General features: G+C 46.9%; 1 protein-coding gene across 3 annotated transcripts; it reads right to left on the reverse strand.

The window, feature by feature from the left end:
• Positions 1-1,596: 1,596 nt before the first annotated feature.
• bahd1 (bromo adjacent homology domain containing 1) lies at positions 1,597-79,050 on the reverse strand. 3 transcript variants are annotated; one of them, XM_067991231.1, is made up of 8 exons: positions 78,905-79,050; positions 78,344-78,600; positions 41,830-43,436; positions 30,949-31,340; positions 17,403-17,562; positions 6,888-6,967; positions 4,891-4,982; positions 1,597-2,935 (listed from the first exon to the last, which is right to left on the reverse strand). In XM_067991231.1, the coding sequence occupies exons 3-8, from the start codon at positions 43,421-43,423 to the stop codon at positions 2,749-2,751; spliced, it is 2,505 nt and encodes an 834-aa protein (XP_067847332.1). In that variant the 5' UTR covers positions 43,424-43,436; positions 78,344-78,600; positions 78,905-79,050; the 3' UTR covers positions 1,597-2,748. The 3 variants fall into 3 exon arrangements, with proteins under 3 accessions (XP_067847332.1, XP_067847331.1, XP_067847333.1); XM_067991230.1 differs by lacking the exon at positions 78,905-79,050 and adding an exon at positions 78,722-78,860; XM_067991232.1 differs by lacking the exons at positions 78,344-78,600; positions 78,905-79,050 and adding an exon at positions 77,518-77,579.
• Between the last annotated feature and the right edge of the window lie 65,129 nt (positions 79,051-144,179).

The raw sequence follows: 144,179 nt of genomic DNA on the forward strand, positions 1-144,179 counted from the left end.
TTTCCAAATACGTTAGCTGTGGCTCAGTGGTAGCACTCTCTCCTCCGAGTCATCAGACCGTAGGTTCAAGACCCACTCCAGAGGCTTGAGCACAGGATCAAGGCTGACACTCCAGTGCAGTACTGAGGGAGTACTGCACTGTCGGAGTACTGCACTGTCGGATGAGACGTTAAATCGAGGCCCGGTCTGCCCTCTCAGGTGGATGTAAATGATCCCACAGCACTATTCGAAGAGTAGGGGAGTTCTCCCCGGTGCCCTGGTCAATATTTATTCCTCAACTAACATTACTAAAAACAGATTATCCGGTCATTTATCACATTGCTGTTTGTGGGGCCTTGCTGTGCACAAATTAGCTGCCGCGTTTCCTACATATTGAAGCTGTTCCAGTGCAGCTACAACGCTGGCATCTACCAGACAATGTGGAAAATGGCCCAGGTATGTCCTGTCCACGAAAAGCAGGACAAATCCAATCCGGCCAATTACCGCCCCATCAGTCTACTCTCAATCATCAGCAAAGTGATGGAAGGTGTCGTTGACAGTGCTATCAAGCGGCACTTACTCACCAATAACCTGCTCACTGATGCTCAGTTTGGGTTCCACCAGGACCACTCGGCTCCAGACCTCATTACAGCCATAGTCCAAACATGGACAAAAGAGCTGAATTCCAGAGGTGAGGTGAGAGTGACTGCCCTTGACATCAAGGCAGCATTTGACTGAGTGTAGCACCAAGGAGCCCTAGTAAAATTGATGTCAATGGGAATCAGGGGGGAAAACTCTCCAGTGGCTGAAATCATACCTAGCACAAAGGAAGATGGTAGTGGTTGTTGGAGGCCAATCATCTCAGTCCCAGGACATTGCTGCAGGAATTCCATTCAGAACCCCTCAGATAATGAAGCAGTCCGTGCCTGCGTGCAGCAAGACCTGGACAACATCTAGGCTTAGGCTGATAAGTGGTAACATTCGCACCAGACAAGTGCCAGGCAATGACCATCTCCAACGAGTGTCTAACCACCTCCCCTTGACATTAACGGCATTACCATCGCTGAATCCCCCATCATCAGGAGTGTGATGGAATACTCTCCACTTGCCTGGATGAGTGCAGCTTCAACAACACTCAAGAAGCTCGACACCATCCAGGACAAAGCAGCCTGCTTGATTAGCACCCCATCCACCACCCTAAACATTCACTCCCTTCACCACCGGCGCACCATGGCTGCAGTGTGCACCATCCACAGGATGCCCTACAGCAACTCGCCAAGGCTCCTTTGACAGCACCTCCCAAACCCGCAACCTCTACCACCTAGAAGGACAAGGGCAGCAGACACATGGGAACACCACCACCTGCACGTTCCCCTCCAAGTATCTCACCATCCTGACTTGGAAATATATCACCGTTCCTTCATCGTCGCTGGGTCAAAATCCTGGAACTCCCTTCCTAACAGCACTGTGGGAGAACCATCACCACACGGACCGTGGGGAGTCAAGGCAGCGGCTCACCACCACCTTCTCAAGGGTAATTAGTGATGGGCAATAAATGCTAGCCTTGCTAGCGACACCCATATCCCATGAATGAATAAAAAACATTACAACAGTGACTACACTTCAAAAAGTACTTCATTGGCTGCAAAACGCTTCAGGACGTCCTGAGATCGTGAAATGCGCTACATGAATTCAAGTGCTTTCCTTTCCAGGTTCTCCAACAACATGTCCGCTCAATAGCAATGCCGAGCTGATGTTTTGGTTGGCAAAATCTGTTCGCAGCGGGCGACGTCCATTTTAGATCCAAAATGACCGACGCTTGGCTTTTCTGGCAAGCCCCAATTGGAACCTGGAGCGGTGGTGCTGAATGATGGGAGAAATGGCAGCGAAGGTGAATCCCAATGGTGATGGTAGAGACCAACCGTAGACGTTTCTTTGTTTAAAAACCAAAACCGAGAAACTTATGGTTCCCCCGAGAAACAGCTTTAATTCTAAGTGGCCACCAGGCCTAACACTTCAAACATTAAACCTTTCAAGTGAAAACATCAGGACATCAGCAGAGAATGAACATTTTTTTTTAAAAACCACGGTCTCTTCAAACATAGCTATCAAACTTAAATCATATATTAATTTTTCTTCCTCAAAAGTCAATACATTTTTTCTGAAATTTAATTCCACAAGTAATTTTCTTTGAAATAATAATTAAAAAAAAAAGGGAAGAGAGGGACATAGAATTTGGAATGTCATCCCAATTCAGACGTAAACATTTAAGTGTTGGCATTCGATGTCTGCCAACGTGGAAATTGGGCAAAGGGGCATTTGAGAAATAAATCGGTTCGGAATATAAGTGCAATTTTTTTTTTTGTCGCTGCTTTACAATTTTTAAAAATCGTGAAATGAGTCAGCGATCGCTTGGGAGACGGGACCCGTCGTTAGTGGTGATGCAGGATGAGGATGAGAAAAGTGACTCGAGTGTTGCGATGACATCGACGAATTGGTTAGTGCAGAAACCAGCGTTGCTTTTCAGGAGCCAGTTTTTGGATCGGTCACTGTCCTTTGGTATCCAGTCAGCGTGATTGAACAGGTTTTAAAAATTCCTCTAATCTATGTACATAAGGCAAAGGCAAGAGAGTGTCTGTTGTCCACCAGGAAGCTTGTATGGAATTATACCTCCCAGTCAAAAATCAGTCAGCTTTTTTTGCGGGCTTTTTTTTTGTTGTGTTTGTTTTCTAAGCCTGAGTCCCCTTGAAATCCGGGAAGTGCTATAAACTATTGCGGGTTTTTCAGAGTTCGCCCATGGCGGAAGTCATACACGTGTCTGCAAATGAAGACCAGATCTGGGTCTGTGTTTTCCGGGACCTTGCGGTGGGAAGGAGTGGAGTAATCTTCGGAGGGAGGGACCACTGGTCTGTGATCAGGGCCCCCCTCCTCGCGCCACTTCACCAAGGCACAGAATCTGCAGAAGAGAACGGGGGAAAAACAAGAATGAGAACGGAGGCAGATGGGGTTATTTCCACCAGCACCCAATACCCGCAAACCCCCTCCCCCAAGTCCCTCACCAGAGCAGGCTCGTGTCTCACAGGGGTCCCTGACTGCCAGTGATACTTCTCAGTATTTCAACTGCTTCTTTCTCTGTCAGCAATGCCCATCCAATGTATCTCACTGGGGCTAGATTACTAAGAGGAGGAAGTTATGCTTCAGTTCCACAGAGCCTTGGTCAGACCCCATCTGGAGTACAGCGTTCAGTTTTGGGCACTGTGCCTCAGGGAGGATATATTGGCCTTGGAGGGGGTGCAGCACAGATTCACCAGAATGATACCAAGACACCTTATGAGGATAGGTTGCATAAAGTTGAGTTTAGAAGATTGAGGGGTGACCTAAACGAGATGTTTAAAATGTTAAAAGGATTCAATAGGATAGATGTGGAGAAACTATTTCCTCTGGTGGGGGAAATCAAGAACAAGGGGACATAATCTTAAAATTAGAGCTAGGCCGTTCAGGAGCAAAATCAGGAAGCACTTTTCCCACACAAAAGGGTAGTGGAAATCTGGAACTCTCTCCCCAAAAGGCTGTGGATGCTGGGAGTCAATTGGAGCTTTCAAGACTGAGAGCGATAGATTTTTGTTGGCTAAGGGTATCAAAGGATATGGAACCAAGGCCGGTAAATGGAGTTGAGGTACAGATCAGCCATGATCTAATTGAATGGCGGAGCAGGCTTGACTGGCTGAATGGCCTCCTCCAGTTCCTAATATAAAAGCGTAACTGAGAACAGATTGAAAAGAAAAATGACAGGAAACTGAAATGATGCCCACCTGACTACCTATCAGACTTCCATTACGGTTTGGATCCTATCTGCTCATCTCCCGAGCTTAGATTACTTGTCACCTTCCTGCTATTGATTCTGCACCTCCTTTCCCGTTCTCTCCGTGCCTTTCTCTTGTTCCATTCTGCTTTCTCCCATACGTCCCACTCCCTCTTTACCTCCACAGTCACATCTCACTCTCCATGCGCCATTGTCCTCTTCCATCCCTTCAAAGCCATGGCCCCGATATTAACGGGGAGGGTGCAGGGAAGCCTGTAATCGGGCGAAGAACCCAGCAACGCCGGGGCCACGGAGGCCCTTATGGCAGGGTCTCATTGGAATATTGCTGGGCCGCCTCCCACTGGCCAAACTGACAGGCGGGAATGGGGTCGGGTTGCCTGATCCTGATATTTTAACCCACCCCCCATTACTGTCGGGGTGGGGTTAAAATCGAGGCCCATGACTCTGATCTTTCGGAGTAACATGGACATCGGCCAGTGAGGGCATTCAAGGACAGCCTGTTGCCCATAGGTATAAATGAGCTGGTCCCAGTTCGAGCAATGATTCCATTAACCCTCGAAGTTGCTCTCAAAATAGTTCCTAGTCACAAAGTAGGTGGCCCATTGTACTTTTGTGGTTCTCTGAATACATAGAAGTTACAGCACAGAAACAGGCCATTCGGTCCAACAGTTCTGGCTGGTGTTTATGCTCCACACGAGCCTCCTCCCACACTTACTTTATCTCACCCTACCAACATATCAAAGGATCAGGGGTAGGCCGTTCAGCCCCTCGACCCTGTTACATCATTAAGTTAGATCATGGCTGATCTGTATCTCAACTCCATTTATCCCATTCCTTGCTCCCTTGTACTTATCCAGCTTTCCCTTAAATGCATCTGTGCCATTCACCTCAACCACTCCATGTGGTAGCGAGTCCCACATTCTCACCATTCTGTGTAAAAGAAGTTTCTCCTGAATTCCCTACTTGATTTATTAGTGACCCTCTTATATTTATGACCGCTAATTTTGGACACCATCACCAGCGGAAATATCTATGAAGGAGAGTCCCTTTCCCCATACCATGGAGCTAGAAAGCCTGGAGTCACTCACCTGCAGTATTCGGAGAAGGTCAGCACATAGCATTTCTCCTCAATGCAGGCCACACTGTTCTCATCCTGGTGCCGAGAAGCAAAGATCTCATTCTGAGAGAGAAGAGGAGACATATCTTATTAAAAAAAAAGAAATCTGAACAAAAAGCACCGGCATATTCAGCGCCATCAATACTCCAGTCCATTACTGCAGCACATCATGAATCCAAGGTATCGGTCAGCACGTTCAACCATGGTAGGAAGAATAAGGAGGCCACACACTGCTTGGATGATGAGACTCTAAATGGGGTAGAAGAGCAATGGGATCTCGGGGTACAGATACACAAATCACTAAAAAGTAGTGACGCAGGTTAATAAGGCCATAAAAAAGACAAACCAAGCACTGGGGTTCATTTCTAGAGGGACAGAATTGAAAAGCAGAGAAGTTATGTTAAACTTGTATCGAACCTTGGTTAGACCACGCTTGAAGTACTGTGAACAGTTCTGGTCTCCATATTATAAAAAGGATATAGAGGCACTGGAGAAGGTGCAAAAAAGATTCACAAGGATTATACCAGAACAGGGAGGAAAAGCTAAACAGGCCAAGGCTCTTTTCTCCAGAAAAGGAGGCTGAGGGGTGACCTAATAAAGGTCTTTAAAATTATGAAAGGGTTTGATGTTGTAGACGTAGAGAAGATGTTTCCACTTCTGGGGGGGAGACCAAAACTAGGGGTCATAAGTATAAGATAGTCACCAATAAATCCAATAGGGCATTCAGGAAAAACTTTTTTGCCCAGAGAGTGGTTAGAATGTGGAACTCACTACCACAAGGAGTAATTGAGGCAAATAGTATAGATACATTTAAGAGGAAACTAGATAAGCACATGAGGGAGAAAGGAATAGAAGGATATGCTGATAGGGTTAGATGAAGTAGGGAGGGAGGGAGGAGGCTCCTCGTTTGGATCATAAGAGCTGGCATAGACTAGTTGGGCCAAATGGCCTGTTTCTGTGCTGTAGACTTGATGTAACACTGTCACCTGAATCAAAATGAGCTGCTGCGGAATAACTAGTGCCACTCGTCATGTCCCATGGGTGGAAATGACAACATCTTTCCCTCCCAGCAAAGAGGGAGGGGCCAGTTCCCATTCTGTACTTCAAGTAAACTGATCTCATTTTATTTGCCCTGAAATGTGAGGGTTTTCTTGCAGTTACTAAAATCAGATACAGAACTCCTTACTGGTGATCCTGAGGTCCAAACATCTGTCGTGCTTTAAGTCGATTCCACACCCAGCTGTGTCCTGACTTGTGTGCGACCACTGTGACCCAAGGAATTTTCCCCTTCCCCCACCCCCACCCTTAGCTCCCAATACTGTTATTCTCCTTCAGATCACATCGTAAAACCTATAGGTGGAATGGAGCTGCGAGAGAGACAAACCGTATTGCTCAGTTTGGTCGCACTCTCAGCCCCCAATCAAAAGGTCGAGAGTCCAAGTTCCACTCCAAGACTACAGGAAGTGGTGCACCGATTCAGATTACCTGGAACTACTTTTAAGAAGTAGCAGGGTATTCACCGGTGCCCTCGAACAGCAGCACCAAAACTAGATCAATCCGTCTTTCCTTGCATTATCGTTTCTGGGTTCCTGCCTTCGCCCGTGACACTTTGTAATCAGATGTGAAGAATTTCAAGATGTGATAGAGGGCACTTTGTAAGTTCAAGTCTTCCTTGCGCATCACCCAACTCAGGTCAAACATACAAAGTCTTGCCTTCTACCTCACTGCGTTTCATTATACATTGAATATAGTCACAATAGAATGAAAAAAAAAGCACCATTACTCACACACTCACTCACTCACTCTCTGCTGGTGAGAGGCTAATACAGCAAGAGGCAGAGGGCAGGAAGAGATAGGAGCAGGGCAAGAGGCCAGTACAGGGCAGCAGAGGCACAGAGCAAGAGGCAGAGAAAGAGGATTTAGAACTGAACACCTACAGACTCTGTAGGGAAGGTTGCTGGTGCTCACCTCACAGTGAATGCTGGGGTTTCTGCCTCCCTGGATGTGCTCAGGCCTGTAGTACCAGTAAAGGCTCATCATGAGTTCCCCTACAGGAAGAAAGCAACACTTTAGTGAGGGTGGGCTCAGACAAAGACCCCCAATAACCACTCAAACTTGCACAATGCTCTTAGCAACTTCAGCTGCCCCCAGAGAATCACTGGGCTTCTCTGCAATTGGCTGGACTGGTCTGGCTGGGTACGGTAGTGTAGTGGTTATGTTTTTGGACTAGTGATCCAGGGGCCTGGACTAATAATCCAGGGAATGAGTGTTCAAATCCCACAGTGGCAGTTTGAGAATTTGAACTCTTAAAAAAAAAATGCTGGTATCAGTAAAAGTGACCATGAAGCTGTCTGATTGCCGTGAAAACCCAACTGGTTCACTAATGTCCTTCAGGGGAGGAAACCTGCCGTCCTTACCCGCTCTGGTCTGTATGTGACTCCAGTCCACACCAATGTGGTTGACTCTTAACCGCCCTCTGAAGTGGCAGGGCAAGCCCCTCAGTTGACCCACCACCACCTTCTCAGGGCAACTAGGGATAGGCAATAAATGTCGGCCTTGCCAGCGACACCCACACCCAAAGAATGAATTAAAAAACAAACAGGAAAACAAATGTAATGCATCTTAATTAGAAGTCACACTAATCAAGATAAAAGCGTCCAGTCACAATCACAATGGAAGAACTGACTAGCAGAATATTTAAAATCTTTAAGGTGTTTTGTTCACGCAGGGTCCTTTATAGCTATTCCATACAGCACTTATGCTCCAGTAACCTTTGCAGGAGAGACTAGCAATAGATTAGCACAATGTGAAGTCTACATGGCAGGGAGGGCAGGGGTCAGCCAGATGTTATCAGAGCCCATGACCACCTTTGGGGACAGGAGGAGGGAGAAACTAGCTGGAGTAACTGTTAACAGCCACCTTCAGCTCTACAAAGATCAAGCAGTCGAACACCATTTGGACGAAACTGTAAAAACACTTAAAATCTGCAATTTGTTTAACTCTGGCATTATTGTGAATTACTCCCCATTCCCGCTGCTTTAACCCGGGAGGTTAGTTTGCATTTCTGTGTCATCGATTTAAAGTACACAGCTTTTAAAAGAAAGCTCAGCTCTCTTCCTTGTTACATTCATGGCAATATTAGGCTCAGGGTTTTGAGGACAGTGTTTTCAGCATTCCGTTCAGTCTGCTCGTAGGAATTACTTTACTGTGCTTATGTAAACAGTAAAGCGTGGAGGACGTAGTTAGTAGAACTATCTGGCAACAGACAAACACTCAAAAATAGACGACAATCTTGAGAACAGAAATGGTTGAGGTGGGTTGCCTACAGAAGTAGTGAAGGAAGCAGGAAGTAGTCTGGGGCTGTCTCAGCACTCCTAATAACACCAGGCCAAAGACAGGCCTGACCTTACAAAGAGAAGTTATCCTTCTTTGAGCCATGGGGGAAGAGGATAATTTCGAAGAGGAGACTGTAGGAAGTCCTAAAAAAAAAACACTTTACTTGACAAAGATGCACCCTCCCAGGGCTCCCACTGCAGAGCTGGGCGCAGGAATCACCAGACATCCCCCAGATAGATTTATTCAGATCCATCCTTCTGCACAAACCAGGCTAAAGAACCAGCTATCGAGGGTAGCAAGGGAGTGTGACGATCAAGAAGGTCCATCTCTCTCAGCCCTGGGGCTGGAGGAAACACTCATGTGTGGTGCTTTCAACAGAATATACAGGAGGAGACTCCCAGCCACGCAGCTAGTCCACCTTCCTATTTAGACGTTGGATATGAAGGTTTACAGTGCTGCTACTCTATTCACCGCTCTGTCCTCTGTATTTTCAAACAAATCTGCTGCATCTTCTGCTCCCGGAAATTAGTAAACGTTTCAATATGATGCAGTGTGTCCTGCTCCCAGGAATCAGTCATTATGCCAATATACTGCAACAACTTGCATTTATATAGTGCCTATAATGTAGTTAGATGTCCCAAGGTGCTTCACAAGAGCGTAATCAGACATAAATTGACAGCCAAAAGGAGGAGACATTAGGACATGTGACCAAAGGCTTGGTCAAAGTAGAAGGTTTTAAAAAAGGGGTCTTAAAGAAGGAGAGCGCGTTAGAGAAGGAGAGAGGTTTAGCAAGGGGATTCCACAGCCAAGAGCCTAGATCACTGAAGGCACAGCCGCCAATGAAGGGAGTACAGGATGTACAAGAGTTTAGAGTTGGAGGAACGCAGAGATCTCGGAGGGTTGTAGAGCTGGAGGAGGTTACAGAGATTGGGAGGGGTGAGGCTATGGAGGGATTTGAACGTGAGGATGAGAATTTTTACAATTGACGCATTGGTGGATAGGGAGCCAATGTAGGTCAGCGAACAAAGGGATGCAATGGGTGAATGGGACTAGGTGCAAGTCAGGATATGGGCAACAGAGTTTTAGATGAGCTGAAGTTTCTGGAGGCCGGCCAGGAGAGCATTGGAATAGTCGAGTCTAGAGGCAACAAAACTATGGATGAGGGTTTCAGCAGCAGATGAGCTGAGGCAGGGGATGGGTGATGTTATGGAGGCGGAAGTAGGTGGTCTGTGTGATGGAGAGGATATGTGGTCAGAAAATCAGCTCAGGGTCAAATAGGACGCCAAGGTTGCGAACAGTCTGGTTCTACCTCAGACAGTGGACAGTAAGGGGGTGGAGTTGGTGGCTAGGGAAGAGAGTTTGTGGGGGTGGGGGGGGGGGGGGGACCAAAGACAACGGCTTTGGTCTTCCCAAGATTTAGTTAGAGGAAATTTCTGCTCATCCACTATTGAGCGTCGGACAAACAGCGTGACAAATCATAGGCAGTGGAGGGGTTGAAAGACGTGATGGTGAGGTAGAACTGGGTATCGTCAATGTACATGTAGAACCTGACGACGTGTCTTCGGATGATTTCACCAAGGAGCAGCACGTGGATGAGAAACAGGAATGGGTCAAGGATAGATCCTTGGGGCACTCGAGGTAACGGAGTGGAGGTGGGAAGAGAAAGTATTGTAAGATTGTCTGGCTACAACCGGATAGGTAACAACTCCCAGGAATCAGTCCCTGTGCTGAAATACTGCAATAGCTGTTTCATCATCTCTCAAATACAAGGCAGTCAGTTTCTATACCACTGCACAGGTTGCTATATTTCTTGAATTAGTACATCATGACTGCATCTATAATTCATGGCTTGTGTTGATCTCAGTTGGGTGTAACAGCTGGCAATCTAGAATCAGCCTGTGCCCCCAAGGCTGTGAAGGAGCTTCTAAAAAAAAAAAGCCAGCATTTCCGCTCTTGAAATGATCCATTGACCTCCGATGGAGAAATGTGCATATTGACATTAGGATGAGGCCAGAATCAGGCTCAGCTGTGACACCACGCCCCATGGTGAAATAGCCTCTGGATACTTAACCCTTTGAGAACTCTGCATTCCTCCAATTCTGACCTCTTGCGCATCCCCCAATCCCTTCGTCCCTCCATTGGCGACTGTGCCTTCAACCGCCTAGGTCCTAAGCTCTGGAATGACCTCCCTAAACCTCTCCCTGACCAAGCTTTTGGTCACCTGTCCGAATGTCGCCGCCTTTGGCTCGGTTTCAATCTTGTCTGATATCGTTCCTGTGAAGTGCCTTAGGCCTTTTTCCTACATTAAGAGAGCCATATAAATGCAAGTTGTTGCAGCTCACAGGCTTAAAGAATGGTCACTTGGGAAGATGCTGGAACCTGCTGACAACCAATGAACCAGACCCAGCAAGGGAGCCAATGCTTTCAGCTGAGGGGACGGAGGGAAAACTGCAATTCCATTAAAAAAATAAAACTGCATGTACAAAAAGGTAACGTACACTTTTCTCCCGATGAGAGCTTATGGAATCTGCCTGATACAGTAGCACTGCAGCACAGTAACATATCAACTTGTTGCACACTGGTGTTCTTACTTGAGGAACTGGGGAAATTTCAAAGAAGAGGTTAGGCTCTTTAGCCAGCCATGGGCTGTTTTGGAACAAGTTTTGACCACAGGGTAAGGGCACAGTGACATGCTGCCCATAGTGGAAAAGAAATCTTGCCAAGTTGGCACGGTGCGACTACCAAGAGGCCACACTTGCCTGTACCGCATGGACAGCAAGTCAGTCAACTATTAGCACCAGTGCTCCCATGACAGAGTGCTTATGCTAACACCGATCGCTAGAGGAGGCCCTTAGAAGAAGAGGCCCTTAGAAGAAGAGGGACTACACGTTCAAACCAGCAGCTTAGAGCCAAATTAACCAGAGCTGCACCAACAACAACTTGCATTTATATAGCGCCTTTACTGTAGTAAAACATCCCAAGGTGATTCTCAGGAGCGATTTTCAAACAAAATTTGACACCGAGTCGCTTAAGGAATTATTACAATGGCTGACCAAAAGCTTGGTTTTAAAGGAGCATCTTAAAAGGGATGGGTAGAAGCTTGGGAGAGGTTAGGAAGAGAATTCCAGAGCTTAGGGTCTAGACAACTGAAGGCTTGGCCGCTAATGGTGCGGTGAAGGAAATTGGGGATGCACAAGGAATGCAGAGTTCTTGAAGGGTTGTCGGGCTCGAGCAGATTACAGATAGGGAAGAGCGAGGCCATGGAGGAATTTGAACACAAGGATGAGAATTTTTAATTTGAGGTGTTGCTGGACAGGACGCCAATGTCGGTCAGCGAGCAGAGGTGATGGGTGAACGGGACTTGGTGTGCATTGGGATACGGACAGCAGAGCTTACTAGCGACTCATAACTCTGCTGGGCAGCAAATGTATTGGCGAAGCATCTAAACCGCACAGATCAAGGAGGTCCCAGGGTCAATCCCTAAACCGGCCTCAGTTCCCCTGATTTATTTTTGGAACGTGGGGTGGGTGGGCGGGCGGAGAAAAAGAGATGAAAGAGAATGAAAGGAGGGAAGGGAAATCTCCGTTAGTTGGAGTGACTACTGGGAATCCAAATGTGCCTAATTGCATTTTTGAAAATAGAAAATATATGAGTAATAGACACCTCTGTTGGGAGAGAGCAACTTTATACAATGATGGGGCCAGAAGTGATGTTGATTGGGGAGCCATTTATAAAGCTGAAGCCTATCTGATCAGCTCAAGACCGGTCAGTCCATGGTTAGTCCAATGAGGATAGTTACTTATTCACTCACCGAACAACCAACATTGTGTACTCAATGAAACCCATAAAAAAAAGTGTACTGATTTACACGATAACAAACACATGTTGAGACTTGGCCACGGCCTCTGCAATAAGATTAAGCAGAAATCTTTGAAGACGACAAATTAAACCAAATACACAGCTTTGTACAAGACATGTGTCTCCAAGCAAAGCTGTCATAGCATTGTAGTGTAGACACAGTCCACTGTTTTGTGACACACATTCATTTCATCGTTTGTGGCAGACATCCACTCCACTACTTGAAATCCATTCCATGGTTTGTGATACACATTCATTTCATCTTTTGTGGTAGACGTCCACTCCACTACTTGAAATCCACTCCACGTTTTATGACAGATGCATCTATTATTTGTAATCAGTCTATGGATTATGACAGTTACACTTATCACATTTGCTTCGTTTCTGCTGCACAACTTGTGCGAGACGCATGCATAAATTGTTAATCCAGTCCATGCAGTAGGCCAAACATATCCTTCAGCTTTAGGTCCATCTCATGTTTTGTCATAAACACATCCAATTAACTTCAGATGCACTTCTGTGATTGATGCCTTGAGCTTCCTTACTGACATATATTCAGGAGGGGGTGCAAGCGAGGAACACATGGCCAAGTAAGACGATGGAAAGAACAGCACGCACACAATATGTTGCGACACTATTGAACAGAAATACTTCCCTTGCCCTTCATTCACCAAAGAGACCAATCAGTCCAGCAAAGCAGACTTGTCTGATAACTCTCTAGAGACCAGGCGGTCTCCCAGTCTAACAAGTCATTTGGTACAAGACCCAAAACAAATCCATGCAGAGTAGGAACAAAACTCTGGAGCTTCGCAGGGTGCTTTCTCTTCCTTAAGAGCTGGGGCTCAGTGGGTAACACTCTCGTCTGAGTCAGCAGGTTGTGGGTTCAAGCCCCACTCCAGAGACTTGAGCACAAAATCTAGGCTGACGCCCCAGTGCAGTATTGAGGGAGTGCTGCATTGGGGTTAGGGTCAGAGGTGCCGTCTTTTGGATGAGACTTTAAACCGAGGCCCCATCTGCCCTTACGTGGATGTAAAAGATCCCATGGCAATATTCCAAGTAGAGCAGGGGAACATGCATTTATATAGAACCTTTCACGACCTCAGGACGTCCCAAAGCACTTTACACTTCAAAAGTGCTTTGTTGGCTGTAATCACTGTTGTAATGTAGGAAACGTGGCAGTCAATTTGCGCACAGCAAGGTCCCACAAACAGCAATATGATAATGGCCAGATAATGTTTTTCTTGGTGATGTTGGTTGAAGGATAAATATTGGCCAGGACACCGGGGAGAACTCCCCTGCTCCTCTTCGAAACACAGCTGTGGGATCTTTTATGTCCACTCGAGGGGGCAGACGGAGCCTCGGTTTAACGCCTCATCTGAAATGCGGCACCTCCAACAGTGCAGCTCTCCCTCAGTACTGGACTGGGAGTTTCAGCCTAGATTTTGTGTTCAAGAATCTGGAGTGGAACTTGGACCCACGACTTTCTGACTCCGAGGCGAGTGCTAACAACTGAGCCACGGCTGACACTACAGAGAACTGGATCGTCCCAGCAGCAAGTTCACTCGGCTGAACGCGACCTGCTTGTTGGGAGCCGACAGCACGAACATCCAACTGCACTAACATCTGACTAAACCTGACAAGTGTAATTAGCACTTGGTGCCTGATTCATATCCAAGGCACTAGGGGTGCATTGATCACCTGCTCCTCTCCAGAGGCAGGTTACACTGGCTCCAGATAGCTAAGCAGCAGAAAGGCCTCTATTGACATATTTATAATTGATACAGCCAGCCAGAAGCAGAATCCCATCTCGAATGATTGCTGGAAGATTTATAAAAAGTCTGGCAAAAAAAAATTGAAAGCAAGTGATCAAAAAAAATGGAAAAACTCTTTCCCCTGTTGGTTCAATCTGAAAATGTACTGTGTCAGTGGGGTACTGGGCCCCTCTACACCAGCAAGGTAATGTCAGGAAGTCAATCAGGGAGGGAAGTGCATGTGCATTTGGCCTGGGTGCCCGAGGGGTTGAAGTTTGTCATCCAAGTGTCTGACACACACATAAGCCCATAACCATCGAACCCGAGAATCATACAGTGTAGGAGGAGGCCATTCAGCCCATCGTGCCTATGCCAGCTCCGAGAGTTATCCAGTTAGTCCCACTCTATTTGCTCTTTCCCTAAAGTCCTGCAAATTTTTCCTTTTCATTGGATTTATCCAATTCCCCTTTGAAATTTTAAGAATTTTTGGAAACAAGTTACTGAGACATCCATATAGTCTCTTGACTTTGGATAGCAATATTGGGGGTTGCGGGGGTGGAGGGAGAGAGAAAGAGAAGAGGAAAAAAAAAAAGAGGGTGACAGGCCAGCCATCGTCACCTGCTTGACCACTAACCCCATGTTCCATGTCAGAAGTAGGGTGCACGTGGAGGTGAGGTAAGGTAAGGATAAGATCAGCTTGGACGTGAAGCCCCCCCCCTCCATGGTTGAAAAGCATGTTGACAGTCGAAGTCTAAGCTCACAGTGAGCAGTTTTCACAGAGAACAAAGTCAGAGTAAACATCTCTGGTGCTGCAGGAAAGACTGAACAGACTCTTTTCTCTAGGAAATAGAAGGCTGAGGCCTGGTGGGTGGTCTTCAAAATTATGAATGGGTTTGATAGGGTAGATGTAAAGGAGATGCTTCCACTTGTGGGGGAGGACAGAAGTAGGGGCCATAAATATAACGTAGTCACCAATAAATCCAATCAGGAATTCAGGAGAAGCTTCTTTACCCAGAACTCGCTGCCTCAACGAGTATTTGAGGCAAATAGCAGATGCCTTTATGGGGAAGCTAGGTAAACACACGAGGGAGGAAGGAATAGAAAGATATGCTGATAGGGTTAGATGAAGTAGGGTGGGAGGGAGTAGGCTCGTGTGGAGCATAAACCAGTTGGGCCGAATGGCCTCGTTTCTGTGCCATAAAGGCTGGGTCCAGCAGCTTCTCCACTGACTGGCTGGGTCCCGAGAGATGACTTGGGTGATTTACAAGGCCCTTGGTAACATTAAGCACTTGTTACCAATTGAACAACAGATATTAGCACTTAACATCACAAGTGCCAGTTGCGTGAAATATTTACGATTAAGCCTCAAACTATGGAAGCAATTGCAGATTTGTTCAGCTACTTGAGCGCAGCTCTGGGTGAAGCTAAACTAGAGTATCCGGGTACGTAATAATCCAGGGGGGAGATGGAGACTTTTCTTATAAAAAAACGCAGTGAGTTGTGATGATCTGGAATGATCTGCCTGAAATGGTGGTGGAAGCAGATTCAATAATAACTTTCAAAAGAGAATTAGATAAATACTTGAAAAGGAAAAATTTGCAGGGCTATGGGAAAAAAGCAGAGGGCGGGGGGGTGGTGGCTTTTTCAAAGAGCTGGCACAGACATAATGGGCCAAATGGCCTCCTTTTGTGCTGTATGTTTCTATGATAATGGTACAGCACATTGCCTTTATACTGGCCCAAGTCTACGCCGGATTGCAGGAGACTGGAATCACAATCCATTCCAGCCGTCTTGCACTACTCTACACTGTCTCAGTGTCAGGATTGTAAACCTGTGAGAAACTGGGAGCTGGATTTAAGTTGTGCAAATGCTGAGGTTGAGCCCACGATGACAGTCCCTTGGAATCGGACCTAAACAAGAGCAAAGGTAACTCACACGTCTTGAGCTTTCGGCAGCGGGAGCTGCTGGTGATGCAAATGAAAAATCTGGGGTAAGCGACGACTCTGCGGAGTAATGTGGCCCTTTGGGCAGTAACCTAAACTCACCAACACGCTCGATCCTGGCACTAAGAGCATGAAATGGGGGAGGTGCCATCTCCTCCCTGCTGGTCCATCACTGATTATCATCAATCACAGTGATATTTCAAAGGCCATCTGCCTCACACAACTCCCTTGACGTCTTATTACAAGTGCAATAACCCTCCCAAGCAATAAAAGTCACTTCACAGATCCCTGGCCACCACTAAACGACTGAAGTATTGGAGAAATAACGTCAATTATGGAGAGCACCTGACTTTCCCCTCACATTAGCAAAACAGAGGGCCGTTTCTTAGGATTGCAATAACTCAAGGGGTGGCCTCAAGAGAGGGAGACACGCACAAGAACTGGATGCATTTCCCCACCCCTCCCCCGCTCTGCAGCTTAAACATTTCAATACTGCTCCCATATCTGGGTTGGCTCTTCGGGAGCACTCCTGGACTGGTTACGTGACAAACGCCAAATGGTGCAAGGCTGCCCTGCGTAGGCAGTCGACCCACGCACCTGTCCAGGCACAAGAGGACAGCCCCCACAACTGGTCCAGGGCACCTGGAGAACCCCTGGGGTACGAGACTCCAAGTTCCCCATTAGGAGAACACCACCTCGCTCCTACACCGCAGCCCAAATGACAGTAGATCCCCACAGGCCTGGCCCCTTTAAGAACCAATTGGACGCCACTTTAAAACACTTCAAGATAGGCAGCAATCCATTTCCACTCCACATCAGTACCAACTGAAGGTATTTAGAAAGGGAAGGTATGCCGAGGGGAGAGGACATGTTGCTTAAAGGACCCAGCTCATCTTTTTTATAGTGAGAACACACACAATTATATATGCAAAAACATTTTCTTCCCAAATCTTTAAAAGGGTAATTTTCTTATCGCCAGTGAGACCCTCTTCCTCCACCTCATTTTATAAGCACTCTTTCTCCCTCCCCCTCCCCTTGCATTTCATAGGCTGGGTCTCTCTTCCTCCCCCCATTTTATAGGCTGGGACTCTCACCCTCATTTACTCCCCCCCCCCTCCCATTTTATAGGCTGGGTCTCTCTCCTTCCCCCTCCCCATTTCACGAGTTTGATTCTCCCTCCCCCCCCAATTTTATGGACTGGGTGCCTCTCCCTCCTCCCCCATTTTATAGGTTGGGTGTCTTACCCATCCCCTCCCTTCCGAACCTCCACCAGTGCGTCACGTGGGGATATCAAAGATGGGGAACTGATCTGTGTCTCAGAACAGTTCCTTTGTAAACAGGAGTTACTGTGGACTAGTCTGAAAACCAATCCAGAGCTGCATCACCCCAGAAGGTCCAGCTACTGGTCGAGCACCTCTCGTTGAAAGTGGATTACCCGACTGCACACGATATTGAAACACATCTATTTAGCCAACATTTGGAATAGTTAAATGCTACACGAATTCCAAAATCCTAATAGAAGCACATTGTCTTCTTGTAGGCTTTACACTGCATTGAATCAATTGGATGGCCAGGAGGCCACCCCAATCCTGTACCTGATGTTGGGTCCACCCAGAGTGCAGAAATCTTGGCAACATAAGGAATGGATTTCTTCCTGGGTCCTGACTTCAATAAAACTGTGTCCCGAACCTTGATCACTTCTCCATCCCTTTGAACAGCTGGATAGCACTTCCGAATCAAGAGCTCCACTTCACCCTGGAGAGGGGAAAGGGTTAGAGAAATAAGAAGAAAGCACAAACGAGAAAAGGCCATTGAGCCCATCAAGTCTTTTCCTTTCCTGAGCCATGCACAATCCTCATGAACTCTACAACCCATTAAATCTCCTGAGGAAAGACTTACTTCCACCTCCGTAACATCGCCCTTCTCTGCCCCAGCTCATCTGCTGCTGAAGCCCTCATCCACACCTTTGTTGCCTCTAGATGGCCTCCCACCCTCCATAAACTTGACCTCATTCAAAACTCTGCTGCCTGGATCCTAACTCACACCAAGTCCCATTCACCCATCACCCCTGTTCTCGCTGACCGACATTGGCTCCCGCTCAGGCAATGCCTTGATTTTAAAACTCTCATCCTTGTTTTCAAATCCCTCCCTATCTCTGTAACCTCCTCCAGCCCTACAACCCTCTGAGATCTCTGCGCTTCTCCAATTCTGGCCTCTTGTATACCCCCAATTTTCTTCACTCCGCCACCTTTGGTGGCCGTGCCTTCAGCTGTCTAGGCCCCAAGTTCTGGAATTCTCTCCCAGACCTCCCCGCCTCTCTCTCCTCCTTTAAGACGCTCCTTAAAACCTACCTCTTTGACCAAGCTTTTGACCACCTGTCCTAATGTGGCTCGGTGTCAAATTGTGTTTGCTAATCGCTCCTGTGAAGTACCTTAGGACATTTTGCTACATTAAAGGTGCTATATAAATGCAAATTATTGTTGTATTAAAGTGTCTTCCTTCCACATCCACCCCAAAACGTAATTTGAATCTCAGCTAATCTCAACTCAATGCCACATGAAAGCGTGGTCCCTTGTCTGGTGGGACGTAATTCTGCAGATCACAATGCTGATATCCTTGGAGATTATCTCAATAACCTTCAGGGCCAAGGAGAATTTTCTCTCCTTGAAATTTTCCCTCTGGCTGTGCAGCTGCCTCAGGAGATTCAACGAACGAGGCAGAGTATAGCATGCTACCAGTATCACTATATTATTGATATCATAGTGTCTTTCTCTTCCCCCCCCCCCCACCTCCCGAAAAGGCAGTGTGTGTGTAAGGTACAGTCCCACTCTAAAATACTTCATCCTACACAGTGTTAGCACGGTATGCCAAGTCTACCCTTGCCTCCAACAACAATTTGCATTCATATAGTGCCTTTAACGTAGTTAATCACCACCTTCACAGGAGCAATCAAACAAAATTTGACACCGAGCCACATAAGGAGATATTAGGACAGGTGACCAAAAGCTTGGTCAAAGAGGAAGGTTTTAAGGAGCATCTTAAAAGGAGGAGAGGTAGAGAGGTTTAGGGAGGGAATTCCAGAGGTCAGCGAGCACAGGGGTGATGGGTGAACAGGACTTGGTGCGAGTTAAGATATGGGCAGCAGGGCTCGCCACACAAAGTCCTCACAACCTAAATCACTATACAGCAATCGAAAGTGGAGACCATAAGCAACTTTCTCCCTCTGTAGCTCGGGGGGTGCTAGTGTCAATTGTAATACTATCGCCAGTCTAGCTGAGGTCAGCTAATACAACAGACTCTAAATTGAACCTAGCTCACATCACACCGGGCAGGGCCAATTACTAACCACCGAGGAAGCCTGACTACATACGGATTTACAGATGGGATGGAGTACAAGGCTGTAACTTCACCTTTAGACAACATTGTCGTCATGGATTATGGACCGCAAATATAATTTAGATTTAGCTTTGCGGTTCAGATATCTAAACCACTGATGTGTAATGGAAACACTAGCCAAACACCTGAATTAAACTACAGCCTCAATATTACCTACAACACACTGCATTAGAATTTTCGGTTTGGTCTGACTACAAACAGAAACACAGGGGAGAAGAGTTGAAAATAGTTAAATTGAAAAACTGAAGACTCACTGCTGAATAGGATTCACTAGGGAGTGCTACAAGGGATTAGTCTGAAATTCTGAATGGAATTAAATACAAGTGAAAGTAAAAAAAAAATTGGCACCGATTAGATGAAGACAGCCAGATTGCTGTGATTTTGGACCGTTTCCCAATTCCCAGCATATATCCATTTAGCAGTCCCTCTCCTTTAAGATTTACTCCTTCCTAACTTCGAAGAACATTGGGTGTTATGGATTTTTATGTATACAACTTTCAGAACAATTGATGGTCCCAATACTTTTATTGCAATTTCCAACAGTTATGCTGGACAATCAGGTGATGCCTTCCACAATTTTTCTTATGCTTTCCCCCATTCCTAAAGACACTTGACTCCTGTTCAGATACAGTTCCTCAGATGCCATTACTCCTCCCCAGGTAAAGTGGCCATTCTTCTTGTGGTGAATAGTAACCACCAGTGTTATCATTTCTCTTCTCCAGCAAAGAGAAGGCTGAGAGGTAACCCGATAGAGGCCTTTGTTATGAAAGGGTTTGATAGGGTAGACATAGAGAAAATGTGTCCACTTATGGGTGAGACCAAAACTAGGGGCCATAAATTAAGATAGTCTCTAATTAATCCAATAGGGATTTCAGGAAAAACTTCTTTACCCAGAGTGTGGTAAGAATGTGGAACTCACTACCACTTGGAGTGTTTGAGGCAAATAGCATAGATACATTTAAGGGGAAGGTAGATAAGTACATGAGGGAGAAAGTAATAGAAGGATATGATGATAGGGTGAGATGAGGGTGGAAGGAGATTCGTGTAGAGCATAATCACGGCATGCACTAGTTGGACTGAATGACCTGTTCCTGTGCTGTAAATTCTATGTAATTTGACCATCTCATCAGGGACAAGGCAGCAGAGTGCAATCTTAGTCTTACCCAACATCCACATACAAGGTACTTTCTAGTACAGGTCACTAGGATGCAGACCAGGAGCCCCCTTTCATTTTTCTCTTCCCTAACTGAGGGGTGCCAAGACCACATGCCTTGGTACCCCTGCCTGTATCAGCCAATTCATGACAAACCATGGTCTTCATGGCTTGGTTCCTGTTTGACTCAACTGGTAGCACCACCACCTCCAAGTCAGAAGATTGTGGCTTGAAGCTCCACTCCAGGAACTTGACTACATAACCTAAGTCAAACTCAGTACTGACAGAGTAATAGTGATGCATTCCTTCGCTGAGACGTCAAACCAAGGTCTTGTCTGCCTGTTAGGGGCAGACATTAAAGACTTCATGGCACAATTCAAAGAGCAGGGAGTTCTCTGGGTGTCCTGGTCAACATTTTGCCTTCAACCAATGCCACCTCAAGCGATTAACTGCCCAGTCGTCTCATTGCTGTTTTTGTGGAATCGTGTTTTATGCAAAATGGCTGTTGCACTTACCCACAGAAGTTACTTCACTTCAAATGGAGTTCCTTATACATGAAGTAACACATGACATTACCAAGACACAGTAAAGTGGGACATAATAGCAAGCTTATCTTTACTTCACCAGATAGATGAATTTACCAACTGTGCCATTGCAGGGAGCTTACAGTAATTTTGTGCCAAGATCTATTAATTTTCTTAAATCTCATTCAAGAGGTGGCTCAGTTGGTAGCACTTTCACCTCAGAGTCAGAAGGTCATGGGCTCAAGTCTCATTCCAGAGACTTTAGCACATAATCCAGGCTAACTCTGCAGTTCAGTACCGAGGGAGTGCTGCGTTGTCGGAGGTACCATCGTTCGGATGAGACGTTAAACTATCTGCCCTGTCAGGCGGACGTAAAAGATTCCATGGCACTACTGAGGAGATACTTCCGGTGTCCTGGCCAATATTTATCCCTCAATCAAGGTCATTAAAGCAGATTACTTGGTCATTTATCTCATTGCTAGTTGTGGGAGCTTGCTGTGCGCAAATTAGCAACCGTGTTTCCTACATTACTGTAAAGTACTTTGTAATGTCCTCAGGTAGTGAAAGGTGATATGTAAATGCAAGTTCGTTCTTTCTGCCATAGTTTCACTCATTTTGCAATGATTCTCAGGAACCTCGAAGTGATGAGGGTACAGTGGTGTAATGGCTATGTTATTGGACTTGTAATCCAGAGAACAAGAGTTCAAATCGCACTGTGGCAGTTTGAGAATTTGAATTCAGTTTTTAAAAATCTTGAAACAAGTTGGTATCAGAAAAAGTGACCATGAAAAGCTGTCGGATTGTCATAAAGACCCAACTGATTCACTAATGCCCTTTAAGGAAGGCAACCTGCCGTCCTCACCCAGTCTGACCTATATGTGACTCCAGTCCCACTCCAATGTGGTTGACTTTTAACTGCCCTCTGAAGTGACCTAGCAAGCCCCTCAGTTGTATCAAACCTCTACTGCAGTGGTTCAAGAAGGCAGCCCACAATCTCAGTGCAACAAGGGATAGGCATTAAATACCGGCCTTTCCAGAAACGCCCACATTCTGAGAATTAATTAAAAGAGATTTCATCATCAGATTCCCCAGGAATGGTGTAGAGACAGATTCCTGATCGGCACCTAATGGGCAGGATTTCCCAGTCACAACACAGTAGCATCTTAAGCCATTCCAAAAGTTCCTGCTTTGAAAGAGCCCTACAGGCACTAATTTAGTACCAGTTGAAAGATTTGAAACTACTGTGATGATAATTGCTGGCTATATATAGTACATGCAACATACAAGTTAGAACACTGAGCATCTAATAGGTACATATTTAGCATTAACATTTTAATTTATAGTTGAAAAAGGAGTGGCCGCTTTAATTTAGGTTTTATCTTTAACCTCAAGGTATCGCTGGAATGCTCATCCCATGCATTTTCTAGCAGCTTTATGGATCACAATTCAACAAGGGAGGGAGAAATAATTATGCTGCTACACTAAATGGTTAACGGACTGTAAAACAGCCTCCTGCAAACCTCAAAGTCAAAGAGCCACTTGAGCAGACGGGCAAAAGTGGTTCTCCACCAAAATATCCAGGGAGGCTCGTCATACAAAATTAAACTGGACAGTGCCTCTTTAATTGAGACATATTCACGTCTGAGTCACCGCGATTTCTCCCAATCGCCCCCACAGAACTATAAATCCCAAACGGTTTTGCATCTACGCAGTCATTCAAATATGACAAAAGGAATAAACTTGGTTTCATTTTAAAAAAAAATTGTTCTCAGAACATGGGCGTCACTAGCAAGGTCACATTTATTGCCCATTCCTAGTTGCCCTGAGAAGGTGGTGGTGAGCTGCCTTCTTGAACTGCTACAGTCCTTGTAGGGATGGTGCTCAGTAGGGAGTTCCATGATTTTGACCCAACGACGATGAAGGAATGGCAATAATTGTCCAAGTCAGGACGACGTGTGATTTGGAGGTGTTCCCACAACATTGCTGTGCTCATCTTTCTTGGTGAACAAGTGTCACCAACCGGGTACAAAACCTATGACAGGGTTTTAACTCAACGTGGCAATTTGAAACAAAAATAAATGACGCATAATATTTCAACGCTTGCAGTTAGTGCCCAATTCAGTAAATTAACAATTTAAGTAATTTCTGAATTCTTCTGAATCTCTAGCCACCGATTCCATCGCCCTGCCTAGCCACCGTATCAGGCTGAAACAGACCTCGGCACCATGTTTGACCAAGCTGAGCTTCCGACCCCATATCCTCATTCACTGAGACCGCCTACTTCCATCTCCGCAATATCACTCGTCTCCGCCGCGCCTCAGCTCATCTGCTGCTGAAATCCTCATCCATGTCTTTGTTGACACTAGGCTCTACTATTCCAATGTTCCCCTGGCCGGCCTCCCATCCTCCACTCTCCATAAACTCATCCAAAACTCTGCTGCCCGTATCCTAACTTGCACCAAGTCCCATCACCCCTCCACTCACTGACCTACCTGGTCTGGCAACACCTTGATTTTAAAATTCTCATCCTTGTTTTCAAATTCCTCCATGGCTTCGCCCCTCCCTATCTCTAACCACCTCCAGTGCTATAACCCTTCGAGATCTCTGCGCTCCTCTAAAGACTCATGCATCCTCCACTCTCTTCATTCCAGAATTGGCGGCCGTGCCTTCAGCTGTCTAGACCCAAAGCTCCGGAATTTCCTCTCTCTCCTCCTTTAAACCTACCACCTTGACCAAGTCACCTGCCCCAATATCTCCTTTTTTGGTTCAATGTCTGATGCCTTGGGGTGTTTTACTACATTAAAGACACTATATAAAAAGGTAAGTTGTTGAATTCAACCCATGCTGCTGACCAAACGCTCCAATTTGATACACACCAGCAATATCTTTAGTTTTTGAAGAAATGAATGAACTTGCATTTCTATAGCATCTTTCACGACCTCAAGATGCCTCAAGTGTTTTACAGCCAATGAAGTACTTTTGAAGTGTTGTAATGTAGGAAACGTGGCAGCCAATCTGAGCACAGCAAGGTCCCACAAACAGCAACATGATAAAGATCAGATGTTTTAGTGATGTTGGTTGAGGGATAAATATTGTCCAGGACACCAGGGAAAGCTCCCCTGCTCTTCTTCGAAATACCGCTGTGGGATCTTTTACGTCCACCTGAGGGGGCAGACGGGGCCTCGGTTTAACGTCTCACACGAAAAGACCCAACCTCCGAAAGTGGAGCACTGATGTAGCAGTAAAATAAAAGCCTTTACAGCAAAAAAAAATTCAGAAATGGTCTGTGAGCCACCTGTGGTATTTCCCATGTCTTATGGTTGGAATGTTCTTTGTTGTAACAACTTGCATTTATGTAGTGCCTTTAATGTAGTAAAACATCTCAAGACTCTTCACCGAAGCGTAATCAGACAAATTTTGGCAGCGAACCCCATAAGGAGGTAGTAGGACAGGCGACCAAAAGCTTAGTCAAAGAAGTAGGCTTTAAGGGGCATCTTAAAAAGGAGAGGGGCGGAGAGGTTTAGGGAGGGAATTTCAGAGCTTAGGGCCTCGGCAGCTGAAAGCACAGCCGCCAATGGTGGAGCGATTAAAATCGGGGATGCACAAGAGGCCAGAATTGGAGGAGCGCAGAGATCTTGGAGGGTTGTAGGGCTGGAGGAGGTTACAGATATCACTATTCAACCCTGCCAGCTGTTAGCAGGCTGCACATGTCATTAAGGCAATAGAATGGGTTGAATTAGAAGTAACAACAGCATTCAACAATATCAGACAACTGACTAACTTTGTATGCAGTGCTAGACAGCATCCTGCAAACACATTAACATGTGGGGTATACTTATTATAACCTGCACAGCACAAAATCAATTTTCTTTGTGTGTATCAACCACAATTTAAAGGGACTATTCAGCTTATTGATTTGGACAAAACTTTTGATGGAAATGTCTGCAGAAAGGGAGGGGCCACTTGCAGCACTATATATACTCAAGGAAGCTGAACATAGATGTACAATGATAATTTTAACCTCTCTATTCTGGTACCATCAGGAAAGGCTGAACAGGCTGGGGATCTCTTCTGTAGAAAAAAGGCTGAGGGGTGACCTAATAGAGGTCTTTAAAATTATGAAGGGGTTTGATAGGGTAGACAATAAATTGCATTTATATAGCGCCTTTAACTTGGTAAAAGGTCCCAAGGCACTTCACAGGAGCGATTATCAAACAAAATTTGACACCAAGCCACATAAGGAGATATTAGGACAGGTGTCCAAAATCTTAATCAAAGAGGTAGGTTATGAGGAGCGACTAAAAGGAGGAGAGAGAGGCAGAGAGGTTTAGAATTCCTGAGCTTAGGGCATAGGCAGCTGAAGGCACAGACGTCAATGGTGGAGCAATTAATGTCAGGGATGCGCAAGAGGCAAGAATTGGAGGAACACAGATCTCAGAGGGTTGTAGGGCTGGAGGAGGTTACAGAGATGGGGAGGGGAGAGGTATGGAGGGATATGAAAATAAGGTTGAGAATTTTAAAATTGAGGCATTCCCGGACTGGGACCCAATGTAGGTCAGCAAGCACAGGGGTGATGGAAGAATGGGACTTGGTGCAAGTTAGGATACGGGCAGCAGAGTTTTGGATGAGCTCAAGTTTATGGAAGGTGGAAGATGAGAGGCCGGCCAGGAGAGCATTGGAATAGTCGAATTTAGAGATAACAAAGGCATGAATGAGGGTTTCAGCAGCAGATGAGCGGAGGTGGGGCGGAGACGGGCGATGTTAGAGGTAGAAGTAGAGTAGGTATGTGGTCAGAAGCTCATTTCAGGGTCAAATAGGACGTCAAGGTTGCGAACGGTCTGGTTCAGCCTCAGACAGTGGCCAGGGAGAGGGATGGAGTCGGTGGCGGGGACCAAAGACAATGACTTCGGTCTTCCCAACATTTAGTTGGAGCAAATTTTTGCTCGGACAAGCAGTGTGACAAACGAGAGACTGGCGGTGAGGTAGAGCTGGACAGCGTCAGCGTATGTGTTTTCGGATGATGTCGCTGAAGGGCAGCATATAGATAAGAAACAGGAGGGGACCAAGGATAGATCCTTGTGGGACTCCAGAGGTAACGGTGCGGGAGCCGGAAGAGAAGCCATTGCAGGTGATTCTCTGGCTGTGACTGGGTAGATAAGAATGGAACCATGTGAGCGCAGTCCCACCAAGCTGGACGACAGAGGAGAGCCGTTGGAGGAGGATGGTGTGGTCAATCGTGTCAAAGGCTGAAGACAGGTTGAGAAGGATGAGGAGGGATAGTTTACCACAGTCACAGTCACATAGGATGTCATGTGTGACTTTGATAAGGGCCGTTTCAGTACTGTGGAAGGGGCGGAAACCTGATTGGAAGGATTCAAACATGGAGTTGCGGGAAGATGGGCACGGATTAGGGAGGTGACAAAACATTCAAGGACTTGAGAGGAAAGGGAGGTTGGAGATGGGGCAGCAGTTTGTAAGGACAGAAGGGTCAAAGGTGGGTTTTGAGGAGGGGAGTGATGACGGCAGATTTGAAGGGGAGAGGGACAGTACCTGAGGAGAGGGAACCGTTAAAAATATCAGCTAACATGGGGGCCAGGAAGGGAAGTTGGGTGGTAATAGGTTCGAGGGAGCAGGAGGTGGGTTTCATGGTCAAGATGAGCTCGGAAAGGACATGAGAGGAGATAGGAGAGAAACTAGAGAATGATGCGAGTTCAGTGTTAGGGTAGGGGTAGAGAAGATGTTTCTACTTGTGGGGGAGTCCAAAACTAGGAGTCAAAAATATAAGATAGTCACTAATAAAGTTAATAATTAGTTTTAGGGAATGAAGCTGGGCAGGTGGAAGGAGCATCAGTGGGAGAGCATTTTGGTGGTAGTGATCATAATTCAGTTAGAGTTAGCATAGTTATGGAAAAGGACAGAGATAGAACAGGAGTAAAAGTTCTAAATTGGGGAAAAGCCAATTTTACTAAGCTGAGAAGTGATTTAGCAAAAGTGGACTGGAAACAGCTGCATGAAGGTAAATCAATGTCAGAGCAGTGGGAGGCGTTCAAGGGGTTCAGAGTAAACATGTTCCCACAAAGAAAAAGGGTGGGCCCGCCAAATCTGAAGCCCCCTGGATGACAAGGGGCATACAGGGTAAGATAAGGCAAAAAAGGGAAGCTTATGTCAGACACCAAGAGCTCAATACTGCAGAAAGCCTAGGGGACAATAGAAAGTGCTGGAGTGAAATTAAAAAAGAAATTAGGAAAGCAAAGAGAGGGCATGAAAAAATACTGGCAAGTAAAATTAAGGAAAACCCAAAAATGTTTTATAAGTACATAAAGAGCAAGAGGATAACTAAGGAAAGAAAGGGGCCAATTAGAGACCAAAAAGGTAATCTATGTGTGGAGGCGGAAGATGTGGGTATGGTTCTTGATGAATAATTTGCATTCGATGCAGAGATTGTAGTTAAGGAGGAGGAGTGTGAAATATTGGATGGGATAAATATAGTGACAGGAAGTATTAAAGTAGATAAATCGCAAGGCCTGGATGAAATGTATCCCAGGCTGCTAAGAGAAGAGGAAAATAGCGGAGGTTCTGATCATTTTCCAATCCTCCCTGGATACAGGCATTTTGCCGGAGGATTGGAAGACTGCTAATGATGTTTAAAAAGGGAGAAAAAAAAGAGATAGACTGAGTAATTATAGACCAGTCAGTCTAACCTCGGTGGTGGGCAAATTACTGGAATCAATTCTGAGGAACAGCATAAAAATTGTCATTTAGAAAGGCATGGGTTAATCAAGGACAGTCAGCTTGGATTTGTTAAGGAAAGGTCGTGTCTGACTAACTTGATTGAATTTTTTGAGGAGGTAACAAGGAGGGTCGATGAGGGTAACGCGTTTGATGTAGTCTACGTGGATTTTAGCAAGGCTTTTGACAAGGTCCCACATGGAAGATTGGTCAAAAAAGTAAAAGCCCATGGGATCCAAGGGAAAGTGGCAAGTTGGATCCAAAATTGGTTCAGCGGCAGGAAGCAAAAGGGTAATGGTCGACAGGTGTTTTTGTGACTGGAAGGCTGTTTCCAGTGAGGTTCCGCAGGGCTCAGTACGAGGTCCCTTGCTTTTGTGGTATATATTAATGATCTGGACTTGAATGTGGGGGGCTTGATCAAGAAGTTTGTAGATGATACAAAAATTGGCCGTGTGGTTGATAATGAGGAGGAAAGCTGTAGACTGCAGGAAGATAAATCAGTGGACTGGTCAGGTGGGCAGAAAAGTGGCAAATGGAATTCAATCCAGAGAAGTGTGAGGTAATGCATTTGGGGAGGGAAAACAAGGCAAGGGAATACACAATAAATGGGAGGATACTGAGAGGTGTAGAGGAACAGAGGGACCTTGGAGTGCATGTCCACAGATCCCTGAAGGTAGCAGGACAGGTAGATAAAGGGTGGTTAAAAAGTCATGATACTTTCCTTTATTAGCCGAGGCATAGAATATAGGAACGGGGAGGTTATATTAGATCTGTATAAAACATTGGTTAGGCCACAGCTTGAGTACTGCGTAGAGTTCTGGTCACCACATTACAGGGAAGATGTGATTGCACTAGAAAGGGTACAGAGGAGATTTATGAGGATGTTGCCAGGACTGGAGAATTTTAGCTACGAGGAAAGATTGGATAGACTGAGGTTGTTTTCTTTGGATCAAAGGAGGCTGAGGGGTGATTTAATTGAGGTGTATAAAATTATGATGGGACTAGATAGAGTGGATAGGAAGGATCTATTTCCCTTAGCAGAGGGGTCAGTGATCATGGGCATAGATTTAAAGTAATTGGTAGAAGTATTAAAGGGGAGCTGAGGAGAATATTTTTCACCCAGAGGGTGGTGGGGGTCTGGAACTCACTGCCTGAGAGGGTGGTAGAGGCAGAAATCCTCAACTCATTTAAAAAGGTACTTGAAGTGCTACGGACCAAGTGCTGGGAAGTGGGATTATATTGGATAGCTCTTTTTTGGCCGGCATGGACACGATGGGCCGAATGGCCTCCTTCTCTGCTGTAACTTTCTATGATTCTAATAAATCCAATAGGAAATTCAGGAGAAACTTCTTTACCCAGAGGGTGGTTAGAATGTGGAACTTGCTACCACGTGGAGTAGTTTAGGCGCATAGCGCAGATGCATTTAAGGGGAAGCTAGATAAGTATATGAGGGAGAAAGGAATAGAAGGATACGCTGATTGAGTTAGATGAAATAGGATGGGAGGAGGCTGATAGGCTGATGTGGAACCTAAACATCAGTATGAACCAGTTGGGCTGAGTGGGCTGTACATTCTATGTAACACCACTGGGCTGAACTGAGTGATTAACCGAGTGATTAACTGAGCGATCATCCTGTATTCCACTGAGCTGTGTAGCAAGGTCTGCTGAACTGGCAGTACCACGCTGCGATTGTACGATTATCCCAATCGTTCACTCGTGGAACAGGAGTGCTGCTGAAACGTTTTGGATGAAGGGCATTCAGTCGTGAGGAGAACACAGACCCGGTCCACACTCTGCCTCGACTGAGTTTTAATTAGGCACAGTTCACTCATCATCACTGCTTATCTTTTCACGTGGTCAACCGGCATGCTGATAGGTCGACTGACAGGCAAGAAGGCCACAAAGTGTCACATTTGGTGCAATGTGTGGTTAGCCATGGAACGCTGGAGCTGAGCAGAACCCGACTCGCCTATAGAAGGTAAAGACAAGTGCTGCAACTCGTGTCCAGCTCTCTGCTGGACGGGCCAATAGAAAGGCAGTGTGGTTCTGCACATTCGTCACTTGTGGTCTGTGGCGCAATCAAAATAACTTGTCGGAATGTAGGAGGCCATTCAGCCCATTCGAGCCTGATCCGCCATTCAATTAGCACATGGCTGATCTACATTTTAACTCCACCTACCTGCCTTAGTTCTGTAACCCTTAATACCCTTGCCGAGCAAAAATCTATCAATCTCATTTTTGAAATTTTCAATTGATCCCCAGCTTCAACAGCATTTTGGGAGAGTTCCAGATTTCCACTACCCTTTGTGTGAAGTGCTTCCTGACATCACTCCTGAGCAGCCAGTGCTAATTTTAAGGTTATGCCCCCTTGTTCTGCATTCTCCCACCAGGGGAAATAGTTTCTCTCTATCTACCCTATCAAATCCATTAATCATCTTAAGCACCTCAATTATATCACCCTTCAATCTACACTCAAGGGAATACAAGCCTAGTCTATGCAACCTCTCCTCATAATTTAACCCTTCAGCCCCGGTACCATTCTTCCACTTGAAGGCGACAGTATGTATCTGTGGGAGCCTCTTGCACACCTGCATCTCACCAAGCTGGCCTTTCTTAGTGCACGAGGTTAAATAGTGAGAGCATGGGTAGGAGATCCAGTGACAGGGAGGCAGCAGATCTGAGCCTGACCCTATCTTCAACAGATAGCGGCACAAAATTACTTCTAGCAATGTAGCACAAGAATTAACTTAGGATTGGTAAAGTCCGGTGGTGGATGCACCAGACTGACGTAGCACTCTCGCCTCGGTGTCAGAAGGTCGTAGGTTCAAGTCCCACTCCGGAGACTTGAGCACAAATTCCAGGCTGTCGCTCCCAGTCCAGTCGGAGGTGCTGTCTTTCAGATGAAAACTGAGGCCCTGTCTGCCCTCTCAAGTGGATATAAATGATCCCACGGCACTATATGGAAGCAGAGCAGGTGAGTTCTCCCCGGTGTCCTGGCCAATATTTATCCCTCAACCAACATCACTAATCTGGTCATTATCATATTGCTGTTTGTGGGACCTTGCTGTGCGCAAATTGGCTGCTGCGTTTCCTACATTACAACAGTAACTACACTTCAAAAAAAAAAAGCACAATTGGCTGTAAAGCACTTTGGGACGGCCTGAGGTCGTGGAATGCCCTGTATAAACGGAAGTGTTTCTTCTTAATACCACAAATGGTTATTGTAAGGTGGAGGGGGTAAGGAGCTGTATTTGACTTTCAAGCCTCGATGATCATCCCTTTTTGAACAGGAATTCCCAAGTGTCTCAATCAGAAAAAGCCTCTTCAAAATTTACTCACCACAACGTAGACAGGTTTCTCGTAGGGCTCCCCTACAGTGAGCCAGCCATTCGTGGCTCGTCTCCTGCTGATTCTCTGTTGCTTGCTCTCCACGTGCCCTGTGCCCGCTTTACTCTGCTGGCCATGTGAACAGGCCGGGTTGCGGAGGTTGGACTTGGAGCTGCTGGGAGGTTTCGAGCTCTGAGGGCACTCCCGGCTAAGTTTCAGCATGGACAAGGTGTGGGGCTGAGAGGCTGCTGGCGTGTCCGAACCGGGGCCTTGCAGGTGGGGGACTGGCTCAGCAGCAGGAGGGGCTGTGGGGACAGGGCAGCCTAAGAGAGGATTTGCTGGTGATACCGGATGACCTGCGACTGGGATGGTTACATTGAGCGGCTCCAAGGACTTGTACCCGTCTAGAAAGAAAATATGAAACAGATTAACCACCAACACTCTGCTAACCAGCTTCACTTCAACTCAAAAACAACAGCAGCAAACTAAGACTTCCAGTTAAAGGGATGTTCCATACCCACCCTCACTATAATACGACAACTCACAGTTATATAGCACCTTTAATGTAGTGAAACAACCCAAGAAGTTTCACAGGCGCGATTATCAAACAAAATTTGACACCGAGCCACATAAGGAGATATTAGGACAGGTGACCAAGAGCTTGGTTCTAAGGAGCGACTTAAAAGGAGAGCGAGGTAGAGGGGTTTAGGGAGGGAATTCCAGAGCTTAGGGCCTAGGCAGCTGAAGGCACAGCTGCCAATGGTGGAGCGAAGGAACATTACACACTACTCTTAAAAGTAAAACTCAGTTATAACACTGTTACATACCTACCCTCATCCCAAGACTGTTGTATCACTGTTACACCCTGCCATTATAAAATTCAACAGATGAACACCCCGCCCTTATAACTTGATCTGTTCTACATCCACCTTCATTATAGGGCTCAGATGTCATGCTAAATCCTAGTTATAGCACAATATGTTGCACACCCATTAGAACACTGTGAAGGGTCTAGACAGTAGATAAAGAGAAACCGTTCCCATTGGCGGAAGGGTCAAGAACTAGAGGGCATAGATTTAAGGTGATTGGCAAAAGAACCAAAAGGTGACATGAGGAAAAATCTTTTACTACACAGTGTGGTTAGGATCTGGAATGCACTGCCTGAGGAGGTGGTGGAGGCAGATTCAATCATGGCCTTCAAAAGGGAACTGGATAAGTACTTGAAAGGAAAAAATTTGCAGGGCTACAGGGATAGGGCGGGGGAGTGGGACTAGCTGGATTGCTCTTGCATAGAGAGCATGGACTCGATGGGCCTAATGGCCTCCTTCCATGCTGTAACCTTTCTATGAATCTATAACACTGTTACACACCTATTCTGATTGCACCATCTCTGCTTTAAAAGACAGCAAAAAATCTTTAATTTTTTTTTACAAGGTAAGATGGGGGATATTCAATGCTAGGAATTGGGACATTTTTCAATTCAGGCACTCAATATCAGCCATCAAGCACTCCCAGATGTGGCATGGCTGGATGCAGAGAGAAGCTCCCTCAACTCTGCTCCAACATTGCACCTCGAGAGACCGACGAGACAATTTTTCCATTTCTTGCATTGGCCATCCAATCGAAGTGACAGTTAATTAGGATCGTTTTGTGCCCACGCCAAACTGGATCGAGACTGTCTCAACGAGTTGCACGAAGGCTTCGCACCCAACCTCAGCTCAGACAGAGGAGTCTTTCATATCATCAGTCTGGGCTGGATCTGAACCCAAGACCCAGGGGTGAAGGGCCAGTGCCCAAACCAGTGTGCCAAAGCGGTAATGCGCTGTTGGCACTGTGGACAGCAAACTCCAGCACAAAGGGCATGTCACAGCAGAGTCAAACTCTGTACCTCCCACTATGACCAAACCCAACTTTCCACGAGCCAGAGAGCAATTGTTCAGGAAACATGGGACTTTTCAACAGGGAACAGTGACACACAGGTACAGCAAGAGAACTCGTAGATCTCCAGTGCTGAAGCACCAATGCAAAGGTGCTTTTTGAGGCACCATCAAGGCTGTCAGTAACTATAAATAATGATCCCCAACTGGGCTTTCTGGCCAGTTACTCAACTTGAATGATTTCCATTCATTAATATTCAAGTTATAATGGTAAGACAATTCAACTGGTCACTTCACCACTGATGCAATGAAAGGTCATCTTTGCCCCAAGTCTTAAGTGAGGGACCCGGCCAAGTGCAGGCCAGAATCCCAGGAGTTAATACTGAATCATTTCTTTGAGAGTTTGGGCCCATTTCCACATCACCTTGAGCACCAAACCAACTTCAGGAGAGTAGAGCAAAGTGACTGAGTGCAGAGAGCTGATTTCATTCAGCTAACACGATCATCCGAAAGACTGTCCTATCTAACGATGCATACAGGTTGTACTTTAATTACCGCTGGTGCAAAATACAGCAAGGTGTCGCAACAATGTTCAAAACAGACAGCGGCAGTACATCCACTGATTCGTCAGCTCTTCTCGATTATTAAAAACCTGGCCAGCATAGTTGAAGCCGAGGAAGTAGTATTAATATGCTTGAGTGTGTCTAGGTCTTAAGCTCTGGAATTCCCTCCCTAAACCCCTCTCTCCTCCTTTAAGACACTCCTTAAAACCTACCTCTTTGACCAAGCTTTTGGTCACCTGTCCTAATATCTCATGAGGCTCAGTATCAAATTTCTGACTGATTACACTCCTGTGAAGATCCTTGGGACATTTTACTACATTAAAAGGTGCAATATAAATGCAAGTTGTTTCCTGCTAATTGTCCAAGTCTCTGGAGCCACTTTTAAACTGCAACTATCTAGGTCAGATGTGGGGCGAGCAGCATCAGTGAGCTGCCTTCGGTACTCCTGAAGTGATTCAGTGATGGCGATGCGACTCAGTACGTCAGGAGGATGTGAAAGCCGTTAGAATGAACTTTCTTTCCATGCATTTTTCCCAAGCCCAGCAGCAGACCCAAGGTGGGTAGTCGAGCGTCCCACCAGAATGTGTTTAACAGCATTAACACTAGCAGCTGGCTCCCAGGATCCCAAATGCCTATACACTAGAATGCGAAGACTTGCATTTCTACAGCACCTTTTGACGACCTCCGCGCATCCCAAAGCGCTTTACAGCCAATGACTGATTTTGAAGTGCTGTCACCGTTGCAATGTAGGAAAAGGGGCAGCCAATTTGTGCACAGCAAGGTCCCACATACAGCAATAAGGTAATGACCAAATAATCTGTATTTAGTAATGTTGGTTCAGGGATAGATATTGGCCAGGACACCAGGGAGAACTCCCTTGCTCCTCTTTGAAATAGTGCCATGGGATCTTGTGTGTCCACCTGAGGGGGCTGAAGGGGCCTCGGTTCAACGTCTCATCTGAAAGAGGGCACCTCTGACAGTGCAGCACTAGAGGGAATGTGCGTCTGGATTTTGTGCTCAAGTCTCTGGAGCGGGGCTTGAACCCATGACCGTCTGACTCACAGGCAAAAGGGTTACCAACTGAGCCATGGCTGACACCAAGAATGTGTTTGCTAGAACTCGTTCAAGTCTGATTCTCAAAGTTTGGCAGTCACAATCCAACTCCTGGCATTTGAACAAATCAGTCCAGCTCACTAAACCACCAAAATTCATGAGCACAATTGTGCCACTGGAGTAGGGAAAACAGAATTCAGCATAAATATGAGAACCAAGCTTGTGTCTGCAAGTCTCCCAGCATCTGGTGTAAACAAGTACCAGCACAAAAACAGCTTTATATTATCCCTCCCGCCACCCCTCCGATCCCAGGGAACTAGGTCAAATGTCAGTCTGAGCAACTCTCAATTCCCCTTCCAATACCTTAAGGATAATTGGATACATTTAGTTAAGCCAGCATGCTGTGCTACATAAAAAATGCAAACAAAGCACTGGGGTTCATTTCTAGAGGGATAAAATTCAAAAGCACAGAAGTTATGTTAAATTTATATGGAACCTTGGTTAGACCATACTTGGGAGTACAGTGTACAACTCTGGGGCTTTTTTTCGTGGAAAAGAGAAGGGTTGCAGGGGTGGGGACACCTAATAGAGGTCTTTAAAATTACAAAAGGGGTTTGATAGGGTAGACGTGGATAAAATGTTTCCACCTGTGGATAGGGTCCTAAGCTAGGGGTCATCAATATAAGATAGTCCAATAAGCAATTGAGGAGGAACTTTTTTTTAAAACCCAGCGTGGTTAGAATGTGGAACTCACTACCACAAGGAGCAGTTGAGGTGAATAGCATAGAAGCCTTTAAGGGGAAGGTGGATAAGTACATGAGGGGGAAAGGAATAGAATATGTTGATAGGGTGAGATGAAAAAGGAGTGGGAAGAGGCTCATGTGGGGCATAAACACCAGTATAGACCAGTTGGGCCGAATGGCCTGTTTGTGTAATTCTATGCACTGCACCTTGATCAAATTTATTAACCCCATTTCTGTAGAGTTCACCCGAGTGCTCAAGTACCAGATCAAACACTGAGGGCAGGCTACCACTGCCAGTTCAAACAGATCATTTCAAGTTTAACCCTAACTCTCTCTCGAGCCACTGTTCCACAATAATCCTCACAAGAGCCTTTTTGTTCCTCATTATTCTACTTGATGCAACATATGATGCTGTTTACTCCTCTCACCTGCAACAGTTTGTCTTCTACTTGTGTGTGCATTTTTCCTGCACCTCCTTCAGTAGATCAGGAACCCCTCTAGAAACTGCTCTTAGTGTGCTTTTGTACCACCTATTTCACTATTTTTCTACTGATGACATTCTTGGGGTGGGACGAGACCGTTCTGTAGCAGACCTGAACCTAAAGCATGCAGAAAATGACCAGTACAGATGACCATTAACCCAAAGGTTCAATAATGTTGGATATTAATCCAGCTCCCTCACACTATCACTCAGTAACCCCTCCCCCCAGAACCCTGTTACTGACTGTATCTCCACTGATGTTAATCCCTCTCCCTCACACTGTCACTCAGTAACCCCTCCCCCAGCACCCTGTGTTACTGACTGTATCTCTACTGATGTTAATCCAGCTCCCTCACACTGTCACTCAGTAACCCCTCCCCCAGCACCCTGTGTTACTGACTGTATCTCTACTGATGTTAATCCAGCTCCCTCACACTGTCACTCAGTAACCCCTCCCCCAGCACCCTGTGTTACTGACTGTATCTCTACTGATGTTAATCCAGCTCCCTCACACTGTCACTCAGTAACCCCTCCCCCAGCACCCTGTGTTACTGACTGTATCTCTACTGATGTTAATCCAGCTCCCTCACACTGTCACTCAGTAACCCCTCCCCCAGCACCCTGTGTTACTGACTGTATCTCTACTGATGTTAATCCAGCTCCCTCACACTGTCACTCAGTAACCCCTCCCCCAGCACCCTGTGTTACTGACTGTATCTCTACTGATGTTAATCCAGCTCCCTCACACTGTCACTCAATAACCCCTCCCCCCAGCACCCTGTGTTACTGAATGTATCTCTACTGATGTTAATCCAGCTCCCTCACACTGTCACCCAGTAACCCCTCCCCCAGCACCCTGTGTTACTGACTGTATCTCCACTGATGTTAATCCAGCTCCCTCACACTGTCACTCAGTAACCCCTCCCCCAGCACCCTGTGTTACTGACTGTATCTCCACTGATGTTAATCCAGCTCCCTCACACTGTCACTCAGTAACCCCTCCCCCAGCACCCTGTGTTACTGACTGTATCTCTACTGATGTTAATCCCTCTCCCTCACACTGTCACTCAGTAACCCCTCTCCCCCAGCACCCTGTGTTACTGACTGTATCTCTACTGATGTTAATCCAGCTCCTTCACACTGTCACTCAGTAACCCCTCCCCCAGCACCCTGTGTTACTGACTATCGCTACTGATGTTAATGCAGCTTGCTCTGTAATTTATTCAAGATAGTAATTCAGAAAGGTCAGTAGCACTCACTAGTTAAACAACTTTAAAAAAAAATAGGGATCATGATGGCAAGGTTCCCTTTAAACATGTTTGTTTAACCCATGAACTTTTAATTCCCTGTTCAACCATTTGGCCAGGGTTTCAATATGGTATTTTTAAATAGTAAACACTTAACTCGCTGGCACAATCCTTATCTAAACACTCATTTTACTCTCCCAGGTATAGCCCCCTTCTGAAACCCGTTATGTTCATCTCATGGTCCTTTACCTGTATCTTACTCGAACATTTTGTCAGGATCTCTGGCTCCATAATGCCAACCAAAAGACCAACGCTATCTCAAACATTCACTCAGACCCCTTTCTCCAGTCCAGACATTTTCTACCCTCCGATCTCCCCTCCTCTAACTCGTGGAGATTTAACATTTCAAGTCAAAACGTATTTGGCTGTCCTTTGCTGGAATCGGAGAGATCGATATCCTTTACTCAGCCAGTGTGTGAAAGCTGGAAGACGGCACCAGATACCAAGGGTTAAATTACGAGGGCAGGTTGCATAGACTAGGCTTGTACTGCCTTGAGTATAGGAAATTGAGGGGTGATCTAATTGAGGTATTTAAAATGTTAAAAGGATTCGATACAGAGAAACTATTTCCTCTGGTGGGGGAAATCAAGAATGAAGGGACATGATATTAAAATTAGACCTAGGCCATTCAGGAGGGAAATGAGGAAGTACTTTTTCCTCACACAAAGGGCAGTCGAAATCTGGAACGCTCGCCCCAAAAAGGCTGTGATGTGGGAGTCAATTGGAGCTTTCAAAACTGAGATTGATTAGATTTTTTTTTAGGGAAGGGTATCAAGGGATATGGAGCAAAAGCCGGTAAATGGAGATAAGATGCAGATCAACCACGATATAACTGAATGGCAGAACAGGCTTGAGGGGCCGAAAGGCGTCCTCCTGCTCCTAATATTCCTTAGCAATGAAGGGACTTTTCACACCCACACATTAATGGTCACACTCCACATAGGACAAAGCCTCTGGCTCCACGAACTTTTTAATTCTTTGTGTTATACGCACATAAATTAGAGATGCCACTAAGTTTAAATGATAAAGACTGTGCAGTGCTGTCCTTTGCACAGATGCTCCGCCCCTGATCTAATTAGCCCCCAACAGTTTCAAATCAATGTCATTACTCTGCCCCTGGGAATCTATAGCAGCTTTCCCTATTAATTTCCCAGCCCCGCTATCGCACAGCTGGGCAGTCTCCTCTTGCAGCACAAGCCCATTCTTTTGTTCTAGGTGGCACAGCCAGGACAGTAGAGAGTTAGCTGATCTCAGCTGGGGGGGGGGGGGGAAAAAAGAGGTGGGACGCTATAATTGCTTACAGTGCACTGGGTGTGGGTCCAAGTTCCACTCCAGAAACTTGAGCACATAATCCAGGCTGACACTCCAGAGCAGTTATGAGGGAGTGCTGCACTGTCGGAGGTGCCGTCTTTTGGATAAGATGTTAAACTGAGGCCCCATCTGCCCTCTCAGGTGGACGTAAAAGATCCCATGGCACTATTTTGAAGAGCAGCCGGGGAGTTCTCCCTGTGTCCTGGCCTAATACTGATCCTTCAGCCAACATTACTGAAACAGATGATCTGGTCATTATCACACTGCTGTTTGAGAGCGCTTGCTGTGCACAAATTAGCTGCCGCGCTTCCTACACAACAGTAACTACATTTCAACAGTACTTCATTGGTTGCGAAGTGCTTTGGGACACCCTGAGGCCATGAAAGGCGCTATATAAATGCAAGTTCTTTCTTTTTCCTCTCTCCAGCATGTCCCAGCCTAAAATAAAACTGTACAACAGTTAACATCTTTGGGTCAGCCTCTTAAAAGCGAGTAATTCAAAGGGTTGTGCAATGGGTGTGGAGACAGACCGAGCACGAGCAGCACACCCACCCCACAGGTCATCTCAACTGTCGAAGGCCCGAGACCCCAAGGGGACACCCCTCCAACCCTGTGCTAACTGTACCTACTGGCGGTCGCTTTGTCAACAGGAGAGCACTGGGGTCACGGCAGCAAGCTGCAGAACTCACTTCTCATTCTTTAGCAATGTGACTAAAACTAGCTACTGCTACAGAGATGACCTCATGCTTTACTGCCCACAAACAGGCTGCTGATGCGGCAGCAACATCCAAACTAGATGGAGTTGGCAACAACAATGTGTGCAGCTGTATACAACACACATGGGCAGTACACTCAAGAGCTCCTGTGGCTCGTTTGCCCATTATATCTAGTTCCTGCAGAGTTGCATGCCATCCTCAGGCATTGAAACAAACATCTCAGTACAGAATCTCAAGGGGGATTCAAAATCATTTTTCTCAGCAATTCCCAAACTCTGGAAGCTGACAGCAGCTTGCACTTGTATAGCACCTTTAACATAGGGAAACGTCCCAAGGCGCTTCACAGATGCATGGTCAGAGAAAGAACTGACATCGAGCTAAAGGAGAAGATATTAGGACAGGTGACCAAAAGCTTGGTCAAAGATGTAGGTTTTAAGGAGGGTCTTAAAAAAGGGGAGAGAGAAAAAAGTGAGAGTGTGTGTAGGGAGGGAATTCCAGAGCTTAGAGGCAAGGCAGCAGACACAGATTTCTTTTGAGGGCTGTAAGGCTGGAGGAGATTACAGGGATAGAGACGGGCTAGATCATGGAGGGATTTGAACACGAGGATGAGAATTTTAAATTGGAGCACGAGACTTGGTGAGAGTTAGGATATGGACAGCAGAGCTTTGGATGAGCTCAAGTTTACAGAGGGTGTAAGGAGGGAGGCTGACCAGGAAAGCACTGGAATAGTCATGTCTGCAGGTGACAAAAGCATGGATGAGTAGCAGATGGACTGAAGGAGGGATGAAGATGGAAGGTGGAAGTAGGCGGTCATTGTGCTGTAGAGGGTATGCGGTCGGAAGCTCAGCTTGGAGTGAAATAGGACTCAGAGAATGTGAACAATCTCGTTCAGCCAGAGACAGTGGGCAGGATTGGGCATGGAAATCGGTGGCACGGGTATGGAATTTGTGTGTGTGAGGGGAGGGGTGCAAAGACAATTGCTGTGGTCTTCCCAACGATTAACTGGAGGAAATTGAGGCTCATCCAGACTGGATGTCAGACAAGCAGTCTGCAAACACAGAGGTAGAAGAGATTGAGAGAGGTGGTGGTGAGGTAGAGTTGGGTGTCGACGGAGTGCACGTAGAACCTGACGTCACGTCTTCGGATGACGTTGACTATGAAAAGGAATGTATGAAGTGCCCAACCATACACAGGGGTCCTATGACCACGAGCTACCACATTCTAGTAGAAGGCGAGCTTTGAAACCATCACACCCTCCCCCCATGGCTTGGCCGTAAATGTATCAAATGGCGTACAGACTGGGCAAGGCTCAGGCTCCATTCATGGCCTATCCTGACCTCAGCTGGGAAACTGCTCCCAGTCACTACCCTGCTGGAGTCAGTATGTGTGTCAAGTGAGGACAGAGCAAGAGTTCAGCGGCGATTCCATCCATGATTGCAGAGCCCGTCTCCCCTGCTGTCCAGGCTCACACATGATGGACGGCCACAAGGGAAGGATTCCCCACTCCCTACCTCCCGTCCAGCCCAGCACAAGTCCGCACCTTCAGAAAAGGAGGGGACAATTTAAAAAGGTTGCACAAAGTAGATAAAACGCAGCAGCCGAGTTACAGACAGGACACTGATTGCATTCAAAAATCAGGCACTGCGCTAGCTTTACAGAAGATCTGAGGTACAATCAAATACTGATGTCACTGTCAGCCGTGGCTCAGCGGTAGCAGTCTCGCCTCTGAGTCAGAAGGTTATGGGTTCAAGTCCCACTCCAGAAACTTGAGCACATAATCCAGGCTGACATTCCCAGTGCAGTACTGAAGGAGTGCTGCACCGTTGGAGGTGCCATCTTTTGGATGAGATGTTAATCCCATGGCATGGTTTCGAAAGACAGCAGCGGAGTTCTCCCCGGTGTCCTGGCCAATATTTATCCCTCAACTAACACGACTAAACAAAAAGATTACCACATTTGTGAGACCTTGCTATGCGCAAATTAGCTGCTGCATTTCCTACATTACAACAATGACCACACTTCAAAAGTGTTTCATTGGTTGTAAAGCATTTAGGACGTCCCACGGTCGTAAAAGGCGCTATAGAAATGTAAGTCTTTCTTGCTTTAACAGCAGCCAACATCCCTCAGCCATTTTCTTCAGCCTGTGACTGCAACGAACCTCCTCTGTACGGTCAAGAGATTCACTTTTGTATGTGTAGTTAAGTTATTTTCTTCTGCCCACAGGACAGCCTGGCGCAATGACGTACAAAGACGTAAAGGTGCAGGGCACTGCGCACACAGAAGTGACGATCCACTCCCACACCTATCAGGGTTTCCTTGTACCCCCCCCCTCCCCCAAGTTGGCCATTCCCCACCTCCCACCAGGCTGTTGCACGCCAAAGATTCGGAGCCTATCCCGGATTCGCTTGTGATTCCCAGGAATCCAGCAGGACACAGCCCTCCAGTTACACTCTCACCGTTGCTGAATGCAGGTGACTGCTGGCATCGGAAGGTTAAATAGAATCGACAGCACACACAGGCCATTTGGCCCAACTGGTCCATGCTGGTGTTTATGCTCCACACAAGCCTCCTCCATCCTGACCTCATCTCACCCTGTCAGTATATCCTTCTATACCTTTCGTCCTCATGTGTTTACCTGGCTTCTTAAAAGGCATCTTTGCTAATTCACCTCAACTACTCCATATGGTAGCAAGTTCGACTCTCTGGGTGAAGGAGTTTCTCCTGAATTCCTTATTGGGTTCATTAGTGATATTTTATATTTATGACCACTAGTATTGGTGTAACCTGGGCATTTAAATGCCCTCGTCTAATAAACGCTCATCTTGCCTAGGTCCTCACTTACCGGTTGTCGGCCCCAGTTCGTGGCAACAGTTTGTCCGGTTCGAGGGTAAAGTCCTCCCGACTACATCCCTGTTGAGCGACGGATGGAACATTCTGCAAAGGTCGTAGCCAGTCACACCCATGCACTGCACAGTCGCTGTATCTCCCACGTAGCAAAGGGAGCCCCGGCACGGGGCATGTGGGAAGGGGATACCTGAGGGCACGGCGCTCTGCGAAATGAGGAGACTCCCTTCATCGTCGGGCGGAGTACAGCAGGAGAAAGCAGACGAGCACATGGGACAGCCGCATGGAGAACTGCATCCAATGGGCAGGAGGTCGCTTCGATCGTAGTGTAGGTAGAGACCATCCACAGGGGAAGCGAGGCAGACTTCAGGAGGCAGAAACTCGTAGGGGTCCGGACCGGACACAAAGTTGTCTAGCAAAGTCAACGTCGAGTGTGACTGGAATGGAGCCATCGGTTGTGTAAACTCAGCACTTGAAGGGGTGCTCTCCTCCATGGCCTGATACTTCGGCTGAATCATGGCTTGGCCTCCCATGAACATCGATAGCCGGTGGAGATACCCATTGGTCTTGTCCGCATATGGGCAGGGAAGGTCCGCCTTAACGGGCGGCCTGCTGGCACGCTGGTCCGAGTTGGCGGACTCCTCCTGCCGCCGCCGCCCTTCACCGCCCCCCGGGCGAAGCTCGGCCCCGTTGTCGCTCCTCGGGCCCCTCCTCTTGGCTCTCGGGCAGCGCCGTCCAGCCAGTGGGTGCGGGCAGGGCAGCCGCGTCCTGCCAGGCGCCTTGCCTGGTTTGCCCTCGCCGTCTGTCCGGCCCCGCCGCCCGGCTGAGCCATCCCTGGCGTTGCTGAGCTTGAGGAAGGCGGCAGCGTTGAGGCTGGCCATGCGCTTCTTGACCGGCAGCTCGGCCGACCTGCTCTCCCAGCCCCGCTCCGCCGGCGCAGGGTCGCTGTCCGCCTGGGCAAAAACCTCGCCGTCCGACGAACCGCCCGAGCTGCTGGTCCTCCTTTTGGCTGAGTGCTCAGCCCTGCCCGCCGGCCGACTCTCAGCGCACACTGCGTCGCAGCCAGGACCTCTCCGGTACCGCCGGCTGGACAGCGGGCAGTCCTCACGCTCCAGCAGCAGGTTGTTGACCGCCTCCGCGTTCAGGCTGGCCAGCCTTCGTGGGCGGGGCTCGGCGCCGCGTGGCGGTGCCGCGGCCGCCATCTTGGCGTTCTCTTTGCCAGTGTCTTCGCTTCTCTCCGCCTCGGGCGCCTCCCTTCGAAGCCGGGCCTGGCTGCCCTTGTAGCCCCATTGCTCCGCGACAGCTTGTGTGGGGCTCGCTGTATCGACTGGCGTCCCTTTGAGCTCCTTGGCAACCCCGGGAGACGGGAAGTCGCCAGCCTGCGTGTGAATGCGTTTCCGGAGCGGGTAAGTCTTGCGGTGCTTGGTAAGATAATCCTGTTTGCTCTTGGCATCGGCCATCCGCTCTTCGTAGTCCCTGCTGTCTCCAAGCCCGTTGTGTCCCAGCATCATTTTCCCCATGGTCGTGCTGCTTAACCTGGTCACGTTACAATCAGTGCAGTTCATGTCATACGACATCAAGAGGCAGGACATTTCATAATTGCCCCTGAAAAAACAAGAGCAGAAAGGAAGCTTCAATCATTCGACGGACTCACATTTGTCAAGTGTCACCCGCCCCCAATGTAATCAAGGCAAAATAGAGTACAGGTTTGTGTCAACCCCTCCCCCAAACCGTGCCCCCGCGCGCCCCCCCCCTCCCCCAAACCGTGCCCCCGCGTGCCCCCCTCCCCCAAACCGTGCCCCCGCGCGCCCCCCCTCCCCCAAACCGTGCCCCCGCGCGCCCCCCCTCCCCCAAACCGTGTCCCCGCGCGCCCCCCCCTCCCCCAAACCGTGCCCGCGCGCTCCCCCCCTCCCCCGTATGCCTAGGAACCCCTGTAAATGTCTCAATGGCTCCCTCGGGTCTGCCCTTGGTCAGGGCCTGGGAGAGATACCATGTAATCTTTATCTTTTATCGTTCATCTTTTGAAGAATATGTTCAAATAATATGCACAGCAAAAGTCATTTGCAGAGACCAGCATTTCAGAGCAACCACTTCACAACAGTGCCCGTTATTCTTTTTAAAACACAGCACTGACTGGCACACTCTAAGCCCAGCTGGAGCAGAGCATGGCCCTCAAATGATATTTGTTGCACAGCATGGTCACTGTACCTTGGATCATGAGAAGATGAGGCAATCACGATCGCCTCCCTGGCCTGGCCTGAAGAGCTGAGTTCACCCTCGCCATAATCAGACTGCATGAGGATCTTGTCAGGTGGCTCTGAGCAACGGGACAGCCACAGACAGAATTAAGCTCACACCTCATTGAAGCTGTCAGGAGCAGCTGACTGCACGAGTACCACCACTGCTTTGTCTGACATCGGTGATGTTCCCAAATTTAACTAGCATACGTGAGCAATGAAGAACTCATGTTAGATTGGAAATATTTCTACACTCCTCCCCTGCCCCTCTCAGACACCAACTCAAATCAAAAACAGGATTACTCAGTTTTTAAAAAAATTCTCAGGATGTGGGTAGAATTTGTTGTCCATCTCTGGGTAGCATGTTGTAACTGTTTGATATAATTGAATTGCTTGCTAGGCCACTTTAGAGGGCAATTAATAGTCAACCATGTCAGTGTGGGACTGGAGTCACATACAGGTCAAGCTGGTTTCCTTCCCCAAAGCACATCATTGCACCAGTTGGTGGTTGTTTTTTTTTTAAAAACGAAAATCCGACAGTTTCATGGTCACTTTTTAAACTGATATCTGCTTTTTATTTCCAGATTTTTTTTTAAGAAAATGAATTCAACTGCTGTGGTGGGATTTGAACTCACGTTCTCTGGATTATTGTATTAGGCCTCTGGATCACTAATTCAGTAACATGATGTGGAGATGCCGGTGATGGACTGGGGTTGACAATTGTAAACAATTTTACAACACCAAGTTATAGTCCAGCAATTTTATTTGAAATTCACAAGCTTTCGAGTAACATAACCAATACACTACCGAGCAGTTAGGCCTGCAATGGACTTGTGACAGTTCAACAAGCCTCCCTTTTTAAGATTCGAAACATACAAATGAATGCTAGAAAACAAAATTAAACAATTCTGAGGAGAGAGAGCGCGGGAGTAGAATTACAGAGTTTACAACACAGCAATAGGCCATTCGGCTCAACTGGTTTGTGCTCCACCTACTCCTCTTCATTTAACCTTATCAGCATTATCTTCTGTTCCTTTCTCCCTCATGTGCTTATCTAGCTTCCCCTTAAAATGCATCTATACTATAGCAGTGTTGAATGGAAAGCTCCTGCTAAAGTATTAAGGCACCGAAGACCGACTGCACATTTCCTCCTCCTGAGCAAAGGGCATTACACGGTGTTAAACCACAGCCTCACAGGATTTATTTAAAATCATGGAGTGAGCGAGAGACGTCGCCACCAATCCCCCACAGAATAGCTTGCGTCGGTAATATAGATGGTGCCTACCTCAAAAGAATTTTATCCTGGGAATGTTCTGGTAAAATGCAGCAAAGCTTTGGACATTCCTTGCAGAACAAGTGAGCGACAGCAATGCCCGGAGAGCGCAATATTTTTCCCCAAACTGGCTCGAGGTCGATTGCTGGGGGGGGGGGGGGGGGGGGGGGGAACAGTTTCACAAAAACGGCAACTGACTGGTTTCCCCACCCCTCCCTCCCTCCAACGCCCTCCCCACCCCTCCCCTCCATCCTCCAACCCCACGATCCCTCCCCACTTTCCCAGACCGACGACTTTCCGATTCTCAGCATATTTCCAGCTGAGAGGTTCACTTAATGGTTTCCCATCGCGTTGAGATTAAAGCAACCTGGGACTTCGTGAGTTCTGCATGTTGATGAGGGGTAATCTAATTGAGGTGTTTAAGATGATTAAAGGATGTGTCAGGGTAGATAGAGACAAACTATTTCCTCTGGTGGGAGAGTCCAGAACAAGGGGGCATAACTTTAAAATCAGAGCTAGGCCGTTCAGGGGTGATGTCAGGAAGCACTTCTTCACACAAAGGGTAGTGGAAATCTGGAACTCTCTCCCCCAAAATGCTGTTGAGGCAGTTGGGGGGGGGGGGGGGGGGGAAAGTCAATTGAAAAATCCAAAACCAAGATTAATAGATTTTTAATAGGGAAGGGTTACAGAACCAGTTAAGATCCTATCAGCATCTGGAGTTAAGGTGCAGATTAGCTATGATCTAATTGAACGGCGGAACAGGCTCAAGGGGCTGAACGGCCTCCTACTGTTCCTAATGCAAAACATTTCATTTTTGATGGCAGAAATTGAAAACCATGCCCCCTTGAGGACATGGGCGGTCATCGTGCCAGCAACCACTTCACGGTCTCGCTGTGGCATTGCAGAATTCAGTAATTACCCATCTCCCGATTACCAGGCTGCAAGATGTTGCTGGCAGAGCTCAGCAAAACGTAGATATATATTTTGATTTGTTGGTTGGGGGGGGGGGGGGGGGCGGGCAAGGAAGATAATGGAGTCCAATTGATTAAAAAAATATTTGTTCATGGGATGTGGGCGTCGCTGGCGAGGCCAGCATTTATTGCCCATCCCTAATTGCCCTTGAGAAGGTGGTGGTGAGCCACCTTCTTGAACCGCTGCAGTCCGTGTGGTGACGGTTCTCCCACAGCGCTGTTAGGAAGGGAGTTCCAGGATTTTGACCCAATGACGATGAAGGAACGGCGATATATTTCCAAGTCGGGATGGTGAGAGACTTGGAAGGGAACGTGCAGGTGGTGTTGTTCCCATGTGCCTGCTGCCCTTGTCCTTCGAGGCGGTAGAGGTCGCGGGTTTGGGAGGTGCTGTCGAAGAAGCCTTGGCGAGTTGCTGCAGTGCATCCTGTGGATGGTACACACTGCAGCCACAGTGCGCCAGTGGTGAAGGGAGTGAATGTTTAGGATGGTGGATGGGGTACCAATCAAGTGGGCTGCTTTGTCCTGGATGGTGTCGAGCTTCTTGAGTGTTGTTGGAGCTGCACTCATCCAAGCAAGTGGAGAGTATTCCATCACACTCCTGACTTGTGCCTTGTAGATGGTGGAAAGATTTTGGGGAGTCAGGAGGTGAGTCACTCGCCGCAGAATACCCAGCCTCTGACCTCCTCTTGTAGCCGCAGTATTTATGTGGCTGGTCCAGTTAAGTTTCTGGTCAATGGTGACCCCCAGGATGTTGATGGTGGAAGATTCGGCAATGGTAATGCCGCTGAATGTCAAGGGGAGGTAGTTAGAGTCTTGGAGATGGTCATTGCCTGGCACGAATGTTACTTGCCACTTGTGAGCCCACTTATGTTGTCCAGGTCTTGCTGCATGCGGGCACGGACTGCTTCATTATTTGAGGGGTTGCGAATGGAACTGAACACTGTGCAATCATCAGTGAACATCCCCATTTCTGACCTTATGATGGAGGGAAGGTCATTGATGAAGCAGCTGAAGATTGTTGGGCCTAGGACACTGCCCTGAGGAACTCCTGCAGCAACGCCCTGCGGCTGAGATGATTGGCCTCCAACAACCACTACCATCTCCCTTTGTGCTAGGTATGACTCCAACCACTGGAGAGTTTTCCCCGATTCCCAATGACTTCAATTTTACTCGGGCTCCTTGGTGCTACACTCGGTCAAATGCTGCCTTGATGTCAAGGGCAGTCACTCTCACCTCACCTCTGGAATTCAGCTCTTTTGTCCATGTTTGGACAAAGGATGTAATGAGGTCTGGAGCAGAGTGGTCCTGGCGGAACCCAAACTGAGCATTGGTGAGCAGGTTATTGGTGAGTAAGTGCCGCTTGATGGCACGGTCGACGACACCTTCCATCACTTTGCTGATGATAGAGAGTAGACTGATGGTAATTGGCCGGATTGGATTTGTCCTGCTTTTTGTGGACAGGACATACCTGGGCAATTTTCCACATTGTCGGGTAGATGCCAGTGTTGTAGCTGTACTGGAACAGCTTGGCTAGAGGCGCAGCTAGTTCTGGAGCACAAGTCTTCAGCACTACAGCTGGGATGTTGTCAGGACCCATAGCCTTTGCTGTATCCAGTGCACTCAGCCGTTTCTTGATATCACGTGGAGTGAATCAAAGTGGCTGAAGACTGGCTTCTGTGATGGTGGGGATATCGGGAGGAGGCCGAGATGGATCATCCACTCGACACTTCTGGCTGAAGATGGTTACAAGTGCTTCAGCCTTGTCTTTTGCATTCACGTGCTGGACTCTGCAATCATTGAGGAAGGGGATGTTTGCAGAGCCTCCTCCTCCCGTTAGTTGTTTAATTGTCCACCACCATTAACGACTGGATGTGGCAGGACTGCAGAGCTTTGATCTGATCCGTTGGTTGTGGAATCGCTTAGCTCTGTCTATAGCATGTTGCTTCCACTGTTTAGCATGCATGTTGTCCTGAGTTGTAGCTTCACCAGGTTGGCACCTCATTTTTAGGTACGCCTGGTGCTGCTCCTGGCATGCTCTTCTACACTCCTCATTGAACCAGGGTTGATCCCCTGGCTTGTTGGTAATGGTAGTGTGAGGAATATGCCAGGCCATGAGGTCACAGATTGTGCAGGAATACAATTCTGCTGCTGCTGATGGCCCACAGCGCCTCACAGATGCCCAGTTTTGAGCTGCTTGATCTGTTCTGAATCTATCCCATTTTGCACGATGATAGTGCCACACATGTTGGATGGTGTCCTCAGTGCGAAGACGGGACTTTGTCTCCACGAGGACTGTGCGGTGGTCACTCCTACCAATATTGTCATGGACAAATGCATTTACGACAGATAGATATAGATTGGTGAGGACGAGGTCAAGTAAGTTTTTCCCTCGTATTGGTTCGGTCACCACCTGCCACAGGCCCAGGCCCAGTCTGGCAGCTATGTCCTTCAGGACTCGGCCGGCTCGGTCAGTAGTGGTGCTGATTGGCGATTTTCATGGGCATTCCAGGTTGTGTTAACATATGGACGGGGTTCCTATTTATCACAGGTAACTGCACAAGACTCTACATTAAAAAAAAATAATTTGCGTTTATATAGCACCTTTCAAGACCTCAGGGCGTCCCAAAACCCTCTACAACCAATGAAGTACTTTTGAAGTGTAGTCACTGTTGTAATGTAGGAAAGGCGGCAACCAATTTGCACGCAGCAAGGTCCCACAAACAGCAATAAATTACCAAATTATTGGTTTTAGGTGTTGATCGAGGGATAATTATCGGCCAGGAGACCGGGGAGAACTCCCTATCTCTTCTTCAAAATAGCGCCGTGGGATCTTTTACGTCCACCTGAGAGGGCAGACATAGTTTAACATCTCATCCGCAAAAGACGGCACCACTGACAGTGCAGCACTCCCTCAGTACTGCACTGGAGTGTCAGCCTAGATTTTGTGCTCAAATCTCTGAAGTGGGACTCAAACCCACAACCTTCTGACCCAGAAGTGAGAGTGCCACCCACTGAGCCACGGCTGAGGCCATACTTTCACACAACATGGATTAACATTCTGAGCACACTGGCTTCAGTCATCATTCTATTCAAAGTCTGGCTCACGTAGGAGGTGATGCATCACAGTCCCGTCAGCCCTGCCCTGGCCCACACATTCCAGCACCCACCAATCAGGACAGTACACAAGCAGCAAGCAGGTCACAGATTAGTGGGAATTAACATCTTTTCCATTGAATGTGTCAACTTGGAGGAAAAGCACCTCAATTTTGGCTAACTTACTACAACAACCAGCATTTATACAACGCCTTTAATGTGGTAAAACCTCCCAAGGCACTTCACAGACAAAAATTATCGCCATGCCAAACAACCAAAAACTTGGTTGAAGTAGTAGGTTTTTACGGAGGGTCTTTACAGATGAGGCATAGAGAGAGGTGGAGGGGTTTAAGAAAAGAAATTCCAGAGAATAGAGCCTAGGTGGCTGAAGGCATGGCCGCCAACGGTGGAGCAAACGGAGGGGAGATGCACTAAAGGCTACGGTCAGAGGAATGGAGAGTTCCGGGGAAGGGGGAGGTTGTAGGGCTGGAAGAGGTTAGAGATAGAGATAAGGAGGGACAAGGCCATGAAGGGATTTAAATGGCGATGAAAATTTTAAACTGGAGGTGTTGACATACCGGGACCCAACGTAGGTCGGCAAGGACAGGACTGATGGGTGAACTCGACTTGGTGCAGGATGGCACACTGGTAGCAGAGTTATGGATGAGCTGAAGTTTACGTAGCGAGGAGGATGGGAGGCCGGCCAGGAGAGCATTGGAATAGTCTAGTCCGGAGATGACAAAGGCATGGATGACTGTTTCAGCGGAAGATGAACTGAGGCAGGGGCAGAGTCGGGAGATATTACTGAGATGGAAGTAGGTGGGCTTTGTAATGGAGACAATATGGGGCCAGATGCTCGGATCGGGGTCCAATGGAACGTCAAGGTTGCAGAGTCTGGTTCAACCAGAGACCGTGGTTAGGGAGAAGGATGGAATCGGTGGCGTGGGCACAGAGCTTGTGGTGGGGGCCAAAGACAATGGCGTCGGTCTTTCCAACGTGTAACAGGAGGAAATTGCGGCTCAAGCAGTCTGACAGCACAGAAGTGGCAGAGGGGTAAGGATAAGGCATGCTCCTGGAAAGCACTCCCTTAGCAACAATCCCACAGCTTTAGCCAACATTTCACACACCGCGTCCCCCCCCCCCCAAATATAGACCTTGTGAAAAACCTAAATGATCTGGTTTAGGTCTGAAAACCCATTCGAATAACATCCTTTTCTGTCCTGCTAATATACATTTTCAAAAAAGCCAGCTTGCTTTTTTTTATTCATTCCTAAGGTGTGGGCGTCACTGCCAAGGCTGGCATTTATTGCCTATCCCTAGGTGCCCTGAAGTGGTGGGCCGCCTTCTTGAACCGCTGGTAGCAGTTTAGCTACAACTAAGTTAAGAGTCAACCACGATGTGTGACTGGAGTCACATACAGGCCAGACCGGGCAAGGACGACAGGTTTGCTTCCCTAAAGGGCATTAGTGAAACAGTTGAGTTTTTAACAACAATCCGACAGCACTGATACCAGCTTTTTTCTAAAAAAACTAAATCAATGTCAACCTGCCATGGTGGGATTTGAACACTCATTCTCTGGATTATTAGACCAGGCCTTTGGATTACTAGTCCAGTAACATAACCACTACACTACCATTCCCTCAGTGTGTTGACACAGTGACTTGTCATCTCTGCACAGTGTGGTCTCTTTCCCCCCTCATTCAGTATCTGCTACAGTGAACTGTCGGTACTATCTGGAAGTCCAGTGTGGTGTGTGTCTTGTCCTCCCAGCTGTATTTGGGTAGTGATTTCTTTTACATGAAGGTCTTTTGCCATCTTATGAATATCTGAGAAGGTCTGTACTGAGGCAGCAGAAGTGCTCCAAACCAGGATCAGCAGTAACCGGACATGGGCCGGAGAATTAATAAATGAATGACGATAACCATGTGGTCGGGGCTTCCCTGAGGCTTCTGATGTAAGCAGAGCAACGCAAGTGGAATTTTCTTAACTAATTTACAGAATTTTGAGTTAACACCAACTTATTACTGCTCAAAACTATCCCCCCCCCCCACCCCCCAACTTCCATACTGACATCGTACCCCTCAGCGAGATCATAGAATCGTATTGCACAGAAGGAGGTCATTCAGCCCATCGTGCCTGTGCCGGCTCCTTGTGAGAGTTTCCCAATCAGTCCCACTCCCCCTGCTCTTTCCCCATAGCCCTGCAAATTTTTCCTTTAAGTATTTATCCAATTCCCTTTTGAAAGTTACTATTAAATCTGCTTCCACCACCCTTTCAGGCAGTGCATTCCAGATTATCACAACTTGCTACTTAAAAAAAAAAATCCTCATCTCCCCTCTGGTTCTTTTGCCAATTATCTTAAATCTGTGCCCTCTGGTTACTGACCCTTCTGCCAGTGGAAACAGTTTCTCCCCATCTAGTCTATCAAAACCCCCTCATAATTTTGAGCACCTCTATTAAATCACCCCTTAGCCTTCTCTGCTCTGTGAACAATCCCAGCCTCTCTACATAACTGAAGTCCCTCATCCCTGGTACTATTCTATTAAATCTCCGCTGCACCCTCTCCAGGGCCTTGACATCCTTCCTTAAGTGTGGTGCCCAGAATTGGATACAATACTCCAACTGAGGCCTAACCAGTAATTTGTAAATATGTATCAGATTTGCTGCAAGCTTCGTTCCAAGTCAGAGGTAGCTGACAACTGCGTAGAGGAGACTGCAAATCCTGGCATAGCACTGATCTCACTTGGACGATTTTCACAGCTGCAGAATTTTGGAATTTTACTGTTTCAGTTTCAGAACCCAACAAAGTGTCCACATAAAAACATTGGTACTCTCCAACCTGACTGATAAGGTTGGTAAAATAATGCCTGGAGTGTAACATTTCTCCAAAGGATGTAGAGACGTAATTAATACTCTCGCCTCAGTCAGAATGTTGTGGGTTCAAGTCCCACTCCAGAGACTTGAGCACAAAATCTAGGCTGACGGTCCCAGTGCAGTACTGAGGGAGGCGACGTCTTTCTAATGAGACATTAAACAGAGGCCCTGTCTGCCCTCTCAGGTGGACGTAAAAGATCCAAATGCACTATTTTGAAGAACAAGGGAGTTCTCCTGGCTGAGATTTATCCCTCAGCCAACATCACTAAAGCAGATTGTCTGGTCATTTATCTCATTGTTGTTTGTGGGAGCTTGCGTGCACAAATTGGCTGCCACTATTCCTACATTACAGCAATGACTACACTTCAAGAGTACTCCTTTGGTTGTTCAGTGATTTGGGACGTCCTGAGGTTGTGAAAGGCGCTGTTTAAACGAAGTCTTTCTTTACTTTGTAGATTCCCCAGAAGTGCCCGGCCCTCGTCTCCCGCCAGCCACCATGTCCTGGGGCGGCTGCTGCTGCTTGTCTGGGTATTGGAGCCCAGTAGCTTCTTCCGATAGCAAATAAAAACTGAGAATCATACAGCACAGAAGGAGGCCATTTGTCCCATCGTGCCTGTGCTGGCTCTTTCTAAGAGCTATTCAATCTCTTTCCACTCTCCCCCCACTGTTTTCCCCCAGCCCTGCAAATTTTTCCTTTTCAAGTATATATCCAATTCCTTTCTGAATGGCATGCAGAAAAACTATGGAGAAACCCTACTTCTTAAAACCACCAGGGCAATAAGATGACAAAAATAGGAGAAAGATGCATTTATATAGTGCCTTTCACGACCTCAGGTCACCCCAAAGTGCTTCACAGGCAATGCCATGCTCCAAGGGAGCGGAAGTCAGAGAATCAGCATTGCAGTGTTGTAGCCCTTTGGCCAGTGCTTCCTTCGAATGTAGCCCCTCCCACCTGGAGCAAGTTGGGGGAAGAAGGTTGGTAAATTTATCTTTACATGCTCTCCCCTACTAGCGCACTACAAATTTCAACAATCCTTTAAATTGGCAAATGAATGTAAAATTCCAGGACACCGTCTCTATGCCCACTGTCCAGGCTCGTTAACCACAGTCTGGCATAGATTCAAACCACCAAAAGCCAAGAGCTAAAAGGACACTGTTCCAACCCACTAAACACATGAGCATCCTTGGCACCTGTACAACATTTTATAAAGCAAGCGGACTGAAAACTAACCAACTCACATTGAATTTACAGCCCCGGTTATGTATCACTAGTCTATCGATACTTTTACTACTGCTCACCACAATATCCTGGTGAACATTTAGAAGCACAAGCCCAATTATCCGGTCAAATTGCAGAAATGACCAGCTCTGGAAGAACATCCATTGTTTTTGTGTTTCTATTGAGTGATCTGAGGCACCTTCTATCAAAAGGAATGGTCCAATTAACAAACGAATCATGGAGATTTCAGGGAGCCGGGGGGGGGGGGGGGTATGAACAGCCTCAACATCTCTTCCCCTCCCCCGCCTCATCCCAGCCTACAACCAAGGTTTTGGCAGTGCCAGTGAGTTCACAGGTAGGGGCTGAGGTAGATTGTCGAGGCAGAGGAGAGGGAGCTTCACTCTATCTAACCATTTTATGTTTGACTTGGGAATTACATAGAATTTACAACAGAAACAGGCCTTTGGAACAACTGGTCTGTGCCGGTGTTTATGCTCCACACGAGCCTCCTCCCACCCTATCAACATATCCTTCTATTCCTTACTCCCTCATGTGCTTATCTAGCTTCCCCTTAAATGCATGTAAGCTAATCACCTCAACTACTCCTTGTGGTAGCAAATTCCACATTCTCACCACTCTGGATAAAGAAGTTTCTCCTGAATTCCTTATTGGATTTATTAGTGACTATCTTATATTTATAACTTGTCAACCCATAACAACATCAACACCTTATTCTATTGAATAAAGAAACTCTACAGTTACACAGGGAGTAAGCTTTATCCTGAACAAACAGCAAGAGCAGACTTCCACAGCAAGTAGCCCATACTCTGCTGATTCAATGGATAATGCTGTACCGTTACATAGTAACTCGATTAGTTAACTCTTACACTGCTGAATATAGCGTGTATCATATAGAAATATAGAACGATACAGCACAGAAACTGGCCATTTGGCCCATCATGCCTGTGCTGGCTCTTTGAAAGAGCTACCCAATTAGTCTCACTCCTCCCTGCTCTTTCCCAATAGCCCTGTAATTTTTTTCCCCTTCAAGTATTTATCCAATTCCCTTTTGATAGTTACTAATGAATCTGCTTCCATCACCCTTTCAGGCAATTCATTCCAGATCATAACAACTCGCTGCGTTAAAAAAAAAAATCACCTCTCAGTTCTTTGGCCAATTATCTTAAATCTGTCCCCTCTGGTCACAGACTCTTCTGCCACTGGAAACAGTTTCTCCTTATTTACTCTATCAAAATCCTTCGTGATTTTGAACACCTCTAGTAAATCTCTCCTTAACCTTCTCTGCCCTAAAGGAGAACAACCCCAACTTCTCCAATCTCTCCACATTACTAATGGCTCTCATCCCTGGTACCATTCCAGTAAATCTCTTCTGAACCTTCTCCAAGGCCTTGACATCCTTCCTAAAGTATGGTGCCCAGAACTGACCATGAGACTCCAGCTGGGGCTGTTTCATAAGGGTTTAGTATAACTTCCTTGCTTTTGTACTCTATGCCTAAATTAGTAAAGCCAAGGATCCCATATGCCTTTTTAACAGCCTTCTCAACTTGTCCTGCCACCTTCAAAGATTTGTGAAAGTACACAATCCTTACCCTCCTTGGAAATCTATAGTTGAACAGCAACTCCATGCAGTTCTATGGCAGACAAACCCAGCTGTTCATTACTTATCCAAAACTGAGGCAGTCAGAAAACCAATTAGTCAAATTAGACAATGACTAAATTAAAATCTAGGTATGCTAATCCAGTAGGACCACACAATTGCCATGGGGCTCTCAAGAGATGTATGCACTCAGTTTAAACACCAGTGAAGCCAGTGAAGAAAGGCTGAGGGAGTGCTGCACTGTCAGAGGTGTGGTGTTTCGGATGAGGCCTCGTCTGCACTCTCACGTGGACGTAAAAGATCCCACGGCACTTTTCGAAGAGCAAGGGAGTTCTCCCTGGTGTCCTGGACTGATATTTATCCCACAACCAACATCACAAACACATTATCTGGTCATTATCTCATTGCTGTTTGTGGGATCTTGCTGTGCACAAATCAGCTGCAGAGTTCCTACATTACAACAGTGACGACATTTCAAAAGTACTTCATTGGCTGTGAAGCACTTTGGGAAATCCTGAGGTTGTGAAAGGCGCTGTATAAATAGAAGTCCTTTCTTTCTTTCACCCAAACACATAAAATGTTATTCCGCACTGGGCGGGCATAGCCATTTCTGCCCTTGGGGAGTGGGAAATCATTGAAGGAAAATGATTCAGGGGGTCAGGGGTCACTGGAAGATCGGAGAAAGTATCAAGTGTAGTGAAAAAGCAACAGCACACGCACGAGGGGGAGGGGAAGAGAGACACACAGTCAGATGAGTAACAGGCGCGAGGAGAGAGCAAAGAGAAACAGAAAATGAGGGACCAGCCAAGGTGCAAGGGAAAAGCAGCCGATAAAAGAGAAAAAGGAGGCAAAGACGTCTCCCCCGGCCTGCTGCATTCTCCCCATCCAAAAAGTATAAAGGTACTCAACGAGCAGCAGCAGCAGCACCAACACCAAAGCTAGTCCTCTCTCGGCCTCAAAGTCCCACACCCCCAACCAACTCCTGTCTCGATGGATAAACTAAGCCTTCGCCAGATCACTGGAAGGCCTGGACAAGAACTGAAGTGGCGACATCAGCCTAGTTCAGGTATTTTATACACAACACCTCAGTTGCCAACTACCCATTAGCAAAGGCGCGGGAGAACGATTAGTTATTTTAATAATGGCAAAATATAGTTAATTGCAAGGTTTCAACATGAGGCGTTGGGTGCGAAATTCAATCGGAGAATATACTCCCCCCTAGGCTTTCTTTTCTATTTAAACAATTACTGCATTAAAAGGGACTCTCCAGATGTGGGCAGACCGCTCTTTGAATTCCCCTTCCTCACACCTAGTATCTGGTCGAGGGATCTTCTTTAATTACACTGACGCAGGTTCCTGGAATTAAATCACAACTTGCAGGAGTGTTTACCCTCTGCCAAACTTCCCTTCTTCCCTCCAGCTGAGAGAAACCAGATGGCCTTGTGACCCACGGCTTTGGAAAATTGAACTACTCGATGATTTTAAGAAAGACTTGCATTTATATAGCACCTTTCACTAGCTCAGGGTGTCCCAAAGCACTTCACAGCCAATTAAGTCATTTTTGAAGTGTAATCACTGTTGTAAAGTAGGAAAACGCAGCAGCCAATTTGCGTTGTTTTAGTGGTGTTGGTTGAGGGATAAATATTGGCCAGCACACTGGAGAGAACTCCCCTGCTCTTCTTCCAAATAGTGCCATGGGATCTTTTACGTCCACCTGAAAGGGCAGACAGGGTCTTGGTTAAACGTCTCATCTGAAAGACGGCACCTCCGACAGTGCAGCACTCCCTCAGTGCTGCACTGAAGGGTCACGTCTCTGGAGTGGGGCTTGAGCCCAAAACCTTCTGACTCAAACAGGCAAGAGTGCTACCCACTGAGACACAGATGACGCTCTTTTTAAAAAAAGAGCTGAAGTTTAATAACAGCGGGTTGCTTCAGCCAAAAAATAAACCCTTTAGTTAAGAACTCTGCGTGGACCTACAGTACAACAAACTGCATTTATATAGCATCTTGAACTTAGTAAAAACGCTTCACAGGACCGTAATCAGAAAAAAAATTGACAAGTCACAGAGATATTAGGACAGGTGACCAGAAGCTTGGTCAAAGAGGTAAATTTTAAGGAGCATCTTTAAAAGGAGGAAGGGTAGAGGGGTTTCGGGAGAGAATTCCAAAGCTTAGGGCCTAGACAGCTGTAGGCACGGCTACCAATAATGGAGTGGAGAAAACCGGGGAATGCGCAAGAGGTCAGAATTGGAGGAGCAGAGAAATCTCAGAGGTTACACAGAGATAGGGAGTGAATTCTTTTCCTCCTGATCTCCGTTTAATTAACCCTTCTGGAATATTTACTCGATGCAGGACCCATGAAGTTTCCAACGCAGCACTCCGTTCTACCCCCAGCTCAAAGCATCCTTGGCTCTGTTCCATGCTCTAAACTTCAGTGATTGCAGAGTCACTGTGACTGGAGTACACCCATTTACAGCAAACTCAGCACAGTCCCACTTAACAAACACAGCCTCTTCCATTTAAGCCAAATGCTAACGCAATCCTTTAGTACCAGGCCCAGCACAGCAAGGGCATAATGATAGGTCATTCAACTCATCAGGCCTGTTCTTTCCACACACAGGCACAATCTAACACTATCAACTTTATTCAACTAGTTTCATATCCAGTGGGAAATTTCTGAAGAATTTCTTCCTGACCCCCATAAGCTATATGGAGGGAAATTCACAGTATCTAGCCTCAAGCTTCTTTTATTCAAATCTTTCCAGATTATGTAACCAGGGATGAAGAGCGAGTTATTATGAGTGACTTGAAAAGTTGGGGAATTTTGTACAGTTGAGGGGTGTCCTGTCACAACCCTTCAAGTTTATGAAGGATTATGAGGAGGAAAGAAAGAACTTACATTTCCATAGCGCCTTTCATGACATCCCAAAGCGCTTCACAGCCAATGAAATAATTTTGACATGTAGTCACTGCTGTAATGTAGGAAACACAGCAGCGAGTCTGCACACAGCAAGATCCCACGAACAGCAACGCGATAATGACCAGATCATCTGTTTTAGTGACATTGGTTGAAGGACAAATATTGGTCAGGACACCAGGGGAGAACTCCCCTGCTCTTCTTTAAAATAATGCCACAGGATCTTTAACACCCACTTGAGGGGGCAGACGGAGCCTCGGTTTAACATCTCATTCAAAAGACAGCACCTCCGACCAGTGCAGCACTCCCTCAGTACTGCACTGGAGTGTCAGCCCGAATTATGTGCTCAAGTATCTGGAGTGGGACTTGAACCCATGACCTCCGGGGTAAGTGGAGAGTTTGGTTCCACTGGTCAGTGAGGTGGTAATGAGAGGGCCCAAATTTAAGATAATCATAAAAAGAATTAAAAGGCCAGGTTAGAAAGAAAATACAAGAGAGAGAGAGAGAGAAGAAGCAGAGACCATGTTTTTTTTAAATAAAGGGATTGGACAATTGCTTGAAAAAGATTAAGGGTATCGGGAACAAGGAATTCAGAAAAATACCAGTGCAGACTTGATGGCTGCAGCATGTTTCTGTGTTCTAATATTCAATGCAAGTTCTCTTGTCCCAACACTGGACCACTGTGTTGTGTACAGCATGTATGTCTATCCTTATCCCAATAACGTTGGGCTCAATCAAAGCCACATCATCTGTTCACCTAGAGAAACTAAACAAACTCAGTATCAACAACTTTTGCTGGGAGTTTGACATTTATCCACTACTCTATTCAGGGGGGGAATTTGTTCCAGTCTCAGAAGTTTCCATCTGGATATGAAACTAGTTGAATAAAGCCAATAGTGGTAGATTGTGCCTGAGAGTGGAAAGAACAGACCCGATGAGATGAATGACCTTTCGTTATGCCCTCAATGTTATTGAGGCAGGTTGATTTAACTGTTAGCTGTGGTTCAGTGGGTCGTGCTCTCGCCTCTGAATCAGAAGGTCGTGGGTTCAAGTCCAACTCCAGATACTTGAGCACAATAATCCAGGCTGACACTCCCAATGCAGTACTGAGGGAGTGCTGCACAGTTGGAGGTGCCGTTTATCAGAATACCCATTAAACCAAGGCCCCGTCTGCCCTTTCAGGCGGATGTAAACGATCCCATGGCACTATTCAAAAAAACAGTAGAGTTCTCCGCAGTGTCCTGGCCAATATTTATCCCTCAACCAACACCGAAAAACAGATTATCTGGTTATCATTTTGCTGTTTGTGGGACCTTGCTGTGCCTAAATTGGCTGCTGCATTTCCTACATTACAACAGTGACTACACTTCAAAAGTACTTCATTGGCTGTGAAGCAATTTGGGACATCCTGAGGTGGTAAACAGTGCTATATAAATCCATTAGCATCCTAGGCATAGAGCAAGCAGGCACCAGCGCGAACAGTCATGAGCTGCTTTTATACTGCCGTGGTAGAACCACCTGCTCACCAATCGCAGGCAGCCGCCAGCAACACCAAGATAAACGTTAACTGATCCGCCGGGGTCTTGCCAAGTTTATTTTGGTGCAGGAGGATAAAAGTAGCTTTGCTGACATAGCCACCAACTTAACCTCCTCACACCTCACTCTGGCTTCCATTCACTTAACGGGCAATTTTTCAATCTCCTCTCCCTCAGACTTCAGAGAACATCATGATCTCCAGGCAACACCACCTTCAAAAGCCAAAGAAAAACTTGACCGTTTTAATAAACTGAACAACTGCACAGTGAAAGATCAAGGAATGAATCATGAAAATAATGAAATCTATTTTTTTGTGGCATTGGTTGAAGGAGGTAGACAACTCCCTGCTCTTTGAATAATGGATCAGCCGTGGCTCTCAGGTGGACGTAAAAGATCCCATGGCACTATCAGGGAAGTTGTTTCTGGTGTCCTGGTCAATATTTATCCCTCAACCAAAGTCACCAGAACAGATTATCTGGCCATTATCACATTGCTTTTTGTGGGATCTTGCTGTGCGCAAATTGACTGCCACTTTTTCTACATTACAACAATGACTACACTTCAAAAGTACCTCACTGGCTGTAATGCTTTGAGGCATTCTGAGGTTGTAAATGGTGTGACAGAAATGCAAGTCTTTCTTTAACCTCCAACTGAACAAGCAGATGGTGCCTCGCTTTAACATCACATGAAGGGCAGCACCTCTGACAATGCAGCACTCCCTGAATACTGCACCGAAGTGTCAGTTTTCTTTGTGCTCAAATCCTGGAGTGGGACTTGAACCCACAACCTTCTCACTCAGGAGAGAGTGCTCCCAACTCAGCCAAGCTAACACCGAACATCAACACCACACACCATTACCAACCGGCAGGACACATTAACTAATCCAGTGGGTGCTGAAGTTAATCGCCACTCCTCCCCTATTAACCACCTCACGCTTACATCAGTAGCTGAAGACCGACTGGTCCGTGAAACAGTGCAGGCAACTGTCAAAGCTCTCCAGAAAAGTCATGGACAAGAGGTCGTCACAGCCCACCAACACCACAACTCTCTATCGCAGTTTGAAATAAACTGTTTTTGCCCTTAATCTGCCTGCAACTTATTCCAAATGTTCATCAATCCTGAAATTTAAGAATTGCTCATAAAACCCTTGTAAATTTATCACATATTTTACATGCATACACCGTTTAGTATTTTAACCACCTTCTTTCTAGACTGTAGAGATCAAAATTCTCTCATCTTTCTTCGTACACTTACAATCACTTCAGTTGTTCCTCTCTGTATCTTTACATGCTGACCAGAACAACACTGGGTCTGCCCTGTGTATTGTAGTCTTAGTGTATAACCTCTGCATAATTGTACTGTGGTCACAGCAATCCACACCATTCACCTGAGGAAGGAGGAAGCCTCCGAAAGGTTGTGGAATTTAAAATAAATTTGTTGGACTATAACTTGGTGTTGTAAAATTGTTTACAATAGACAATTGAAAGCAATGATTGCAATTATCCCAGGTCCTCTAATGTCTGCGCGCTCATTCTATTCTATCCATTGTATACTTAGAACCCAGATCCCTCCTCCCCTCTCGATAACATGCACTACTTTAAGAAGGAATGAACTTGCATTTATACAAGAGGCCCTTACCTAGCCTCAGGATATCCCAAAGCACTTTACAGCCAATGAAGTACTTTTGAAGTGTAGTCACTGTTGTAATGCAAGAAATGCAGCAGCCAATTTGTGCACAGCAAGGCCCCACAATAACCAGATCATCTGGTTTAGTTGTTGGTTGAGGGCTAAATATTGGCCAGAACACCAGGGTGAACTCCCCTGCTCTTCTTCAAAATAGTGCCATGGGATTATTTTTTTTTAAAAATTCATTCACGGGATGTGGGCATCACTGGCAAGGCCGGCATTTATTGCCCATCCCTAATTGCCCTCGAGAAGGTGGTGGTGAGCCGCCTTCTTGAACCGCTGCAGTCCGTGTGGTGAAGGTTCTCCCACAGTGCTGTTAAGTAGGGAGTTCCAGGATTTTGACCCAGCGGTGATGAAGGAACGGCGATATATTTCCAATTCAGGATGGTGCCTGCCTTGGTGGGGAATGTGCAGGTGTTGTTCCCATGTACCTGCTGCCCTTGTCCTTCTAGGTGGTAGGGGTCGCGGGTTTGAGAAGTACGGTCGGAGAAGCCTTGGTGAGTAGCTGCTGTGCATCTTTTACATCGACCTGAGGGGGCAGACGGGGCTTCGGTTTAAAGTCTCATCCCAAAAATGGCACCGCCAACAGTGTAGCAATGGGAATGTCAGCCGGGATTATGTGCTGAAATCTCTGGAGTGGGACTCGAATCCACAACCATCTGACTTCGGAGGAGAGAGTTCCACTGACTGAGCCAAGGCTGACACTTCACATTTCTCATTGGTCATTTGTCTGCCCAATTACTCAAAAGACCCCCTTCTCTGCATCCTGTCTCTCTGCTGGGCATGCAATTGTAGTTTCTTTCTAACTATGTGAGAAATACCAAGGGAGATTCCAGACAGCCTGGGGATCTGGAGTATGGTTGTGACGTTTAGTTGCTAATGTGGCCTGTCCCTTTAAGACTATAGCTCAAAGCAATTTGGGATATGGGGATCGAGCAGGAAAGTGGAGTTGAATGTCGGAGCAGGCTTGAGAGGCCTGCTTCTGCACCTATTTCTTACGTTCTAAGCGCTCCCTGTGGGAACCCCAGTAACTGTAGCTTAGAGGTCAGTAAGTTGCTTGAAAATGTTAGCCTTCAGGTGAGAACCAAGAATTGAATGCGTCGCTTACTTTCTGATTTGCCCCCACAACAAAATTGCGACTGGAGCTAACAACACAACCTCCACCTCCAGGCCACTAAATATTGTTCAAGGGGAAAGCACATTTTGGCCCCTCTGCACGATGACCCCTCTGTTTGCCCAGACCAAAGAGCTCAGAATCTACCCTATTGGGCTTCTCAGCCATGGCTTAGGTCAGTCACACTTTTGCCTCAGTCAGAAAGTTGTGCGCTCAAGTCCCACTCCAGGACATGAGCACATAATCTAGGCTGACACTCCAGTGCAGTACTCAGAGTGCTACACTGTCAGACGTGCCATTAAACCAAAGCCCCATCTGTTCTCTCAGGTGGATATAAAAGATCTCGCCGCACTATTCCGAAGAACAGCTGGGGAGTTCTCCCCAGTGTCCTGGCCAATATTTGTCCCTCAACAAAAACAGATTATCTGGTTATGACAATGCTGTTTGTGGGACCTTGCTGTGCGCAAATTGACTGCCTCATTTCCTACATTACAAGTGACTACACTTGAAAAGTACTTCATTGGCTGTAAAGTGCTTTGGGACGTCCTGAGGTCGTGAAAGGTACTATATAAATGCAAGTTCTTTCTTTCCTTAGAAACGCCATTTTATAACATGCTACCAAGCTGCCGTACAGCTTTAGCTGAGTGCTTTACGCTGTTCAGTTAGTCAACCAAATCCATTTGTCAATGTAGGAACTGCTCTCCAAATGAGGGCAAATTGCATATCCTGGGCAGCATTGTGATGGTAATAAATATCGCCACTCACCAGCTGACCAGAGCCCACTTATCGATGCGCCATCACCAAATTACCCAGTCAGCCCAACAGATATTTATCACATCCCACAGCAGCCCAAGAAACCACCTCCGTGCGCCATGTAAAGGTTTTAGATCATATTTTGCTATGCTGCATTTAAAATCATTCCAGAGAAGATGCTGAGTCCTCAGTGTGCGCAGCTCAGGTAACCACGCAATAGATCACTTAACCAAACTCTGCACAGTAGCCAGAATAGACAGAAAGCTGGCTATTCCATTCCCACCCCACCCCTCCTGATCCCTTGTCATTTGGCTCATTTAGTATATTGACACATATGCTTTAGAAAACATGCTTTAACGTTGAACACTACTCTCCTTTGCAATACCGTTAATTCATCACTTTAAATACCCAACACCACCAACAATAACCACTAGTATTCCAGCCGAGGATTATGTTGGTCAAAGGTTTCTCTGCAGACACAACCTGTGTTTGAAAGGGCAAAGCTGTACAACTGCACTCCTTGATGGTCCTCACATGTCAAGTAAACAGAACAAAAACATTATACACCCAGCATTGCACTTTACTGAAATCCTAGTGACAGCATTACTGAACTATACAAACCCCTGCGGGTAATCTTACACACTGGGACATACGGGTAAGGATCGGTGTAGTGATCTCACACACTGGGACAGATGGGTAAGGGTCTGTGTCGAGTAATCTCTCTCTCACACTGGGACAGATGGGTAAGGGTCTATCTGTGTAAAGTGGTCTCACGCACTGGGACACATGGGCAGGAACTCACAAACTCTCCATTCACAGAGCTGATCTGCATTCGCATGAGCTCACCCCCACATCACATGATCTCATCCTTTGGGAGTCTCCAATCTAATGTGGCTTTAGCTTACCTAGCCCACATCCTCCAGGAACAGACCACCTTACATCAGGATAAGCGGACCACACAGAAACTAGGAAACACCCAGCCATTCAGAATCCAGACAACTTTCACAACTGAAAACAAACATTGTAGAAAATCGATTCTGTACAGACTAATAATTTTGCACCAGATGACAGTGTCTGAATGACAAACCAACACTACGCACGGAACCCATGCTACAATAACCTCCCCATATTATGATTTAAAAATTAATATTTGCAGAGCTCATCTCTGAAGAATTTAACAAAGTTTCAGTATTCCCAAATTAATTCACGCCCAGAACAGAACTGGTCTGGTGGTGCTCGTTTCTACAAGCAAAGCCTCTCGCTAAGTCTACCCATGTGACTGGCTTCACAACACAGATCTCAAGCGTACTCAGCGTGACAAAAACCTCCAAAAAGAAAATACAGAATTACACTAGCATGAATGTGAATAAAGAAAGTGAGCGAGCACGAGACAGCGATCGAGCAAAAAGAAAAAAAAGAGAAAGTTCTGTACACCAAGTACTTTTGAAGTGCAGTCATTTGTAATATAGGAAATGCAGTAGCCAATTTGCGCACAGCAAGGTCCTACAAACAGCAATGAGATAATGACCAGATAATTTTTAATAATGTTGGTTGAGGGATAAATATTGGCCAGGACATCACGAGAACTCCCCTGCTCTTCAAAATAGTACCATGGGATCTTTTACGTCCACCTGAGGGGGCAGACTGGGCCTCGGTTTAACGTCTCATCCGAAAAACTCGAAGGGGAGTATTTTGTTTTAGAAATGTTTAAAACTGAGCTCAGGCCTTTGGTGTCAACGGTCACCACCCACCCTTCAGAATGAAATGTTCACAACTCAGAAGCTCATGTCTCAGAACGAGAGAGAGACCAGGCTCATGACCATGGTACCTCAACTGCTGAGTTCCTGACCTCAACAAGACTGTTACAGATGCCAAACAGAGCAAGAGTCACTTCGGACCTCTCAGGCGATTCCTAGCTATCAATCTCAAAGCACCGTTGATGTAGGCCTGGGAACAGTTGCCCATCTACCTTCTTGACAGCTAGGGTGGCACTGAGAGGGCGGGGGGGGGGGGGGGAAGAAAGCATCTACACAAGAAGAAAATCGCCTTTATTCCTGAAAAATTAGTTTTGTCGGGTTGCTTTTCGACTGCAAAGTTCTTATTTTAAAAAACCTCAGCAAATTGAAACCGGTCACTTTAATCTAATGTACTTCAAATTGTCGAGTTCTTTGCCATGGTCTATGTGTCTTGGTGTATGCCATACCACAATACCAAGGCAACGTTGTGTCTTAGTGCTAATCTAATCCCAGCCCCTCTCCACACTATATATAGATGCACACAAATTTCAATACACCTACCCAGGATACAGGTCTGAGAATTTGAGAGGCCAGCTAGAGTTAAAGGGCTCATTACACAAACTTTGTGGTCCGGCTCTGCCAAACCTTGGTTACACAGGAATTCCAGCTGAGTCCCTCTAGAGCTCAGCTTGCAAGCCATGACTTGGTAAATTTATCTACACATTTCTTTAGAAAAAAATGTTTTTTTAAATTTTAAAATACAGATCGCTTGAGTGCGCTGATTGCTTAACCCTGTTCAACAAGAGTAAATTAGACTGGATTGTGTAGTTCGGCTGGCGAAGAGCAGAATAGACTGCATTGGATCACAGCATAGCAGTGTAACCCTGCTGACCAGGAGTAGAATGGAATGGGGTCACGTACCCGCTATAACCCTTGCAACTATCAGGTGTCAGCTGAGGCTCAGTGGGTAGCACTCTCGCCACTGAGTCAGGAAGTTGTGGGTTCAAGCCCCACTCCAGCTTGAGCACAGAATCCAGGCTGACACTTCAGTGTAGTACCAAGAGCGAGCTGCGCTGCCTTCTTTCAGAGGAGACGTTAAACCAAGGCCCCGTCTGCCCTCTCAGGTGAATGTAAAAGATCCCACAGCACTATTTTGAAGAGCAGGGGAGTTCTCTTGGCCAATATTTATCAATCAACATCAGTAAAACAGATTATCTGGTCATTATCACATTGCAGTTTGTGTGTGATGGCTGCCGTGTTTCCTACATTACAACAGTGACTACACTTCAAAGTACTTCATTGGCTGTAAAGCGCTTTAGGACGCCCTGAGGTCCTGAAGGTGCTATAGGAACACAAGTCTTTCTTTACTAGCTGGCAGACGGTCAATCAGGATGGAAGCCTCAGCTCCCTTGAAAGTTAGTCAACACAATCCATTAGATAATCTGCAGTGAGCTTGCTTCAGCACATTAAGCACGCTCCAAATAAACCTCTGGGGCATGATGGCGAGGTCTCCAGGGTTTCTACTATAGAGTTAGCAACTAACAATTGCTGCAGGGTCAATGTAAAGTTGTAAGACTGAGTGAATCCAAGAATTTCAAAGCAATACTGTGCACCAGAGCACGTGCCACCGAAGGCTTACCACCTTCAACTAGGCCTCAGCGTTACCCCTAGTAACCAGAGGTGGACACTGAGCCAACAGGGTAGAAGAGCGCCAAGAACCTAACATTTCTGTCCTTCGTGTGTGTGTGTACACACACACACACACACACACACACACACACACACACACACACACACACACACACACACACACACACACACACACACACACACACACACACACACACACACACACACACACACACAAACAATCCCTTCAGCACAGCTCAAGAGGCTCTCACGTTGCTGCAGACTCAGTAGCGTGGTGTCACACTAACAGTGAAACTCGAGACAAAAACCACTTCTGAAGGAACTCATCTCGCCAAGTTTGCAAATCTCTTCAGCCCACCTGACAATCAAATCTGCTCAGCATTAACCAGGCACTGAAACTATCCTTTTAAAAACCAGCTCAAGCTGCCATCGACGACCCAACATTTCCTCGGTATAGTAACACAGGAATGTCGATGTCTGCCTTTAAACAAGGTCAGGCAAGCTAGGTAGATCCAGAGAGTGGCTGTGTCACTATCGATTAAATCAGAAGAAGATGTGCCATGCATGCTCGGCAGGAACACAACATACCAGCACACCGTAGATCTTAAAAAGATTTTTTTTAAATCGTAAATATTACATCAGCTATGGCTTGAGAATACACTGACGTCTCTGTATTCAGGTCTACAGGTTTTTCTCTCTCTTCTCTCCTGAAGGTACAAACCACACTGGAGTATAGTTCCTCAGGTGCCAGCAGCTCTCCAACATCTTGTTCAAATAGTCTTTCTTCCTGAGAGTCTGGGTAATACAGTCTACTTCTCAGTTCATAATCATATAATCCAAATTCAGTGGGAAAAAACATCTCGTGCTCTTTTATTAAAATTCAAAGCACTGGATAATTCAAAATTTCTGGACAAAAAAAAATACGCTACCAGCAGGCTATTCAACTACATCGCATCGGAGGTCAACTCTATCCTCATCCTGCGCCCTTCACCGAGCTCATTCCAGCAGAGGATCACTGGACAGCAACCAGTCAAAAGCCTGGCTGATTTTGTTCCCCCACTCTCCCTATCTCAATGGCACTTGAACAGATAGCACCTTCAGGCCTGCTGAAATCAGCTAATTCAGCACACAGCAGGGCTGAAACCTGGAACCTGCATTGTCCATTTAGCTCAGTATCGTATCAGATGCGGCACATTTGCCCACCAAAGTTAAGCAAAAGAACAAACCTTGCATTTACATAACTCATCATCACATCCTCAGGATGTCTCAAAGCATTTCACAGCGAACAAATTACTTTTGAAGTACGGTCATTGCTATGTAGGCACAGAACAGCCAATTTGCACACAGCAAGATCCCACAAACAGCAAATTATATTATAACCAATTCATCCGTTTTTGGCGACGTTAACAGAGGGAAGAATGTTTGCCAGGACACAGAACTCCCTGCTCTTCTTCAAACAGTGCCATTTTTATGTCCATCAGAACAGGTTTAACAACTTATCCAAAAGACATTGGGAATAAAAATCAAAATGAAGCACTGACCTTGAGAAATTTGCATCTCAATTCTGACATAGCGCTGCAAGACTTCTTTTTAAAAAAAAACACCTAACACTTATTTGGCTCTAAGTTTTTGGATATGGATTGCAAGCTCATTTACAAATGTAAAATAGGAAGAATAGTCTGGCATTATCAACAGCATATATGCCTCTGCTTAATTCTCCGATTATTTACACACAATATAGGATAAACTATTTTTGGGTCCAAAAACGAATTGTCCCACCTGGCTCGGGATCATTACCCAAAGTTCAACATACAAAGTTCAATCGTTCATATGTCTTAACGAAGGCATTACAATAAAAGGAACTGAAAAATTCCCTGAGCAGGTTAACCCCTAAAGCTAAGCAGATTAACACCAGCAACAATCCCGGGGTTTAAGACTCTGGTTTAAATGCTCCACTTGTGCTTAGGCTTTTATTACAAAGTAAGAAACCTAACGCTAAGACAGCTACTTGGTGGATCTTAAGTGTGGAGGTTTGCTAACCACACAGTCACAGAAATAGAAGATTAAATGCAATCATGGAATCATATGGCACAGAAGGAGGCCATTCAGCACATCATGCCTATGCCAGCTCTTTGAAAGAGCTATCTAATTAGTCCCACTCCCCCGCTGTTTCCCCAAATTTCTCCTTTTCAAGTATATATCCAATTCCTTTTTGAAAGTAAATACTGAATTTGCTTCCACCATCTTTTCAGGCACTGCATTCCAAATCATAACTCTATGCATAAAGAAAATTATCCTCATTTCCCCCTGGATTTTTTTGCCAATTACTTCAATTCTGTGTCCTCTGGTTACTGACCCCCCCACCAATGGAAACAGTTTCTCCCTATCCACTTTGTCAAAACCCCTCATAATTTTGCACATCTCTAGCAAATCTCCCCTTAACCTTCTCTGCTCTAAAGGAGAGCAATCCCAGCTTCTTCAGACTCTCCAGAGATTTAGAACCGAGAGCAGGAGAAACTTCTTGGAGGATTGTGAGGCTGTGAAGTACACAACCAGAATTAGTGATTGAAGCAGAGACCATGCCAACATTTAAAAATTAGATAGGTGGTTAAAGGAAAGGCGATAACGGGATATGGGAACAAGGTAGACACGGGATTAGGATCACTATTCATGTGGCAGGTGAACACCAACTGGTTCCATGATGTAATTTCTTTGTATTAAGGGATTACAGTAATATTGTTATTTGATGTACCCTTTACCCTTCTCCCAACACGCACAGTTCGCTATTTCTAATCAATGCCACGTTTAATCTCGTCACACCTTCAGGACTCAGGCTACATCTTCAAAACCAAGTCCTACTTTTTATCATCTCTCCTGCATTCTCCCCCGGCACCACGCACAAACACATTCATTCACCGTAAAACAGCACTGATTAGCACGGAGCTAATTACAGACAATGTTAAGCACTTGCCCTGAGGCAATCTCTTGCTAAATTGTTGTTGGAACATTCTGATTTGCAGGTCTCCCTCAAGAGTAATTTTAACTGATCATACAGACTGCAATATTGAGGATTTTTGCTCTGAGGGAAACCAGTCACCTAGTCTATGCTGCAAACTTCCCCTGTGCATTCTCCATAGGGGCATACTGCAAAGCAACAAACCCATCACACAATCCATAGTTTAATGTCCGATACAATATATTAGCAAAGTCCAATCCTGTTACATAAAGTGATACTGAAAGGGCATGGAACAGAACAGATAGGAGTGAGACACTCACTACAATCCCCATTGTATCATACACAGAAGTGTTATACATTGTGCACTTCTGAGTATATGATATATACAACAGCATTATACCCCACGAACACACTGCATCATCCAGTTATTATTTAAGCATGTCTTCACATACAGACCTACAAAATCACCATTTAAAACAAATGAACTGACAGGCAATAATCTGCTTTCTATTCAGCAAAGTGTAAATTCTTTTTACTGATTGCAGCTGAATCACATTTCAAGATTCCACAGCTCCCCACCAAGTTAGACACTTTCAGTTTTACAGGTCCAGTGAAAATCAGCTAAATTGTGTCTCCCACACTTCTGCGCACTGTATAAACAGCATCAAGCGGGTGTTGTGTGGAGCTGAATACAGCAAAGCAGAACTAAGAGCACAAGAGGCAGCCTGCCTCTAATTTATTCCCCCTCATTAGCCCTCCTGGTGACTTCAATTGTGATCAGTGATCTGACCTTTAACCCCCACACCCCTCAATTCTCATCTCTTATCATGATGTGGAGATGCCGGTGATGGACTGGGGTTGACAATTGTAAACAATTTTACAACACCAAGTTATAGTCCAGCAATTTTATTTTAAATTCACAAGCTTTCAGAGGCTTCCTCCTTCATCACATCGTTTACCTGACGAAGGAGGAAGCCTCCGAAAGCTTGTGAATTTAAAATAAAATTGCTGGACTATAACTTGGTGTTGTAAAATTGTTTACAAATCTCTTATCATGGCCTTGATCACTAACTCTTACAATTCGTAATTCGTCACTAGTTTATGCAAGAGCCGTATCCTTGATGGAGGCAGTACCTTTATCAGTAGTGTACAATTCTCATTCTCTCTCCTCTGTGCTGACATGGCTGTTCTGGCACGGGGGGGGGGGTGGGGGGGCATTTGAAGCTCTACGATTGGCCTCAATACCATTGGGTTAGGAAAGAGTAAAATTATCCAGCATTCCTGTTGCTGATTGTAAATCGAGTGACGCTCCCTCTTCCTCCCCACTAGAATCTGTCCAATGAAGGCAGGACCAGGCTGAGCTGTGATGTGATGTCCCCTCCCCCACCAGGGTCAAATAGCCTGATAACACTCTGCCAAGATCTGTAATTGGCTAAAGTAGTGGTGGCAACTGATGCTGGGAAACCCCAAACCCAAGAGATCAACACCACCAGAAGAGATGGGGAGAACACTTAATGCGGAGTGAAAAAAGGTCACAAGAGTACAGCTCTTAGAAAATTAAAACAGAAATACAGCTCACAGGGTGATTATAAGGCATTCATCTCTCCCACAACTCATCAGATCTTGGCGAACTTTGGGTTCATTGTTCTTGGGAAGCTAAAATGTTATCACTTCTGCACCACACTTCGTCCTTTGAAAACAACTTTGCTTCCCCGCCCACCTCTAATTTTTAAAATCAGCATTCTATCAATGGGACACTCACTGGCAAAAGTACAACCCCCACCCAGAACCTGATATCAGAAACATACTAATCCCCCTCCACTTACGAGGTGTACCCAAGCTGTGATTGTCCCCAGCCAGTATGGCACCACATCTCATCCTGCCCAAAGCCTACATCCTGCCAGAAGCACTGAAAGGCAGGAAACCACTTTAGGCAAATTGGACAGATTCCGCAGCAGCTCTTATCTCTTCTGGTCCAAGAGCGTTTGCGCGTCCCATGAACTGACTTTTCTATAGCCTCTGTCCCAATCGCATCCCCTACCCGATTAGCCTGGATTTCGAGTAGCCAGTCCCAGCTCCACCCAGTGCACACAAAGCAGCTTATACTCAGGAGTGTTAGCAGGAAGTACAGAAGACAGGTCAACACTGCTCTTAAAACACTTTTCCCAACATCCTGTTTTGTTACCACAACTGAATTGCACGTCAACAACATACAGCAAGCACGTACCAGAGCTGGATCCAAAAGGTCCAGGTGGATAAGTTACTCCCCAAATAGTGGGCAGTTCACAAGAAGCCAGTAATCTGCAGAGTGAACTCTTCCACACAGGAGATAAAAATCTTTCTTCCTTCTTTCCCAAACTTTTATCCTGTTAAATTACTTTACACACAACTTTCCCCTCGAAGGCAAATTTGCTTTCATCCCATGAGGCCCATCACCTGGCACAAAAAAGTTAGCGAGGAACCCTACTATATCTAAACCTGTTTCTCCTTTCAGCCTCATACAGTCCACCTCTTCAAATGTCACAGTCCCTTGTATACACCATTCCTGCCTCTACCCTCACACATTATGCACCTCCACCTGCTTCCTCTCTCATTTTGACTTATACTCTCTCTCACTTACTCTTCTCTACCTATCCTACTACACATCCTCTCCGGTGCAGTCACCTTCTCACCTCACTCTCTGCCATCACCGTCTCTGTCCAGTTTCTATGGGGATAGAGCAAGTGAAAAGGAGTGCACCTCACTTTTCCCCCATTCTGATACAATCACTTTTCATTCTCTCCCCAAATGTCACCTTTTGCTTAAGTCAAACGTGAACAGGGGCCAAAGGTATAGCAGGAGAAAGGGTAGAAGCATAATACTGATAAAACTTCACTAAACTATAAAACACTTCCATGTGAAGAGCCATAAAGAGTCAGGAAGCATGAGAGGAGGGAAAAAGTTTTTTGTTTTAATGTTCCCTTCATAATTCACAAACTAAAACGGCACACTCCAAAACTCGACTATCTAGTCCAAAGTAGATGGGAGGCAATTCTACACCATCCCTCATGCATTTGCTCCCATGTCTTTTTCTTCTTTTCCTTCCACTGATTCTTCTGTGTCAATTGAAAATTTCGAAACAGAGATTGATGGATTTTTGTTGGGTAAGGGTTAGATTTTTGTTGGTTAAGGGTTACAGAGCCAAGGCAAGTAGATGGAGTTAAGATACAGATCAGCTATGATCTAATTGAATGGCAGAACATGCTCAAGGGGCTGAATGGCCTCCTCCTGTTTTTATGTTCCGATGTGTCTCCATCCCCATTTCTGTCACACTTTCTTTTCTTTCTGCTACCCACAGCCTCTACAATGTCCTTGCTAAGCTCATTGGTGGTCCATCTTCCCATGCATTGCTTTCAACGTTCTGGTTTTCAAAATTTCTCCATCAGGTCACTCAATATATCTCAACTTGCAACTTCCACTCCCCAACTCCAGTTTACTATATATTAATCGCTCTCCTCCACTAAAAGCTGATCTTTGGAACCCTCTTCTAAAAACTCTTTACCTTGCTACCTTCCTCTCTCCTCAAATCCTTGTCTAAGACTCATCAACAATACTTTTGGAGCATTTTTGCCCCATCCTCCAACCTTTCGTTCTTGTAAACCACTCAAGACATTGAACACGAAGATGTCCAGCCTGCCTACATATTCCCCATCGAAATCATCATGGTCGCTGTATGACTCTTCAGGTCCCACCTTAGCTTCACCCTGACTTCTCAGTCACCTTCTCACTGGAAGACTTCAAACCTCATTGTCCCCTCCTACCAGATCTTCAAAGTCCTCACTGGGGTGCAACCTCCCAAGCACTCTGGTGACTTTATTGCATATTATCCTTACTTAATCTCTCCACTAAGCTGCAATTCACCCTCAGGTGACTTCCCCCTACATTCCCATAGTCGCTCTTTTCTAAATTCTCATCCTCACTCAACACATATACTCTTCCCACTCACTACATGGCCATGCTTTTCACCTCACCATCACAAGACCACAGCACTTCTGCAGTCCCTAAAAGGCCACCTCTGATCAATTGGTCTCTCTGCCTGCCTCCAACCCCATCGTACTCATGCTCTACCAGCACCTACTCTAGCTTACTCTTGCTTTGGCCCTCAATTCAGCCACAACATCGCTGCTTCAGTCGAATTATCCTGCTTTCAATGTCCTCGCCGCCATCAGATCCCTCAGTCTTCAACCTACACCTTCCCACTGATACAATAACCACTTTCGACACCCCAAATCCAAGGACCACAGGCTTCAGCGCACCCAGCATGTGATCAGCTTGTTTGCCCACCACCAGACCAGGCTCCAACACCTCAAGCAATATTATATCTCTCTACTACACATTCCTAGTATTCCAGGAACACGCTGGAGGAAGAAAACCCACAAACTCCTCTACTCCCTTCCCCTCTGTCGTCCACCCAACCCTCCATCTATTACACAAAGTAAAAGCATATTATGGATTCCTTGTTCACAAAACTAAAACAAGGTACTCCAAGACCATCATACACTTTCTTCCGGCTTTATACACTCTACTGTCAATCTGTTGCATGCTCCTTTCACCAAATTGCACTCTACCCTCCTACGCTGTTTTGCCAATATGAAACTCCCTCACCCCAATCTGCCATCACACTTCCCCCTAATGTCCGTCACACACTCCCTCCCTTCCCAATCTCTCACTCACATCCCCACACCGTCTCACGCTGTTGCTCTCCCTGCTGTTCCCCCTTGTGCCTCTGCCCTGTCACCCTCCATTCCCTCTCCCTGGCCCCCCCAATCCTCTCCCCAGCCCCCACTTCCCCTCGCCTGTTCATCTGCACTCTTCCTCCTCCTTTTCTCAATAATTTAAAGTAATTTTTCAGATTTCCCTTCTCCATACAATTCACTATCAAACACCACTATAAGGCCACCTCATACACCTTCTTTCCAAGCTGAAAAACCCGAAGATTGTGCAGTCTTCCCTCATAACTCGGACCTTCAACAGCCTCGTGGCTCTGCACTTCTCCTTCAATGTCTCACTCCATCTTTCCCCCTCTCTGTCCTTTTTCGTTATCCCCTCTTAAATCACTCCTCTCCTGCCCATCACTCTGTCCCACTTATCCTTTCGCCTTCCATCTTTCTCTCTCTCTCTCTACTTCTCACCATTCCAATCTCTTTCACAATCCTTCCTCTTTTTCTTTCCTCCCTCATCCCACTCTCCCCTCACTTTCGACCTCATTCACTCTCCGGTCTCATCTCCCCCTTTCCTCTTCATAGTTTCCCCGTCTTTTTCTCCTCTTCCCTGCTATCCTTCATCTTTCTCCTTCTCCTATTCCTCACTTCTCCTTCCCTACATCAGCCCTTAACTCACTTTCTCCCTTTTCCCTCCTCCTCTAGCTCCTTCCTCTCCCATGTCTTCCCTCCACACTGTCTCTCTCCTGCTGATCTTTCATTTTCTCATCTTTTGCTGACCCCTTCAACTCCTGCTCCATCTCTCTTCCCTCCTCTCTACTCTTCTTTCCATCCTGTTCTTTCTATCCTCTGCTCAATTTCTATTATTACCCTCTCCTCCCCCCAACCTCTCCCCTCTCGGTCTCCTTTTCCCTTCCTTAAAGACCTTTTCCATCATTCTCTTAACCATTCCTCTCTCCCTCCCTCCCTTTCTACCTCTGCTCTCCTCTTGCTTCATTCCCCCTTGCTTCCCTCACCACCTGTTCTTCCTTGCTCCCCGCTCATCTCATCCCCCTGCCTTTCCATCTCACCTCCTATACATTTGCCCATTTCTTTCCTCATTTTGTTCTTTAGATTTCCCTTTCTTCTGCCTACCCTAACATTCTTCCTCACTCCACCTCTCCTGCCTTAATACTCCCTCCTTCTATACGTGATCTCAACCACCTCTTTGCCTTGTTCACTCCTCCCATCTTTTTCTACCTCACTCCCTCTTGTCCTTCCCATCCCTTCTTTTCTCCTCATTCTCCGTTTGCAGTCTCTTTCTCTCCCCTCTCTATCTTTACCCCTCCCTCACACCTGGCAATCTTTCTCTTCCCCTCTTCTCTGCCTCTCCCTTTTTCCTTCTCTCGCTGACTCCCTCAATTCACGGCATCCATCCTCCACCCCTCCCCCTTTTTCTTCTGCTCACACTCTCCCATTTCCTCCCTCCCCCACTCCCTATCCCCTTTCTTCCAATTACCTCCTCCACCTTTTCTTATCTGAACTACCTTGTCTCCACTCTGTTCCTTCATCTTCTCTTCCTCACTCCCCATTCTTTTGCCTTCCATCTTATCTCCTCCCTCTTCTGTGGCATGCACCTCTTTCTCCCTCCTGCTTCCCTAGTCTTCCTCTTTTCAAGCTCCCCACTCTCATCTATCTTTCTTTCACTGTTGCTCCATCCCACTCTCCTGTTCCCAACTTTTATATCTGCCCTTTTCTTATCCCTCAATTTCCTTCTCCATTACCTTCTCTCCTTTGTTCTTAGAATTTTCCTCCTTTTCCCTCTCCTTTACATCACACTCCCTCACCTTGCTCTACCATTCTCTCCTCCCCTTCTTGCTCTCCCATATTTTTCCCCCTCACTCAGTGGCTTCCTCTTCCTTACAATGCTCTCAACTTTCCCTCATTCTCTCCAAATCTCCTTTACACCCACAACCCTCTTTCCCACCTTCTCTATTGCTCCCCCTGTCCACTCTCCCCTTTCTTCACCCTTCTCTCTTTCCTCCTCACCCTCTACTCCAGTATCCCCATTTATCTATCTTTTTCTCCCCTCACTTTCTTGCTCTACTTTCTCCTCCCATCACCCCTCACCTTTATGATCTACCTTCTCCACCTCCCTTCCATGTTCCTTTCCCTTTTATCTTATTCTCCTTTCCTCCTCTTCCATTTAAAAAAAAACTTTCCTTCCCTTTCTCTCTCCCCTACCAGCTCAGTCACCACTTTCTCTCCTTCATTTCCTCCTTCACTCCCCTTTTCTTTTCCTTTGTAGCCCCTTTCTATCCTTACTTCTGACTCTTTCCTTCCTCTCCTCAGTTTTCTTTGTTTTTTTCCTCTTTCTCTCTCTCTCTCCTTCCCCTCCTATGTATTTCTCCCTCACTGCCTCACTTTGTCTTTCACCTCTCCTCCCTTTTCTTTCTCCTTGTGATCTGCTTTTCCTCATGCCTTGTCTCCTTTCACTTTTTTCCCCCTCTCCATGGTTGTTTCTTTCTCTCCTCCTGTCCCTTTCACTTTTTCCCTCGCCCCATCTCTATCCCCTCTCCTCCTCACACTTTCTTTCCTCCCTCTCATCCTCTTCCTTTCTCTCCTTCCCTTTTTCTACTCTTTCAATTCCTCTTCTTTACCTTGTTCCCGCTTCCCCTTTCTTCTCTTTCCCCTAGTTTCCCCTCTCCTCCCGGTTGGGCTGCAGAAGATGGCGCGGGTCGGTCGGTCGGCCGGCCGGGCTCCGGTAGCCACTGGAGTAAGGGCGGGGAGGTGTGGGGGGGGTTGCCCTTCCCCTTCACAGTCCGGCCTGCTGTCATGACGGCCCACCCGCTACTCCCTCACCCGGCTGCGGGACGGCCTCTAGCTCCGGGCCAACGCCAGGTGTCCGAGACTCGGCCTGCGACACAAGGCGAGGGGGAGGGAGGGGGGCGAGTGAGGGAGGCGGCGACTCAGGTAAACACTGGGCTCCCGGGACACCCAGCCAGCTCGAGCCCGGGGGGCCGGGGGCCCGCGACCAGCTGGCACTGCGCGCGCCGCGGCCCGTCAATCACTCCCTCCCACCATCCATCCATCCAACAACCACCACCACCACCCGGCCACTTATTTATTTTTTTTAAAAATTGCATCCTTCTCCTTCAAAATAAAACAACTTAAAAGAGCTCCGATCCACCCGGATCGCTGCATTGCATCCGCGTTGCGGCGGGTACGGTGCATCCCTATTAACCTTTCTGGCCGGTGCATCCGATGTACCAACCACCGCACCGCACCGCACGTCCAGTGACCGCCGCGCGCTGAGCCCAGATCCCCGGGCATCCGCCAGCCCTAGAGCCGCTGATTGACAGGCTGACACTTACGTGGGGCTCTCGCGCTCGCAGACGACACACACAAACCAACAGTAGAAAGAATATTGTTTTTAAAAAAAAATAAATTTTTTTTTTTTTTAAAAAAAAGCAGCAACTTTTCAGCCCAGCTCCGGCTTGCCCTGCGCCATGTTGTTTTTTTTTTGGTGGGCAATATTACGTGTGCAAAAGAAAATTAAATTTGCATAACAAAAGTAAAAGTAACGGTTGCCATATGGGCCGCGGTAATGGATAAATAATGAAGGAGGCGGGGACACTTGGGAGTGGAGAGGGGAAGAGGTGTGAATGTGCAGAAAGTGCACCCCTACGATGTGTGTGTGTGTGTGTGTGTGTGGGATTCGGCAGATGTTTAAAGGGGCAGATGACCTCTTCTCCCCTCCGCCACCTCCTTCCTCTCTCTGCCCCCCCCCCCCCCCTCCTCTCCTCCCTCTCCCCCGGTTAAAAAGATCAGTCCCCCTCCTGGAATAAAATGCAAAAAAAAAATCAAGTAACATATCGCTTATCAGTGGGATCACTTCCCGATTAAAAGAATCGGGTTTCAACGTGCTTCCTATCCGTTTAGGGAGGGAGGGAGGAAGGAAATGAGCAGTTTTTTTTTGCACCGTTCTGGTTAGCAGAGAAATAATATTTAAAATACCACACACCGTGCATTTATAAACAAAAACATATAAACTTGCTCTCCACTTAAGCCAGTAGTAGGAGAGTTAGTAGAAGACAGACCGACGGACTTCTTTTCAGTTTTTGTTTTTGCAATTTTGCTATGGCGGTAAGGGGGGAGGGGGACCCATCAGAAAGTGCATCACTTAAGTGGAACCTGTACCTTGTGTCGAAGTTTGCAAGCAGCTGAGACGCGGCGTAGCACGCAGTTCAATCTTGAGAACATTCTTCTTCTTTCCCCCTCCTCCTCCTCCCCCAAGCGACTGTGAGCTTCAGAGTCTGGACGAGTTTAATCGCAATCGACAAAAAAAAAACATGTCATGGTCCGCTTCCGGGAACGTGACTTCGCTGGGAGCTGGAAAGCAACATTCTGCAAATCACGCACACGTACACACGTCCCTTATCGGAGCGACGAAGAACCTAGAGATTAAAAATAAAATTAAAATAAAGTGCAATCTAGTAAAGTAATATTTGCAAATAAGAATGCATCCGGCAGCATCGGAAACATACGCCATTAATTGCACAAAAATAAGTTAATTACCTAGAAAAGTCTTGACGTGATTGTTGACAGAGCATCACTTCCACTCAACTGTTAAGACAACTCGAAGCCACCCCTAACCCTACGCCTCTGCTCGCGTTACTGCGCCACCTCCAGACACCGGCCAAGAGCAGATTGTCCCACTTTCGCCCCTAACACGCAGTAAACACGCAAACCGGTCTCTACCTGTTCTATCCAGTGTGTATCTTTTGCTGTTCCGATCAACATGAGCTCATTATTAGTGATAAAGTTTGCAAACGTCAGTGAGAAGAGGATAAACCCAACAAAAAAAAACTAAGGCACTGCCTTTGAACGTTTGGCAATTCTTTTATCTTGTTTGTAACGCACGACGTGTCGTAGCATATAATCAGGTCACTTGTACATGACATCACCATGATAAAAATGGCACATGATTCTCCTGGCTCTTTTCCCAAAACAAGCAAAAAAGATAAAAGTGTGCCAGATGACTGTTACTATATGAAAGCGGTCTCCCTTTAAGACAATGCAATAAACTGTTAACGGATTCCATTGAACCTCCAGACTGATGCCCCCCTACAAAATCCATTCCTTAGCCACTGATTCCATCCTCCTCCCTGGCCACTGCCTCAGGATGAACCAGATTCTTTAGCAGCCTCAATGTCGTATTTGATATAGAGCTGAGCTTCTGACCCCATAGCCTCTTCATCACCAAGACCTCCTACTTCCACCTCTGGTACCATCGCCCATCTCCACCACTGCCTCAGCCCATCTGCTGCTGAAACTCTCATCCACGTCTTTGTTACCTCTCAACTCGACCATTCCAATGCTCTCCTGACCGGCCTCCCATCTTCCACCCTCCATAAACTTCAGCTCATCCAAATCTCTGCTGCCCATACTCTAACTCGCACCAAATCCCGTTCACCCATCACCCCTGTGCTCGCTGACCTACATTGGCTCTCGGTCTGGCAATGCTTCGATTTTAAAATTCTCATCCTTGTGTTCAAATCCCTTCCCTATCTCTGTCACCTCCTCCAGCCCTACAACCCTCCGAGATCTCTGTGTTCCTCCAACTCTGGCCCCTTGCCCATCCCCCACTTCCTTCACCCCACCATTGGCGGCTGTGCCTTCAGCCGTCTTGGCCGTAATCTCTGGAATTCGCTCCATAAACCTCTCTGCCTATCTCTCCTCCGTTAAGACCCTCCTAAAAACCTACATCTTTGGCTAAGCTTTTGGTCACCTGTCCTAATGCCTCCTTCCACTCCAGAGACTTGAGCACATTATCCAAGCTGACACTCCAATGCAGTACTGAGGGAGTGTTGCACTATCAGAGGTACCGTCTTTCGGATAAGACGTTAAACCAAGCCCTGTCTGCCCTCTCAGTTGGATGTAAAAGATCCCATGGCACTATTTTGAAGAAGAGCGGGCAAGTGAACCCCGTGTCCTGGCCAACATTTATCCCTCAACCAATATCAGTAAAACAGATTATCTGGTCATTATCACACTACTGTTTGTGGGATCTTGCTGTGCTCAAATTGGCTGCTGTGTTTCCTACATTGCAACAGTGACTACAATTCAAAAAAAAGTACTTCATTGGCTGTAAAGCACTATGGCACATCCTGAGGTCATGAAAGGCACAACATAAATGCAAGTCTTTCTTTTCTCATTGGCTCGGTGTCAATCTTTGCCTGATTACGCTCCTGTGAAGCACCTTGGGACATTTTATTACTTTAAAGGTGCTATATAAATGCAAGTTGTTGTTAGTTATATTTGCTAGGTTTTAATGCCTTACCCGTCATAAAATCATAGAATCGTACAGCACAGAAGAAAGCCATTTGGCCCATCGTGCCTATGCCAGCTCTTTCAAAGAGCTATCCAATTAGTCCCACTCCCCTGCACTTTCACCAAAGCCCTGAAAATTTTTCTACTTCAAGTATTTATTCAATTCCCATTTGAAAGTTATTATTGAATCTGCTTCCACCACCCTTTCAGGCAGTGCATTCCAGATCATCACAACTCGTTATGTAATTTTTTTCCCCCCATGTCGCCTCTGATTCTTTTGCCAATTACCTTAAATCTGTGTCCTCTGGTTGCCAACCCTTCTGCCACTGGAAACAGTTTCTCCTTATTTACTCTATCAAAACCCTTGATGATTTTGAACACCTCCATTAAATCTCCTCTTAACCTTCTCTGCTTTAAGGAGAACAACCCCAGCTTCTCTAGTCTCTCCACGTAACTGAGGTCTTTCATCCCTAGTAACGGTTCCCTCTCCTCAGGTACTGTCCCCCTCCCCTTTAAATCTGCTGTCATCATCCACCTCCTCAAAAAACCCACCCTTGATCTCCATGTCCTTGCAAACTACTGTCCCATCTCCAACATCCCTTTCCTCTCCAAAGTCCTTGAACGTGTTGTTGCCTCCCAAATCCGTGCCCATCTTTCCCGCAACTCTATGTTTGAATCCCTCCAATCAGGTATCCGTCCTTGCCACAGTACTGAAATGGCCCTTATCAAAGTCACAAATAACATCCTATGTGACTGTGACCGTGGTAAACTATCCCTCCTCATCCTTCTTGACCTGTCTCCAGCCTTTGACCACATCATCCTCCTCCAACGCCTCTCCTCTGTCATCCAGCTGGGTGGGACTGCACTCACCTGGTTCCATTCTTATCTATCCAGTTGTAGCCAGAGAATCACCTGAATTGGCTTCTTTTCCCACTCCCACACTGTTACCTCTGGAGTCCTTTAAGCATCTATCCTTGGTCCCCTCCTATTTCTCATCTACATGCTGCCTCTTAGCGACATCATCCTAAAACACATCAGGTTTCACATGTATACATGTATCCAGCTCTACCTCACTACCACCTCCCTTGACATCCCCACTGTCTCTGATTTGTCACACTGCTCATCCGACATCCAGTACTGGATGAGCAAAAATTTGGGAAGAAAGAAGCCATTGTCTTCGGTCCCCGCCACAAACTCTGTTCCCTAGCCACCGACTCCATCCCTCTGGCCAGTGTCTGAGGCTTAACCAGACCATTCGCAACCTTGCCATCCTATTTTAACCCTGAGATATGCTTCCGACCACATATCCGCTCCATCACCAGGACCGCCTACTTCCATCTCCATAACATTGCGCATCTCCACACCTGCCTCAGCTCATCTGCTGCTGAAACCCTCATCCACGCCTTTGTTACCTCTCAACTTGACTATTCCAATGCTCTCCTGGCTGGCCTTCCATCTTCCACCCTCCATAAACTTGAGCTCATTCAAAACTCTGCTGTCCGTATCCTAACTTGCACCAAGTCCCGTTCGCCCATTGGCACCCAGTCTGGCAATGCCTCTATTTTAAAATACTCATCCTTGTTTTCAAATCCCTCCATGGCCTCGCCCCTCTCTATCTCTCTAATCTCTTCCAGCCCTACAACCCTCCGAGATCTCTGAGCTCCTCCAATTCTGGTCTCTTGCACTTCCCCGAGTTTAATCGCTCCACCATTGGCGGCCGTGCCTTCAGCTGCCTAGGCCCTAAGTTCTGGAATTCCCTCCCTAAACCTCTCCGGCTCTCTACCTCTCCTCCTTTAAGATGCTCCTTAAAACCTACCTCTTTGACCTGTCCTAATATCTCCTTGTGTGGCTCGATATCAAATTTTGTTTGACAATCGCTCATGTGAAACGCCTTGGGACATTTTACTATGTTAAAGGCACGATATAAATGTGAGTTGTTGTTGTTGTTGTTGTTGTTGTTGTTGTTGTGCTTTGGGATGTCTTAAGTTCATGAAAGAATCTATGTAAATGCAAGCTCTTTCTTTTAAAAATGATGGCTGTGTCTAGTCCCTTCATTACATGTTCCCATCTGCACATGAATTCTCATAGCCCAAAGAATATTTGCATCTAAGATTTGTCCTTTTAACCTTTAATCCCACTCTTAACCAGATATTCATAGAGCTCTTTTTAAAGGGATTAAACATTGGGAGTTTTATTCCACATACTCAATGTGGGGTAAACCTCTAACCTCCAGTATTGCTTGAGACTTATTGATGTTTCAGTTGTCCCTTTAGTCCTGCACTCACAGTTCAAATTCTGTAAACAAGGAACTTGCTTATACCCACATTATCCACACATCTCACCATTTTAAAAACCTGGGATCCTATCTCTCGTCATTCTTCTTTTCTCCAATGAAGTCCCGCTTAATAAGTCTCATCTTAAGTCCCAGAGGAGGAGGCTCTGTGAACATCCCCATCCTCAATGACGGCAGAGTCCAGCACGTGAATGCAAAAGACAAGACTGAAGCGTTTGCAACTACCTTCAGCCAGAAGTGCCGAGTGGATGATCCATCTCGGCCTCCTCCCGATATCCCCACCATCACAGAAGTCAGTCTTCAGCGAATTCGATTCACTCCAAGTGATATCAAGAAATGGCTGAGTGCACTGGATACAAAAAAGGCTACGGGCCCCAACAACATCCCGGCTGTAGTGCTGAAGACTTGTGCTCCAGAACGAGCCGCGCCTCTAGCCAAACTGTTCTAGTACAGCTACAACACTGGCATCTACCTGACAATGTGGAAAATTGCCCTGGTATGTCATGTCCACAAAAAGCAGGACAAATCCAATCCGGCCAATTACCGCCCCATCAGTCTACTCTCTATCATCAGCAAAGTGATGGAAGGTGTCGTCGACAGTGCTATCAAGCGACACTTACTCACCAATAACCTGCTCACTGATGCTCAGTTTGGGTTCCGCCAGGACCACTCGGCTCCAGACCTCATTACAGCTTTGCTCCAAACATGGACAAAAGAGCTGAATTCCAGAGGTGAGGTGAGAGTGACTGTCCCTGACATCAAGGCAGCATTTGACCGAGTGTGGCAACATGGAGCCCTAGTAAAATTGAAGTCAATGGGAATCAGGGTGAAAACCCTCCAGTGGCTGGAGTCATACCTAGCACAAAGGAAGATGGTAGTGGTTGTTGGAGGCCAATCATCTCAGCCCCAGGACATTGCTGCAGGAGTTCCTCGGGACAGTGTCCTAGTCCCAACCATCTTCAGCTGCTTCATCAATCACCTTCCCTCCATCATAAGGTCAGAAATGGGGATGTTCGCTGATGAATGTACAGTGTTCAGTTCCATTCACAACCCCTCAGATAATGAAGCAGTCCGTGCCCACATGCAGCAAGACCTGGACAACATCCAGGCTTGGGCTGATAAGTGGCAAGTAATATTTGTGCCAGACAAGTGCGAGGCAATGATCATCTCCAACAAGAGAGAGTCTAACTACCTCCCCTTGACATTCAACGGCATTATCATCACTGAATCCCCCACCATCAACATCCTGGGGGTCACCATTGACCAGAAACTTAACTGGACCAGCCACATAAATACTGTGGCTACAAGAGCAGGTCGGAGGCTGAGTATTCTGCGACAAGTGACCCACCTCCTGACTCCCCAAAGCCCTTCCACCATCTACAAGGCAAAGTCAAGAGTGTGATGGAATACACTCCACTTGCCTGGATGAGTGCAGCTCCAACAACACTCAAGAAGCGCGACACCATCTAGGACAAAGCAGCCCGCTTGATTGGTACCCCATCCACCACCCTAAACATTCACTCCCTTCACCACCGGCACACAGTGGCTGCAGTGTGTACCATCCACAGGATGCACTGCAGCAACTCGCCAAGGCTTCTTCGACAGCACCTCCCAAACCCGCGACCCTTACCACCTAGAAGGACAATGGCAGCAGGTACATGGGAACAACACCACCTGCACGTTCCCCTCCAAGTCACACACCATCTCGACTTGGAAATATATCGCCGTTCCTTCATTGTCGCTGGGTCAAAATCCTGGAACTCCCTTCCTAACAGCACTGTGGGAGAACCTTCACCACACGGACTGCAGCGGTTCAAGAAGGTGGCTCACCACCACCTTCTCAAGGGCAATTAGGGATGGGCAATAAATGCTGGCCTTGCCAGCGATACCCAAATCCCATGAATGCATTAAAAAAATCGTCCTGTCTATCTTTACTGAATCAATGTCCTTTTGAAGGGAGGATAATATTCTGGTTGGAGTCTAACCATTGAGTATTAGAGGGTCAAAATTGCCTGTTTCAACTCTTAAGACACCTTCCCTTAAATACTAAAGGCTTCACATTGACCAGATACTGGTTCCCTTCAGCTAGTCACAGTCCTCACGGTACACATCGTAGTGTCTCTTGCGATTGAATTATTTTAGCGAGAGAGTTTTGGAAAGTAAGTGTCACGTGGCTGTAGATACACTGCCCTCCCACGGCAATGTGTGTGGATGCGGCTGGTCGACTTGTGCATCGATATGACTCATGGTATTAGCCGTGCCTGCGTAGAATCGATTTCTGACCAGGTTGGCTTGCACTTTACTTTTCATAGATAATTTTCAGCCTCTTTAACAGTATACACCTGACTCAACATAACTTGGTTCCTAACCAACACAATGGGGAAGGCACTGCAATCGCACGGACACTTCTGGGATTTACTCATGTTTCATGGGCATAGATTTTTATTTTAAAGGGTTGTTGAGCTTTGAGGAAATTAAGGAAGGAGTACGTGCGTGTGTGTGTGTGAGAGAGAAATTAAAAAAAATAAGAAACTGAGGTAGACAAATAGGAACAGAAATGTTGGCTGGGATAGAGAGAGACAGAAACGGGAAAACAGAAAGAAGTTGGATGAAGAGTAAGATACATCGAGAAAGATGGGACAAAGAGAAAGACAGAGATACAAAGAACGGGCAAAGACAAAGAGAGCTAGGACACAGAGATGGAAACAGAAAGCTGGGTTAAAAACTAGAGAGAGACGCAGACCGATAGAAATATTTAGAGAGAGAATCTATTAGAGAAAATCCAATGTACAGTTGGATAAGATGTAGTAAAACCGACAGGAAATGTTGACATAAACACACATCTTTAACGTTAAATACTAAACTTCTGGGACTTATTTAATTTAATGGCACCACCACCGCACCCCACCTCCCCAATCCTAGTGCAATCTCTGAGTTGAAAATGATCAGGTCGTGATCTATTGCAGAATTAATAGTTAAGACAGCAATTTCCTGGCAATAATAAAGAAAATGTTAAGAGTCAGGAGTACTGGATTCCTGAGACCTGTGACTAGAATCTGTGCTACTTATGTTTTCTGGATCTAATGATTTACAGTGAAAGCCAGCAATACACATTGGCTTTTCTGTCAGCAGATATAATGGGCTGATTATAACACTTAGGGTGATGGTTTTTAAACCCTCTTGACTTCAGGCTGAAACACAGCTTGTGTTAATATAAGTATTGTATTTATGTTAGTGGGTTATATGAAACTTGTTAAAATAGATTTCCAACTACTTAGAATGTGCTGAATCTTAACTGAGGGAGTGTTGCACTGTTGGAGGTGCCGTCTTTTGGATGAGACATTAATCCGAGGCCCCATCTGATCCTTCAGGTGGATGTAAAAGATCCCATGGCATTATTTTGAAGAAGAGCAGGGGAGTTCTCCCTAGTGTCCTGGCCAACATTTGTCCCTCAACCAACATCACTAAAACAGATTATCTGGTCATTATCACATTACTGTTTGTGGGAGCTTGCTGTCCGCAAATTGGCTGCCGCGTTTCCTACATTACAACAGTGACAACACTTCAAAATACTCCATTGGCTGTAAAGCACTTTGGGACGTCCTGAGGTCTTGAAAGGTGCTACATAAATACAAGTTTTTCTTCTTTAAATGAATTATGGTGAGGCAGTGGACCACATAGTCAGGAATGTCCTGGACTTGAACCCGGGTCTCTGCTGAGGTACTGATCTCAGATAGCTTGCCTGTGTGATGCTACAAATTGGACTTAGTTTACCCAAGCAAAGCTGGGGAAAAATATCATCTGGGGTTTCCATTCCCTGTCGCTGAAACATCGATTGCCGCTGGAAGTGCAAGTGCACAGACTTTGGGCAAGGACAGCTGTACTCTTCTCAGGTCCGGCACAGCATTTGGCCGCAGTTACATGCCACACAGTTTGGAGGTTGATGATCCACTGACTAGGACCAAGGAATGAGTAGCATCTGGAAAAAGTTGAAGCTTTATCGGCCCCCATGGAAATTCCAAAGACAGGGTGATCTGGAGAATTGTTTGCTCCGATCCACATTCTCACAGGAAATCCTCAGGGAGATGGGGAACACGGTCTCTTCCATAGATATGTACAAGTTGCCCAACTGAGGCTTCTTCCCAGATTAATTAATTTCTGCAAAACGTTGTCTGTTCTTTGTGGTAATCAAGCAAAAAAAACAGCAATTAACCAGGTGTCTAATGTATGTTAATCAATGTAATAATATCATAAGATCGGCCAAGGATGAGGAAAAGGCATTTAGCCCCTCAAACATCCTCTAACACTATCTTTTTCTTTGTTTTCCTGAGAGTGAGGCTCCCTCGTTTTAAGATACTTTTCCTTCTCTTTCTTGGGTCTCCCCATATTACGCAGTTTCATGCAGAATATTACAGAATAGAAGAAGGCCATTTGGCCCATCTTTACCTGTGCCGGCTCTTTGAAAGAGCTATCCAATTAGTTCCACTTCCCCCATAGCCCTACAATTTTTTCTTTTTCAAATATATATCCAATTCCCTTTTGAAAGTTACTATTGAATCTGCTTCCACCACCCTTTCAGGCAGTGCATCCAGATCATAACAACTCACTGCGTAAAAAAATATTTCCCCTCATCTAACCCCTGGTTATTTTGCTAATTATCTTAAATCTGTGACCTTTGGTTGCCGACCCTCCTGCCAGTGGAAACAGTTTCTTCCCATCTACTATATCACAACCCTTCATAATTTTGAACACATCTATCAAATCTTCCCTTAACTGTCTCTGCTCTAAGGAGAACAACCCCAGCTTCTCCAGTCTCTCCACATAACTGAAGTCCCTCATCCTTGGTACCATTCTAGTAAATCTTCTCTGCACACTTTCTAAGGTCTTGACATCCTTCCTATAGTTTGATGCTCAGAATTGGACACAATAGTCCATCTGAGGCCTAACCAGTGATTTATTAAGGTTTAGCATAACTTCCTCGTTTTTGTACTCTGTGCCTCTATTGAATCTGTGTTACCGACCCTCTTGCCAGTGGAAACAGTTTCTCCTTATCTATTCTATCAAAACCCAAAAGCAACACTAGGGAGTGGGATTTTGCACAGGATAGGCTGTGGGTGGCAGAATTTTGGACTAATTGGAGTTTAGGAGGCAGGCAAGGAGGGTGTAGGAGAAGTCAAGTCTGGATGAGAGTTTCAGTGGTGCCAAGGTAAGGGCAGAGGCAAGTGTTTCTTATCTTGTGCCATCATACCCTTTCAAGATCATTTTCAAGTATCGCAGCACTTCAAAATCAAGCACATAATAAGCAGAGTGTCCACAATTATCTCAATACACGCTCTTGATGTTGTGCCGTGGAAAAGCAGGAAGTGAAAAGATTCAAATTTTATTTTTTTACAATGGGAGCTGGCCAATAATAAAGGATGGTTCACATGCATCACTTCTATACCCACAATGGTTGCCCAGTTTTTCCACTCTTCTTTCCGATTACATTGCACCCAATGATTGAGTTATTCATGTCTCCTCCGATGTGCAAAGTAGGCCTGTTGGTATTTTTTTCAGCAGATCTCCCAGAGAAACACTTGACTTCATCCGTTTTTGGATGTAATTGGTAAATTGGTTCATTGTCAGGCAATGTAATAAACCGGGAGAAGAGTGAGGCCCTCCTAATGGAACCACCCAGAACAGTTATAGTCAGAATGCTAATCACCACTTTCTGGGCTAGAACAGACTAAATTACACAGCCTCTAAGCTCACAATTATGATCCTAGCTAAGATAGTGTTCATTAAGATGCAACACAGCAATGGAAGGAGTGCGATTGGGTTCTTTGGTAAGTTAGATCATATCACACTGCTTTTCGATCTCAACTGTTCAGTCATTGCCTCAAGCCCCATCATTAACAGAACATGTTGAGAACTGTAATCACTTCCATTACTCTTGGTGATAAAACCTGAGAACTGCACACTAATTCCTCTGGAGAATGTGAATTCATCAAATGAATCTACATGGACTCAGGATACTGATCCAGAAAATGAATGGGTTAAAGGTGAATGATTGGTACATCGAAAAGAGGGTAAGAAAAATGATACTCACACAGGTGTATTCATCTCAGTGAGAATCAATGACCTACTCATCTCAGTGAGAAACACTGACCTACTCATCTCAGTGAGAAACACTGACCTACTCATCTCAGTGAGAAACACTGACCTACTCATCTCAGTGAGAAACACTGACCTACTCATCTCAGTGAGAAACACTGACCTACTCATCTCAGTGAGAAACACTGATCTACTCATCTCAGTGAGAAACACTGACCTACTCATCTCAGTGAGAAACACTGACCTACACATCTCAGTGAGAAACACTGACCTACTCATCTCAGTGAGAAACACTGACCTATTCTCAGTGAGAAACACTGACCTACTCATCTCAGTGAGAAACACTGACCTACTCATCTCAATGAGAAACACTGACCTACTCATCTCAGTGAGAAACACTGACCTACACATCTCAGTGAGAAACACTGACCTACTCATCTCAGTGAGAAACACTGACCTACACATCTCAGTGAGAAACACTGACCTACTCATCTCAGTAAGAAACACTGACCTACTCATCTCAGTGAGAAACACTGATCTACTCATCTCAGTGAGAAACACTGACGTACACATCTCAGTGAGAAAGACAGATCTATTCTTTTCAGTGAGAAGCAAAGATGTCGTCACCTCAGTGAGGAACACAGTCTGATTCACCTCCACTCAGTGAGGAACACTGTCCTACTCACCTCAACTCAGTGAGGAACACAGTCCTACTCACCTCAACTCAATGAACTACACAGTCGTACTCACATTCACTCAGTGAGGAACACAGTCCTACTCACCATAACTCAATGAACTACACAGTCGTACTCACATTCACTCAGTGAGGAACACAGTCCTACTCCCCATAACTCAATGAACTACACAGTCGTACTCACATTCACTCAGTGAGGAACACAGTCCTACTCACATTCACTCAGTGAGGAACTCAGTACTCACATTCACTCAGTGAGGAACACAGTCCTACTCACATTCACTCAGTGAGGAACTCAGTACTCACATTCACTCAGTGAGGAACACAGTCGTACTCACATTCACTCAGTGAGGAACACAGTCCTACTCACCCCAATTCAGTGAGGAACACAGTCCTACTCTGCACATTAATGAGGAACACTGTTCTACTCACCTCAACTCAGTGAGGAACACAGTCCTACTCACCTCAACTCTGAGGAACAGATTCATACTCACCTCAATTCAGTGAGGAACACAGTCCTACTCTCCTCTACTCAGTGAGGAACACAGTCCTACTCACTTCAACTCAATGAGGAACACAGTCCTACTCACCTCAACCCAATGAGGAACACAATCCTATTCACCTCAATTCAATGAGGAACACAGTTCTACTTAGATTCACTTAGTGAGGAACACAGTTCTACTTAGATTCACTCAGTGAGAAACACAGCCCTACTCTGCACATTAATGAGGAAAACAGTCCTACTCACCTCAACTCAGAAGAACACAATCCTACTCACCTCCATTCAGTGAGGAATACAGTTCTATTCACCTCAACTAAGTGTGGAACACAGTCTCACTCTGCAAATCAATGAGGGACACAGTACTACACACCTCAACTCAGAAGGGCACGGTCCTACTCACCTCAATTCTGTGAGGAACACAGTCCTACTCACCTCAACTCAGAGGAACATGGTCTTACTCACCTCCACTCAGTGAGGAACACAGACCTAGTCACCTCCACTCAGTGAGGAACACAGACCTAGTCACCTCCACTCAGTGAGGAACACAGACCTAGTCACCTCAACTCAATGAGGAACACAGTCCTTCTCCCCTCAATTCACTGAGGAACAGTCTTACTCACCTCCACCAGTGAGGAACAAAATCTTACTCTTAACTTAGTGAAGAAAAAACTTCTACTCACTTTGCTGGCCTCTTGAGCTCGATATTTGTCAAAATATGTGAATCCATCGAGTGTATGTGCCAAGGTGTCTCTGAGGGCCTGCCCTCCCATGTTCCCATTTCTTCCTATCTGAATGCAGCCAGTGCATCTCCAGCAGTGGTTTCTCTTCTTGGTACCTTCATCTCCGAAGCTTGTAACCTTGGCCCCTTCCTCTTCCCCTCGTCTACATGCTGCCCCTTATTGCCATCATTCACAGGCAAGGGTTTGGCTTCCACTTAAACTCTAAAGACATCCAGCGTTACCTCTCCACCACCTCCCTGACCCTATGATGTTTGTGCTGTCAGACTGCCCATCCCACATTAAGTCGTAGACAAGTCAAATCTTCCTCCAGTTGAACCTCAGGAAGACCGTAGCCTCCGTCATAAACTCCGTTGCCTCGTCACTGATCCTGTTCCCCTTCCAAGCCATTCACTCAGGTTCAATCAGACCTTGCAAAACCTCGGTTTCCTGTTCAATTCAGATCTGGGTTTCATACTCCACATCCTGTCAGTCACCAAGACGGCTTATTTCTGCCTCCGCAATATTGCTCACCTCTGCCCTTAGCTCAGTGCCTCAGTTGCAATTATCTGCTCCTTTATCATTTCTAGCCTCTTTACCACAGTAAGGGAACAGCTTTACTTACCACAGTGAGGAGCAAACTCTCAGTAGGGAGCACAAACCTACTCACTTCAGTGAGGAGCAAAACCGAGCCACCTTTTGAAGAGCACAGCCCTATTTATGTTACCTCAGTAAGCAGCAGAGCCGAACTCATCTCAGTAAGGAATGTTATGAATTCAACATACCCTTTATTTGTGTTCACTGCAAATGGATCGTTTCCATAGGAAGGCACGCCCCTCCTATGAACTATTAACTTGATACAAAACAATGATTGGAATAGCATGTCTCAGGGTTAACATTCTGCCCCTGTACTGCTGGGGAATACACTGGAAGTAGAATGGGCTGCTCACTGTATGCCCTTGGTCTCTCCAACAGATGGAACAATGCTATGGCAACCAATATATTTCAGGCTAAATGACAAAATAGTTTTACAGTAAAACATAAGTTTACACAGCAGCAAAGCACATAATCAGCTAAAGAGCAATACATTGCTTAACTTGCACTGGTACTTTAAACCATATTCTGAAACCAAAATAATAGCATTTAGAAATTCCTGGAGTCCTTTTTTTGCAGATCCCTTTAACTAAATCTTGGATGAAAATAACATTGAGAACCACAGTTCCACAGAGTTCCATATCATCACAGCACTGGGGAGTTAAAGGGTGCAAAGAACAGTTGACATGACAAAAGACCATGGTAAATATAACTGATCCAGGCAGCTTCTTACACCTCAAGCAAAAAAAAAGACCTTTTTTTTGACAAAAGACAAATATCTTAGAGGAAATCCCAATCCTTTCTCAACAGCTCTGTGATCAATATTAATTATTTCTATCACCCGGGTGGATAGGAAGCAAAAGAGCCAACTTTGACCACAGTCTCTCACTCTGTGCAGTGGAGCACACAGACTCAGTGGGGGCCACCATGGATGGAGACACAAGCACCATTCGGCCAGTGGGAGCAACAGGGAGAGTGTCCGAGGCACAGGGCAAGGAGTGGAGAAATGTAAAGGGAGGCTGTGGCCAAACACTTAATTAAACTGGGGAAAGGGTAATCAATTAAAATGATGTGGGATATAACATTGTACTAACCACATTTAATTACAGCTGTGCAATACAATCACAGTTAAAGGCCCATGACAAATGCTTAAGAATCTTAAATACATCATGGATTTGCCAAATGATTTTTCAACAAACCTGGAACCTCTGGAAAGTGTTACGAGTAATAATGAATAATTGTGAATATCAGTAGTTTCAAAGTGTAGCAAGAGTCCGGGAGTTTGATAACAGATACAGTGTCTGTTGTATCCTGTATACATGCACTGAGATACAGGGAAAATACAATTCACTGTTACAAACTGTAGTACAGGTACAGTACAACTCACAGTTACACAATGTGTACACACACTGAGACACAGGGACAGTACAACTCACTGTTACACAATGTGTACACACACTGAGACACAGGTACAGTACAACTCACTGTTACACAATGTGTACACACACTGAGACACAGGTACAGTACAACTCACTGTTACACAATGTGTACACAATTGTAAACAATTTTACAACACCAAGTCATAGTCCAGCAATTTTATTTTAAATTCACAAGCTTTCGGAGACTTCCTCCTTCCTCAGGTAAATGTTCAGGAGCTCCTCGAAGCCTACGCATTTATACATATAGAACAATACATGGTGTTTACAGAATGCCCCTGCAACTGCCCGTTGCCAAGGCAATCACCGTGTTCAGACAGAGAGGTGTCACCTGCAGAACCCCCGAATACACATTCAACAAAAAAACAAACAGGAAAAAAAACAGAGAGAGGCAGAAACATCCGGAAGGCAGAGAAAGCCAGCAAATGACCCATTATATTAAAAACAGATAACATTTGTTCGCTGGTGGGGTAACGTGTAGCGTGACATGAACCCAAGATCCCGGTTGAGGCCGTCCTCATGGGTGCGGAACTTGGCTATCAATTTCTGCTCGACGATTTTGCGTTGTCGTGTGTCTCGAAGGCCGCCTTGGAGTACGCTTACCCGAAGGTCGGTGGATGAATGTCCATGACTGCTGAAGTGTTCCCCGACTGGGAGGGAACCCTCCTGTTTGGCGATTGTTGCGCGGTGTCCGTTCATCCGTTGTCGCAGCGTCTGCATGGTCTCGCCAATGTACCATGCTCTGGGGCATCCTTTCCTGCAACGTATGAGGTAGACAACGTTGGCCGAGTCACAGGAGTATGAACCATGCACCTGGTGGGTGGTGTACTCTCGTGTGATGGTGGTATCTGTGTCGATGATCTGGCATGTCTTGCAGAGGTTACCGTGGCAGGGTTGTGTGGTGTCGTGGACGCTGTTCTCTTGAAAGCTAGGTAATTTGCTGCGAACGATGGTCTGTTTGAGGTTGGGTGGCTGTTTAAAGGCGAGTAGTGGAGGTGTGGGGATGGCCATAGCGAGGTGTTTGTCCTCATTGATGACATGTTGAAGGCTGCGGAGAACATGGCGTAGTTTCTCCGCTCCGGGGAAATACTGGACGACAAAGGGTACTCTGTTGGTTGCGTCCCGTGTTAGTCTCCTGAGGAGGTCTATGCGATTTTTTGCTGTGGCCCGTCGGAACTGTCGATCGATGAGTCGAGCGTCATATCCCGTTCTTACTAGGGCGTCTTTCAGCGTTTGTAGGTGTCCATCGCGTTCCTCCTCGTCTGAGCAGACCCTGTGTATTCGCAGGGCCTGTCCATAGGGGATGGCCTCTTTGACGTGGTTAGGGTGGAAGCTGGAAAAGTGGAGCATCGTGAGGTTGTCCGTGGGCTTGCGGTAGAGTGAGGTGCTGAGGTGCCCGTCTTTGATGGAGATTCGTGTGTCCAAGAAAGAAACTGATTCTGAGGAGTAGTCCATGGTGAGCTTGATGGTGGGATGGAACTTGTTGATGCTATCGTGTAGTCTCTTTAGTGAGTCCTTGCCGTGGGTCCATAGAAAGAAAATGTCGTCGATGTATCTGGTGTATAGTGTTGGTTGGAGGTCTTGTGCAGTGAAGAAGTCCTGCTCGAACTTGTGCATGAAAATGTTGGCGTATTGGGGTGCGAATTTGGTCCCCATGGCTGTTCCGTGTGTTTGGGTAAAGAACTGGTTATCGAAGGTGAAGACATTGTGATCCAGGATGAAGCGGATGAGTTGTAGGATGGCTTCCGGAGATTGGCTGTTGTTGGTGTTGAGTATTGATGCTGTCGCAGCGATGCCGTCATCGTGGGGGATACTGGTGTATAGTGCCGAGACGTCCATCGTGGTGAGAAGTGTTCCTGGTTCAACTGGTCCGTGGGTACTGAGTTTTTGTAGGAAGTCTGTAGTGTCGCGACAGAAGCTGGGGGTTCCCTGTACGATGGGTTTCAGGATGCCCTCGATGTATCCAGAGAGGTTCTCACACAGGGTTCCGTTGCCTGATACGATGGGACGTCCGGGTGTGTTGGCTTTGTGTATCTTTGGGAGGCAGTAGAAGTCTCCCACGCGGGGATTACGTGGGATGAGAGTGCGTAGGATGCTTTGAAGGTCTGGATCGAAGGTCTTGATCAGTTTGTTGAGCTGGTGGGTGTGTTCTTTGGTCGGATCTGCGGGTAACCGTCTGTAGTGTTCCTGGTTGTCCAGTTGTCGGTATGCTTCTTTGCAATAGTCTGTTCTGTTCTGTATGACTATGGCTCCTCCTTTGTCCGCTGGTTTGATGACGATGTTGCGGTTGGTCTTGAGAGCGTTGATGGCGTTGCGTTGTGCTCGGGTGACATTCTGGACTGTCTTCTGAGTGCGGCTGATGAATCTGGCATTGACGCATTTCCTGACAGCTTGAGCATACATGTCCAGCTGAGGGCAGCGACCCTCCGGAGGAGTCCAGTTTGACTCTTTCCTCTTCGGTTGCTGTACCGCGGATCCCTCTGTCTGCTGAACAGAACAGACTATTGCAAAGAAGCATACCGACAACTGGACAACCAGGAACACTACAGACGGTTACCCGCAGATCCGACCAAAGAACACACCCACCAGCTCAACAAACTGATCAAGACCTTCGATCCAGACCTTCAAAGCATCCTACGCACTCTCATCCCACGTAATCCCCGCGTGGGAGACTTCTACTGCCTCCCAAAGATACACAAAGCCAACACACCCGGACGTCCCATCGTATCAGGCAACGGAACCCTGTGTGAGAACCTCTCTGGATACATCGAGGGCATCCTGAAACCCATCGTACAGGGAACCCCCAGCTTCTGTCGCGACACTACAGACTTCCTACAAAAACTCAGTACCCACGGACCAGTTGAACCAGGAACACTTCTCACCACGATGGACGTCTCGGCACTATACACCAGTATCCCCCACGATGACGGCATCGCTGCGACAGCATCAATACTCAACACCAACAACAGCCAATCTCCGGAAGCCATCCTACAACTCATCCGCTTCATCCTGGATCACAATGTCTTCACCTTCGATAACCAGTTCTTTACCCAAACACACGGAACAGCCATGGGGACCAAATTCGCACCCCAATACGCCAACATTTTCATGCACAAGTTCGAGCAGGACTTCTTCACTGCACAAGACCTCCAACCAACACTATACACCAGATACATCGACGACATTTTCTTTCTATGGACCCACGGCAAGGACTCACTAAAGAGACTACACGATAGCATCAACAAGTTCCATCCCACCATCAAGCTCACCATGGACTACTCCTCAGAATCAGTTTCTTTCTTGGACACACGAATCTCCATCAAAGACGGGCACCTCAGCACCTCACTCTACCGCAAGCCCACGGACAACCTCACGATGCTCCACTTTTCCAGCTTCCACCCTAACCACGTCAAAGAGGCCATCCCCTATGGACAGGCCCTGCGAATACACAGGGTCTGCTCAGACGAGGAGGAACGCGATGGACACCTACAAACGCTGAAAGACGCCCTAGTAAGAACGGGATATGACGCTCGACTCATCGATCGACAGTTCCGACGGGCCACAGCAAAAAATCGCATAGACCTCCTCAGGAGACTAACACGGGACGCAACCAACAGAGTACCCTTTGTCGTCCAGTACTTCCCCGGAGCGGAGAAACTACGCCATGTTCTCCGCAGCCTTCAACATGTCATCAATGAGGACAAACACCTCGCTATGGCCATCCCCACACCTCCACTACTCGCCTTTAAACAGCCACCCAACCTCAAACAGACCATCGTTCGCAGCAAATTACCTAGCTTTCAAGAGAACAGCGTCCACGACACCACACAACCCTGCCACGGTAACCTCTGCAAGACATGCCAGATCATCGACACAGATACCACCATCACACGAGAGTACACCACCCACCAGGTGCATGGTTCATACTCCTGTGACTCGGCCAACGTTGTCTACCTCATACGTTGCAGGAAAGGATGCCCCAGAGCATGGTACATTGGCGAGACCATGCAGACGCTGCGACAACGGATGAACGGACACCGCGCAACAATCGCCAAACAGGAGGGTTCCCTCCCAGTCGGGGAACACTTCAGCAGTCATGGACATTCATCCACCGACCTTCGGGTAAGCGTACTCCAAGGCGGCCTTCGAGACACACGACAACGCAAAATCGTCGAGCAGAAATTGATAGCCAAGTTCCGCACCCATGAGGACGGCCTCAACCGGGATCTTGGGTTCATGTCACGCTACACGTTACCCCACCAGCGAACAAATGTTATCTGTTTTTAATATAATGGGTCATTTGCTGGCTTTCTCTGCCTTCCGGATGTTTCTGCCTCTCTCTGTTTTTTTTCCTGTTTGTTTTTTTGTTGAATGTGTATTCGGGGGTTCTGCAGGTGACACCTCTCTGTCTGAACACGGTGATTGCCTTGGCAACGGGCAGTTGCAGGGGCATTCTGTAAACACCATGTATTGTTCTATATGTATAAATGCGTAGGCTTCGAGGAGCTCCTGAACATTTACCTGAGGAAGGAGGAAGTCTCCGAAAGCTTGTGAATTTAAAATAAAATTGCTGGACTATAACTTGGTGTTGTAAAATTGTTTACAATTGTCAACCCCAGTCCATCACCGGCATCTCCACACAATGTGTACACACACTGAGACACAGGTACAGTACAACTCACAGTTACACAATGTGTACACACACTGAGACACAGGTACAGTACAACTCACAGTTACACAATGTGTACACACACTGAGACACAGGTACAGTACAACTCACAGTTACACAATGTGTACACACACTGAGACACAGGTACAGTACAACTCACTGTTACACAATGTGTACACACACTGAGACACAGGGACTGGACAACTCACTGTTACACACACACTGAGACACAGGTACAGTTCAACTCACTGTTACACAATGTGTACACACATTGAGACACAGGTACAGTACAACTCACTGTTACACAATGTGTACACACATTGAGACACAGGTACAGTACAATGCACTGTTACACAATGTGTACACACACTGAGACACAGGGACTGTACAACGCACTGTTACACAATGTGTACACACACTGAGACACAGGTACAGTACACGCACTGAGACACAGGGACAGGACAATTCACAGTTACACAATGTGTACACACACTGAGACACAGGGACTGTACAACTCACTGTTACACAATGTGTACACACACTGAGACACAGGGACTGGACAATTCACTGTTACACAATGTGTACACACACTGAGACACAGGTACAGAACAACTCACTGCATTACCACTGTTGGCTTCAGCTGTGCTTGGGCTATCATGGGAATCAATCATACAGTGCGCAGAATTAACTACAATTAAATATTACATAACTGCATGAAAATGTGTGCCAACTATTCAAGAGGTCAGCAATTCCTGAGTTAACTTAAGGTTAAACAACTATTTTAGTACTCCATACTTTAAGTTATTATGATACAGCAGTTGAAGAGTTGACTGTCCTGGCTCTTGGTTCGCCTGATGTCCAGCTCTGGATCTTCCTGAGTTCCTGGCCAAACCTCCATTGATTGGCCTACAACCAGGAGTGAGCTTATCTTTCAGTATGCAGTGGCAGGCTGGGCTCTATACCCTGACTGGTACTCATCCACTATTTGCTGACCTCTTGTACAGTTCTCTCAGACTTAGGACTCGAGTAGCCCCTGCCTTGGATGTCCTGGTACCCCAGTATATCTTCTGCAAAGGAGACCATTCGGCCCATCATTCCTGTCTCGGCTGGTTGAAAGAGCTATCCAATTAGTCCCACTCCTCCCTGCTCTTTCCCCATAGCCCTGCAAAATTTTTCTTTTCAAGTTTATATTCAATTCCCTTTTGAAAGTTACAATTGAATCTGCTTCCAGCTCACTTTCAAGCATTCCAGATCATAACAACACGCAGGTAAAAAAATTTCTCTTCATCTCCCCTCCGGTTCTTTTGCCAATTACTTAAATCTGTGTCTTCCAGTTACTGACCCTCCTGCCAGTGGAAACAATTTCTCCTTATTTATGCTGTCAAAACCCTTCAGATGGGCGCAGGAATGCTCCATGATTTAAATGGTTCCTACATTACAATAGCGATACACATCAAAAGTACTTCATTGGCTGTAAAGAGCTATGGGACGTCCTGAGGTTGTGAAAGGTGTGATATAAATACAAGTTCTTTCTTTTTTCTTTGTTTTACTCTTTGATTGCCACTAGTTAGTGGAAGGGTATCCACTAGCACAAAGCTACCACTGCCAATTAGAATCTAGAAATCTCTTTATTTAAGCGAATTTGAAATGAGTTTAGGTCTTCGGGTGTCCATTGAGCAGCACTTAGCTGGGTTGGGTAGACGTTCGCTGCATGTTTCTATCTACCCTGGACACTGGCCCGGTTCCCTAAGCAACGGACGATGCAATGGGAGATATGATATGCTTACCTTATTCTTCTCCTTCTAACTGGCCTGGATTGCAACCTGGGCCCTCTAGGTCAAAGGTCAGAGCTCTAACTTCTGACTGCACCGCCCATTGTTCCAGGAAAGAGAGAAAGAAAGTGTGTGAGAGAAAGAGACAGGGAGAAAGAGATAATGTGTTCCCAGATACCTGAGGCGAAAGGTGGGAGCACACTGACACACTCAGTCCCTGACGTCCCAAAGTTCCTCAGCTTCAAGTCACAACTTCTCAAATTAAATTTTCTGTAAGTCAATTTATTTCAGAATCGGAAGTTAACTCAGAGAAGGGGAAAAGCCAGAGCTTCCGCTAGATCCTAGAAGGTAATTGGTTTTGTCCCACCCCACCTTGCTGCAGATTCTCAATAAAGTAATAAATAATGTTATCCTGCTGTGAGTAACCACTCATGTTTCTTTAAATGGCGCAAAGTGATATAACTGGCAATGTAATGACACTATCATGCCCAGTGCTAAAAGGGGGCAGGGTGTGCAGGGGGGGACATGCAGTGGGCGGGGTGTGCAGCGGGCGGGGCATGCTCTTAAAATGGCAGAAATCCGGAGCGGGTTCAGAGCCCGGATCCAACCCACTGACTTCCGGGTTCCCCAGTGACGCGTTTGGGTGCGCGTGCACCTCCGGAATGCGGGACTCCCACTGGCAATTAAAGCTGGCGGGATGCTGCTTTAGATAGTTAGTCAGATAGTTGAGGTACTTGAGAGACCTCGTTTACTGGAGATTTTGGCAGGGGTGCAATTTTGAAGGATCCTTAGTGTGTTTCACGTGCTGTGGGAAACACTCCCTGTTGGAGCAGACGTGTTTCAGCCAGCAGCCAGTGGGAGATGCAAAGGATTATTTATTTGACAGGTGGGGAGAAAACGTCATTTATTGCAGCAGGGCACTCTGTCACTTCAGACAAAGTTTTGTCTGCAACATCTTTGTCTTTTCACTCAAAATTCTTACTTTACACACAAAACTTTGCTGTGCAAACACATTTACCTACTTTGCAGATCCCCTCAAACTCACACCGTCAGGATGGGGGACTCCTTGGCTGCATTCATCACTACATCCGAGGACGAGCAACATCACCAGCCTCACCAGGCATGGCATCCACCTCCGCCACGTGGAGCTCCACAACACAGTGCTGCACCACAGGCACCTGCACAACAGCACGGAGGGCAACAACAGAGAGAGCAGCATCGCAGGAGGCACTACCCTCGCAACAGGGTCTACAGACCGAGGCTCAGCTTCCTGGACCTTTCTGAGGAGCAGTGCATACGAAGGCTCAGAGTCAGTCGCCAGGTAGTCGCAGACATCTGCAGCCTCCTGCATGCCGAGCTGCTCCCGGCTGGCCTGAGCAACATCTCCTTACCTGTCGCTGTCAAAGTCACCACTGCCCTCAACTTCTTCGCCTCCGGATCATTCCAGGGTGCCACCGGGGACATCGCCGGGGTCTCTCAGTCATCTGCACGCAAGTGCATAAGGCAGGTCACCAATGGCTCGTTTCGCAGGGCCTCGCACTACGTCAACCTACCCATGGACGACCTCAGCCAGACGGAGAGGGCAGTGGGATTCATGCTGTGGCTGGCTTCCCACGGGTGCAGGGTGTAATTGATTGCACCCATATAGCAATACGAGCACCTCCACATGAGCCAGGACTGTTCATCAACAGGAAGGGCTATCATTCGATCAACACTTAGGTCGTTTGCGACCACCGCAAGAGATTCCTTCACGTGTGCACCAGATACCCTGGCAGCTGCCACGATTACTTCATCCTCCGGGAGTCCAACATCCCGCCCCTCTTCCATGCCACAAACACTCGCTAGGGCTGGCTCCTCGGGGACAAGGGATAGCCCCTGCACACGTGGCTCTTCTGAGGAACCCCACCACCGACCAACAGCGTTGATATAACGACAACCACATCGCTATCAGGTCTACAATTGAGTAGGCTCCAGGGCTGCTCAAGATGTGCTTCAGGTGCCTTGATCGTTCTGGGGGAGCGCTTCAATATGCACCAGACAGAGTGGGACACATTATAGTCGTGTGTTGTGCCCTGCACAACATGGCACAACAGAGAGGGGTGCCGCCTGAGGAGGCCCCATCCACATCTGCCACCCACATTGAGGAGGAGGAGCAACCCATGGGCAGAGCAGCAGCTCACCTGGCTGCTCGTGAGGCCAGGGAGTCACTGATATGTGAACGGTTCTCCTAACATCAGACAGTGTGAAGAGTCCAGTCCTCACCACCTGGACAGAGGAGCGGCCACACCAGCAAAACCCCCCCTCCCGCCCCCTGCACAAAACAGTCGTGCAACTATACATACACCCACTGTAGAGTGACCCAATGGGTGGCATCAAGTGTGGGCGTTCTTGGTGAACCTCATGAAAGGGCCTTATTACGGAAGCCAGTCAAGAATGACCAAGACGTGGCAGTAGTGGTGACAATAATAATATTTAATGTGCGATTAACAAAAAGCAAATATAAATAAAAAACATGACCAACCATCAGACACCCTTGTGGGTCCCCTTTGTGCTTTCAAATCCTTTGCCTTTCGCTTCCGACTACTTCTACGTGGTGCATCCCTGTGGCTACAGCAGAGGTAGTGGCAGGTTGCTCTTGTTCATGCCCTGACCGATTAGATGCTTTGGGCCTACGCCCTCTGGGTTTTGGTGCCCGTGAGGGCACCTCCAAAGACTGCTCCACCTGCACCTGTACAGGGGCAGACTCGGCCACCTGGAGAGGAGGCAGCATTGCGGGTACTGGTTGAGAGAGGGGCAACGGGTGAGACGTAGGGGCACTTTGAGTGGCGTCCCGACTTCCATGTCCCCTTTCGCCATCTTTCCTCCCCTGGGCCAGGTCCACGCCACTCCTACCACTCTGCTGGACGACAGTTTGGAGGACATGTGTGAAGCCTTGTAAGGCCAGTGCCAGAGTATCCGCCTGCCTGTTTAAGGCGGCAGAATGTTGTTCATCCTGAGTCCGAATGGCCGTTGTCAGGGCCTGAATGGACTTATTTGTGAGCCGTGCTTGAAGCTCCATGGAGGCTAGCCTTCCCTCCATTGCAGACATTCCCGCACTTACCCACTACACTATCTCAAAGATGCCCTCACGTCCCTGTGACAGTATCTCAGAGATGCCCTCCCTTACCTGTGCCACCATTCCACTCATGCAGGAGTTGGACTCCTCCATCCTCTGCGCGATTGTGGAGAGTGTGCATGGCACCTGTTCCAGCACCTCGCAAATGTGCTGCTGCCCCTCGATCATTCTCCTTTTTATGGATGGCCCCCAGGGTTAGCATCTGTGTCCAGCTGAGCAGAGCCTGGAGAGGAGTGCTCCCATCGACGCGGACTCTCCATAGCTGCCCCTGCCACCAGTGTTTGCTCGTGCTTACATATGTATGGTGACTCACCAACTAAGTGAGGACGGGGACCCACCGAGGTGTGTGTATCTGCACGGGTGGGTGGCTCGCTCAGATGTGATGGTGCTCCCTCAGAGGCTGGCTGGTCCTCTGAGGAATCGCCCTCCGCCGTCACGGCGGTCGCTGTAGGCCCTGTAAGAGGACAGAATATTAAGCATGGTGACAGATGTTGAGGTGCTGAAGATGGCAAGGCATGTTAACATCAATTGATATTGTGCGTGCTGAATGTTAAAGTTCTGTCAACAGACGTTTGACGGGTGCCAGTCTTGGCGACCCTGGCGGACAGGCACTCGAGGGTGTGGCTCAGTACCAGCGCCTCCTGCTCTGCGTCTGTGAGGATGACTATTTGTTGCGGACCCCCTCACCCTCTCCCATGCATTCTGGGCTCTCTTCTCCTATAAGGGGAGAAAGTAGAGAGGCGTGAGTGAGTGTTGGTGAAGTGGCCAACTGATGAATGCATTGGTTTGGGTGCGGCTGACCATGAAAGAGATGCATCAGAGGGTGAGTATGAGACAGAGCCATGACATTGTATGAGGATTGGGTTGAGTGGTAGTTGTGGAGTGAGTACTGGAGAGGTGAGGAAGTGGTGAGTAAGTGCAGGTAAGTTGAGGATGAGCTTTGAGTGGGTGTGAGGAGTGATGTGATAGAGTAGTGTTGGCAGTGCAGAATGAGTTGGGGGGTGGGGGCGGTGATGTGGAAGACGGAATGTAGGAGAATTGATAAGTGTACTCACTTTGGCTGACCTAGTTAGGTCATTGAAGCACTTCCTGCACTGGATCCAGGTGTGGGAGATGTTACTGCTGCTGGTGACCTCCTCTGCCACCTCGAGCCAGGCCTTCTTGGTGGCAGAGGCAGGCCACTTCCTCCCATCCACCGGGTATAATACATCCCTCCTCCTCCTCACCCCATCCAGTAGCACCTGGAGTGAGGCATCACTGAATCTGGGAGCAGCCTTTCCCCTGGGCTGCTCCATTGTGTAATTTTGGGTGTTTGCTCCAGGAGCAGCATTGGAGGACTGCCCCTTTAAATAGGGCTCCTCCAGCTGACAGCCTGTGATGCGGGTGCGCAGTCCGCCCGCTGTGCAGGTTTCCGACGGGAAACACGGAAGCCACGTTAAGTGGCTCCAATTTACCTGCGATCGCGTGGGGACCAGACGGATTTTACTGGGTGGGTTACCCACGCGCCCAATCGCCCCTCCCCCGCTGCCATCCTACTTCCCCGGTAATATCGGGGCCCTGATGTGACTTTTGGTCAAATAGTCTCTTTTTAGATGTGTATTTCTGGAATGTTTTCTACAATGAGCCTTTAACAAATTAAATTTTGTCATAACTCTGCTGTTCATTAATCACCTTTGACCTCACTAAACATAGAGCAATAGTCTGAGGTGCTTTCCACTGCCATTCTGTACTCATGTCCATTTATTTTTGCTAAAATTAGCAAACAGAGGGAAATTTAGCCCAAAGAGAGGGGGCTGAGAGAGAGGGAGGGAAGAGAGAGAGAGGCAGTCAGAAAAAAAGTCTGCTGGCAAACTCTGCTGCCTGTTTCCTAACTCGCAACAAGTCCCGTTCACCCATCACCCCTGTGCTCGCTGACCTACATTGGCTCCCAGTCCGGCAACGCCTCGATTTTAAAATTCTCATCCTTGTTTTCAAACCCCCCCATCGCCTCGCCCCTCCCTATCTCTGTAACCTCCTCCAGCCCTACAACCCTCCGAGATCTCTGCACTCCTCCAATTCTTGCCTCTTGCGCATCCCCGATTTTAATCGCTCCACCATTGGCGGCCGTGCCTTCAGCTGTTTAGGCTCTAAACTCTGGAATTCCCTCCCTAAACCTCTCCGCCTCTCTACCTCTCTCTCCTCCTTTAAGATGCTCCTTAAAACCTACCTCTTTGACCAAGCTTTTGGTTATCTGTTCTAATATCTTTTTATGTTGCTCGGTGTCAAATTTTGTCTGATAATCACTCCTGTGAAGCGCCTTGGAACGTTTCACTACGTTAAAAGCGCTATATAAATGCAAGTTGTTGTTGTTGATAGGAGAGAGCAAGACAGACATGGAAAGAGAAACAGAGTTTGAATGAAATCTTGGACAAAGATGTCTTAGAGGAGAAGGAAAGATTGGAGGACGAGGAGTACAAGATACCCTGAACATGGATTATTTAAAAAAATCAATATGATATATCACTGATTTAGTGAGTCACCCCCTCTCACACTTGTACCAGGAATGATTGGTGAATCAGTAACTAGAGGGCATAAATTTAAGATCGCCACCAAAAGAACAGAGGAAGATGTTAGGAGAAATTTCTATATGCAGAGGGTTTGTTAGGACATAGAATGCCAACCAGAAACAGTGGTGAGAGCAGAATCCAGAATAGCTTTTAAAAGGGACGTGGAAAATAGTTGAAAAAAAAACTTTTAAAATTGTGTCGGGTGTTGACCGTGGCTAAGTGGTAGCACTCTCACCTCTGAGTTAGAAGGTCATGGGTTTTAAGCCCCACTCCAGAGACTTGAGCACATAATCCAGACTGACACTCCCAGTGCAATTCAGGAGTGCTGCAGTGTCGGAGGTGCTGTCTTTTGGTTGTGACATTAAACTGAGACGCCTCTCAGGCATTGAAAAAGAGCTGGGGAATTCTCCCGGGTGTCCTGGCCAATATTTATCCCTCAACCAACATCACTAAGGCAGATTATCTGATCATTTATCTTATTGCTGTTTGTGGGACTTTGCTGTGTGTAAATTGGCTGCCGCATCTCCTACATTACAACAGTGACTACACTTCAAAAACTACTTCATTGATTGTAAAGCGCTTTGGGACATCTTGAAAGGCGCAATATAAATGCAATATCCTGGGGATATTTAACCACCCACATGCTCAGTTTCTGCCAAGCAGGTAGAGTTAAGCCCCGCCCCCTAAATCTAACTGTGTGAAAACAGTGCCAGACAGAACTTGTGACCCGATGGAGGGCTTGAAGATAGTCAAGGGTCCTAACAAGGTAAATAGTGACAGGTTGATTCCATTGGTCGTCAAGAGTGCACAAATTTAAGATAATTGCAAATGAAAACAATTAAAGAGGAGGTTAGAGGGCGGTTAGAATGTGCAATTTGCTGTCACAAACAGTTATTGAAGCAGAGTCCATAACAATTCTTTTAAAGGGAATTAACAATTGCTTTAAAAAGGGAATATTAAAGGGTGACAGAGAGCAGGCTTAGATTAGACAGTTCAAGTGAAGAAAGCAGACTCGATGGACTGAATGGCCTCTTCCTTTCGCTGCGAACTTCTACAATTCTCTGACCAGCAAACACAAAGTCTTGGAAGCCCAGAAGCAGTCCTCTCTTTCTGTCTTGCCGTGATTGCGCTGGCAATACCAGTCTGCTGTTTACTTCGCTGGAGAGTTGTTTGGAGACAGAAAGAGAAACCGAAAGACTTTTGAAAAGCGGCTTATTGCGGGCGGAGTCACTTTCCCTGCTGAAATATCCAAATACAGGTTCGGGATGCACAAAATACGGATGGGACACAACACACTAACCTGTAATGACATGCAGCTCGTTTTTGGGCCCTAAAAGAAATCAGCAACACTATTCAAAGCATGTCAGTGCACTTTGTTGGAGAATTCGGCTCCTCACGGCAACCTGTGTATCAACATGGATCGCAATTTAACCTTTTGACTCACTTCAGTTGGGCTTACAGTGCGTTTGAAAGGCCTTCTCCAACGGTTTTAGTCCATCTGCGCTGAAGCACTCATTAAACCCACCATCCTCATTTATTCTTATGCAAAGCATGCCTTAAATCTAACGAAGAAAGGCTAGCTAGCCCCATAGTGAGGCCCGTCGCTGCAGGCCTCATTTTCTCTCTCTCTCTCTCTCTCTCCAAGAAAGAAACTGGACTGGTGCCAGTGAAGTCTGCCTCTGAAGGTCTCATTTATTTTTCTCGGTCTTTTTCTCTCTCTGATGAACAAGCTGGAGTGATGCCAGTCTGTGGTGAGCCTATGTCTGGCAATTTCTATGCCTCTATACCAAGCTGGAATGGTGCCAATGCGGCCTGTTTCTGCAGGTCCAATTTACTTCCCTCTTCCCCATCCATGTCTGTCTGTCACTCTCTAATTATAAACAACTTAGCCAAGCAGCAGTCAGTAGCGAGGCGTTTCTCTGTGGAGCTCAGTTATCCTCTCTCTGACCCCTACTTATCAAGTAACTGAGACGAGAGTCTCATCCATGCTTTTGTCACCTCCAGACTTGACTATTCCAATGCTCTCCTGGCCGGCCTCCCATCTTCCACCCTCCATAAACTTGAGCTCATCCAAAATTCTGCTGCCCGTATCTTAACTCGTACTGAGTCCTGTTCACCTATCACCTCTGGCTTCTGGTACACCAATGCCTCGATTTTAAAATTCTCATCCTCACGTTCAAATCCCTCTATGGCCTCACCCCTCCCTATCTCTGTAACCTCCTACAACCCTCCGAGATCTCTGCGTTTGTCTAACTCTGTCCTCTCTTCCATCTCCCACTTCCTTCACCCCACAATTGGCGGCCTCTTGGGCATCCCTAATTTTCATTGCTCCACCATTGGCGGCCGTGCCTTTAGCCAACTGGGCCCTAAGCTCTGGAATTCCCTCCCTAAACCTCTCCGCCTCTCCACCTCTCTCTCCCCCTTTAATTCGCTCCTTAAAACCTACCTCTTTGACCAAGCTTTTGGTCACCTGTCTTGTTGACACCTTCTTTGCCTCGGTGTCAATTTCCTTTGTCCAATTACACTCCTGAGAAGTTGTTGTTGTCGAACTGAATTCTAATGGCAGCTTACAACCGCTCGACAGAGAAAACTTTCATCCCCTCTCAGCTGAAGTTAAATCAAATCAAAGAGTTGGGGAGCTTTTTAGTTGCTATCGTGAGAACTTTCTCAACTACCTAAAGTCACAGAACATGAGAAATCCGGCATAAAGGCCCTGAAATTGCTGGGGCTCACCTCTGCCGGCCCATGTATGGTGGAGTGGTACTCCCAACCTTTAGGGCCACGTCACGTCCCGATCACCTTCGGACCTACTTCAGCCTGGTGTAGTGTTGCCAACCCTCCAGGATTGTCCTGGAGTCTCCAGGAATTAAAGATTAACCTCCAGGAAACTGCTGCGAGCAAAACCCGAGGGAAAAATCATAGGGGCAATAAAAAAATTGAACACTATGGTCATTAGTAATAAAAATATCTGAGATTGGGAAAAAAAAAGCAATTTGACTGTCAGTCGAAAATCATCCAATCAGGTAACAAGGAGTCTGTTCACTTCCCAGTTGGCGGTGGGAAAGTGGAGTGCGCGAGGATGGACATGTTGGGCGACTAATGGCGGGAGCATGGGGGAGGGGCGGTTGGAGGCAGGACGTCATGTGATGACACCTCCAGGAATACGTCCAGCCGGAGTTGGCAACCCCAGCCTGGCATGAAAGATGCAGCCGCTTCCCTGCTCTGTCCGGAGATAAAATGCCACCACTCATGCTGTGACCCTTGATTGCTAGGAGCGGATAATGCTAAAGTGCACCGAGCACCCACTCCCTCGGTCAAGGAGGCCTGGTGCCTGCAAGGAGCTCGGTGCAGCCCAATATGGGTGACAGGAACAAAGGGGAATGGGAGGCCGTTCACAGGGCTCATTAGGCCCCCAAGTTTTGTTTAAACTCGTACCTCCCCATAGCGATGCTGTAGCATTTGAGCAGCACCGTGCACGCACAGCGCCTATTTGGAATGGTGGTGTACAATGTGCGTGGAGCAGGCCTGAGGCTTCAGTGCCTTGTGAAGCAGCAGTGCCACGGGCGCCAAAGTTCATAACTATCGTCCCCAGTGTCTGACTATCTCTGTCTGCACTTGTCCCACTCCAAGCCAACCATGCATCTGGTTTCAGTTGATACAACAATGAGTGATCATTCCCATTGAGCCGAACAGGACCTTTTGAATGAAAGTTTGGAGGAAAATTTTGAAGAAAATTAACTTGCATTTATATAGGGGCTTTCACAATCTCAGGAAATCCCAAAGTACTTTACAGCCAATTTGAAGTGTAGTCACTGTTGTAATGTAGGGAAACGCAGCAGCCAATTTATGCACAGTAAGGTCCCACGAACCATAATGAGATAATGATCAGATAATCTGTTTCAGTGATGTTGGTTGTGGGATAAATATTGGTCAGGACACCGGGGAGAACCTACCCCCCCCCGCCCCAACCCCTGCTTTTCTTCGAATAGTGCTATGGAATCCTTTACGTCCACCTGAAAGGGTAGACGGGGCCTCGGTTTAATGTCTCATCCAAAAGATCACACCTCCAACAGTGCCACACTCCCTCAGCACTGCACTGAAAGGTTACCCTAGATGTTATGCTCAAGTCTCTGGAATGGGGCTTGTAACCACTAACTTTCTGATTCAGAGGCACGAGTGCTACCATTGAGCCATGGCTAAATACAGACTATCAATGAATTTTGAAAGGATTTTCCCTTTCTTTGAAAACAAAGGCAATGCAACAAGCACAGATTAAAGTGAATAAACACCTGGAATCATTAAATTCTGCGGAGCTGCTGGAGTTGAAGAGGTCACATGATTATGTGAGTTAAGTACACAATTAGTTTGAACCAGTTCTCAGCCAATGCGGAGGTTGTGTTTTTTTTGTGAAGAAGGAAAGAGCCACCTAGATAAGTCGCTACTGAGTATCTGAAGGTAACTGAACCCTTTTCAAGGTCATTCATTCGGAGATACGCACACAACAGAGAATCGGACTCAGTATTCATACTGAGGAAGAGTTCTTTCTCTTCAGTGTTTGGTCAGTCGTGTTTTCATTCCCTTGTTTACGCTGCCTGATAGTACAGCCACTGTACTGAGGGACATCAATAAAAAGGCAGTGATATTTTTAGATCATTTCCTGGGATGGGAATGAAATACAATTTGATTCTGCAGGTAATACACCTTTTGTCCTTTCACTATGTCTCACTGCAATGGTACCATAGAATGGTAAAGCACAGAGGGAGGCCATTCAGCTCATCGTACCTGTGCCGGCTCTTTGGAAGAGCTATCCAATTAGTCCCACTCACCTCTGCTTTTTCCCCATAGCCCTGCAAATTTTTCCTTTACAAGTATTTATCCAATTCCCTTTTGAAAGTTACTATTGAATCTGCTTCCACCATTCATTCAGCCTGTCATTCCAGATCATAACAACTCACAGAGTAAAAATAATTTCTCCTCATCTCCCCTCTGATTCTTTTGCCAATTATCTTAAATCTGTGTTCACTGATTCTCCCTCCTGCCAGTGGAAACAATTTTTCCTTATCTACTCTATCAAAATTCTTCATCATTTTGAACCACTTTAAGGTTTAGTCCCGTGCTGAGTGTGGTCTATTGATGTTATGCTAGGTTATTTGGTACAGATCAGGCTTGGGCTGATAAATGGTTGAGTGGTTGAGTAACATTCGCACTCACAAGTGCCAGGCAATGACCGTTTCCAACAAAAGAGAGAGTCTAACCACCTCCCCATGACATCCAATGGCATTACCATCGCCGAATCCCACATCAACATCCTGGGGGTCAACATTGACCAGAAACTTAACTGGACCAGTCGCATAAATGCTGTGTCTACTAGAGCAGGTCAGAGGCTGGGTATTCTGCGGCGAGTGACTCACCTCCTGACTCCCCAAAGCCTTTCCACCATCTAAAAGGCACAAGTCAGGAGTGTGATGGAATACTCTCCATTGGCCTGGATGGGGGCAGCTGCAACAACACTCAAACGCTCGACACCATCCAGGACAAAGCAGCCCGCTTGATCAACATCTCATCCATCCTTCTTAAACATTCACTCCCTCCATCGCCATGCACCATGGATGCAGTGTGTACTATCTACAGGATGCACTACGATAACTCGCCAAAGCTTCTTTGACAGCACCTTTCAAACCTGAGACCTCCACCACCTAGAGGGACAAGACTCATGGGAACACCACCACCTCCAAGTTTCCCTCTAAGTCACACATCATCCCGACTCAGAAATATTTCGCCATTCCTTCTTAGTCGCTGGGCAAAATCCTGGAACTCCCGACCTAACAGCGCTGCGGGAGCACCTTCACCACACAGACTACAGTGGGTTCAAGAAGAAGGCCCACCGCCACCTTCTCAAGAGCAAGTAAAGGATGGGCATTAAATGCTGGCCTTACCAGTGATGCTGAGAATTAATCAAGAAAAAGATTATGGCCCCCATCTGTGCAGCCTCCTTCAGCCTCCACCAGAAAGTGTGCCTCTCCTTGACTGGCTGTTGGGAGGCACGACTGGCAGAGTGTGAGAGGGCCATCTCTGTTCCCTCACTCTCTCCCACTCTGCCACGAGATGTAAGACACTCTGATTGCAGCCAGAGTTAAACCTTTGTGAACTAGGCTGATCAGGTCCAACGGCATTTGATTACAACTGTAACCCTGCCAAACTCATTGGCAAATTTTTAGGGGTAATTTTAACTCGACCCACCTGACGGGAATGGTACGGGGGTGGGGATGGGGGTTTCCTGATTAGATCCCACCGCCCCCCCCCCCCCCCCCCAACCGCCAAATCAGGCATGGGAAGACCACCCGTCACATTGGAGCGGGTCCCTAATTTAAATGACAATGTCACCTCCCAATAACTACCACCCCTTTGTATTCCGGCCCTCTTGGGATTAAGGCCAACATTCCATTAGCCTTTTTGATTACTTTTGTACCTGTCCACTATGTTTTAATGATTTCTGCGCAGGGACTCCTAAATCTCTTCGCTCCTCCACGGTCCCTAGTTTCTCATCATTTAGAAAATACTCCATGACTATGAATTACATAGAATTACATATAGAATTTACAGCACAGAAGCAGGCCATTCAACCCAACTGGTCCATATCTGTGTTTACGCTCCACACGAGCCTCCTCCCACCCTACTTCATCTCACCCTAAAAGCATATCCTTCTATTCCCTTCTCCCTCATGTACTTATCTAGTTTCCCCTTAAAGGCATTAATGCTATTCGCCTCAACCACTCCTTGTGGTAGCGAGTTCCACATTCTAACCACTCTCTGGATAAAGAAGTTTCTCCTGAATTCCTTATTGGATTTATTAGTGACTACCTTATATTTACTGCACCTAGTTCTGGTCTCCCCCACAAGTTTACGTCTACCCTATCGAACAGCTTTATCATTTTAAAGACCTTTATTAGGTCACACCTCAGCCTCGTTGAGCATAAATTGTAAATAATTTCTCTGCTTTTCAATTCCATTCATCTTGAAATGAACCACAGTGATTTGTTTGCATCTTTGTGGAATTAAAAGAAAAGACTTTCCATCCCCTTTTAAATAAAAGAGAACCTGGGTGGGAGATGCAGCGACCCCTGCTGGTGGACACGACAGGCACACAGAGCACAGTGCAGCAGGAGGCCCCTTTAACAAAAGTAGTTGACAGCTTCTGGAATTTACCGTCACTTCCTGTCAAAAGGTCCGCAGGTGAAAAGATAAGCTGTCATCATCCTCCAGACGATTCATGGCAAATCCAGGCTCGAATGAAGGAAGGGAGGGAGGAAGGGAGGAAGACAGGCAGACTTGCATTTATATAGCGCCTTTCACAACCTCAGGACATGCCAAAGCGCTTTACAGCCAATGAAGTACTTTTGAAGCGTAGTCACTTTTGTAATGTAGGAAACGCGGCAGCCAGTATGCGCACAGCAAGATCCCACAAAAAACAATGTGATAAATGACCAGATAATCTGTTTTAGCTGTTGGGAGAGGGATAAATATGGGCCAGGACACGGGAAGAAACTCCCCGAAATAGTGCCATGGGATCTTTTACGTCCACCTGAGATATTTGTCCAATACATATTACTGAAGGCCATGCCTGCTCAATGATCTGAGCTGTGAAACACTCAATGGTGAGAGAGAAGTGATAAATCATTTGAAAGAATCACCCATCCAAATAGCGCCTGGTGCTTTCAGTCCCCTGTTTCCTGGTGCTCGGGTGTCTGTGCTCGCAGTCTCCTCACCCCCACTGCCATTCTCCGCAACAACAGGAGTTCATGTCCTCGGCACAGTGACGCTGTGACTGCTGAGAAGGGCTTCAGCTACAAATTAGTACATACATCACAGCAGCCAGTGACGTCCCTGCTCCACGCTTCGTGGCTCAGAACTGCATCTGTTTGGGTTAAAGGCTGAATGACAGAATCACAGTGCTCTTGGAGCATTCAGTTCGGGTCAGGGACGCCAAAGGGAAAAGAGATTACGGTGTAGAGAGAAAGGGTATGGAGGTTGAAAATAAGGGATTCAGGAGAAACTTCTTTACCCAGGGAGTGGTTAGAATGTGGAACTCGCTACTACGAGGAGCAGCTGAGGCGAATAGCATAGATGCACTTAAGGGGAAGCTAAATAAGTTCATGAGGGAGAAAGGAATAGAAGGATATGCTGATAGGGTGAGATGAAGTAAATAGAGTGGGAGGAGGCTCGTGTGGAGCATAAACACTGCCGTAGACGGGTTGAGCCAAATATTCTGTTTCTGTGCTGTACATTCTACGTAATTCTACGAAAAATAGAGGGATATAGAGAGAGAAGAAGCAATAGGACAGAATGGGATGGAGAGCCTGAGAAAGCTTGAGAGAGAAAGGAAAGAAGGTCAGAAAGAATAAAAAAAGAGACAGAGCAAGAACAAAGGTGATGGAGAGGACAAAGAAAGAGGCAGTCTGACACGGGCAGAGGGGGTGGAGATACAGAATGAGTAATAGAGACAGGGAGAGAGAAGAGAGAATGAGAGGTGACACACATGGGGGAGAAGAGCAAAGTGAGGCGAGAGAGTGTTATTGTAGGTGTCAGCTGTGGCTCAGTTGGTAGCACTTTTGCCTCTGATTGTATGAAGGTTGCGGGTTCAAATCCCACTTCAGTAGACCTGAATATACAATCTAAGCTGATCCTTCAATGCAGTGCTGAGGGGCTGCTGACTTTCAGATGAGATATTAAACTGAGGCCCTGTCTATCCTCTCAGTTTGATGTAAAAGATCCCATGGCATTATTTGAAGAAAAGGAGGAGAGTTTTCCCTGGTGTCCTAGCTAATATTTATCCCTCAACCAACATCACCAAAACAGATTATCTGGTTCAATATCACGTTTCTGTTTGTGGGATCTTGCTGTGCACAAATTGGCTGCTGCGTTTCCTACATTACAACAGTGATTACACTTCAAAAGTATTTCATTGGCTGTAAAGAGCCGTGAGACGCCCTGAGGCTGTGAAAGGCGCTATATAAGTGTAATTCTTTCTTTAGTATCAGGAGCTTTGATATTACATAACTAACCGAGGCATCAACTCTGAAAGAGCTGCCACTGGCAATGTGGTAATAACTGTGGCTGTGAAGGTAATGAGAGCCGTGAATGGTGTCAGAGGCTAAGGTAGATGTTCCTCTGGTGGTTCGTTCAGTACATTTATCCCCGTGGACCAGAGCCCCATGGACCAGGGAGGTTACAGGTTCAATTCTAGCTCTGTGTCACGTTAACTGATCTGACCCCTGGTAATGGGGGGTGTAGGGAGAGGGAGGACACTACAATTGGCCTCAGCATCTGGGGTGGGGAAGGGGGAGGTGGAAATCAGCCAGCGCTCCTGGTCGAGGCCTTTATCTAGTGACCCACCCCATCTTGGAGTGTGCACCTGTGTAGGGGTCAGGAACTGATGCCCCCACCTCCCCATGGTCAAATAGCACAGTGACTCTTGCTGTCCAGGCTCACACATGGTGACTGGCTGCTTGGGTGAGGTACCCGAGAGTTGCTAGTGCTTGCGGAACTCACAACGTAGCACAGGCCAGGGTCTTCAGGATGGAGGAGGGGCGGAGGGAGAAGAAAGGAGCTTGATCTGTGAAAGGAGATATCTGATGACAAATGATATCTCAAACATTAAGAGGAGCTCAGAGTAAAACAGGAGCTTTAACTGGCAATGACCCCCTTGCATAGAATTACATAGAATATTACAGCACAGAAACAGGCCATTCGGCCCAACTGGTCTACGCCGGTGTTTATGTGCCACATGAGTCTTCTTCCACCCTACTTCATCTAACCCTATCAGCATATCCCTTCTTGTGCTTATCTAGCTTCCCCTTAAATGTATCTATACTATTTGTCTTAACTACTCCATGTGGTAGCGAGTTCCACATTCTAACCACTCTCTGGGTAAAGAAATTTCTCCTGAATTCCTTCTTGGATTTATTGGTGACTATTTTATATTTATGGCTCCACGTTCTGGTCTCTCCCACAAGCGGAAATATCTTCTCAATGCCAACCCTATCAAACCCTTTCATAATTTTAAAGACTTCCATCAGGTCACCCCTCAGTCTTCTCTTTTCTGGAGAAAAGAGCCCCAGCTTGTTCAGTCTTTCCTGATAGGTATGACCTCTCACTTCTGCTGCCATTTTTGTAAATCTTTTTTGCAGCTTCTCCAGTGCCTCTATATTCTTTTTGTAATATGGAGACCCAAACTGTGCAACGTACTCTAAGTGAGGTCTAACCAAGGTTCTATATCAGTCAATATAAGATCAAAATATTCTCACATTTAAACACTCAGTCAGAAGGGGGCGAGTCGCAGTTATATTAAGGGCTCCTGGTGTTCTAAGCTCTGCCCTGCTGATATTGTGGGGAAGGTTTCAGGCCACAGCTACACATGTGCGAGCTCACATGCACACGAGTTTAAAAGTGATGATCACTGCTTCGACATGTCAACCTTCGCCAGTGTCCCCCTTATGCCCTGGCTGCGACACCAAAAGGGCATCCTGCTGGCAACTGGCAACGATGCTTCAGTGATTCATGCCATCCCGTTGCATGTTTGCAAACAAATGAAGGTAGGTTTGGCCAAACATACGCCCCTTTAAGATAGGCCCCCTTTAAGGGTCAAGGCTTGCATTCTCTCACGGATTGCTTAAAGAGAAAGATGCACACTTGGTGCCTGCTGTCTGACTGTTTCCTGCGTGATCAGTGAGTTTTACTCAGTCACAATGGGGTTTGTGTTTGTGCACTGACATGTGACTGATCTTCTGGGAGGCTCCAGGCTAGCAGAGGAGGGGGTGTGGCTCCTTCTGCATTTTGAATGGGGGTTGCGTGTTAAATGGGCCAGGATGGATGCTGTGCTTTTGTAAGGCTGATTTTTTTTTCACACGAAGAACCTTCATGCCCGTCTCCCCAATGAGCACATTAAAGTGGGACGGGTACGTCCCCTACAGGGATAGGACCAGGCACTTTCACCGCATGGGCCGCTGTCTGGAAGAGGGAGTTAATGACATGCATCAGTCCCAACCAGGTGGAATCATTGTGTTTATTTAGCAAAATAAGTGTGTCAAAGAAATTGCTGCTCAATAGCCCATGCGGGTAAAGGCGACGGCCCAGTGTAGCGTCAAACCACATCGATCAGAAGGCCTCAGAATTGATTCCTGCTTTGTGCTGAGAAAAAGAAAGAACTTGTATTTATATAGTGCCTTTCACGACCTCAGGACTCCCAAAGTGCTTTCCAGCAAATGAAGTACTTTTGAAATGTAATCATTATTGTAATGCAGGAAACGCAGCAGCCAATTTGCGCACAGCAAGATCCCACAAACAGCAATGTGATAATGACCAGATAATCTGTTTTAGTGATGTTGGTTGAAGGATAAATCTTAGCTAGGACACCAGGGTGAACTTCCTTGCTCTTCTTCAAAATAGTGCCACGTGATCTTTTGACATCTACCTGAGAGGGCAGATGGGACCTCAGTTTAACATCTCATCCAAACGACAGCACCTCCAGCACTCTCCACTGGAGTATCAGCCTGGATTATATGCATAAGTCTCTGGAGTGAGATTTGAACCCACAGTATTCTGACTCAGAGGTAAGAGTGCTGCCCATTGAGCCACAGTTGACACCACTGAGTTAATTGACCTTTGTTGGGCTGGTGATCGCAGCAGAACTTGCCTCAGCGCTCCTGACCTGAGGATGGTGTGGGGGTAGGGGCATGCGATGCGAAAATCATCCAGGGTTCCTGCTCCCAGCCGATGAATCGTGCTGGACAGCGAGGACATTCTTGGCCCCTCTGCTGGTTGAAATTCAATAGGACGCTCACATTGAAACAGGCCACTTCGGCAAGGTCCCGCTGGAGCTGCTGGTGTCAATGAAACAGCCGCTTAGTGAGAGTCAATAGCCAAGACTGTCCCCCTTTATGCTCTGCCATCTGTGGCATTTGTCCTCCCACAGGCCAGGGGAAAACATCTGTCCTCCCCCAGACCAGGGGAAAACATCTGTCCTCCCCCAGGCCAGGGGAAAACATCTGTCCTCCCCCAGACCAGGGGAAAACATCTGTCCTCCCCCAGGCCAGGGGAAAACATCTGTCCTCCCACAGGCAAGGTAAATACATCTGTCCTCCCCCACATCAGGGAAACACATCTGTCCTCCCCCTGGCCAGTGGAAAACACCTGGCTTCCCCAGGCCAGGGGAAAACATCTGTCCTTTCCCAGGCCAGAGAAGAAACATCCATCCTCCCTCATGCCAGGGGAAAACATCTGGCCTCCCTCAGGCCAGGGCAAACCATTTGTCCTCCCTCAGGCCAAGGAAAAACATCTGTCCTCCTCCAGGCTAGGGAAAAACATCTGTCCTCTGTTAGATCCCACATGAAGGATAGTGCGAATTGATAATCCAGTGATTGGTTGCACTCCCTGTGGAGGGCCTTCTGATTTTGAAAAGACCTGCATCGGCCCTGTTGTATACAAAGGTTCTGTATGTCCGATATTGCTATCCCAGTGACGAGGGGAAATGTGCCATGTGATGTTGTAAGGAAAGGGTTAACCAGACTGTCCTGAAGTCTGCTAATGTTATACTGCTATTGATTTTTCTTTATAGAATCATATCATACAGCACAGGAGGAGGCCATTCAGCCCATCGTGCCTGTGCCTATATTGTGCTAATATTAATCTTTAGGCTTTACCTGTTAAGCAGGGAAGTATAAGTCAATTTAAAGTACCACTGGGCTATTGGGCCAGGGTTGACCCTGCAGCAATGGACAGTTTCAGGGTGAATTAATAAAAGACTTAATTAAAGATGTGTCATTACATACTGACTCATTTGATAACAATGTGGGGAAATAATTTGTTCTGTAAAGGAAAACATATGGGCATACACTACCCTTTATAATTGGTTTGAATACAGAAATTTATAATTAAAGGTTTCACTTAGTAAAATAGCAATTATACATAAGAAGAGCAAAACCATCAGTAAGGTAACAAAGTAAGGTAGTTACACAGAATTACATAGAATTTACAGCACAGAAACAGGCCATTCGGCCCAACAGGTCTATGCTGGTGTTTGTGTTCCACATGAGCCTCCTCCCACCTTACTCCATCTCACCCTATCAGCATATCCTTCTATTCCTTTCTCCTTCGTGTGTTTATCTAGCTTTTCCTCAAATACATCAATGCTATTCACCTCAACTACTCCTTGTAGACTTCTTAGCTCAATGGAAAAAGAGCTTGTTAAGTAAGGAAAACTAAAGATATTGATAAGGGATAAGTCAATTAAATGCTGCTTAGATGGAGCTGTATTTTAACTTTTACATAATTATGTAATGCAGAATCTTATGGATTGTCATGTGGAGGGAGTAAGAGGAATGTACAAAAATTGTCTGTGTGTAATGAGTATTTGGATTCCTAAAGGCCTAAAATACGGAGCTCAGAACTGTAACACATTTGAATCCCAACCAACTATCATTAGATGTGGTTAAGACGTCTCAATTTTAAAATTCTCATCCTTGTTTTCAAATCCCTCCATGGCCTCGCTCCTCCCTATCTCTGTAATCTCCTCCAGCCCCAATTCTGGCCTCTTGCGCATTCCTGATTTCCATCGCTCCACCATTGACGGCTGTGCCTTCAGCTGCCTAGGCCCTAAGCTCTGGAGTTCCTCCCTGAACCCATGACCTTCTGATATGCTTAACTCTATCATCATTGAGGATGGGGATGTTCAGGGAGTTTCCTCCTCCCATTAGTTGCTTAATTCTCCCCCACCATTCCCGATTGGATGTGGCAGGGTTGACATAATCCATTGGGATCGCTTCTCTATAGTATGCTGCATTCGCTGTATAGCATACACATAGTCCTGTGTTGTAGCTTCACCAGCATGCCTAGTGCTGCTCCTGGCATGCTCTTCTACATTCCTCAGGGTTGGTCACCTGACTTGACGGTGCTGGAGGAATGAGGAATATGCCAGGCCATGAGGTCACAGATTGTGATGGGATATAAGTCTGTTGCTGCTGATGGTCCACAGTGCCTCATGGATGCGTAATCTTGAGTTGCTAGATCTGTTCTTAATCTGTACTGCTTAGCATGATGGTAGTGCCATACAACAGGTTGGACGGTGTCCTTAGTGTGAAGATGGGACTTTGTCTCCACCAGGACTGTGCAGCGGTCACTCCTACCAATGCTGTCACGGATAGCCACATCTGTGACAGATAGATCGGTGCGAATGAGGTCAAGTAGGTTATTCCCTGGGCTTGTGGCAGATGGTGCTTCTCTCACCATCTGCCACAAGCCCAGTCTGGCAACTATGTCCTTCAAGACTCAGCCAGCTTGGTCAGTAGTGGTGCTACTGAGCCGCTCTTGGTGAAGGATGTTGAAGTCCTCCAGCCAGAGTACATTCTGTGCCCTTGCTACCCTCAGTGCTTCCTCCAAGTGGTGTTCAACATGGAGGAGGACTGATTCATCAGCTGATGGAGAGAGGTAGGTGGTAATCAGCAGGAGGTTTGCTTGCCCATTTTTGACCTGAAGCCATGAGACTTCATTGCATCCGGAATCAATGTTGAGGACTCCCAGGGCCACTCCCTCCTGACTGTATATTACTGTACCACCACCTCTGGTGGGTCTGTCCTGCTGGTGGGACAGGACATACCCAGGGATGGTGATGGAGGAGTCTAGGACATTGGCTGATAGATATGATACTGTGAGTGTGATTATGTCAGGCTGTTGCTTGACTTGTCTGTAGGACATCTCTCCAACTTGGCACCATCCCCAGATGTTGGTGAGGAGGACCTTTCAGGGTCGACTGGGCTGGGTGTTCCTTCGTCGTGTCCTGATTCGATGCCCTGGGTCACAGCCTAGAGGGCCATTCATTTTTTTATTCTTTTCCTTTGTAGTGGTTTGATACAACGGAGTGACTTGCTAGGCCACCTGAGAGGGCAGTTAAGAGTCAACCACGTTGGTGTGAGACTGGAGTCACAAAAATGCCAGACCAGGTAAGGAGGGCAGGTTTCCTTCCCTAGAGACATTAGTGAACCAGTTGGGTTTTTACAACAATCCGACAGCTTCACGGTCACTTTTACTGAAAGTTGATTTCCAGAGTTAAAAAAAACTGAATTCAAATTCTCAAGCAACCAGAGTGGGATTATGAACTTATGTTCTCTGGATTACTAGTCCAGGAACATAACCATAATGCTACCATACCCTTCCTCGGAGGCTTGGCTGCTGCAGCTTGTGGTAGAGCTGCAGCGTAATCAGTTATTTTCTGAGACTTCAGGCTGCTGGTGTCATTCACTGGGTGCTGTAAACCTCAGTTTCCTGTCTGTGATGGGGGCAGGGTCTTACACACCTACCTGTACGCCTGGACCACAGGCTCACTACTAACTGTTCGGAAGGGTGAAAAACCAAAGGCAAGAAAAAAATTACCAAAACTTTCTGATGAGGTATGCTGTGAAGGAAATCTGAGAGCATTCGGAGGGTGTGGGGGGCAAGGGGTGAGCTGACACTGGGCTACCTTTGAACAATAGTGGCAACCAAACTCAACAATGCTGCGTAAGGGCAGAACCCCCTCCTCCCTAGAGAGGGTACAGACCCCTCGGTACTGGGAGGAGAGCCCCTAATAAAGGGCACAGTCCCCCCAGTACTAGGAGGTGAGCTCCTTAATAAAGGGCACAGTCCCCCCAGTACTAGGAGGTGGGCCCCTTAATAAAAGGCACAGTCCCCCCAGTACTAGGAGGTGAGCTCCTTAATAAAAGGCACAGTACTCCCAGTACTGGGAGATAAGCTCCTTAATAAAGGACAAAACCTCCCCAGTGCTGGGAGTTGGGTCCCTAATAAAGGGCACAGTCCCCCCAGTACTGGGAGGTGAGCTCCTTAATAAAAGGCACAGTACTCCCAGTACTAGGAGGTGGGCCCCTTAATAAAGGGCACAGTCCCCCCAGTACTGGGAGGTGAGCTCCTGAATAAAAGGCACAGTACTCCCAGTACTAGGAGGTGGGCCCCTTAATAAAGGGCACAGTCCCCCCAGTACTAGGAGGTGGGCCCCTTAATAAAAGGCACAGTCCCCCCAGTACTAGGAGGTGAGCTCCTTAATAAAGTGCACAGTACTCCCAGTACTAGGAGGTGAGCTCCTGAATAAAAGGCACAGTACTCCCAGTACTGGGAGATAAGCTCCTTAATAAAGGACAAAACCTCCCCAGTGCTGGGAGTTGGGTCCCTAATAAAAGGCACAGTCCCGCTAGTACTAGGAGGTGGGCCCCTTAATAAAGGGCACAGTCTCCCCAGTACTGGGAGGTGGGCCCCTTAATAAAGGGCACAGTCTCCCCAGTACTGGGAGGTGGGCCCCTTAATAAAAGGCACAGTCCCCCCAGTACTAGGAGGTGGGCCCCTTAATAAAAGGCACAGTCCCCCCAGTACTAGGAGGTGGGCCCCTTAATAAAAGGCACAGTCCCCCCAGTACTAGGAGGTGGGCCCCTTAATAAAAGGCACAGTCCCCCCAGTACTAGGAGGTGGGCCCCTTAATAAAAGGCACAGTCCCCCCAGTACTAGGAGGTGAGCTCCTTAATAAAGGGCACAGTACTCCCAGTACTGGGAGATAAGCTCCTTAATAAAGGACAAAACCTCCCCAGTGCTGGGAGTTGGGTCCCTAATAAAAGGCACAGTCCCGCTAGTACTAGGAGGTGGGCCCCTTAATAAAGGGCACAGTCTCCCCAGTACTGGGAGGTGGGCCCCTTAATAAAGGGCACAGTCTCCCCAGTACTGGGAGGTGGGCCCCTTAATAAAGGGCACAGTCTCCCCAGTACTGGGTGGTGGGCCACTTAATAAAGGGCACAGTCTCCCCAGTATGGGGAGGTGGGCCCCTTAATAAAGGGCACAATCTCCCCAGTACTGGGAGGTGGGCCCCTTAATAAAGGGCACAGTCTCCCCAGTACTGGGAGGTGGGCCCCTTAATAAAGGGCACAGTCCCCCCAGTACTGGGAGGTGGGCCCCTTAATAAAGGACACAGTCCCCCCTATACTGGAAGGTGAGCCTCTAATAAAGGGCACAGTACTCCCAGTACTGGAAGGTGAGTTCCTTAATAAAGGGCACAGTCCCCCTAGTACTAGGATGTGGGCCCTTTAACAGAGGGCACAGTCCCCACATCACTGGGTGGTGGATTCTTTAATAAAGGGCACAGTCTCCCCAGTACTGGGAGGTGGGCCCCTTAATAAAGGACACAGTCCCCCGAGTACTGGGAGGTGGGCCCCTTAATAAAGGACACAGTCCCCCGAGTACTGGGAGGTGGACGCCTTAATAAAGGACACAGTTCCCTCAGTACTGGGAGGTGGGCCCCTTAATAAAGGACACAGACCCCTTAGTACTGGGAGGTGAGCCTCTAATAAAGGGCACAGTCTCCCTAGTACCAGGAGTTGGACCTCTTAACAGAATCATAGAATCATAGAAAGGTTACTGCATGGAAGGAGACCATTCGGCCCATCGAGTCCGCGCCGGCTCTACGCAAGAGCAATCCAGCCAGTCCGACTCCCCTGCCCTTTCCCCGTAGTCCTGCAAATTTTTTCCTTTCAAGAACTTATCCAGTTCCCTTTTGAAGGCCATGATTGAATCTGCCTCCACCACCCCCTCGGGCAGTGCATTCCAGATCCTAACCACTCGCTGTGTAAAAAAGTTTTTCCTCATCTCACCTTTGGTTCTTTTGCCAATCACCTTAAATCTAGGCCCTCTGATCCTTGACCCTTCCGCCAATGGGAACAGTTTCTCTCTATCTACTCTGTCTAGACTCTTCATGATTTTGAATACCTCTATCAAATCTCCTCGCAACCATCTCTGTTCCAAGGAGAACAACCCCAGCTTCTCCAATCCATCCACGTAACTGAAGTCCCTTATCCCTGGAATCATTCTAGTAAATCTCCTCTGCACCCTCTCTAAGGCCTTCACATCTTTCCTGAAGTGCGGTGCCCAGAACTGGACACAAAACTCCAGTTGTGGCCAAATCAGTGTTTTATAAAGGTTCATCATGACTTCCATACTTTTGTACTCTATGCCTCTATTTATAAGCCCAGGATCCCGTATGCTTTTTAGACCACTTTCTCAACCTGCCCTGCCGCCTTCAATGATTTGTGCTCATATACCCCCAGATAGCTCTGTTCCTGTACCCCTTTTAGAGTTGTGCCCTCTAGTTTATATTGCCTCTCCTCGTTCTTCCTACCGAAATGTATCACTTTGCACTTTTCGGTGTTAAATTTCATCTGCCATGTGTCTGCCCACGCCACCAGCCTGTCTACATCCTCTTGAAGTCTATCCCTGTCCTCCTCACTGTTTACTACCCTTCTAAGTTTTGTGTCATCTGCAAATTTTGAAATTGTGCCCTGTACACCCAAGTCCAAGTCATTAATATATATCAAGAAAAGCAGTGGTCCCAGCACTGACCCCTGGGGAACACCACTGTACACCTCCCTCCAGTCCGAAAAACAACTGTTCACCACTACTCTCTGTTTCCTGTCTCTTAGCCAATTCTGTATCCATGTTGCTACTGCCCCCTTTATTCCATGGGCCGCAATCTTGATGACAAACGTACCATGTGGCACTTTATCAAATACATTTTGAAAGTCCACATCAACTGCATTGCCCTCATCTACCCTCTCTGTTACCTCATCAAAAAACTCTATCAGGTTAGTTAAACATGATTTGCCTTTAACAAATCCGTGCTGGCTTTCCCAAATCAATCCACACTGGTTCAAGTGACTGTTAATTCTGTCCCAGATTATCGTTTCTAAAAGTTTGCCCACCACTGAGGTTAAACTGACTGGCCTATAGTTGCTGGGTTTATCCTTACACCATTTTTTGACCAAGGGTGTAACATTTGCAATTCTCCAGTCCTCTGGCACCATCTATGGATGTTTGGAAGATTATGGCCAGTACCTCCACAATTTCCACCCTTACTTCCCTCAGCAACCTAGGATGCATCCCATCTGGACCGGGTGACTTATCTACTTTAAGTACAGCTAGCCTTTCTAGTACCTCTTCTTTATCAATTTTTAGCCCATCCAGTATCTCAACTATGGGTCCGATATTAGCACCCGCTATTGGGTGCGTTCCTGGCGGGGGGCTCCGAAAATCGGGGAATCCCGGAGCGGGTCGGGAGCCCGGCTCCAACCCGCCCACTTCCAGGTTCCCCACAGACGCGCGCGCGCAGCCCCCTCATGTGGGACTCCCGCAGGCAATTAAAGCCAGCGGGGTGCCACTTAACAATATTTATCTTGTCATTTCAGGTCATTAACAGACCTGATTAAGGGAATATGTCAGGAGGGGTGGGATTTTAGAAACAACTGGGACTGTTTCCCGTACTGGGGGAAACACTCCCAGTTGAAATGGACGTGTTGCAGCTGTCAGCCTGTGGCAGCTGCAAAGGTCCATTTGACAGGTTGGGGGCGGAGACCCTCATTCATTGCAGGAGGCCACTCTGTCACTTGGGACAAAGTTTGGCCTCCACCACCCTCCTCCTGAAAATCAAATTCACCAACTTGCACACTTACCCCGGGGTCCAGAGACATGTACCTACCTTGCGGACCCCCTCAGATGTACATCTTCCGGATGGGGGCCGCCGTAGCTGCAGTCATGACCTCCTCGGAGGACGAACAGCATCACCAGCCTCGCCGGCCACGCCGTCCACCTCTGACACGTGGAGCTCCACAACACAGTGCTGTGACACATCCACCTGCACAGCAGGAGGGAGGGCAACTGCAGAGAGAGATGCGTCGCAGAGGGCACCACCCTCGCCACAGGGTCCACAGACCGAGGCTCAGCTTCCTGGACCTCTCTGAGCAGCAGTGCACACGGAGGCTCAGAGTCACTCGACATGTGGACATCTGCAGCCTCCTTCATGCCGAGCTGCTCCTGGCTGGCCCGAGCACCATCTTCTTACCTGTCGCTGTCAAAGTCACCACTGCCCTCAACAACTTCTCCTCCGCATCCTTCCAGGGTGCCACCGGGGACATCGCCAACGTCTCTCAGTCGTCTGCACAAAAGAGCCCTGCAAATACACCTACACCCACTCTGCAGTGACACAATGGGTGGGATCAGTTGTGGGTCTTCATTGTGATCCTCAGGAAAGGGCATTATTGCACAAACCAGACAAGATTCGCAAAGACGTGGCAGTAGTGGTGCCAATATAATATGTGATGTGAGTTGGTCAGAAATTAAATATAAGTAAAAACCATGACAAACGCTCAAACACCCTTGTGCATCCCCTTCATGCTCACAACACGTTTGCCTTACGCTGCCTACTGCACATATGTGATGCATGCCCTGTGGCTGCAGCACAGGTAGTGGCAGGTTGGGTGAGGCTGGCCGTGAGAGAGATGCATGAGAGGGTGAGTATGAGATAGAGCCATGAGATTGTATGAGGATTGGGTTGAGTGGTAGTGGTGGGATGAATACTGGCGAGGTGAGTAAGTGCAGGTAAGATGAGGATGAGCTTTGAGTGGGTGTGAGGAGTGATGTGACAGAGTAGTGTTGGCAGTGCAGAAGGAGATGTGGGGTGGGGGCGGTGATGTGGCAGACGGAGTGTAGGGGAAAGAGTAAGTGTACTCACTTTGTCTGACCTACTGAGGTCATTGCAGCACCTCCTGCACTGTATGCAGGTGGGCGATATGTTGGTGGTGCTGGTGACCTCCTCTGCCACCTCGAGCCAGGCGTTCCTGGTGGCAGAGGCAGGCCGCTTCCTCCTGCCCGCCGGGGGGAAGATCTCTGTCCTCCCCCTCCTCCTCACCCCATCTAATGATACCTGGAGTGAGGCATCATTAAACTGGGAGCAGCCTTCCCCCTGGGCTGCTCCATGCTGTATTTTTTTCCTATTTGTTGCAGCATCAGTCAGTGGAGGACTGCCCCTTTAAATAGAGCTCCTCCAGACCTTACTGCGCATGCGCAGCCCGCCCAACGCGCAGCTCAGCAGTGGGGAACCCGGAAGACCAGGTAAGTGGATCCAATTAGGCTGCGATCACGCGGGGGGCAGACTGATTTCACCGGGCGCGTTACCCATGCGCCCAATAGACCCCCCCCGCCGCGAACCAGCAGCCATGGTAATATCGAGCCCTATATCTTCATTTACTGAGACTCTGGCAGCATCTTCTTCCTTGGTAACGACAGATGCAAAGTACTCATTTAGTACCTCGGCCACCACTGTGCCTCCATGAGTAGGTCTCCTTTATGGTCCTTTTATTGCACCATTCACACACAGCCCTCAAGCATTAAAAAGCACAGTTCCCTCAGTTCTGGGAGGTGGGCCCCTTAATAAAGGGCACAGTTCCCTCGGTACTGGGAGATGGGCCCCTTAATAAAGGGCAAAGTCCCTCCAGTACTGGGCGATGGGCCCCTTAATAAAGGGCACAGTCCCCCCAGTACTGGGAGGTGGGTCCCTTAATAAAAGGCACAGTCCCCCCAGTACTGGGAGGTCGGCCCCTTAATAAAGGGCACAGTCCCCTCGGTACTGGGAGATGGGCCCCTTAATAAAGGGCAAAGTCCCCCCAGTACTGGGTGATGGGCCCCTTAATAAAGGGCACAGTCCCCCCAGTACTGGGAGATGGGCCCCTTAATAAAGGGCACAGTCCTCTCAGTACTGGGCGATGGGCCACTTAATAAAGGGCACAGTCCCCCCAGTACTGGGAGACGGGCCCCTTAATAAAGGGCACAGTCCTCTCAGTACTGGGAGGTGGGCCCCTTAATAAAGGGCACAGTCCCCCCAGTACTGGGAAGTGGGCCCCATAATGAAGGGCACATTCCCCTCACTACAGACATCTTGAAACCACGTTGCAGGTTAATGAACCAGTCGAGGGGAAGCTGAAGACCCAGTGAGCTGGACGGTAATTTCCTGAGGACATTTTGCTAAACAGAGCAGGAGTTCTGTGATCTCAGCACCGGGATGCTGGAACAGGCTTGTGTGGGTGGGGCAGGACGACTATTGACCCCGTACATTGTGCGGCCCATCGTATCCCTGGATGGGAGTGGGGCAGGGCAAAATGCCCAAGAGCCCCTGCTTGTCAGTCGAGAGGAAGTCAACCGATTTCTGTGAGGAATGAGGCCTTGCAGGATGTGGTAACTACTCCGAGTTACACTGAGCAATGTAACGAGGTATTAGGACAGGTGACCACAAGCTAGGTCAAGGTTTTAAGGAGCGTCTTATAGGAGGAGAGAGAGGTAGCGAGGCGCAGAGGTTTATGGAGGGAATTCCAGAGCTTAAAGTCCAGGCAGCTGAAGGCACGGCCGCCAATGGTGAGCCGATGAAAATCAGGGATGTGCAAGAGGCCAGAATTGGAGGAGCGCAGAGATCTCGGAGGGTTGTAGGGCTGGAGGAGGTTCCAGAGATAGGGAGGGGCGAGGATCATGGAAGGATTTGAAAACAAGGGAGAGAATCATCTGTGAATTGCAAACTGGATTTCAGATTTCAGCTGTTCCAAATGGAAACGGTTTTTTACAAGATAACAAGAGGGAGAAGTGCGTGGTCAAATGACTGTAGTGCAGCTTGGTCACTGAAGAGAATCAGTGGAAAGTGGGCCCATTACTGTGAACCTCCAGTCTGAGTTGATGCAACAGTCAGTGTCTCTCAACCAGCAGTATTTAACAACACCTTTTAATATGTTTTGCATCAATATCAAATCTCCAGTTAACTCTTGGCACAAGATCATAACAACTCTGCTTTCTACCCAACCCCTCACAATAACACTCCCAGATATATTCCACATCCCTCACAATAACACTCCCAGATATATCCCACACCCCTCACAATAACACTCCCAGATATATCTCACACCCCTCACAATAACACTCCCAGATATATTCCACACCCCTCACAATAACACTCCCAAATATATCCCACACCCCTCACAATAACACTCCCAAATATATTCCACACCCCCCACAATAACACTCCCAAATATATTCCACACCCCCCACAATAACACTCCCAAATATATTCCACACCCCTCACAATAACACTCCCAGATATATCCCACACCCCTCACAATAACACTCCCAGATATATCCCACACCCCTCACAATAACACTCCCAGATATATCCCACACCCCTCACAATAACACTCCCAGATATATCCCACACCCCTCACAATAACACTCCCAGATATATCCCACACCCCTCACAATAACGCTCCCAGATATATCCCACACCCCTCACAATAACACTCCCAGATATATCCCACACCCCTCACAATAACACTCCCAGATATATCCCACACCCCTCACAATAACACTCCCAGATATATCCCACACCCCTCACAATAACACTCCCAGATATATCCCACACCCCTCACAATAACACTCCCAGATATATCCCACACCCCTCACAATAACACTCCCAGATATATTCCACACCCCTCACAATAACACTCCCAGATATATCCCACACGCCTCACAATAACACTCCCAAATATATTCCACACCACTCACAATAACACTCCCAGATATATCCCACACCCCCCACAATAACACTCCCAGATATATCCCACACCGCTCAAATAACACTCCCAGATATATCCCACACCCCTCACAATAACACTCCCAGATATATCCCACACCCCTCACAATAACACTCCCAGATATATCCCACACCCCTCACAATAACACTCCCAGATATATTCCACACCCCTCACAATAACACTCCCAGATATATCCCACACCCCTCACAATAACACTCCCAGATATATCCCACACCCCTCACAATAACACTCCCAAATATATTCCACACCACTCACAATAACACTCCCAGATATATTCCACACCCCTCACAATAACACTCCCAGATGTATTCCACACCCCTCACAATAACACTCCCGAATATATCTCACACCCCTCACAATAACACTCCCAAATATATCCCACACCCCTTAAAACAATACTCCCAGATATATCCCACACCCCTTAAAATAACACTCCCAGATATATCCCACGCCCCTCACAATAACACTCCCAAATATAACCCACACCCCTTAAAACAACACTCCCAGATATATCCCACACACGAGCAGTCCGAGCCCGCATGCAGCAAGACCTGGACAACATCCAGGCTTGGGCTTATAAGTGACAAGTAACATTCACGCCGCACAAGTGCCAGGCAATGACCATCTCCAACAAGAGAGAGTCTAACCACCTCCCTTTGATATGCAACGGCATTACCATCGCCAAATCCCTCACCAGCAACATCCTGGGGGTCACTATTGACCAGAAATGTAACTGGACCAGCCACATAAATACTGTGGCTGCAAGAGCAGGTCAGAGGCTGGGTATTCTGTGGCGAGTGACTCACCTCCTGACTCCCCAAAGCCTTTCTACCATTGACAAGGCACAAGTCAGGAGTGTGATGGAATACTCTCCACTTGCCTGGATGAGTGCAGCTCCAACAACACTCAAGAAGCTCGACACCATCCAGGACAAAGCAGCCCGCTTGATTGGCATCCCATCCACCACCCGAAACATTCACTCCCTTCACCACCGGCACACCGTGGCTGCAGTGTGTACCATCCACAGGATGCACTGCAGCAACTCGCCAGGGCTTCTTTGACAGCACCTCCCAAACCCACGACCTCTACCACCTAGAAGGACAAGGGCAGCAGACACATGGGAACAACACTACCTGCACGATCCCCTCCAAGTCACACACCATTCCGACTTGGAAATATATCGCCGTTCCTTCATCGTCGCTGGGTCAAAATCCTGGAACTCCCTACCTAACAGCATTGTGGGAGAACCTTCACCACACGGACTGCAGCGGTTCAAGAAGGCGGCTCACCACCACCTTCTCAAGGGCAATTAGGGATGGGTAATAAATGCTGGCCTCGCCAGCGAAACCCACATCCCATGATTGTATAAAAAAATCCCACATCCCTCACAATAATACTCCCAGATATATCCCACACCCCTCACAATAACACTCCCAGATATATCCCACACCCCTCACAATAATACTCCCAGATATATCCCACATCCCTCACAATAATACTCCCAGATATATCCCACACTCCTCACAATAATACTCCCAGATATATCCCACACCCCTCACAATAATACTCCCAGATATATCCCACACCCCTCACAATAACACTCCCAGATATATCCCACACCCCTAGGGACACTTCCCCCACATATTCCATACCCTTCAAACACTCCCTCATTTATCCCACACCCTTCATAATAGCATTCCCAAATATATCCCACACCACTGATATCTCATATCCCCTTTTGCATAATTGTGGCAGTAATAGAAAAAGTTTTTTTTAGCTATGTCAGAAGTCAGAAGACCATTTAGGACCACTAAGGATACTGTAGGGCAGATTCAAACTCATTCTCAGGTTATAGCAGAGCTGCTAAATGACAATTTTGCATCAGTCTGTAATCCTGTAGATGATGTTCCAGATGAGGGGTACTCTCTATTGAATAATATTATTAATATTAAAATAGATAGTAATGTCATCTTGCATAGATTAGGGAAGCTCAAAATTGATAAGGCTTCAGGTCCGGATAATATCCATCCAAAGGTGATTAAAGAGATGGGACAGGTGCTCTGTGAGCCCCTTGCCTGTATCTTCAATAGTTCAATATTCAGGGATAGGTCTCTTAGACTGGAAGCTCGCTCATGTAGTTCCCAGTTTTAAAAAGGGGGACAAATCAGAGCCAGTGAACGACAGGCCTATCAGCCTGACGTCAATTATTGGGAAGATGTTAGAGATCACAAGAGATTCCCTTTATGATCATTGGGAAAGGGAAAGGGCCATTAGAAATTCACGACACAGCTTCTGAAAAAATAGGTTGTGCCGTACAAATTTGATTGAGTTTTTTGAGGAAGTCACTAGGGAAATGGATGAGGGAAATCCGTTAGACATTGTCTACCTGGACTTTCAGAAAGCCTTTGATAAGGTGCCTCACACTGGGTTACTTCACAAGATCGAATCTTGTGGTAACAGTAGAAATTTGAAATGTTGGATTCGGAATTGGCTCCAATCCTGCAGCCTAAAAGTTGTAGTTAACGGATGTGATTCAGGCTGGAGACATGTGGCTAGTGGTGTCCCCCAGGAATCGGTCCTAGGCCGAAGGTTGAGAGTTGTGAATCTTTGGAATTCTCTACACCAGAGGACTGTGGATGCTCAGTTGTTGAGTATACACAAAGCTGAGATTGATAGATTTTTGGACTCTAAGGGAATCAAGGGATATGGGGATCAGGCAGGAAAGTGGAGTTGAGGTTGAAGATCAGCCATGATCTTATTGAATGGTGGAGCAGGCTCGAGGGGCTGTATGGCCTACTCCTGCTCCTATTTCCTTATGTTCTTATGCACTCTTCATGGTCTTTACTAATGACCTGGACAGTGGTGTTGGGAGTATGGTAAGTAAGTTTGCAGATGACACCAAAAGGTTAAGACAGTAGAGGAATGCAATCAAATCCAAAAACATTTAGATGTGCTAGGGGAGTGGGCCACATATTGGCAAATGGCATTTAATTTAGATAAATGTAGTGTTGGGAGGGACAACACACAATACACGTATTATTTGCAGGGAACAATACTGAAAGAAGTTGAGAGAGAAAAAGATCTTGGTGTTATTGTACACAGATCACTGAAAGTTTATGACCAATGTAGAGAAACTGTTGCTAAAGCTAACAGGGTATTGGGTTTTATTAATAGAACCACTCAGTATAAATCAAAGGACATCATTTTGACATTCTGCAGGTCGTTGGTCAGACCGCATCCAGATACTGTGCCCAGTTTTTGTCCCCCTACATGGTGGGTGATATAGTGCCTTGGAAAAGGTCCAGAGGAGAGCTACAAGAATGATTCCGAGCTTAAAGAACCTCAGCTACTCAAATAGGTTCAAGGACCTCGGTCCATTTACTTCAGAGCAGCAGAGATGACCTGATAGAGGCCTGTAAAATAATTAAAGGGCTGGATAATGTCCCTATTGATAGATTATTCCAGTTTAACAGATTGGAGAGGACCAGGGAACATGAGTTTAAACTATGGAAGAGTAGGAATAGACTGGGTGTTGGGCGGTTCTTCTTTTCCCAGAGAGTAGTGTGCCTCTGGAATACGTTGCCGGCCGATGTGGTGGGTACTGACTCTCTGCCTCCAAGAGGGAGTGGACTGGTTCCTGACTGGTACAGGGATCGCATCATATATAAGGTAAGTGTCTTTATAGATAACACTTGGTCCATGCGACTTCCTGGTCTGTTTTCGATTGCCTGAGGGGAGTCAGAGGGAAATTTTCCAGTGTATTTTTTCCCTTATTGACCCTGGGATTTTTCTTTGCTTTTTTGTCTTTCCCAAGAGATTACATGGCTGTGGGAGTGGGTGGTGGGTGGGGAGTGGGAAGAAATGTTTAGTCATGATGCTCCGGCCTCATGGTGTGGAGCAGGCTTGATGGACCAACTGGTCTTTTCCTGCATGTCAATTTTGTATGCTCGTATAACATTCCCAGTTTTATACCATAGCCCTTGCAGCACTCCCCATATATCTCACACACAATAACAATCCTAGATATATCTCACACTCCTCACAACAACAATTCCGCATATATTTCACATCCCTGGCAATAACACCCCACAACGGACCCCACACACCTCACAAAACTTCACCATATATTCCATACCCTTCACAACATTCCCCAATATATCCCACTCCCCTCATTACGCTCCCCAATATGTTGCACACCCCCTGCAATAACACTCTGTAATATATCTCAAATATCCCAAACTCTTCACAGTAACGTTCCCCCAACTATTCCGCATCTCTCACAATAACACTCCCCATATATATATAACGCACCCCTTGCAATAACATTCTCAGCTCGAATCCACACCCATCACACGAACACCCTCTGAAATATCTCACATCATCACAATAACACCTGATATACCCCACCCATCAACAATAACACCCGATATACCCCACCCATCAACAATAACACCCGATATACCCCACCCATCAACAATAACACCCGATATACCCCACCCATCAACAATAACACCCGATATACCCCACCCATCAAAAATAACACCCGATATACCCCACCCATCAACAATAACACCCGATATACCCCACCCATCAAAAATAACACCCGATATACCCCACCCATCAACAATAACACCCGATATACCCCACCCATCAACAATAACACCCGATATACCCCACCCATCAACAATAACACCCGATATACCCCACCCATCAACAATAACACCAGATATACCCCACCCATCAACAATAACACCCGATATACCCCACCCATCAACATTAACACCCGATATACCCCACCCATCAAAAATAACACCCGATACACCCCACCCATCAACAATAACACCTGATATACCCCACCCATCAACAATAACACCCGATACACCCCACCCATCAATAATAACACCTGATATACCCCACCCATCAACAATAACACCCGATACACCCCACCCATCAACAATAACACCTGATATACCCCACCCATCAACAATAACACCCGATATACCCCACCCATCAACAATAACACCCGATATACCCCACCCATCAACAATAACACCCGATATACCCCACCCATCAACAATAACACCCGATATACCCCACCCATCAACAATAACACCTGATATACCCCACCCATCAACAATAACACCCGATATACCCCACCCATCAACAATAACACCCGATATACCCCACCCATCAATAATAACACCTGATATACCCCACCCATCAACAATAACACCTGATATACCCCACCCATCAACAATAACACCTGATATACCCCACCCATCAACAATAACACCTGATATACCCACCCATCAATAATAACACCTGATATACCCCACCCATCAACAATAACACCCGATATACCCCACCCATCTACAATAACACCCGATATACCCCACCCATCAACAATAACACCCGATATACCCCACCCATCAACAATAACACCCGATATACCCCACCCATCAATAATAACACCTGATATACCCCACCCATCAACAATAACACCTGATATACCCCACCCATCAACAATAACACCTGATATACCCCACCCATCAACAATAACACCTGATATACCCCACCCATCAACAATAACACCCGATATACCCCATCCATCAACAATAACACCTGATATACCCCACCCATCAACAATAACACAGATATACCCCACCCATCAACAATAACACCCGATATACCCCACCCATCAACAATAAAACCCGATATACCCCACCCATCAACAATAACACCCGATATACCCCACCCATCAACAATAACAGCCGATATACCCCACCCATCAATAATAACACCCAATATACCCCACCCATCAACAATAACACCCGATATATCCCACTCATCAACAATAACACCTGATATACCCCACCCATCAACAATAACACCCGATATACCCCACCCATCAATAATAACACCTGATATACCCCACCCATCAACAATAACACCTGATATACCCCACCCATCAACAATAACATCTTATATACCCCACCCATCAACAATAACACCATATATACCCCACGCATCAACAATAACACCTGATATACCCCACCCATCAACAATAACACCCGATATACCCCACCCATCAACAATAACACCCGATATACCCCACCCATCAACAATAACACCATATATACCCCACCCATCAACAATAACACCTGATATACCCCACCCATCAACAATAACACCCGATATACCCCACCCATCAACAATAACACCCGATATACCCACCCATCAACAATAAAACCTGATGTACCCCACCCATCAACAATAACACCTGATATACCCCACCCATCAACAATAACACCTGATATACCCCACCCATCAACAATAACACCTGATATATCCCACTCATCAACAATAACACCTGATATACCCCACCCATCAACAATAACACCCGATATACCCCACCCATCAACAATAACACCTGATATACCCCACCCATCAACAATAACACCCGATATACCCCACCCATCAACAATAACACCCGATATACCCCACCCATCAACAATAACACCTGATATACCCCACCCATCAACAATAACACCCGATATACCCCACCCATCAACAATAACACCATATATACCCCACCCATCAACAATAAAACCTGATATACCCCACCCATCAACAATAACACCTGATATATCCCACTCATCAACAATAACACCCGATATACCCCACCCATCAACAATAACACCTGATATACCCCACCCATCAACAATAACACCCGATATACCCCACCCATCAACAATAACACCCGATATACCCCACCCATCAACAATAACACCCGATATACCCCACCCATCAACAATAACACCTGATATACCCCACCCATCAACAATAACACCCGATATACCCCACCCATCAACAATAACACCCGATATACCCCACCCATCAACAATAACACCCGATATACACCACCCATCAACAATAACACCCGATACACCCCACCCATCAACAATAACACCTGATATACCCCACCCATCAACAATAACACCTGATATACCCCACCCATCAACAATAACACCCGATATACCCCACCCATCAACAATAACACCCGATATACCCCACCCATCAACAATAACACCCGATATACCCCACCCATCAACAATAACACCTGATATACCCACCCATCAACAATAACACCTGATATACCCACCCATCAATAATAACACCTGATATACCCCACCCATCAACAATAACACCCGATATACCCCACCCATCAACAATAACACCCGATATACCCCACCCATCAACAATAACACCCAATATACCCCACCCATCAATAATAACACCCGATATACCCCACCCATCAATAATAACACCTGATATACCCCACCCATCAATAATAACACCCGATATACCCCATCCATCAACAATAACACCTGATATACCCCACCCATCAATAATAACACCTGATATACCCCACCCATCAATAATAACACCTGATATACCCCACCCATCAACAATAACACCCGATATACCCCATGCATCAATAATAACACCTGATATACCCCACCCATCAACAATAACACCCGATATACCCCACCCATCAATAATAACACCTGATATACCCCACCCATCAATAATAACACCCGATATACCCCACCCATCAACAATAACACCTGATATACCCCACCCATCAACAATAACATCCGATATACCCCACCCATCAACAATAACACCTTATATACCCCACCCATCAACAATAACACCTGATATACCCCACCCATCAACAATAACACCTGATATATCCCACTCATCAACAATAACACCCGATATACCCCACCCATCAACAATAACACCTGATATACTGCACCCATCAACAATAACACCTGATATACCCCACCCATAAACAATAACACCCGATATACCCCACCCATCAATAATAACACCTTATATACCCCCCACCAACAATAATACCTGATATACCCCACCCATCAATAATAACACCCGATATACCCCACCCATCAACAATAACACCCGATATACCCCACCCATCAACAATAATACCTGATATACCCCACCCATCAATAATAACACCCGATATACCCCACCCATCAACAATAACACCCGATATACCCCACCCATCAACAATAACACCCGATATACCCCACCCATCAACAATAACACCCGATATACCCCATCCATCAACAATAACACCCGATATACCCCACCCATCAATAATAACACCCGATATACCCCACCCATCAATAATAACACCCGATATACCCCACCCATCAATAATAACACCTTTATACCCCCCACCAACAATAATACCTGATATACCACACCGATCAATAATATCACCTTATATACCCCACCCATCAATAATAATACCTGATATATCCCACCCATCAACAATAACACCCGATATACCCCACCCATCAACAATAACACCCGATATACCCCAGCCATCAACAATAATACCTGATATACCCCACCCATCAATAATAAAACCCGATATACCCCACCCATCAACAATAACACCCGATATACCCCACCCATCAACAATAATACCTGATATACCCCACCCATCAACAATAACACTCATTGATCTAAACCACATCCCATAAAATAACTCTCTGATGTATCCCACTTACTCCTCACTGTAATACTCTGATATACCCCACACACCTCACTGCAATACACTTATATACCCCACATCTATAAAAAGGGAACGGTAGCATAATGGTTATCTTACTGATCCTAGTAATCCACATGCCTGGTCTAACAATCCAGAGACATGAGTTCAAATCTTGCCATGGCAGCTGGGGTATTCAAACTCAGTTAATTAAATAAAATCTGGAATAAAAAGTAATGGTGACGATGGAACTAACAGATTCTTGTAAAAACCCATCTGGTTCACTAATGTCCTTTAGGGAAGGAAACCTGCCGTCCTTACCCGGTCTGGCCTATATGTGACTCCAGACCCACAGCAATGTGGTTGATTCTTAACTGCCTGCTGAGATGTCCTAGCAAGCTACTCAGTTGTCCAATCCCGATAAAAAGGCATAATAAACACGGACTGCAGCGGTTCAAGAAGGCAGCTCACCACCACCTTCTCAAGGGCAATTAGGAATGGGCAATAAATGTGCTGGACTTGCCAGTGATGCCCCCATCCCATGAATGAATAAAAAAAACCCTCACTGTAACATTCTTTGATATAGCCTGTGCCCATCACTGTAACGCTCACTGATATACCCCTCACTGTAACACTCTGACATAAACCACACCCCTCACTATAACACACTGATATAATACTCACTGATATACCCCATACACCCCTCACTGTAATACTCACTGATATACCCCCCACCCCTCACTGTAACACTCTCTGATATACCCCACACCCCTCACTATAACACACTGATATAATACTCACTGATATACCCCATACACCCCTCACTGTAATACTCACTGATATACCCCCCACCCCTCACTGTAACACTCTCTGATATACCCCACACCCCTCACTGTAACACTCTCTGATATACCCCACAACCCTCACTGTAACACTCTCTGATATACCCCACACCCCTCACTGTAACACTCTCTGATATACCCCACACCCCTCACTGTAACACTCTCTGATATACCCCACACCCCTCACTGTAACACTCTCTGATATAGCCCACACCCCTCACTGTAACATTGTCTGATATACCCCACAACCCTCACTGTAACACTCTCTGATATACCCCACACCCCTCACTGTAACATTCTCTGATATACCCCACACCCCTCACTGTAACACTCTCTGATATACCCCACACCCCTCACTGTAACGCTCTCTGATATACCCCACACCCCTCACTGTAACACTGTCTGATATACCCCACACCCCTCACTGTAACACTGTCTGATATACCCCACACCCCTCACTGTAACACTCTCTGATATACCCCACACCCCTCACTGTAACACTCTCTGATATACCCCACACCCCTCACTGTAACACTGTCTGATATACCCCACACCCCTCACTGTAACACTGTCTGATATACCCCACACCCCTCACTGTAACACTCTCTGATATACCCCACACCCCTCACTGTAACACTATCTGATATACCCCACACCCCTCACTGTAACACTCTCTGATATACCCCACACCCCTCACTGTAACACTATCTGATATACCCCACACCCCTCACTGTAACACTCCCTGATATACCCCACACCCCTCACTGTAACACTCTCTGATATATTCCACACCCCTCACTGTAACACTCTCTGATATACCCCACACCCCTCACTGTAACACTCTCTGATATATTCCACACCCCTCACTGTAACACTCTCTGATATACCCCACACCCCTCACTGTAACACTCTCTGATATACCCCACACCCCTCACTGTAACACTCTCTGATATATTCCACACCCCTCACTGTAACACTCTCTGATATACCCCACACCCCTCACTGTAACACTCTCTGCATCTCTCCCACGCTTCACATTTCTCACTCTCTGCTCTGTCTCTCTGTAAACCCCTTGACTTCTCTAATTCTGTCTCCTCGTTTAAGACCCTCCTTAAAACCCACCTCTTCCACCAGCTATTGGTGACCTCTCCTCATATCTCCTTCTTAGGCTCACCATCCATTTTCTTCCTTCAGCCTCTGTGAAGCCCTGTGGGATGTTTCTTCTCCATTAAAGGCATTATATAAATGCAAGTTGTTGTTGATATTGCTGTTGTCCATCAATCCCTCTCCTTGTAAGTTTTTGGACTTCTTTTACATATTGGTAAGTGAATTAATTATCCTCTAATCTAAAATTTAGTATTATTTGTGAGGGCAGTAACACCTAACTAAGGTGGGAAAAGGTAGGGAAGAGAAGGTTAATCAAGAGGTAGTATTTGAATAACCGCCATCCCATCCCATCCCAAACCACCATCCCATCCCATCCCATCCCAATCCACCAGCCCATCCCACCCCATCCCAATCCACCAGCCCATCCCACCCCATCCCAATCCACCATCCCACCCCATCCCAATCCACCAGCCCATCCCACCCCATCCCAATCCACCAGCCCATCCCATCCCATCCCATCCCAATCCACCAGCCCATCCCACCCCATCCCAATCCACCAGCCCATCCCATCCCAATCCACCAGCCCATCCCATCCCATCCCATCCCAATCCACCAGCCCATCCCACCCCATCCCAATCCACCAGCCCATCCCATCACATCCCAATCCACCAGCCCATCCCATCCCAATCCACCAGCCCATCCCACCCCATCCCAATCCACCAGCCCATCCCATCCCATCCCAATCCACCAGCCCATCCCATCCCAATCCACCAGCCCATCCCATCCCATCCCAATCCACCATCCCATTCCATCCCATCCCAATCCACCAGCCCATCCCATCCCATCCCAATCCACCAGCCCATCCCATCCCATCCCAATCCACCAGCCCATCCCATCCCATCCCAATCCACCAGCCCATCCCATCCCATCCCATTTCAAACCATCATCCCATCCCATCCCATCCCAATCCACCATCCCATCCCATCCCATCCCAAGCTTAAAAGCTTGAAGATTATAGATTGCGGGGGAAGAAAGGAGTCCTGAGATGGAATGAGTTAGGGGCTGCCGTTCCTTACATGGGAGTAGACCAGTCAATGAGTGATATTGAGGCCAGAGCCGGGGAGGCTGGAGCAGCTGCTGCCGTGTTTGTGCAGAACCTGTTATTAGAATCGGGTTTGACTCCACACATCACGTCAGCTGCTCGTTATAATTAGTGAGTTGAAGTGAAGAGGCCTGGGATAAACAAACTGCTTCAAGCCGCTGGTGACACAACATATTCCATTTGTTTGAGTGTGTGATGCAAGGTGTCATGTCTGATGGTACACATCTGTGTGTACAAGTGTGTGTTTGTGTACAAGTGTGTTTGTGTACAAGTATGTGTGTGTACAGTATGTAGGTGTGTATATGTGTGCATTTTTATGTATTGTAAATATGCATGTGTATGGATGTGTCTGTGTATATGATTGTATGTATATATGTGTGTGTGTACATGTGCACATGTGCATGTGTGTATATATCTCTGTATGTATAAATCTGTGTACAAGTGTGTGGGTGTGTACAAGTGTGTGTGTGCATACAAATATGTGTGTTTACAAGTGTGTGTGTGTGTGTGTGTGTGAGCGTATACAAGTGTTGCCTAATACCCTGCACCCTCTGTAAACTTGAGCTCATCCAAAACTCTGCTGCCCATTTCCTGACTCGCACCAAATCCTGTTCACCCATCACCCCTGTGCTCACTGACCTACATTGGCTCCTGGTCCGGCAATGCCTCAGTTTTAAAATTCTCATCCTTGTTTTCAAGTCCCGCCATGACTTCGCCCCTCCCTATCCCTGTAACCTCCTCCAGCCCTACAACCCTCCGAGATCTCTGCGCTCCTCCAATTCTGGCCTCTTGCGCATCCCCGATTTCCTTTGCTCCATCATTGGCGGCCGTGCCTTCAGCCGTCTAGGCCCTAAGCTCTGGAATGCCCTCCATTAGCCTCTCCACCTCGCTACATCTCTCTCTTCCTTTAAGATGCTCCTTAAAACCTACCTCTTTGACCTAGCTTTTGGTTACCTGTCCTAATATCCCTTTGTGGGCTTGGTGCCAAATTTAGCGTGATAAGCGCTCCTATGAAGCACATTGGAACGTTTTACAATGTTAAAGGCTATATATAAATGCAAGTTGTTGTTGCTGTTGCTCCATGACCCTTGATACCCATTCATAACAAAAATCTGAGGGTCAGTGGCATTGTGCCTTCATGCCACAAGCTAGATATTTGTTGAAAACACAGGACACTTTTTACATTCATTCTCGGGATGTGGGCATCGCTGGCAAGGCCGGCATTTATTGACCATCCCCAGTTGCCTTGAGAAGGTGGTGGTGGGCCTTCTTCTTGAACTGGAGAAGCATGGGTTAATAAGGGACAGCCAGCATGGATTTGTTGAAGGTAAAACGTGTCTGTCTAACCTGATTGAGTTCTTTGATGAAGTAACAGAGCGGGTTGATGAAGGTAATGCAATAGATGTTGTATATTTGGGGCTCGATTTTTGAGTGAAGTAGTGGGTGCGTTGAGGGCGGGGGGTCTCCGAAAACTGATGAAATCCCGATTGGGTTCGGAACCCGGCTCCAACCCGCAGACTTCCGGGTTCCCCGCTGACGCGTCTGGGTGCGTGGGTGCCTCACCAATGTGGAAGTCCCACCGGCAATTAAAGCCGGCGGGATGATAGTTAGAGTTATTTAGATACTGAAGTACTTATTTTTGTGCACATTGAGGCAGGGGTCCGATTTTCAAACACCCTCAGCGTGTTTCCCATGCTGTGGGAAACACTCCATGTTCTACCAGACGTGTTTCAGCCAGCAGCCAGTTGGACATTCAAATGTTTGTTTGACAGATGGGGAGAAAAGGTGAGTTCTTGCTGCAGGGCACTCAGTTCTTTCACACAAACTTATGGCTGCGAGATATTTGTGTCTTCACTGAAAATTCTTACTTTCCACTCACAATTCTTCCGTTCCCACATATTTAACAACTTTTTGGACCCCCTCAAACTCACACCATCAGGATGGGGGGTCACCATGGCTGCATTCACCACTACATCCGAGGATGGGTAACATCACCAGCCTCGACATCCCTTCCTGCACAAAACACTCCTGCAAACTATACATACACCCACTGTAAAGTGATCCAATGGGTGGCATCAAGTGTCACCGTTCATGGTGAACCTCATGAAACCTATCACAAAAGCCAGTCAAGAATGGGCAAGACGTGGCAGTAGTTGTGATAATCATAATATTTAATGTGACGTTAACAAAAACCAAATATAAATGAAAAACATGACAGTCTGTCAAACACCCTTGTGCATACCCTTCGTGCTCACAAATCCCTAGCCTTTCTCTTCCGACTACTTCTACGTGGTGCATCCCCTGTGGCTGCAGCAGAGGTAGTGGCAGGTTGCTCATGTTCATGCCCTGACTACTTAGATGCTTTCAGCCTATGCCCTCTGGGATTTGGAGCCCGTGAGGGCCCCTCCAAAGACTGCTCTACCTGCATATGTGCAGGGGCAGACTCGGCCACCTGGAGAGGAGGCAGCATTGCGGGTACTGGTTGAGAGGGGGGCAACGGGTGAGATGTGGGAGCGCTTTGAGTGGCGTCCCCACTTCCATGTCCCCTTTTGCCATCATCCCTCTCCGACCACCCTGCTGGACAACAGTTTGGAGGACATTGTGAGGCCTTCGAAGCCCAGTTGTAAAGTATCTGCCCGCCTGTTTAATGTCTGGATAATTGTGAAGTTATCCACTTCGGAAGGAAAAACAGAAAGGCAGAGTATTATTTAAATGGTGATAGATTGGGGAATGTTGATGTACAAAGGGACCTGGGTGTCCTTGTACACCAGTCACTGAAAGCAAACATGCAGGTGCAGCAAGCAGTTAGGAAGGCAAATGGTATGTTGGCCTTTACTGCAAGAGGATTTGAGTACAGGAGCAAGGATGTCTTACTGCAGTTATACAGGGCCTTGGTGAGACCACACCTGGAGTATTGTGTGCAGTTTTGGTCTCCTTACCAAAGAAAGGATATATTTTCCATAGAGGGAGTGCAGCAAAGGTTCACCAGACTGATTCCTGGGACGGCAGGACTGTCATATGAGGAGAGATTGGGTCGACTTGGCCTGTATTCACTCGAGTTTAGAAGAATGAGAGGGGATCTCATTGAAACGTATAAAATTCTGACAGGGCTAGACAGACTGGATGCAGGGAGGATGTTTCCCCTGGCTGGGGGGTTCAGAACGAGGGGTCACAGTCTCAGGATATGGGGTAGGATATTTGGGGCTGAGATGAGGAGAAATTTCTTCACTCAGAGGGTGGTGAACCTGTGGAATTCTCTACCACAGAAGGCTGTGGAGGCCAAGTCACTGAATATATTTAAGAAGGAGCTAGATAGATTTCTAGACACAAATGGCATCAAAGGGGTTTGGGGAGAGAGTGGGAATATGGTATTGAGATAGAGGATCAGCCATGATCATATTGAATGGTGGAGCAGGCTCGAAGGGCTGAATGGCCTACTCCTGCTCCTATTTTCTATGTTTTCTATGTTCTTCACCCTGAGTCCAAATGACTGTTGTCAGGGCCTGAATGGACTCATTTGTGAGCCGTGCTTGAAGCTCAACAGAGGCTAGCCTTCTCTCCATCGCAGACATTCCCGCACTTACCTGCAACACTATCTCAGACACTTGCTCATGTCCCTCTGACAGTATCTCAGAGATTCCCTCCCGTACCGGTGCTACCATTCCACTCATGCAGGAGTTGGACTCCTCCATCCTCTGCGCTATTGTGGAGAGTGTGCGTGGCACCTGTTCCAGTACCTCGCAAATGTGCTGCTGTCCCTCGATCATTCTCCTTTTAAAGGATGGCCCCCAGGGTTCAGCATCTGCGTCCAGCCGAACAGAGCCTGGAGAGGAGTGCTCCCACCAACACGGACTCTCCACAGCTGCCCCTGCCACTATTATCTGCTCATGCTCACTTGTGTGTGGTGACTTACCAGGTGCCAACCCAACTAACTGACTGCTAGGAGGTGTGAGTATCTGCGCTGGTGGATGGCTCGCTAAGATGTGTCGGCAGGTCCTCTGAGGAATCGCCTTCTGCTGTCACTGTGGTTGTTGAATGGCCTGTAAGAGAACAGAAGGCAATATGTGTCATGTTGCGATGAGCATACTGAGGTGTTCAACATGCCAATCATTGTTAACATCAATTCATATT

The sequence above is a fragment of the Heptranchias perlo genome, chromosome 10, assembly GCF_035084215.1.
Source record: "Heptranchias perlo isolate sHepPer1 chromosome 10, sHepPer1.hap1, whole genome shotgun sequence".
Classification (NCBI taxonomy): Eukaryota; Metazoa; Chordata; class Chondrichthyes; order Hexanchiformes; family Hexanchidae; genus Heptranchias; species Heptranchias perlo.

What these genes read in the sequence shown, in the direction of transcription:
- bahd1 (XM_067991231.1), bottom strand. Translation starts at nt 43,423, where the DNA reads ATGTCCTGCCTCTTGATGTCGTATGACATGAACTGCACTGATTGTAAC. An exon ending in CGAACTGGGGCCGACAACCG is followed by an intron (nt 31,341 to 41,829) that starts GTAAGTGAGGAC and finishes TTTTCTTTCTAG; the next exon opens with ACGGGTACAAGTCCTTGGAG. An exon ending in CTGGGTGGACCCAACATCAG is followed by an intron (nt 6,968 to 17,402) that starts GTACAGGATTGG and finishes TTCTTCCTGTAG; the next exon opens with GGGAACTCATGATGAGCCTT.